This window comes from Ochotona curzoniae, unplaced genomic scaffold (assembly GCF_017591425.1).
Source record: "Ochotona curzoniae isolate NIBS_2020 unplaced genomic scaffold, NIBS_Ocur_1.0 scaffold_1852, whole genome shotgun sequence".
Taxonomy (NCBI): domain Eukaryota; kingdom Metazoa; phylum Chordata; class Mammalia; order Lagomorpha; family Ochotonidae; genus Ochotona; species Ochotona curzoniae.
The window spans coordinates 15,872,340-16,016,518 of NW_024467087.1; the positions used below are offsets into that span (position 1 = coordinate 15,872,340).

The 144,179-nt window shown below is 39.8% G+C and overlaps 1 protein-coding gene and 1 non-coding gene across 4 annotated transcripts; one reads left to right on the forward strand and one right to left on the reverse strand.

Moving 5' to 3' along the window:
* The first annotated feature begins 23,285 nt into the window (after positions 1 to 23,285).
* On the forward strand, positions 23,286 to 105,251 carry SMARCA1 (SWI/SNF related, matrix associated, actin dependent regulator of chromatin, subfamily a, member 1). Of its 3 annotated transcripts, XM_040999464.1 has the most exons (25): positions 23,286 to 23,483; positions 28,766 to 28,849; positions 31,411 to 31,577; positions 32,257 to 32,357; positions 32,471 to 32,571; positions 34,994 to 35,173; positions 38,062 to 38,217; positions 39,435 to 39,566; positions 40,547 to 40,615; positions 46,937 to 47,046; positions 48,941 to 49,167; positions 50,300 to 50,421; positions 53,209 to 53,244; positions 54,160 to 54,312; positions 56,228 to 56,360; positions 57,183 to 57,331; positions 62,046 to 62,165; positions 68,023 to 68,133; positions 68,384 to 68,497; positions 84,488 to 84,610; positions 87,404 to 87,536; positions 89,640 to 89,758; positions 89,868 to 90,080; positions 103,344 to 103,454; positions 104,522 to 105,251. In XM_040999464.1, exons 1-25 carry the CDS (start codon positions 23,286 to 23,288, stop codon positions 104,591 to 104,593), a joined length of 3,234 nt encoding a protein of 1,077 aa, XP_040855398.1. In that variant the 3' UTR covers positions 104,594 to 105,251. The 3 variants fall into 3 exon arrangements, with proteins under 3 accessions (XP_040855398.1, XP_040855399.1, XP_040855397.1); XM_040999465.1 differs by lacking the exon at positions 53,209 to 53,244 and having other exon boundaries at positions 28,766 to 28,863; positions 31,410 to 31,577; XM_040999463.1 differs by lacking the exon at positions 53,209 to 53,244.
* Positions 105,252 to 117,156: 11,905 nt separating this feature from the next.
* On the reverse strand, positions 117,157 to 117,263 carry LOC121169577. Its single transcript, XR_005885877.1, has one exon. It is a non-coding gene; the product is annotated as a U6 spliceosomal RNA (small nuclear RNA).
* Between the last annotated feature and the right edge of the window lie 26,916 nt (positions 117,264 to 144,179).

Consider the following 144,179-nt stretch of genomic DNA (forward strand, 5'->3'; position numbering starts at 1 on the left):
GAAAGAGAATTTCTTGAAGTTTACCTGCTCCCTACCGGTATGCAAATAAGCGGGAAGCTGGACAGGAAGCAGAGGAGCAGGGACTTGGACCAAACGCTCTGATATTGGATGTGAGCATTCAAGCATCATTCTACACGTGATCTTAGCGAGAAGCGATCCAAGCATCATTCTAACTGCTGCACCAGCACTGCCCATGCCCCACCATTCTGTACCTATCAATTTTGTGTGTGTGTGAATTTTCCCTTATTACAATTCAAATTCCATGAAGGCAAGTGGGATTGTGTTGTTGTTGTTGTTTTGGTTTTCTATTTTGTTCACAGGTATATTAGCAGCACCAAGAACCATTCCTGGAGCAAAGAAGCTATTAGAAAAGGCTTCATTAGGTGAATGGATTAGCATGGAGGATGATAAGAACTCCCATAAGTAAGAAAAAGAAACTTTGTAGAAAATTTGACAAAATGCATAAAAAAGTCATTCATAGTCAAGGAAACACAAATGGCAGATGAAACATGAAAAGATATCTGACTTTATTACTATTCAGGAAAACTGAAAAATAAAACCGTGAGATATCATTTCTATTGGTTTGGCAGAAATTTTAAAATTCACAATACCAATATATTCAAAGTAGGTTTGATAGAGCTGTGGTGAAGAACAATTTGACAATGTCTCATAAGATTTCTAGATCTAGATTACGGCAGAAACCTAACATTTGTGTACTGTGTCCTGGGTTTCTGAATTCCCATCAGGTTTGGGTCCCCAGGTTTCTGGGTTCCCATCAGCTTTGGGTTCCCATTAGGCTTGGGTTTCTGTCCGGTTCTGCATTGTGTCTGTTGGGTTTAGGTTCCTGTCAGGGTTCTGATTGGGTTTGACATGTGTCTGCCAGGGTCTGGATTGTGTCTGTCAGGTCTGGGTTGTTATCAGCGTTCTGGATTGTGTCTGTTGGGTTTGTCCTGTAAAGATTGTGAGGGTGTGGTGGCCATCTGTCTATCATGTCTGTCTTCTTTTTGTCTTAAAACTACCTGGTTCAACAGGTCCTGTGCTGAGATAATCATTGCTAATCAGAGTTCCAGTCTAATAGTCCCCTGGGTGAGTGCTGTTTTACAGTTGGGAAGAGCTGAGCTTTAAAAGAATAAAGGTTGTTATGGGGACATATATTTACTTTGAAATATTTGCATGGCCACTTTTTAAGTGTGAACGTGATCTGCAACTTGTAAACTGTAACTGCAATCTATAACTGGGCAAAATCACAAATCCTGGTCTGATCAGATACTTTTCAGGTCTGTTGGCACCTTTGATAGATTAGTTCCTCTGGCTTTGGGATTTCCAGATGGGCCCCTGGGGGTCTCAAAATGAGAGGAATGTAAAAAAAAAAAAAGCTGTATCTTTCTTCTGATAAAGATAATAACTAATTTGACCATTTGGATTATATGCAAACTACTGCCAAAAAGCTTTGCAAAATCCTTCAGGTGCTTTCAAAATACTATGTGGACTGAGTACAAATGCTTGCCAATTAATGAGTTTGAGGTATTTAAAGTTTTTTATTATCTGTAACTTGCATCCTCCAAAACATTTGCATTCAGATTTATGGGGACAAGCAAATATAAGTTTCATCTTTAAGGTTGATGAACTGTATAAGTTAAAATATTGTTGGCTGTATATACAAAAATAATACTTTCTGTATTCTAATGGTCAGGAAAACTTTTCCTACAATTTTTCCATACTTTGGGAAACTTCTCTGTGCGGATAAAGTGTTTGCCTTCCCCTCATCTGGTTCCCCTGAAATGCAAAACAGCTTTTCTGAGGATTTGTGGATTTCTATCTGGCAATGTGATTGTATGAGTTTAGCTAGAATTTGTCTTTATCAGAACAGAAATATTACTTTGTTTACTGACATTGTCTATGTGAAAATAGTGTGAGACAAGAACTAAGGTAACTTTTGTAAATGTCCTGCAACACTGCAATTAAAAAATTCTGTGTCTGTCTTAGATTGCCATTTTAGCTTTAAAAGTTGATTAACAAAACTCTGGTTTCTCTTCAGATCATATAAATCTTTTGCCTTTTAAAAGTCGATTAACAGTCAAGCAACAAACTACAGTGCCCTTGTAAATCTGTCCATTGCTTTTAGCTTTCCTAACCTTGAAAGTTTTCTGGGTCTGATGTTGTAATGGTTAGTCATTACCTATATGAAGAGTCAATTGTATATCTTAATAGACTGTAAGACTGTTCATTGTTTTGGGGGTACAAACTTGACTTACAGACTTTAATGCATATCTTTTGTTTGAACTCTGTATCTGTTGCCTATTAAAGGTATACAGAAGTCAGTTCCTATCAAGATAATGGTGGCTAGCATTTTCAGATGGTAACTCATACCTGAAAAATAGATTGCTGTAAGCATCAGCAATGGATCAGCAAAGCATCAGAGATTGGCATAGGAATAAAATCCTTCCAAAACCTCTTTGTTGCTAAATGTGGCTTTAAAGGGTATTTGACACTAACTCCTGTTGTCAGATATTTCCCTGCCAATGTGGAACTGGATCAACAACCAGATCTAATTCAACCTGGCAATGAGGGACAATTGATTTTGGAAATTAATCCTCACTGCAAAGAGGGCATGAAAATCAAAATGGAGTCACCAGTGTCAACCCTAAACCAAATTGATTTAAGCCAAGAGGTATGAAGGAAGGGTTCTTATGTGTAATTGTTGTTAGTAATTGTTACAGAAGACTCTGTAAAACTGTATCCCCTAAAATGGGTCCCTGTTTCAGAACTGAGGAAGTAAGGATTAAGGTTGAGACATTGTCACTAACAGAATAGCTGTTTGTGATGTACTCTGGAAATGGAATAGTTCATTTTTGTGCAGTTAAGCATTGTGCACTGCCATTTTTAGAGTAAAAGGTAAGTAACTGGTTACTAATTCAGCCACCTTGCCCCCAGATTATTCTGTATGTGACAGCTTAAGTCATCCCAGACTAAGGACAACTACCACGCTAATGGACTGTCCAAGAGGTGGCCCTAACAACAATGGGGTCTACCAAAGTACTGCTCACAGCTTTCCTTGACCCAGTCTAGCCCAACAGACTGGATTCCAGTGAAGAGGACAGAAGGTGGGTTGCAACTACAACAGGCTACTCAGGAGCTGACAGGTCTCTCCAAGTGGTACAGCAGACCTGTCAAAAGGCCCATCCCTAGCTCTGGCTCTTTCAGGCTGCAGTGGACACTCATGAAACCCCCACTCCTGTGTACCAGCCTAGAGACATCGTATGGATTAGGACATATCACCCGCAGGCCTAGAACCTTGCTGGAAAGGATCTTAGCAGATGATCCTGACCACACCTCCAAGGCTGTGAAAGTGGCAGGACTTAACTCCTGAATTCATCATTCCTGGCTAAAGAAGGCCACATTGGAAATGGAAGATAAAAGGACTGTTCAACACATTGGAGATCCAATAAAGATTGGGCTCTTGTTCTCTATCATAATGCTATTACCCTGTATGAGTGGGAGCTCTGAGATGCAGATATTAGAAAACCAGAGTAAATTCTGCAAACCAGATAGGGTTTCACTAGATGTGAGATTGAGTCAATAATTTGACTCAAGTGTTAGAACACCAGTGGGTAACATTCTGGGGTACAGCCATTGGTAGCTCACACCCGCTTGACAGCAGACAGAAAACAGAAACAATTTCTACACCCTGCCATTACTACCTCCTCTTGCACCATTCAAGTTAATTGAAGGCGCCCCTTCAAGTTAATTGAACCTCACCCCACCTTGCTGTCTTCTGCACCATTCAGGACAATTGTCAGCACGCAAATTACTCCCAAGGCTCCAGGCTCAGTGCACCTGGCCCCTCCTGCCTGCTAGTGTACTAGATTAGGATAGCTACAGGAAAACTTGAGTCTCTGGTAACTGCCTTCCTGCCTCCTGCACATGGAAACTTTGCTTGTAGTGCATGGCTCTCAATCTGATTGGAAGATGAAACCTTAAAAGCACCTGACTTTGGGCAACTTGGTGTAGTGGCTCCTGGAGTGTAGCAGGAGCTACTGTCACCAAGCTTGGGAAATAAAGACTCAACCTAACACCTTGGGTCCGGTGTGATCAATCTTGTACTCCGCAACAAATGAATGCCTACTGCAGCATTTTTTGTAATCTCAAAAAAAAAAAAATGGAAGCAAATTAAATATGTTGGCATTTGATGAGCGAATCATAGTGTTCATGAAATTGAATACTATTTTGAAATTAAAATGAATGGATTGGAGCTATATGTAGTGGCAGACCTAAATCTTAAAAATACAATGCTGAGCAAAAAAGCCAACTGTAAAACATATATGGTATAATATGTATATAAAGTCAGAAAATATCATCTGTTCCTCAGGGCCACACAGATATGGATTAATAGCATATAATACATGAAAGAGCATGAGCACCAAATTTAAGGGAGGAAGAGGAATGAGGTTGAGGAGGAGCAGACAGGGAACATCAACTATATCCAGAATATTTTTCCTTGAAACTTGTCTGAATGCTGATGTCACATGATTTGGTAGATTTTGCTAGTGAATACAGACATTGAGTTATCTCATTTCATGTACGTTCCTGCAGTGGAAATTATTTGCAATCAACGACTAGAGAAATATCCATGGGAAAGAGTTTACAATGTCAAATGCTGAAAATAAGACAATGAAAATGATAGCTGAAAGATTTTCTTTGAATGTCTCACACAGTTCACTAGAAAATTAGATCTACTTCACATAACAGAGGGAAAAAAATCAGTTCCAAGTAGATTGAAGATCTTAAATAAAGGGAGAAAATCTTTGCAACTTGCAGAATAGGATATCTTTATGATTTGTTATAAGAATGAGAGTATCTTCAACTAAATTCAGTTTCAAAATGTCTGCATTTCAAGATGGTGTATATAATTTGAAAAGACAAGTCACAGACTAGGAAAATATTTTTCAATGCAAATAATCAATAAATGATGATCTAAACATGTAGCTTCAGTAAGTAGACAGGCTGATATGGGAGACCTGGGCTAGTTCATGGCTCCTGGCTCCTGGCTTCTAACTGTCCAGGCCCAATCCTGGCTGTTGTGAGTAGTTGGGGAGTGAATCTGCAAATGGGAGATCTCTCTCTGTCTCTCTACTTTTCAAATAAATAAAAAATGCATAAAGTTAAAGAAAAATGCATAGACAGGATAGAAACAAGATCGCAGAGAATTGAGGAGTGGATGTATCATGAGCAAATGGAGACAACAAACCATGTATTGAAGAGGTTTGAAAAGAGAAATAAGCAAAATAGCCTTTTAAAAATTATATAGGGCCCGGCGCCATGGCCTAGCAGCTAAAGTCCTCACCTTGAACGCGCCGGGATCCCATATAGGTGCCGGATCTAATCCTGGCAGCTCCACTTCCCATCCAGCTCCCTGCTTGTGGCCTGGGAAAGCAGCCGAGGACGGCCCAAAGCTTTGGGACCCTGCACCCATGTGGGAGACCTGGAAGAGATTCCTGGTTCCCGGCTTCGGATCGGTGCAGCACCGGCCATTGCGCTCACTTGGGGAGTGAATCATCAGATGGGAGATCTTCCTCTCTGTCTCTCTTTCTCTCTGTATATCTGACTTTGTAATAAAAATAAATAAATCTTTTAAAAAAAATTATATATAAAAAGGGAACAAATTTCAAGTATTTCATTAACAGCATGATGATGTGGAATGCTATTTCAATGGAATTAATTTGAAGGGTCAAGCAGAAGGTCTTGACAAACTTTGAAGTCATATTAAAGCAAATGGAAGATATCTAGCAAAGACTGGTGAGGGAGGGTGTTGAGATACTGGCAGAGGGAGATAGAAGAGTTGCAAACAAAGTCCCTCAGTGATTGAAAGTAGCTGGAATCGAAGGTGGAGCTAGACAAGGCACCCTTAGAGAAAAGATGAAACACTTCTTCTTCAAAGTCTTCAGTCTTCTTGTCACCTAAGGTAGTGTCTGGCATACAATAGTTGTTCAGTAAATATATTGAAGTAAGAGGACACTAGACAATAAGGTGTCTCACAAAAGGACAGACTCAATATCAGAGACACCCAATGCAATGAATTACATGATCATTGCACACAACTGAAATCATTGAAATTTTAGTCTCAAGAAAACATGACTTTCACCACTTCCACCCACCTACCCCCAAATCCTGGATGCACCCACACCTTACTGTACACATAGGTACATTTGAATTGATCTTCAGTGCTTGCTTATAAGTCTGGGATACTTACAAGCTTTTCAAAAACAAGATTTAAAAAATTGAGATCTTGAAAAAGATTAGAAAATTCCAGAAGAAAATGACAAGTTCAAAAATATTTTTTTGGGCCCGGCGCGGTGGCGCAAGTGGTTAAGTCCTCGCCTTGCACGCCCAGGATCCCATATGGGCGCCGGTTCTAATCCCGGCAGCCCCGCTTCCCTTCCAGCTCCCTGTCTGTGGCCCGGGAAAGCAGTTGAGGACGGCCCAAAGCTTTGGGACCCTGCACCCGCGTGGGAGACCCGGAAGAGGCTCCTGGCTTCGGATCGGCATAGTATCGGCCCGTTGCGGCTCACTTGGGGAGTGAATCATCGGATGGAAGATCTTCCTCTCTGTCTCTCCTCTCTGTATATCCGCCTTTCCAATAAAAAATAATAAAAATAAATCTTAAAAAAAAATATTTTTTTAAACTGTTGAACTGTTAAATAGGTACAAACTAGAATGATTTACTGGGTTTATTAGTTGTTTAGCCTAGCATTTATTTAAGAATTCATTGCATTTGAAAATTTTCCAGTTGGACCCTCTCACTTCCCCGGAATTCCTGAGAATGTATAATTATAGCGAAATCACAGCCATTACGAATTAAATTAGGTGCGAACAGTCTCCAAAACAAAAATACAAAAGCCCTCTCAAAAATTTATAGCAATAATATAAATGTTTAATACAGGATGCGGGTGCATTTTAATACATTTAATATGATGCTGGCTGTAGCCTGTACAAGCGACGGAGCTTAGGGCCTAAGAAGGCAAAAACAGGCTTGCCTGACACAGATGAGGCTGGGAAGGATGGTGTGTAGGTGAGTCAACAGCCGGAGGCTGGGAGGCAGGCAGAGCAGAGGCATAAATGATTCATTGATTTTTAAATCACCACTAGTTGAGAAGGCTTGCTTCTCATCTGTACAAATTCAACAGATAGCAGTTTCTGCACAGAAAGGACAAAAAAGACTTTCTTTTTTATTTCTGCATTTCTATGATATATCTCTCTTTACATATTTTATTTACATATTTCTATTCTCAGTCTTTGCAGACTTTGGAAAGAGAAAGGTTTGTGACCTGGGGCCATGGCCTATTACCTACATTCCTGGTGTGATGGCGCCAGGCACAGCATGCACGAGACACTAGCCTTTGGCACACAATGCCCTCCAGCTCCTCCTTCTCTCCCTTTAAGTAGTACCTTCCCTTTGTTACAGCATTCCTACCCTAGCCTGGCTAGTTTCTTCTTTTCCTCCCTGCCTCCAGGCCTGCTTCCTTCTCCCTGGTTAGGTGTGTCTTTCCGCTTGGTGACTCTCAGCCCAAGCACCGCCCATATCCACCTGCTTCCTCTCAGAAACTGGGAAAGACTGCTGAAAGAACAGGGAGGTGGGCCTGGCATGTAAGGTGCCAAGCATCAGTCCTCAAGGTATTTTTTCAGAGTTATTTCCCAAGACTACTCTTTATGAATTTTTGCTGGGTCCATCATTCCCTTTGTCATTGAACATATGAAAAAGGCAAATCAGACGACTGTGCCCATGACTCAGTTACTTGGTTGATCATGCAGCTGAACACTGTTAGTTTGCCATCTTGGTCATGTCTTTTTCAGGGTTTTACATTATATGTCATATAATATATCTTATTATATACAATATATGATATGTATTATATCAATTGTAATATATAATATATTATTATATATAATCTAAGGGATTAATATATAATAAGATACTATATATTATATTATATATATTATATGATATATAACGTAAAACCAAGAGATGGTGATGTTGAAAAATAGCACATAAAGGTGATAAAAATTCTACAAATTCTCAAGATGACACTCAGCAAATGAGTAAGCTACATTTATCTGATTAAAATTCTTACATAGCACATAAAAATTTCTCAAGTAATTTGGAAACCTTAAAAGAGCAAATAATTATGGCTAAATTCAATTTGGTTTCTTGCTTGCTGGAAATAAAGATTAGCAACATATGAGAAGTAAAATGATGAGATTAGAAACAAAGCATACACATTTTATGTACACAAAATTAAAGTAAGCACTGTGATTTTTTAAAAAGGCACCTAACTGCTAAAAAATCAGGTCTTGACATTTTTCTTCTCCCCATTTATGAACACAGTAGGGTCTAGTGAAATTTCATGTACACTGCAAAGGACAGGATAGGATAATCTGAAATTTGACTGAGCTCCCCTCTGCCCATACTTAGTGATATTTTTCTTTTGGTGTTGCTTTTAAAGGTTTATTTATTTTCATTGGAAAGGCACATTTACAGAGGAGAGACAGAGAGAAAGATCTTCTGTCTGTTGTTTCATTCCCCAAGTGGCCACAGCTGCCGAAGCTGAGCCGATCCAAAGCCAGGATCTAGGAGCTTCTTCTAGGTCTTCCACACCACATGGGTGCAGGGTCCCAAGGCTTTCTGCTAGTCTCCACTGCTTTCCCAGGTCACAAGTAGGGAGCCGGGTGGGAGGCAGAGCTACTGGAACAGAGCCAGCAGCTAAATGGGATGCTTGTACTTGTAAGTGGAGGATTAGCCAGTTGTGCCATTGTACTGCCCCTACCCCCCTCAACAACCACCACCATCACCACATTCCTTTGTGACATTTTTTAGTGCAGGCAGTGAGATATGAGTCTGGTTTCAATGCCAATGAATGTCATGAAAGAGTAAAGAACATATTCTTAGTTTTTATTAAATCATTTTAAGATTTGTCCAGCAAGACAAAGATTCGGGAAGAGTCCCAGCTGATCAAGTGTTATGCTTTTCACCCTATCTGTCTACCCCAGTTAACAACAGACTCAGAATTGAAAAAGGTGAATAATTAGGAAAAGAGAATTAAAAGCTGGAGTATTTATTTTTTATTTCATTTTTGATGATGTTTACATAATTGAAAAGGATGCATGCCCATGTGGATCACTGGTTAGGGAAGGAAGGGTGGAGGATTAGGGGAAAGTGGATGATACAATTGTTTCCAATTTCCTTTTCCTTCTTCCTGTATCTTGGAGAAGGGAGGAGATAAGGGGAGAAGGCCACACCCAGCATTATAACCCCACCAGTACCTGTGGAAGGGGGACAGCCACTTGATCTCATCCCAGGGCTCCCAATATGGAGCATGCTTCCAGGGCACTGCTCAATTGGTTTTGATAATACTGAGATGCTGGTAATTTCATTGCTCCAAGGATGAAAAAATCATTCCAAGGTCAATTGGCTGACATAGTCCACCTTAGAGTCTCCACTCACCCAGATGTTTGCAGTCAAAGCTTGGCTGGGACAGCTGTCCAATTTGTTATGCGCTCCATCCTCTGCCATGGTCCTACATGGCCTCTGCAGACCTCAAGGAGCTGTCATGTTCTCCATGTTCATCTGGGCATGCTGTTCACTACACAGGCTTCAGCAACTGAGGAGGCCCAGTTGGAGTTCTGAGTCCAGGAGTTCAGAAATCTCATCTGAGGTGACCCCTGACCTGAATCCTCTGTGTGCAAGCCAGTGCGGGGTCCGGTCCAGATCATAACCCACATCAGTCTACACACATACTAGTGGTTGCAGTTGCTGGGTCAGTTCTGTCCCCAGCTCCATCTCATATGCAAATCAGTAGATGCTGTGACCCAAACCAACACTGCCCACCATACATTCAGCCCTTATGCACACCAGCAGCAACTACAGTCCAGTTGGAATGACCCCCAATAGTCACCACCAGGCCTGCCCCCAGCCGTGATTCCTGCACATGCCAGTATGTGCAACAGACTGGTCCAGTCTGTCCTGCATCCCATTCAGTTCTCATACAAACCAATGGGTGTTGCAGCCTAACTCAGCCCAACTAACCCCACTATCCAGCCCACACTTATGACACCAGGTGCTACTGCCTGTCCATACAGGCTCACCCCAGCCCTGGTTCTCATGCTCACTGGTGAAAGCTGCAGCCCATCAGAAAGGTGCCCACAGTTTCCCTACTAGGCCCAATACCAGCCCTGGAACTTGCGCTTTTCAGGTAGTTCTGCAGTCTAGCATAGTAGGATTTGCCCCCCATTCCTGGCACTTGCCGCTGATGCTGTGGCAAAGCCCAACTTGTATGTACCATTGGATATGGTTGCTTAGTTTAGCCTGGCTCTCTCCTGGAACCAGCTCACATGCAGGTCTATAGGCTTTGTGACCCTGCCAAGCCTGGTATGCCCTCAATCCCAGCTCTCACTGGGAGCACTGGCCCAGCAGGGGAGCCCCCGCAGCTCCCCTATTAGGCTTGTCCCCCTTGCCCCGTCCCAGGTCTTATGTCTGCTGGTAGGTGCTGCAGCCCAGGTTGGCATGGCCTGCCTCACGTAGGAATTCACCAGGTCAGGGGGTGCTGCATTCTATCTTGGCCCTTCCTGCCCCTGGTTCTAGTTCATACTGGCAAATGCTACAGCCTAATCCAGCCCAGCCAGCCCCCAATTCCAGCACTAATGTGAACTGGCTGGTGCTGTGGCCCAACCTGGCCTGTCCCTCACCCTGTCCTGGTTCTCCCATTTGCCAGTAGGTGCTATGAACTGGCCCAGCCCAGCTTACTGCCAGACCTGACTCACATGCAGGCCAGTGAGTACTGTAACCTGACCTGGTCTGGGCAGCTCTCAGCCTCAGTTCTTGCACTCACCTGCAGGGACTGCTTCCTGACAGAGGAGTTCCCCACACTCTTCTATCAGATCACCTCCCAGTGGCAGATCTCATGCATACCAGTGGGTCCTTGGCCCACCCTGGACTTGACTTACCTCTTGTCCTGGCAGGAACAATACCTTTGGCCACTGGCCCACACCTATTCCGGCTCTCACCATTGAGTGCTACAGCCCAGGCCCACCTGGTCCACCCATACATCCAGCTCTTATGAGGTTCAGCAGATGCCAAGACTTAGCCTAGCCCATCTCACACCCACCCTGGCTCTTGCGAGCATCAGTGGGTGCTGGAGTCTAGCCCAGTCTGGCACAGTCCAGACCCAGTCCACATGCATGCCAAGGGATGCTGTAACCATGTCCAGCCCAGTTCACAACCCCCATTCCAGCTTTTGTGTTCACCAGTGGAGACCACAACCCAGCCAGCACATCCCCTTAGCTCCCCAACCAGGCCTGTTTCCAGCCACAGATCTTTTGTGTGCCAGTGGTTGCTCTGATCCAGCTCAGCGTAGTCCACCCCTCATCTTCGCCTTTGCCATCAGATGCTGCAGCTTGGCCTTGCCCAGCCTGTACTCGTTCCCAACTCTCACTGGTGGGTGTTGCAGCCTAGCCTTGCCCAGTAGGCTCCTATCCTTGGCTCACACAAACTGATAGGTGTGATAGCCTAGCCCAGCATGGCCTGCACCCATCCTGGCTCCTACACTAGCCAATGTACTACGGTTTGGCTCAGTCCTGTTTGATCTCCTCCTCCCCCAGGCCAGTCCACATACCTGCAACAAGGATCAGCCCTGTCTGACCTGACCAACACCTACCTAGGCCTAAATCACAGAGCAACAGCCCACAAGGGGAGGTCTCCAAGTTCCCCCATCTGGCCCATTCCCAGACCCAGATCTCAGGCATGCTTAGGCTCTTGCCCGGCATAGTCTACCCCCTCCATCTTGGCCTTTGTGTGTGCTGGTGGATGTTGCAGTCTGGCCAGCCCCACTCCTAATTCTTGGGTGCAGAACCTGTGGTCTTGTGGCCATGGTACCACCACACTGGGGAGTAGTAGGGACTATCCTTTTAGAGGCCATAAATATCCTTTTAGAGGGTACCTCAGTGAATGGCAACAAGGTTAGATGACAGGATGACTTCATTTCTCAGGGCAAAGAAGGCCAATGAAAATCATATCAAGAACACAAAAATCAGAAGTCCTGCTCAGTATCACTGTTACTTCAGTCTTGCATATACTCTGGAGTTCAAAGTCAACATGAGGGTCAAGAAGAAGATAGTAAAGCCTAAATCTGATTGCCACAGAACTCAACACGACTCACAAAACCCCAAACATTGAAACAACGGAGTTTCATCTTTGCACAAGTCTACATTGCTTTCTGCTCTCAGGAAGAATGGAGCCTCTAGAAGAGAATTAATGCAGATATGACCCATGTAACCTCCAGAACCTTGTCTGCTTTTCTTGCGGCTGAATATTTTCTAGTGCCTGGCACCTAGCACAGTTGCACTTCCATATGTATCTGTGGAACCTACCCCCAAGTTGCAGACAATGCTGAAGGATTTGGAAGGCTCCTAAGGGTATTTGAAATCAAAACACATTGGCAAACGCTGCTCCTGTCAATTTGAATATTTCATTTCTTGATCACATGCTGTTTATATTGATCTCCACCTCAGTGCTAATGCCATCTTTCCCCTAATCTGTTATGTAACCATATCGGCTAGGAGCCTCTAATTTTCAATGCTTACCTCAAAGGGTCTTTCGTTTTTGAAGCTTTCCTCCTGTTGCCTCTCAGCTGGAAAGGAATACTCTTCTCTTCTGAAAACAGTGTCTCCATGTACTTCTTATAGAGCTTCTCAAGGTCTGTTTTGTATAATATTGTTACAGATGAACAAGCACATGATGAGCTTGAGTCACGCTTATCTCCACTTGCTTACCCATCATCTTTGCAGTGCTTTACAGTTACATTTTTTTTTTTTAAAAAAAAGCTTATTCTATTTGAAAGTCAGAGACCCACCTCTTCCATCTACTAGTTCACTCCTCAAATGGCCTTGCAACAGCTGGGGCTGGGCAAGGCTGCAGCCAAGAGCCAGAAGTTTCAATCCTCCAAGTCTCCCATGTGGGTGCAGGGGCTCAAGCACTTGGGCCACCTTCGTTGTTTTCCTGGATACAGCAGCAGGGAGTTGTATTGGAAGTGGAGAAACTGAGACTCAAATAGGAACACTATGGGATGTTGCCATCACAGCTACTTATCACAGCTATTTATAATTTCTGGTAAAATAATTATTATTTCCTTCTTTTCAGATACATAAAACATATACACACAGTTTCATGAACAATTTTAAAGTGAATGTTTATGCAACCTTTACTGAGGTCTAGAGAGTGAATATTATCAGCACTTTAAAAGACACTCCCGTACCAGACAGCTCTCTCTTGTCATTCCTTCTCCTCTCACACAGAGTAAAACTAAGGCTGGTATGCAGCCAGAATACTCTGGTGAAGTTGTCACAGAAAAGCGTCTGTCTCTATCGGGCAAGGTGCGTGCTGTACTTCATCCTTAGACATTGTCATGAGTTCCCTGCCGATCATTTTTGTTCCTTTAAATTTTTTTTTTCACTTGTATATATGGCTATAAATATATATATTTTTAGAAGATTTATTTATTTTCTTTGGAAAGGAGGCGATTTAAAGAGAGAAGGAGAGACAGAGTGAAACATCTTCCATGTGCTGGTTTAATCCCCAAATGGTTGCAACAGCCAGAGCTGGGCTGATCTGAAACTAGGAACCAGGAGCTTCTTCCTGGCCTCCCACATGGGTGTAAGGTCCCAAGACTTTGGGCCATCCTCTATTGCTTTCCCAGACTACAAGCAGGGAGCTGGATGGGAAGTGGAGCAACTGGGACATGAACTGGCACCCATATGGGATCCCTCTGGCACTTGCAAGGGAAGGATTAGCCAATTGAGCCATCATATCATAAATATCTTTGCTTGTATTCTGAATTCTATATGGATTATATTTGCTTTTTTTATTTAATATTGTCATGCATGTGTACATAAATGTCATTCATTTTCATTGGTGTGTAATACTCCATTGTAACAACTCATTTATTCTTCTGTTGATAGTCATTAGGCGGTTTCCAGTATTTTGTTATTATAAGCAAAAAGTTGCTATGGACATTCTCGCATGTAGTTTTTGGTGCACCATAACAACACGAATGATTCTTCTTATTCTTCTTCTTCTTTTTTTTTTTTTTTAGAAAGTCAGATATACAGAGAGGAAGATCTTTCATCCAATGATTCACTCCCTAAGTGGCTGCAATGTCCAGAGTTGAGCCAATCCAAAGCCAGGAGCCAGGAGCCTCTTCCAGGTCTCCCATGAGGGTACAGGGTACTAACGCTTTGGGCCGTCCTCCACAGCTTTCCTAGGCAACAATCAGGGAGCTAGTTGGAAACCGGCACCCATATGGGTTCCCAGCACATTCAAGGCAAGGATTTTAGCCACTAGGATACTGCACTGGGCCCTGAATGATTCTTATATAAGCTTGCATTATTCCATTGGAATTACTGAGACAAAGCTGTCACAGATTGGGCTCTCCAGAAAGAAAATTTGAAATAGTGTTGGGTTCAAGATTTTTATTAGCTACCAATACCTGTTAAAGAAAGGCAGGGGAGTAGTGTGGAGCAGAGGGTAAGATAACAGGAACAAAGTCTGACAAAGCTTGAGCTGACTTGGCAAAATAAAGCCAACTATGGCCAGTGTTAAACCACTGCTTCTAATGCCAGTATCCCACATCAGAGGGCCGGTTCATGTCCCAGCTACTCTGCTCTGATATAACCCTCTAACAATGCTCCTGGGAAACAACGGATGATGGCTCAAATACTTGATTGCCTAGCATCCAAGTATGTGAGAGGTTCAGAATTCCTGGCTCCTAGCTTCCTAGTTTGGCCCAGTGCTGGCTGTTAACAGTCATTTCAGAGATTGAAACACGGGATGGAATCTCTCTCCTTGTCTTGCTCCCTCTCCCTCTTTCTGTAATGCTCTACTTTTTAAATAAACAACTCTTATTAAAAAACCTTGCATTTCTCAGATAACTATTGAGATGTTCAGATGACCTTCTCAGATGTTCAGTACTCTTTGCTCCACTTGTATTTATTTTATCTCTGTTGGATAATGAGTGTCTTTTGTGCAGTGCTTGGCAAACATAGCATAAAAGGCCATTTTTGTACGCTCCTTGACCTAAGAATGGTTTTTATATTTTGAGTTCTTGACAAAAATTAAAAGAATAAATTTTCATTATATGGAATTCAAATTTCAGTGTCCCATCCATAAAATATTACTGGATCCCATCCATGCTCATGGGTTTAGCTATAGTTTATAGCTGCTTTCATACTACCACAGTGGTTAGCCATTGTGACAAACACTGTATTTTCCATAAAGTCTCAGGTTTACCCGGGTTTGCTAGCTCCTGTTCTAGGTCTTTGGGGGGTTCTCAAAATGTGGTCCCTGGCCCAGCAGTATCAGCACCCTGTGGGAATGTGTTGGAAAAGCATGCCATTCCCCAAATCACCATTTAAGCAAACCTGCTGTGGGAGGAGGTGAGGACATTTGGCCTGGTAATTAAGACACTCTTAGTTTTCCATACTGGAGTGACTGGGTTCAGGTTCTAGTACTAGTTTCTGACTCCCACTTGCCGCTAATGCAGACCCTAGGAGGCAGCAGTGCTGGCATGAGTCACTGGGTTTCTGCTAGCCACATCAGAGACACAGATAGGGTTCCCAGTCCCTGTTGTCCTGGCCCAACTGTATCCATTGTCAGTATCTGGGGAGTGAACCAAAGGATGGGGAGTTTTGCTCTTTTCCTCTGTCTCTGCTTCTTAAATAAATAAACAAATTGTTAAAGAAGAAATTCTGGGAATGTCCCCAGTCATGTGTTTTCACAAGCCCTCCAGGTATTGTTGATGTACTAAAGTTCATGAATCACTGGTTTAGGCCTAGGAGGAATATACAAGCTATTTTCTTTGTGCGTCATCATGTTCGTTGGTACCTTGTTCCATGCACAATAGGTAAACTGGAAAAGAACCTTGAAAAATATATGTGTAAATGTATCACTATGAACATGAAATCTGGCAAAAAATAGATAGCTAGGGCAATATTGAATCAGAAAAAAATAAAAGAGGGCAACATAGAAAGTGATGGGAATGTGTGGAGGGTGGAGTCCAGACCCCATGGAGCTGGCAAACCAGCCTGCAGTTTTTCTTCCCCTCTGCCACATTTTAACAAAGATGAGTCAAACATGGTCCCTTGTCTAAGCAGGAAAGTATCTTTGTTCTCTTCTTCACTTCATGCTTTTCTGCAAAACTTTTTGTGAAAGTTTAATGACATCATAATGCTGACCCTCATAAGTGACAATAACAGAAAAATGAACATGGTGAACAACAGTGATGCTTAGTCTGAGTTTAGTTTTGGACTGACTTTTTTTTTTTAAGATTTATTTTTATTATTTTTTTCATTGGAAAGGCGGATATACAGAGAGGAGAGACAGAGAGGAAGATCTTCCGTCCGATGATGATTCACTCCCCAAGTGAGTGCAACGGCTGATACTATGCCGATCCGAAGCCAGGAGCCTCTTCTGGGTCTCCCACGCGGGTGCAGGGTCCCAAAGCTTTGGGCTGTCCTCAACTGCTTTCCCAGGCCACAGGCAGGGAGCTGGAGGGGAAGCGGGGCTGCCGGGATTAGAACCGGCCCCCATATGGGATCCCTGGACTGACTTCTGCACTTACTTTCTCCTATCCTGGCTTTTTCTCCAGGCAAAAGCATCATCTGGCTTTTCCTTTTGCTGTCTATTATCCTTAGAGTGTGCATTACATGCCAAGAGCATGAAAGATGTTCTCCATATTCTTTTACATGAAATTCTCATATAAACACTTGGAGCAAGCATTAATACTCATTTTACAGATGCAAATATGAAGTTAGAGGGGTTATATAATTTTGTAGAATTCAAACTCCAAGCCTTTCCAAGTCTAGAGTCAAAGCTGGTAATAGCTGTGCTATTCTGTTTCTAATGATTTTCAGCGTGCATAATACTGAGCCTTTTAGCAAATCCAATTCAGACCATTTAGCATGTATTTCGTGTTTTAGGGCATGTATGGATGCATCTGATTTCAGGGCTGTGCACAATTAAATCTGGCATATTTTCTTCCTGAGCCAAATTTTGTATAATGGCTTTTAAAAGTACAAAAATCTAGGGTCAGTATTTGGGGTGCCTGTATTCCAAATCAGAGTGCCAGTTTGAATCCCAGCCACTTTGTTTCAATCCAGCTTCCTGCTAATGCCTGGGAAGATAGTGGATAATGGCTTACGTGCTTGGACCCCTGCCACCCGTGTGGGAGACCGGAATGGAGTTCTGGGCTCTGGGCTTCTGGCTGTTATAGGAACTTGGGGAGTGAACCAACAGGAAGAAGATTATTTATTTGTTTCTTCCTCTCTGTCACAGAGGTTTTTCAAATAAATAAATAAATAAATAAATAAAAGTAGAAAACTCCTTTCATATAGAAAAGTTCTTTAAACAAATTCATAGAACACAGAATTAAACATAAATATGCAGTTTTTGTGTGCCACGAAATTTTTACAAATGTAAAATATGAGCTTATTTTTTAAAGATAAGTTTATTTTGGTGCAAAATAATTTTGAAATTCATGCATATCAGTAGACAACTTAAAACAATGTCAAGCAAGTTTTTCAAACAGGTTAACGTAACTGAAAACAGTACAATAACAATATTACATCTATTATATTACACATTACTTCTGTGTTGTGCCATCATTCTTAAATCACTCATTTCCTTTCTTTTATTTACTTTTTCTAAGTGGCAGAGAAACAGACAAAATTCCCATTCACTGGTTCACTCCCCATAGTCCTATAATGGTTGGGGTTGGACAAAGTTATGGCCAAGAATCTAGGTTTTTTATATGGGTGGCAGAAAAGCAGTCACTGGAACCATCACCACTGTCCCCCATGGTCTACATTAGGAGGAAGTTACAGTTAGCAACCAGAACCAGGAATCAAACCCAGGAACTCCAATGTGAAATAAAGGTGTCTTAACCACTAGATTAGATACTTGTATAGCTCCCCTTTTTAATTCACACTCCTGTTAAGAATTATTTCAATTTGTTCCATTTTGAGCAATAATTTTCATCTCATTTTTTCAACTGTTATTTATTTATTATGTGAGGGAAAGTGGAAGTATTAGAAAAGTAAAAGCAGGAAAAAAATCCATTGAAACTACTGTGAACATTTGCAGTAAAGACTTTGGGTTTTTTCCTTTGTGCAAGTATATTTATGTAAGTAGTTTTTTTTTTAATGGAATCATCTTGTTTTTCTCTTTGGCCAGCCCTTATTGTTCATTTATCACTATATTAGGAGAATATTTCCATATCAACAGACACCTGTTTACATACACATTTTTAATGCTACATGGTATTCCATTGATAAATGTATTATACAGAGTTTGGCCCATCCCTTCTTCTTAGGCATCTAAGTTGCTTCCTTTAGGTTTTCTCCTCCTCTGCATTATCTTGGGTATCACTACTGTTCTGAGAATTTATTTTAGTGCAACAACATGGATGCAGATAGAAGAAACATATCTCAGGAATTTTCTTAAGAGGATTTCTACTGTCAAGAAGGATGTCACGAAAAGACAAAAGTTAATAAAGACCAAATGCAACTATGAAATTTGGAGTCACAGAGTCCAGGATTTGCATCTGTCTTCTGTCACTAGCTATGAAGCCTCAGATGAGTTATTTAGCCTAACTCTTCATTTTGTCATATGTAAGACAGGGAGACATTTCAAATTTTTATTTTAATTGCTAGTTAGTTTTAACAGATTGGATGTGATTTCTAGATACAGTTCTAAGGACATAATGATATCCACTTCCTCCTCTGACTTTTCTTCCTTTTCTGTTTCTTGCACCTTTTTAAAGTTTTTGAGCTAATGCACTTTAAATTTATTTTACAGTGAAAAGCCTTAGTAGTTCACTGAATAATATGATTAACAAGTCAAAAGCAAAAGATCTTGGCTTGGTGGGAATACAGACAACAACCATAAACAATAATTGAATAGAATGCCCATTTTACACTCATACAGTAACTTTTAAAGTATTATCAAGTTATTAAAGCTATATAGTATAGCATTCTTTTTTTTTTAAATATTTTTTCACTGGAAAGGCGGATATACAGAGAGGAGAGACAGAGAGGAAGATTTTCCGTCCGATGATTCACTCCCCAAGTGAGCACAACGGCCGATACTATGCCAATCCGAAGCCAGGAGCCTCTTCTGGGTCTCCCACGCGGGTGCAGGGTCCCAAAGCCTTGGGCTGTCTTCAACTGCTTTCCCGGGCCACAGGCAGGGAGCTGGAAGGGAAGAGGGGCTGCCGGGATAGAACCGGCGCCCATATGGGATCCTGGGCGTGCAAGACGAGGGCCTTAACCACTTGCGCCACCGCGCCGGGCCCTAGTATAACATTCTTAACCTTTGTTTTAGGAAAGTATAAAACATTTTATAAAAGTATATTTCCACACATACTGATGCACATAGATGTTTCTTTTTCATTGTTTATTTTTAAAATTTTAGCTCCCACACATAAGGGAGAACATGCAGGATTTGTCTTTCTCGGTCTAGCTTAGCTTATTTCACTTAATAGGATATGTTCCGGTCGAGTTAAGAGAGGCATTCTGTGCAGCCAATAGCATGCTGCTTTGGACACAGGCATCACAGGGCCTGGGGTTTGAGTCTCGCTTCCTCTCCTGATTCCAGCTTCCCAATAACACAGACCTTGGGAGGCAGTAGCAATGGCTCCATTATTTGGGTCTCGACCTCCTTAATGGGAGACCCGGATTGGGTTCTGGGCTCCTAGCTTTGGCATGCCCAGTCCCAGCTACTGTGGTCATATGCAGAGTGATTCACTGGCTAGATGATGTCTTTCTACCTCTGTCTGTCTTCCTTTTGTCTGTCTCAATGCCTTACAAATATATATATATATAAATCATTTCCTAGAATTATCAGGATGTTAAGCTGTATCATAGGTAAAGCATCTAGCACAGACTCTGATACAATAGTGGATGCCTTAGTCAGCCCTCCCTTAACATACAGAACACTGAGAAAAATGTCGTTTTTCAAAAATGCCACTTTTTAAAAAGTCTTTTAAAAAGTGGTGAGAAAGCTTAGATATGAGCAGAATGGTTACAGTTGTCAGCAACATTCTGTGACCAGAATGCTTTGTATTAGTTTCTGAGGAACACTGATCAATGGGATCCCTGTGTGGCTTTAAAGTCACATTGTGGTCTAAATAACATATTTCTGATAGTGGATAAGAAAAGGAACACCAAGGCCTTGGCCTTGCCTTTATGCACTTCATAAAGTATTTAATATCGCCGGCGGATACACATTCTTGTCACTACAAAACAAGTTTGGCTCTGGGAAAATGATTATTGTGCAACTTTGATGATAGCCGTAATCTCCCAGAATGGACACACTGTCCTGGTGACTGGGATTAATTTCTGACGGTCCCAAATGTAGCTCCAAGATTCTTTATGAAAAGTTTGCTTTGATCTCCAAACCCTGTGGAATAGAACAATTAAACAGCATTCACATGAAAAGACATAATGGGGGAAAGGGTAGCAGAGAGCAAGGTGTTGGGTAGCATCAGAAGCAGGGTGACTGGCTGCACAAAGTCTACAGATCATTAATTTTAGGCAGATTTTCAAATAAGGAATGGTACATGCTCTGCAAATAGCAGCTGCTCCCATAAGCCAATATTTACATGGATCCCGTGGCAAGGTCTATTGAGCATCAACCTTTCCAGCCCAATTCATACACTTTACAGCACTTTCAGCCATGCATCTTGAAAAGGAAGGAACACATTATACATACATGGACAACTGCCAGCATGCAAATATGTTCTGGTCCTCAAATCAATTCCTAACTTTTTTTTATTGGTGGAACTTGGAAGTCATGCTCCTACAGAACAGGTTTTTAACAGGTTTTTAACATGGGCTGTGGGTTTTCCAAATGTCTTCAAAAGGTTGTATTGAACTCACAAAGTAAGTGAAACAATGCATATTGCAAGGACAAATACAGGGCATTGAAGGACTTACACAAGCAAGAGCACATCAGCGCATAGCAAATAGCTCTTCAGCATCTCTCCCTTTTTTTTGAGAGTTATTTTATTACCGTTACTTGAAGTCAGAAAGAGAAGAAGAGAGGGGGAGAAAGAGAGAGACAGAGACAGTCTTCCATCTAAATGGCCACAATGGCCAAACTGGGCCAATTCAGAATGTGTGTCTCCCATGTGGATGCAGGGCCAAACTCCTCTACCTTCCCAGGCCTTCAGCAGGGAGCTGGGTCAGGAGTGAAGTAACTGGGACTCAAATTGGTGCCCAAATGGGATGCTGCTGTCTACAGGTGGAATATTAACCTACGCTGCTAAGGTGCTGGCCCCAGCCTCTTTCCTTCGAAATCCAGCTATCTTCTTAGCTATAGTTTTGTGAAAAGGAAATCCTCCACCATCATTGCCTGTGTGCAAGGGGCCTTGTCAAGCCAGGGGGGGTGCTACTTGTATCACTGCATCCTGGTGTTTAACCAAAGAACCCTTAATGATTGCAGCTATGGGAAAGGGGTAGAGTGTCTAAGTGGAAGTCTTAAGACACTTCAAATTTCATTCTTGAGTATATCTAAACACTTTAAACAAAAACCACATTTCAAATGACCCATAAAGTTAATTCTGCCCCCACATTTCGATTGACATTGACACTTAAAAAACACGAGGCACTTTTATAACTGAGATATGCTATGTCTTACGGTTAGAACACATATGTATGTCAGAATGAGTAACACGGGCACTGGCTGGGGAAATGTACAGCCCCAAATCAAAGCTGGAGCTGCCAGCTTCTCCTTTCCCCTTTCATTAGCACCAGCTTAATGTCTTTTCCCTCTTTTTCTTGGGACAGGATCTCACACTCATTCACACTAATTTGTAAATGACCAACACCAGCTTAAAAAGAAAAAAAAAAGTCATATGGTTTGTGTACATAGAGGATCTTAGGCTTGAAAACAAAAAGAAATTGGGCCACTACTCCCCAAGAAAAAGGAGCAATTGTGTGCTATTTGCAGAAATCACACCTCATTTCAGATTGGCAATTGAAGGAGAAATGCCGAGGAAAATTAGTCATGACTTCTTTTCACTTGGGAAAGTGCTGCCTTCATTTTTGGCAGCTGTGGTCTTTGTGCTTGTTGCTTGGTTTACTGTTTTCTCTTGGCCCTAATGACAGAAAATTAAAGGCCAGGATGCAAACCCAATCGAAATAAATGGTGCGGAGGGGGGAAGGGGGATAAAAGCAATAATACTATTTTACGGTTAACGTTTGTATACTGTGGCATCCTATAGAAGAATTTTTTACATCTGTGATTACGTATGCAACTGGAGCTGAAGTACCGACAGATAATAACGGAGATGCAAACAGAAAGCGAATCGAAAAAAAATCACATTCAGTTAATAATGTCAGGTACCTACCATGTGTTGCCCCAGGTTCTGTGGGGGACCTTGACCTTGTCTCTCAGGAGTTTTAAGATTCAGCGGTAAAATCAAAATAAGGGCTCATGCCCGGTGGCCGTCTGGCGGGTTGAAATACGGAAAACCCCCTAGGGAGGTTTCCCTTGTCAGTGAAGGTTGGCAGTCAGAATAGTCAAAGAGAGCATCCCCAGCACAGTTTGGAAAGGTGGGAACAGCACAACTAGTGCTACTCGTTTAGAGACCTGGGACTGGTCAATCCCCGGAAAGGGTCTGGGCTTTGCAAATGGGTGGGGGTGGGTGGAGAAAGCCTTTGGCTGAACAGTTACACGCCCAGAAAAAAGTTCTTTGTGCAAGAGGGGAGGGCGTCCCGAGGTACAAAGAGCAGATGTGTGTAAGAGAAAGTGGATTCCGCTTGCACACGTTTGTGAGGGGAGCTCCGTTTCAGTGTGGGGGCGTGTGGCAAGGGAGGTTTTCGGGGGACGCCAGCTGCAGGTTCCCGCTTCCACCCAGTCCGCGCCTCCCGCGAAAGGCAACAGTTGGTTGTGTGGGGCCGGCCCGGGCTCTGGGTGGGGAGGGGGAGTCTCGCGATCGTTGAGGGGGGGGTGGGGGAAAAGGGGGAGGGTTGGGGGGGAGGCCATGACGTAGGGTGGGTGGACGGAAGTGGGGCAGGGTTGAGGGTTATTTAAAGAAGGGGGGCCGCGCGAAGGGGTTGGAAGCAGAGTGATTCCCCACCCTTGCTCCATCTAGCTCTTTCCCGAGCCGCCGCCGCCGCCGCCGCCGCCCAGGAGCCCTCATCCCCTTCCTCGACCCCTCCGTCGTTCCCGCTCCAACGCCATGGAGCCGGACGCCGCAGCAGAGGCAGCCACCGTGGCAGCCGTGGATACGACCGCCACCGTCGTGATCGTGGAAGAGGACGAGCAGCCGGGGCCGTCCACCTTTGAGGAGGGAGCCGCCGCCGCCGCTGCCGCTGGCGCTTCCACCGAAGCCACCGAAGCCACCGCCGCCACCGAGAAGGGCGAGAAGAAGAAGGAGGTAAATAGAAAGGGGGTGTGTGTCTGCGTGCGCGCGCGCGCCCTCCTGTGCGGCCGTGTGCGGGGCCCCTCGGAGGGGCCCAAGCCCTGACCTTTGGGCGCCGACAGGTACCGGCGGAGGTGGCCGGCGTTGGGGGCAGCTGGCTGGCGCGGGGCGGCGGCGGCTCATCGCCTGCGCTCCCCTCCCCCTTCCCTGTTCGCCGCCGGCGGCCGGGGGCGGGGCTGGCGCGCGGGCGGGCGGGCTCGGGGCGCTGGGGTGCGCCTTTATCCCGGGGCTGCAGAGGGGGCTTGGAACCCCCTGGAATACCACCCCCCCGACTCCCGACTCGCTGCACCCTCCCGGAACCGGGGTAACGGGATGCGGGATGGCGCCGTGCGGTGGAAAAAAAGCCTCTGCCTCTCCTTCGTTCGTTTGCTCGCTCGCTTTCTCGCTCTTGCTCTTTCGCTCCCCGCCCCCCCCCCTTCCCGTCGGCCTCTGCCTGGGAAATCTGGGCCCTTCAATCCCACACTCTAGCTAAAGGGGTTTGGCTGGGGGCTTATTTTTGCAATTGCAATTTCAAGGTGTTAGCGCTGGAGGGATGAAGGATGAGAGGGAAAACATTTATTTTTGGGATTGATAATATCGGGCTTTTGGATGGCAGAAAGAAAAAAAAATCATCCCTTGTTCTTCTGCTCCACGCCTGCTGAGGTGGGGTGTCACTTCCAGAAAACGAGCTCTCCTCGTGGTACCCTCCTCCCATCCCAAAAGCCAAATTGAGGAACCATGAACTCTGGTTTAGGAAAATTTTCGACGTCTGCACCCGTACCTTTGCCTGCCCCGCCCCCCCGACGGTATAGTGTTTCACTTCAGGGCCACCCAGATGGTCCCCCAATCCGGCCCCAAGCTTTCCAAGCTTCCGCCTCCCTGTCCTAATAGGCGCAGCTCGCTCCTGGCTCGTGGACACGCGCAGGTTGTGTGTGTGTGTGTGTGTGTGTGTGCACGCGCGCGCGCGCACACGCATTCTTGTGTGTCTGTGTGCGCGCGTAATTATTTTTTAAAAAATCTAGCTTTGCGGAGATGAGTGGCTAGTAATACCAGTCGATTTCGTATCTATGAAAGTCAAATCCACAAAATACATATTAATCGCATAAAGCATATTTCACATTGAGGCATGCAAATAAAAGTATGAAATGCTTTCAAAAATTGAGATAAAAATAGCATTGGGTGTAAGGAGCTGCCATGTATATAACCAGCTAGGAGAATGGATGGTTCATGGCTAGAGCCTCCCCTTACCAGCAGCCATATAGCAATTAAAACCTGTGGATAATTAAAATTATGCTTTAGAGATCTCAAGTGGCTTTGTCTGTATCACTGTACGATCCTGTACAACCAAATGGAAAGCTTTGGGGGGAAATGAACACCTTTTCCCTTGTGTTAGAAGGTAATTTTAAATTCAGCCCTTGCTTAAGTGAGATATTGAAGGTTCCAGGGTTGATTAACTAGAAAAACAATTGTGATGCTAAGTGAAAGCCCCTCAAAATGCATTTTAAGCTCTACACAATCCTTTGGTCAGCAGGGTGGTATTGACGATGAAAGTTGGGTTGGTACAAATGTTCAAAAATTCAGACTTATGTCCAGGTGTCATTTATTCCATAGCCTGGACAATGTAACTGCTAAACTATTATTATTATTTTTTTTTTTAGTGTCACTCTATAGGTTGCTGAGTTTTCAGGTTGTACAGTTTTTGAACTACGAAACAACTGGAGGAGGGGTCAGTTATAAAACTTACGTAAGCTCTGAGCTTATAGGTTATAGCTTATAGGTTCAAGAACTTTGTAGTCTCAGCACAGATTACCCTAATGGTGCTTCATTAGTCTGCACAGGTTGGGGAAGTGAAGTATAACCTGGCAGGAACCTCCTGGGTGTAAAAGTGTAGTAGAGTTGCTGCTTTGTTTTGCTCAAAATCTTCACTGTGGTGCCCACTACCTTGGCTTAAGTTGTGTACTAACAGAGATGAACCTTTCCTTCATTGTACAGCAGTTGTATTCTGACTGTGGATACCAAGGCTGTTGCTTCCCTTTAGTTCAATAACCACTAACCACTTTCCAGATCTTTCCAGGATTGTGCTGATTTTTTTTTTTTTTTTGGTGTGCTTCTGTCTTACGCCTCAGTTGCCATGCTGTTAACAATTATATTTTTAACAAAGATTTATTTTATTTGAATGTCAGAGTTACAGATAGGGAAGCAGAGACAGAGAGATAATGAAGAAAGAGAGACATTTCTTCTGATGACTCAGTCCCCAAATGGCCATAACAGTTGGAGTTGGGCCAGGCTGAAGCCAGAAGTTAGGGGCCTCTTCTGGGTCTCCTACATGAGTGCAGGGTCCAAGCACTTGGGCCGTCTTGTGCTGCTTCTCCCATTCTCGTGCCATTAGCAGGAGCTGGTACAGAAGTGGAGCAGCCAGGGCTTGAACTGACACCCAAATGGGATTGCACATGGCAGTTTTATCCGATATCCCGAGATGCCAACTCCTTCCTATCACTTTTTATGCACTGCTTCTACTTCATCAGAAAGAATTTAATTTATATACATGTGAGAGAACCATAAAACCAATTATAAAATCAACTGTAAAATGCAAAGTAGTGATACAGCAGGAAGAAGGAAATAATTACACCTGAACACTAAGGGTTATTCTTGCTCCTGCAGTGAAACACATGTTTTGGTACTGGGCTCCTGCCGTGTCTTCTTGCTGTCTCCAGTGAACTTGCCTTTCCCATGTCATTTGTTGCTGTTTTTAGTCTCTGTAGTATGGGAAGCCACATTATCAAACTTGCTGGAATTGTGTCTCAAATAAAAGAAAGCAGGCTTTTGGATAAGAGCATTTTCTCTTTCATTTAAAGAAATTAATTTATTAATTTGAAAGACAAAGAAATAGAAGAGAGCAATCACGTGTCTGTTGATTCCCTCCCTAAAGGGCTGTAACAACAGGGTTGGATGAGGCAGAAGTCCGGAGAGACTGGAACTCCATCTGGTTCTTCCACATGGGTGCAGGGGCCCAAGGACTTGGGTCATGTTTTGCTGCTTTCCCAGATGCATTAGCAGGCAGCTGGATCAGAAGTACAGCTGCTGGGACTAGAACCAGCACTTACATGGGGTGCTGGTGCCACAGGTGGCAGTTTGACCCACTCCACCAAGATGAGTGAAGTAGATGGGATTAGGTGAATTGACTTGTGACATTTATGACTGCTATGCTCAGGCATTTGTGCTTATCTCCTGTTCTTGGGCTTGGTTTAAGTGACAGTTGGTTTTGCCAATGAAGACGTCAAACTAAAGGTCAGGGCTCTTAACACAAGAGTTTTTGATGGTCTTGTGCTGCATTTTTATGGTATCTGGACTACCAAATGATAACATCTATAAACAATCATTACGTTATCTTGGCTCCTTTTATCTTTTCTTGTATGAGAAATATTTTGGAAAATATAAATGTACACACAAATATCTGTGCATATGGATATATGTGTGTGTGTGCGTGTAGATCTGGATATGTACGTGTATGTAAACAGGTGTACATGTGTGTAAATGGGTGTATGTGGATATGTGTATATATACATGAATTTGTATGTATTTGTATATATACATATATAAATGAGAAGGTAAAGAAGATAGGCATTTTACAATTTGTTGTGGGAGATAGTGCCAATTAAATTACCCATAGCTTTTAATAGCACTATTCAAGAGTAGGGATTTTTATTAGTATGTAATTAAATTCTTATTATATCCTAACTGCAAAGTAAGCAAAAAAGTAATGCATAAAATGTTTTCTCTAAAACTAAAGGTTCTATTTTTTGTAAGTGAGGTTTACTTCCCACAGTTAGCTCTATAGCTGTGTAAATGAGGTGAAGGGATTTTCACTGCCATCAAGTTGAAAATTTAGACCTCATATCACTTTTTGAAAAATGATAAAGGTTTAGACTTTGATACCTAGTTTTCCTTGTTAGTATGAATGAAAGAGGATTTATAGTATACATGGCTATTTGAAAGTGTGGGTTTGGGGGGACCTTCAGCAGTTGTTCATTCCCAGCACCTCAGGATTATATCAAAATATTTCACATGATTGATCTATAATCCATATGAGATATTATAAATCAGGATGATGACTTGGCTTAGAGAAACTGAAAGATGCATGAGCAGCAGGCCAAAGACAGACTTTGACCAGGGTTAAGTTCTATAATCTTAGTTTGGATTACCTCAAAATAGAGATTTTAGTAAATATTGGAAGATTTATTTATTAACTGTTGGATGCCTATTTTTAATGTTTAAAGTCATGATGTATTGTTGATTTGTAACCTGTTTTCAGATTCATTGACAAAGCCATGATAAAATTGACAGCTTCTATAGTTTTCACAAAGATTTGTGTTGAAAAACTCTGGAATTTTCTCTTAATTGGGAGAGTATATGTTTTCATTTTGTTTCTTGATTTCTAAGAGAAAAAAATTTGTTTGCTGTTCATGTCTGCAAATGTAAGCAGTTCTTTACAGATGATAGAATCATGAGATAACCTATCACACAACTTCACTATTTTAAGTTGCTGATTGATTTTCTTTCTCATTAAATTACACATTTTAAAGTATTGGAAATTAATGATTAATAGTCCTGATAAGCTGCCTTTACAAAGCACTAAAATAGTTTAAAGTACTTTCCTTTCCAGTTATAGAAAATGAACATGTCAAATATTTGAAATCATATTATTAAATTATTTTAAATATATATGGTCACAGTGTATTACATAAAACATTTAAATATTCTAAGTGAACTATGAAAACAAATTTTGAAAAGTGTCTTTTTAGGGGCAGAAGCCACAGCTGTTTCTTCTGAAAGTCTGGCTTGTTTCTGTTACATAAAGAAGTGTTTCTGAGAATTAATATTTACTTTCTTTGAATTCTTTGGTTTGTGGTTGATAATATTAGCCTGTTTTAGATTTTTAAGTCCTTAGTTAATGGTTACATGTTTTCTTATGTTTTAAATTAAAAAAATAGATGAGAAGGTTCAGTGTTTTGGCTTTTGGTTTTATTTAATATCATTAGTCTGGCTTTCCTGATTTTTTTTTTTTTTTTAGATTTTTTTTAGTTGGATCTCAGGTGTACAGAACTGCATTAATTGTACACCTTAATTCATAAATGTTGTCATCATTGGTCTATGCATGTCCTACATTTACTTATTTGTACTTTCTGAAAATGAGAACATTGACTAATTTTAAGACCTTGCCTTGCAATTTGATGACATTTATTTCTTTGACATTCTAGAAAAACATTTCTCCTTTCCAACTCAAGCTTGGCATGAAAGCTAAGTCTGAGAAAGAAATGGACCCAGAGTATGAAGAGAAAATGGTAAATATACTCTTGGATAAAATGGGGAATATGTAGTTAAATTTATAGAGGTGATGGAAAAGAAAGAAGTATGCATGTTTGTGTATAATACATTAGCAAGTCCGAGTTTTGAAACTGAAAATAAATTTGCTGTATAATCCATCATGTGTTTTGTTGAATAAATTCATCTCACTCTTCAGACGAGTAAGTTAAGGATCTGAGAAACTGCATTGGAATATTGGTATTAGAAACTGTATGTTCTAATTTTTGTTCAGTGTTCTTTACCTCATAATAAAATGCATTATTATGGTTTGAGTATTTTCTTTCTGTAATTAAAATGATTTTATTTATTGGTGCCAGCATGGTGGCTTACGAGGTAAAATACCACGTGTGATATTGGCATCCCGTACGGGCATGCTTTGGAGTTCTGGCTGCTCTGCTTTCAATCCTGCTCCCTGTTAATGCACCCGGGAAAGCAGCAGAAGGTGGCTTAAATGCCTGGGCCTCTGCCTCACATGTGGGAGACCAGGCTTTGGCCCGGGCCAACCCTGGCCATTGCGGCCTTGTAGGAAGTGAAACAGCTGATGGAAGATCTCTCTCTCTCCCTCTCTCTTTCTGTAACTCTGCTTTTCAAATAAATTTTTTTTATTTGAAAGATTTATAGAGATAAAGAGGGAGATACATAGTGAGAGGCCCAAGAACTTGGGTCATCTTAGCTGCTTTACCAGGTTCATTAGCAGGGAGCTGAATTTGAAATGGGGCAGCTGTGACTCCAGCTGGTGCCTGTATGGGATGCTGATGTTATAGGCAACAGCTAAACTTGCTGTGCCACAATGCCAGCTCTATCCAGAATATTTTATACTTTAAATAATTGTGGCACTATCATTGTGGCTTTGTGACCTGAGAAATCCAGTCCAAAATCCAGACTGATTTTTTTTCTTTTTCCTTCTTGCTTTGGAAAAATGAGGGTATCTCAAAAAGTTCATGGAAAACACAATTGGAAGATTGTTTGAATGTAAAACATTCTTGAAATCTATGCATAGCTTTTTCTTCATAGTACTCAATTTTCAGGAACTGTTTGAAAACTGTAAGTGAATGCTACACACTATGGAAGCATGCAATATGATAAGTGAGGGAGTACATTTTATCTTCATTATCCTGTTAAATTACTTCACTATACATTTAATTATTTAATTTTTATCACTAAACTCAGTACTTTGCTTTAGTTTTAACTGAACTTTTATGCCTTTGGATCTTTGAAGAAGTTGAAACTCTTTTTCCTCCCTAAGGGAGTGTTTTTGCAGTAGTAGTGTAAGTGGAGCTGAGTACACTTTCCCGTTGTTCATAGCTGTTTTACGAGACTCTGTGTCATAAGGTTTAAGGGCGCATCTAACATAGACAGTTACTGTTTTAACAACTCTAAAAACAACATTCCAGTGAGGATAACATAAAATGGAAAGTTTCTGGCCTCCTTCCAGCTAACGGTCTGAATATATTTGTCTAACTCTTGGATTTATGTTAATGAACTCTTCTGGAAGTTTCTGGTGTTATTAATTATGCATCCATCCTGAGGAATCCAAGTAGTTTTTGCCCTGTGGTTAGAAAGTGACTGAAAGATCCTTGTTTTTCTTTTATGTAGAATGATGTGCATACCTTTAAAGCATTTTTAACTGAAAAAGATTTTGGCTGTATTTGTTTGGTGTAAGTTATGTGGTGCTTGACAGCTTATTGTAAAATGAGATTGTATGTTAACCTTTAGTAGTTAATATATAAAGTCAGATTTACAGAGAAGGAGAGACAGAGAGAAAAATCTTCCATCTACCGGGTCATTCCCCTAGTAGCCACAATGGCTGGAACTGAGCCAATCCGAAGCCAGGGGCTTCTTCTGGGTCTCCCAGGAGGGTGCAGAGTCCCAAGGACTTGGACTGTCCTCAACTGCTTTCCCAGGCCATAAGCAGGGAGCTGGATGGGAAGTGAAGCTGCCGGGATTAGAACTGGCACCCATATGGGATCCTGGCAACACAAGACAAGGACTTTAGCCACTAGGCTACTGTGCTGGGCTCAGTGTTTATTATGTTACTTACCATATTAAAGAGATTACACTAAATGCTTTCAGTTATTTCTAGATTGAACTTAAATAAAGTCATAGTAATTTCAAAATTGGGGAGTATATTATGTTTGATGTTTAATTTTGTTACTGTTTAGGAAAAGGAAAGCAAATCATGTTTTTGGAAAAATTGTTTGCCTATGGATCTTTAAGAAGAAAAGTACTTCTTGTCGGGACATTAAGTCTGTCAGATAATTTTGTTTCTATTTAAACTATTTGAAAATCTTTGAATTCTGCTACCTAATAGTGTTGGAGCTTTGGGCAAAATTTTTGTTGGCTTCTCAGCGCCGTTGCATTATCATCTGTGAAATGAGAGTTAAGCTAGTAACTACATCCTAGGTTTCTTAAGAGAATTCAACAGGTTAGTATATTCCAAAGTGCTTAGAGCATGGTACGAAGTAAGCATAGTATGTATGTTAAACAACATTGAACAAAAAAGGAAAACCGGTACTTTTTCTTTTGTTTTGCAAATTAGAAAGCAGACAGAGCAAAGAGATTTGAATTTTTACTGAAGCAGACAGAACTTTTTGCACACTTCATTCAACCATCAGCGCAGAAATCTCCAACATCTCCTCTGAACATGAAATTGGGACGCCCTCGAATAAAGAAAGATGAGAAGCAGAATTTAATTTCCGCTGGAGAGTATGTTGGCATCTCTCTCTGCTTCTTCCTCCTGCCCTCTCCCTTCCTTCATTCTCTCCTTTCCTTTTCACATATTATGCATTGTTTTGTATGAAAACAATTAGTTTAATTGCTATTGTACATATGTTGTGTATATATGTGTATATATATATATATTTTTTTTTTCCCCCATACCAGAGGTCAATCAGTAAAACTGCAGGCGGGCTCTGATCAATCCTTTCTTTTTTAAAGCATATTTTCTTTTGGAGGGGGAGGGTTGTTTTTAAAGATTTATTCATTTGAAAGGTAGAGTTATGGAGAGAGGGAGAGAGAGAGAGAGATACCTTTCATCCATTGGTTCATTTCCCAAAACACAGAGGCTGATCCAGCCTGAATCCAGGAGTCCAACCTTACAACCTGCTCTCTCACATGGAGTTTGGCATCTTCCACTGCTTTTGCAGGGGCTTCAGTAGGGAACTGGACCAGAAGCAGAGCAGCAGATAGGTGAACCAGTGCTCACATGGTATGCCAGCATAGCAGACAGTGGCTTAACATACTGTACCACAGCACTGGCCCTGGTTCTGCCCAGTTCTGCAATTCTTAACCAGACCCTCTGTGTTTTATAGTAACAGTGTCAACGGGTGCAACCTGTAGCACTGTGTTCATGGTGAAGAGGAACGTGTTTCCTTTATTATTCCAGTTATCGCCACAGGCGGACGGAACAAGAAGAGGATGAAGAGCTCCTGTCAGAGAGCCGGAAAACATCGCATGTGTGTGTGAGGTTCGAGGTGTCCCCTTCCTGTAAGTCCTCAGCCCCCTACTGATATCCTTTACGGTTTGATTTTGGGGGAAAAACAAAAGTGGACTTGAGTGTGTTCACGCAAACAAGAGACACGCTTGATCTCTTTCATCAGATGTGAAAGGAGGACCGCTGAGAGATTATCAGATTCGAGGACTCAACTGGCTGATCTCGCTGTATGAAAATGGAGTCAATGGCATTTTGGCAGATGAAATGGTAAGGAGTGGGTAGCTAAGAGCACTAGGTCAGTTCTCAGTGCTTTTTGGTGTACATTTAAAACACCTGAGCCTTCCTGACCCTTTCTTGGTGTCTATAGGCTTTCTTTGGTTCTTAGTGTAACAAGGTAATTGTATAAAGTCTACGGTTTCTTTAAGTACAAGATGAACTTTTCAAGGTTGGAAATTGCAGTTAGGATTTCCTTTGGTGGTACAAAAAACCTTGTAGTTTTATGTTCTTTCTGTTGACCTTCTGCCTTCCAGCAACCTCCGAGTCCAGTTGCATGTTAAACTGGAGCATCTGTGTAACCATTAATGGAATGCTCTTTGCTGTCTCTTCCTATTCTTTACCTCCTATTCTTTCCTTACTGCTTCTTTACTTCTGTTTTACCATTAAATTGTGTTCCATGTTTTCTTTGTAGGCCACCTGAAACATGTTTTCATTGTAGGCTACCTGCCATCCTTTTGGGAATGAGGTGGGGTATATAAGTCAGACAAGGAGTGAATGAACGAATATATGCATGAATAACAATATCTCAATTTGTGAATAATGAAAAAGTGAATAGATGGGATACGTGACAATAAAAAAGGCACTGTTGAGTCTTGATGCAGTGGCATATCAAGAAGGAGAAACAAGGGCATATGAGATAAGAATTTAGCACATGGGGTAATATAGCAGGTCCTAGGCTTGTATTTTAAGCTCAGTTAATAAAATACAAGTTGGGAGGGCAGAGATTTTAGTTCCGTGAAGCCCAGGGGTATTCATTTGTATGACTTGAAAACCATGACTCTTATTCTGAGGCACCAACTAGAATATGTGCCCTCTGGCATCTGGTGCGGTAGTTTCATGGATACTCATTTTGGGTTGAGCATCAGTTAGATATGTGGTAGAGGATCCTTTAAATTGGGGGCTGGGAACCTTTTTTTCTGCCAAGGATCATTTGGATATTTAATAACATCATGTACCATTTTCAACTTAAAAATTAGCCTGCTGTAGATTTATTGAATTTTGAGTCCTGCCTGCTGTTGCTTTGTCAGGCCCAGAGCAGATGATTTCCAGGGCCTTAGATGGCCTGCAGGCCTGATAGTCCCTGTTTTAAATCAAGGTTTTGTAACTTCTTTTATTCGCTAGGGATTCTCCAAAAGTTCATGGAAAATGCATATATTGTGGAAAATCTATACATTGATTTTGAAATTTTTGCTCCAAGACGAGCTTATTTTAAAAAATTCCACTTTTTTTTAGGCACCCTTGCATATGTTCTGGGTTGAGGACTGTGGACAGCTCAGCACTGGGGCGGGTGTGGAGGGGGGGGAAGGAGGAACTTGGCTAACTAGGCAATTGGAAGACAAGGATTATTTACCCACACATCTGTTGGCTGGTGCTTGTCTAAGCATGATGAATCCATGTTGAGTTTATGCTAGTACCAGATATATTTTAATTACTGAAATAAAGATAGACAGTTGAAGGAGTAAAGAAAATTTTGGGAGAAAAATTAAAGTACAATTCTGTTGCATAGACATATCCACAGTTAACATTTTGACATATTTATTTCTTTTTAGTATTTTTCTTTTGATTGTATTTATTTTGCTTTGTTAGAATTATATTCTACATCTACTCTGGTAGTATAATTTATTTATTTATGTATATTTTTCATGTATTTAAAGCACTTTGTAAAAATAATTGTTAATTACTACCTAATGATCCTAGGTAGGTGCTGTAATTTGATTCTGTTCCTTTCTTATTGCTGTTCTTTTGGCTTCCCTGGGGTATAGTACTAATAATGGTGTTATGAGAAGCTTGTAATTCAATTTTTCTATATCACTCAGATTTTTTTACCCATAGGATTCCTAAAAGTGGAATTACTGGGTTAGAGATTATAGACATTCTAAGTTTTTGAAACTCTATAAAAATATTTTAAGATTAGGTTTATAAAAGGAAATGTATATCTTGCTTAGAGATAAAGGCTGCAAGGTTAGACACCATAGCCCCTTGAGATGTATAGTCTGAATGTTCAGTATCTGGATTGTAATAATTTCAGGTACAATAAGAAAAGAAGACCAGTATCTAAACAGGTTGGCAGAGGGAGTATTCCTTTATGGAATGAAAGGACACGTGATGCCTAATTTTGCCAAAAGTAGAAAAAAATTATTTGGATAATTTTGCTGTGTTTGGAATTTTAAAAAGTCTTAAATAGAAAGCTGCTTTATTGAATAACATCTTAAAATTCTTGTTTTCTTTTTGTGCTCAGAGTAAGTACTGAATTTGGAATGCTTTTCTTAAAAAGCCTTTGTGCACTTTTCATTGATAGAAATATAGTCTACTGTTTGAGTATATAACTGACAAATATCTATTACATTGTTGTTAACGAAACTACCTTGTGAAAGAACATTTATGCATTTTTCCCTTTATGATGATAATGCAGGGTCTTGGTAAGACTTTACAAACCATTGCTTTGCTTGGTTACCTGAAACACTACCGAAACCTGCCTGGACCTCACATGGTTTTAGTTCCAAAGTCTACTTTACATAACTGGATGAATGAATTTAAACGATGGGTTCCATCGCTGCGTGTTATTTGTTTCGTTGGCGACAAGGATGCAAGAGTAAGTGCCAATCATGTTTAAAAAGGCAGAAAAGAATAATGTCATTTTTGGAGTTAAGTTACACATGATTGCTGTTAAAGATGTTGAAGTTGATTACTGTCAGTGAATCATAGTTAATTTGTGCCAATTCTGACCCATTTGGCTGTTTTAGATGCTTTGCATGTGCTAATTTAACCCTTAGAACACTCTTATGTGGAATATTCTTATCTTACTAATTTAGCAACAATACATTATTATGTCTCATCTGTGTTTACTTTTAACTTGCTAGCCTTAACATTTTTGAATTGTACTTTCAAATAACTTTATTAAAAAACTTTATTTTATTGACAGTATGCCTTAGCATTCCCTCTATTTCGAAGCTAAAAATGTATACCGATTCATTGCTTAAATTTTTTATTTAACATTTTGGTTTTTGACTTGGTTTATACCTGCTCATTCACATCAAATGGAACCTGCTGTGTATGTGCAAAGAGCCTTGTGTTTTGTGTTTATACATAAACATGTCTTTCAGTTTGCCCTTTGAACAGAAAAATACATGTCTCTGTATCTTCTTAAATTGTATTATAAATCTTGGTTATTTTGGGGGAGTTAATTTTGGACTGTGAAATTTTGCAAATATTCTAAAATGAATAATCAGTTTAGAAAGCTTGTTTTGCCTCCAAAGAACAGTTTTAAGATTTATTCTATTTTTATATATTTAGATAGGTGATCAAAAGATTTTCTCAAAGAAAGGTAGCACAATTAACTACATTACTTCATCCTCATTTTTTTGCTGATATTTGACCTAGAAATAATTTAAATATTGAAATGTTCAGCTCAAATTTAGATTTATGGGGTTGATTTTTTTTCTTATCCCTAATATTTTGCAGTAGCAATTTAGTTACTAAGAATTCTTTCTGTTCACTGTTATTATTTAATGTAATATCACTCCTTATAAAATTTTGCATTTCTAACATGTTTTGATGAGGCTATTTTTTAAGAGTGTAAGCAAGAAAGGAATACCTAGGCTTGTGTTTTCTTTTTCTTTTTTTTTTTTTAAAGAAAGAGGTTGTGGAATGGAGAGATCTGTCATCTGCTGGTTCACTTCCCAAACGTCCATAGCAGCTAGGGTTGGGCCTAGGCTGGAACCAGGCACTCCACCTTGGTCTCCCATATGGGTGGCAGAGGCGCAAGCACTTAGGCCATCTGCAGATGCATTTCCAGTCGTCACATCAGCAGGGAGTATGATTGGAAGTGGAGCAGCCAGGATTCCAACTGATACTGCAGTATGAGATGCTAGTAATAATACAATGCTAGTATTACAGGTGGCAGCTTAAGCTGTTGTATCACAATGCTGAGCTTGCATTTTTATCATGCCTCAGCAAAAATGTAAGCCATAAGTCAGTAGCTTTCATTTATATTATATGGAATCTGAGGGTTTTATGAAGTAAATGAATTATATTCACTCTTAAAACGCCAAGAAATACTTCATAAAACCCTCAGATTCCGTATCTCTGCCCAATTGGGGGGTTGGGATTCTGATGGATTTCTTAGGCTTGAAAATTATTTTTCAAAGCCGGTGCTTTTGAAATTGTCAGTTTCTGTCCATGAATGAGTTAGGAAGCTGGCTTAGTGGGTGATGACAACAACTTTTTTTTTTTAACATTTAAGAGAAGAGAAAATAGCACAGCATTTTCATATTGCAGTAATGTTAAGTAATATTTTGAGAAAGATTTACCTTTTCCTAGGTACAAATACTGAAGCATATGTGTGTGTGCTGGATTGCAACTTGAAATATAATTTTACTATCGGCCATGGCCAATTACATAGCTAATTCATATGTTCAGTGCGGAGAGATTGTTGTTGACATGTATATGCAAGTCCAGATCATTGCTTTTAGACATATTTGAACCTTAGTACCACAGTATATTGACTATTTTCCTGGTCTTCCAGATGTTTTTTCCCTATCAATCACAATTTTGTAGTCTTTTTCTTCTCTTTTCTTTATTACAAACACCAGACATCTATATTTTTACAAGGTCTGTTTTCTATACTTGTTTTAATTTTTATCTGTTCAAAAGCAGAAAGAGAGCAGTTGAGCAAATGAATGTCCTCCTCTAGTGCACAACAGCCAAATGGTCACAATAGCTAGTGCTGGATTAGGCTGAAGTCAGGAGTCTAGCACTTATTCTGAGTCTCTTGTATCAGGGGACCACTTGAGCACCTGAGCCATCACCTGCTGCCTGCCAGGGTGTGCAGCAACAGAAAGCCAGTATAAGAAGAGCCAGGACTTGAACCTTGGCACTCCCATATGGCTGTGGCATGCCAGACAGTGTCGTAATAGCTACACTAAATGCCTGCCTCTAAATAGCCTCCTAGAGCACACAGAACAATCTACTTTGTGAACATCTGTAGCCCCAGAGTAGAAACTTCACAAAACAATGGATTTTCATGACCTTTGTAGTACATAACTCATCCTTGCTGGAAAATGAAGTAAAATAGAAGAGTTCTTAAAAAGTTGGACTCTATCCTGTGTATTGAGTTCTTGTATTTGTTGGAACCATTAGTAATGGTTGGATCTTGGTAAGAAAATAGTGTTCTGAAAGTGTTATTTTGTCCCTGTCCTTTGGGTTATTTAGTGGACTCTGGTAATATGTACTTTTCTAGGGTATTGAATGTACTTTATTTCTGTAAGGAAAACCCTGTTCCATGTCTATTGATGTATATATTAGAGTATTAAAGTGTCTTCTAGATAATTGACTACAAAGGTGTCTTTGTATCTTAGTTTTTTCATCTCAAAAATAGATGAGACAAAAACCCAAAATATATCAGATTCCACCTCTGACACTTTAATTCTGTGATTGTCTTGTAAACTTATTTTAAAAAGAAGAACTGTTCTTTTGCATTAGGCTGCTTTTATTCGCGACGAAATGATGCCAGGAGAGTGGGACGTTTGTGTCACTTCTTATGAGATGGTTATTAAAGAGAAATCTGTGTTCAAAAAGTTTCATTGGCGCTACCTAGTCATTGATGAAGCTCACCGAATAAAAAATGAAAAATCCAAGGTAAGTTCTCAATATCTTTGTTAACGTTTTCATCTAATTCTCAGATCTGTCCTCTCACTTTTGTGTATTAAAAAAATACAAAAGTGATGGAAGATTTTTATTTTATTCATTGAATATAGAATGTGAATGAAAATCAGTTTTTCAAATGATTTTAAAGTCTTGAATTGTTGAATACAGAGTAAATAAGATTTGATCAATTTTTAATGTACAGAAAATTAGGTGTTCATTGGCTATGCCATTTGTGGTAGTCTGTTATACTGTGGTGTTTTATTGTTGAGAGTACATAGTGTGTGGATGTGATTTGCATTGGCTTATTTTTTTTTTAATTGAGGTGTTATATATACTCTTATACATTAGAAAAAGAATTTCCTGGAGTTGTCTGACTTGTGTGAATTACAGTGTGTTATTAGCATTGAAAATACTCAGTGTGTTTTGGCATTCAACTATATCAGCAGTAGGAAAAGCTTCACGTATTATGATGAACATCTCTGGGCTAGTTTGTGAGAAACAGGGACAGAACTTCTGCAAAAGCACCAGGTGGATCACACTAATTCCTAATTGGAATAATTACCTGATAAGACGATGCATATTTAAGAATAATTATTTAAGTGCGTTATAAAAATGTTCACTGTTGTTAGGACTGCTCCTATGTTGTATGTTTTACTGTGAAGTTAATAGAAAGTACCACTCAATTCTGGTGCTTAAAGATTTGGGTTAGGCTAAGTTAGCTCTTTGCTAGGTTTGTAGATGAACATGGTCGGCAGGGAGAAGGAGATTTTGCTGTAGAGAGTAGCTAGCCAGGTTTCCATGGAGAAGATCTGACAGTTTTCTGTGAATCCAAAATGAAGAAAATACTTTTTCTGAAGAGGAGGAGGAGTCTGATGTATAAATATGGTCTGCACTGTTTCAGATGTAGAAATGCCTGGAGTATTTTGTTTAGTTGTGCTTCACTGTAGCAGTGTAACTTGAACTAGGATATTTTTCTATAGAGCATCATTGTCAAGTTTTATTGTACCAAATGGACTTCAAAAAAATGTTTGTGGAAAATGAAATTAAGTAAGTTTGTTTTGGTGCAAAAAATACTGAAATCTATGCATAGTTTTTTCATTATGTGCATTTTGTGAGCTTTTTGGTGGACCCTCATATTTAAAAAAAAATGTGTTGGAATGCTGAGCTTTCTACTAAACCAATGCTTACAAAAGTATTATTGTTTCTAGCTTTCAGAGATAGTTCGTGAATTCAAGTCAACCAACCGTTTGCTCCTAACTGGAACACCTTTGCAGAATAACCTGCATGAACTCTGGGCATTACTCAACTTCCTATTGCCAGATGTCTTTAATTCTGCAGATGTAAGTTTAAGGTTTATGACACGGATCGTTTTCCTATGTTCATAGACATTTGTTTTTCAAAGCATAGATTGGAGATCAAAAGTTCTACTTACATTTCATGTATGAATTTTGATCTCCGTGTTTCAGTTTTCTCAGGATATAGTTCTTAAGTGCAAAATTTTAAAATGGCCATATTTAGAAATTAGTGTGTTTTTCTTTTTTGAAATCAACCTGCCTTTTAAACTCTTCCTTTGTCCTATTGCAATCGTAGCTTATGATGTTAGATAATCTGAATTCAGAATAGTGTCTTCAACATTCTCTTTTCATTAAATTTCAGTAGCTTGACATATGTTCCTATATATTAGTGTGGTAGGTGGAGAATTTAAAATAATCTTAATTCTAGGTTTTAGCATTTGGTAAGTGTTAAAGAGCCTATAAGTATTTGAACTGAGAAACACCATGTTTTGTGAGTGTGTAATTTCTTTTTTTTAAATCATGAGCACAAATTTATACTAGGTTAGAAAACTACTGAATGATTTAAGGACTTTTGGGACTTGTTTTTCCCCATATTAATCAATAATAAAAAAGTACGTAGTTTAGCAATTCATTGACTTGTAAACCTTTATCTTGCTTTTGCTTGTTTTATTTGATATCACCAACATTTTCACTAACATGAGATGTCCTTGATTTTATATTCTTCCTTTGACAGTTGTTAATAAGATACAATCTTAATGGTGATATGAGAAAGCCTAATAAATGTCTTCTAGGGTAAAAAATTGCTGATGGGTTTCCTGTAATATGAGTTCTAATTTCATTGACTTTTCAAGTGTTTTCTCTCTTTTTAGAACTAAATAATATATTGCCTGTGACAATGGATGAAGTTTTGAAAGTACTATTAAAATGGGTTATGTCTATATGGGTCACACATGCATTTATGGAATATAGAGTGTATTTTTTTTAAATGGCTGTGCTTTTATGACAGAATTTCTACTTCTCCACAGGACTTTGATTCTTGGTTTGATACCAAAAATTGTCTTGGTGATCAAAAACTTGTGGAAAGACTTCATTCAGTAAGTAGCTGCAGACAAGCACATTGGGTCATTAAATGTGTAAATGAGTTTGAAAACAAACTGCCATAGAATCTGTTGGAACTTGTGGGTTTGCCTCTTAACTTCGTCTCACTGCTTCCAAGTCTCAGCTTTCTGACAGCCTCTTTGGTTAACAAAGTCCGCTGTGTCCTCAGCCTCTCTGAGCAATGGCTTTCTTGAGTTGGCTCTCCCCGAAGAGGCTGTGGGTCTCTCCAGCTGCTGGAACTTCGTTCAGTGGTACTCAAAATGACGTCAGGGTTCCCTTAGTTCCCCAGTGTCATTTCTTGAGTTACTGCTTCCGGACTAGCATATGTAAAACTCTTTCGTTGAGGTGTATGCTCTCTTGGTGTTCCACCCTCCGTCCATTTATCATCTGTTCATCACCAGATGACTTCCTCACGTTCATTGAACACCAGTTTGCCATGATTTGATAGCAAGCTTCTTCCATGTTGCTAGCTTTTTCACTCGTGTTATTGTTTCTGTACAGTACGGAGATCTCCAGTCACTTGGACCTCTGCTTTTGTCCCCATTTATCAGCCCACTTCTATTGTGGCGTTTCTATATTTGGCAGCGAGTCTCTTTTCTGGCACTGAAAGCACTCTTTTGCCAGTTTTCCCAGGTTCTCTTGCTCTCTTGTCCATTTGCCATACCTTCTCTGAAAGCCCTAAACTGGAGTGATGTAACATTTCTGTCCTTTGTGTGTAAATTCTGCTTCTACTGCTGTTTACTGGACTGACCCTCTTGGTGCTGTGGCTGCTCAATCCTGATGATTTTACAGCTGTATGAGTTGGAACCACTGTGATCTCATATTCTCTAACATAGCTTTGGTTTTGATGATTCTGGTAATCTCAAGAAATGTGAACTTCTACAGTCTACTTTTGCATTTTCTGTAACAGCTATTCTAGACTTTTCTCAATTTGCCCAAGATTTCTTTGTTTTTATTTTATTTTTTATTTTATGACCAAGTTTAATAGGCAGTGGGGTTTCACCTCCCCCTTTCCCTTCCCCTCTAGATTTCTATTCCATTTATTCCTTGCCCTCCTCATCTCTGCAGGTGGCATCATGCTATTTTCCAAGACAGTAGAGATCATTAGGTAGGAGTTACTTGAAGAATATTTATCTTCCAAGGACACCTGCATCTGTGCTACCTTCTGTCTGGACCTCATTTCCTACACACCTGCCCCCATTATCTATGCTTTTTAAAAAACGTTTTATTTATTTTTATTGGAAAGTCAGATATACAGAGAGAAGGAGAGACAGAGAAGAAGATCTTCCGTCTGCTGATTCACTCCCCAAGTGGCTGCAATGGCCAGAGCTCAGCCAATTCCATGCCAGTCTCCAGCATCCTCTTCCTGGTCTCCCACATGGGTGGGTGCAGGGTCTCAAGGCTTTGACCTGTCCTTAACTGCTTTGCCAGGCTACAGGCAGGGAGCTGGATGGGAAGTGGGGCCGCCAGGATTAGAACCTGTGCCCATATGGGATCCCGGCGCATGCAAGGTGAGGATTTAGCCACTAGGCTACCGTGCCAGGCCTATTCTATGCTTTTAATTAACTTAATTTTCACTCTCCTTATCCTCAATATATATAAACATAGTCAGGTATTTCCCTAATTATCTCCAAATCCAAGCCTGTATCCACCTATCCTCATGCATATGTGAGGGAACTTAAAAATTTTATGTGAAAATGGAGTTTAGGGCTCAGTGTGGTAGCCTACTGGGGTCCTTGCTTTGCATGCACCAGGATCCCATGTGGATACCAGTTCTAATGCTGGCAGCCTCACTTCCCATCCAGCTCTCTACTTATGGCCCAGGAAAACAGTGGAGGACAGCGCCTTGGAACCTGCACCCGCATAGGAGACCCAGAAGAGGCTCCGGGCTCCTGCTTCAGATCTGCTCAGTTCCAGCCATTGCGGCCACTTGGGCCGCAATCAGACGGACTCATCAGACGGAAGATATTCTTCTCTGTATATTTGCTTTTCCAATAAAAATAAATCTTTAAAAATGGAGTTTAGAAACTTACTCTGGTATATATATATATATATTTTTGGAAATCCACACATACTGTCTTCATAAGATGTTTTTGTCCCATTCTAAAAAATTCTATCTTCCATGAACTTTTTGAAGTACCCTGTACAAAACATGGCTTACTCAGCATGTGTCCCTGTCTGTGAGTCTGGCATCTATCTTCTTTATTGTTGTTGTTTTGTTTTTACAGATTTATCTGTTTACCTGAAAACTATAATCACAGACAGAGATTTTCCATCTGCTGATTCAATTCCTGGACCCTTGCTGTGGCTAGAGTTGGGCTGGTCTGAAACTGAAAGCTAGAATTTCTTTCAGGTGTCCCACATAGATGCAAGGTGTCTGAGGACTTGAGCCATTCTCTGCTGCTTTCCCAGTATATTGGCAGGGAGCTGGATCAAAAGTGGTGTAACCGGGACTTGAACTGGCACCCACAGGGGATACTGGTGCCACATGTGGAGGATTAGCCTGTATGCTATCACTCTGGTCCTGAGTCTGTTTTCTTCTTTTGAGAACTAAATTTCTTGAAGTAATAGTTTCTCTATCTCTACTTCGTAGTCTCTCATTCATTCCTTTTTAAAACATACAGCTGCTATGTTTGCTATATTCATTTAATAATTGTTTTATCTATATCTCTTATAGCTTTTTAATTTTCAAACCCAAGAGTCAATTGGCTGTTACTATTATAGAACTCCTCAGGGTCTCCCACACAGGTGCAGGATCCCAAGGCTTTGGGCCACCCTTGACTGCTTTCCCAGGCCACCAGCAGAGACCTGGATGGGAAGCTGGAACACTGGAATTAGAAGTGATACCCATATGGGATCTTGGCATGTGCAAGGCGAGGACTTTAGCCTCTAGGCTACCACGCCGGGCCATTTGTATTATTTTTATAGTAAAAGTTTGCTTTGCCTATGTAATTAAAATGAGATTTTTTATGTTAGTCCTTCTTATTGTGATAAAAACATATAACAGTGTATTTGCCTTAATCATTTAAGAGTATAGTTAAGTGTTTAGCATATTCACATTATTCTAAAGCAGATCACTTGAACTTTTCATCTTGGAAGACTGAAATGATACTAGTTAAGTACAAATTGCTGTGCCTACCACACACACCCCTTAGCTACTATTTTTCTACTCTTTTTTTTTTATGATTTTAACTGTTTGATGTTCCATATGAGTAAAATTATTTCATATATTTTTCTTGGTGACTGGTTTATTTTGATTGGCATATTTCCTTGAGATTCATGAATATTATAGCAGGTGACAAGATTTTATTCTTTTTAAAGACTGTACAAGAGTTCATTGTGTCTGCCAAAGTATTGTCATTGAAGTATTGGTGAATACGGATTCCAGTTGTTGTCTGTGCTACTTAAAGCTGCAGTGAACATGAAAGTGGAAGTGTTGAGATGCTGCTTTGTATTTTTTTGGATATATATCCAGGTGGGATTGCTAACTCACAGCGATTCTATTTTAATTTTGGGGGAAGCCACATACTAGTTTTCACAGTGGCTGTATCATTTTGCATTCCCAACCACAGTGAACACAGGTTCCAATTTCTTTGTGTCCTTGCCAAACTTATATTTGGTTCTTTTAATAGGGACTGTATTAATTGGTATCAAGTCATATCTCATTATGGCTTCAATTTCTTTTCTGTTAGGGATGTTGAGCATTTTTTATATGCTTGTTGGACATTTGTAAATCTTTTGAGAACTGTCCATTAATTTTCCCATTTTATTTTTTTAAAGACATATATTTTTTTAATTTGAAAGGTAGAACTATGGAGAGCAAGAATAGGAGAAAACAACTACTGGCTCACTCCCCAAATGGTCACAAGATCTGAAGCAGGCCAGGCGGAAGCCAGGAGCTCAGAGCTCCATCTGAATCTCCCATGTGGGAGTAGGGGTCGAAGCAGTTGGGCCACTTCCTTTCTTGCCTTCTCAGCCACAGTATGGGAAGGCTGGATCAGAAGCAGAGCAGCTAGGACTTAAATGACATTCTGATTTGGAATGTTAAGTGCTTCAGGACGAAGCGCAATCCTCTGACACAATGCCATCCCATATTTTGCTCGTTTTAAAATCAGGTTCTTGGGCCCGGCACGGTGGCGCAGTGGTTAAGGTCCTCGCCTTGCACGCCCAGGATCCCATATGGGCTCCGGTTCTAATCCCGGCAGCCCCGCTTCCCTTCCAGCTCCCTGCCAGTGGCCCGGGAAAGCAGTGGAGGTCGGCCCAAATCTTTGGGACCCTGCACCCGCGTGGGAGACCCGGAAGAGGCTCCTGGCTTCGGATCAGCATAGCATTGGCCGTTGTGCTCACTTGGGGAGTGAATCATCAGACGGAAGATCTTCCTCTCTGTCTGTCCTCCTCTCTGTATATCCACCTTTCCAATAAGAAATAAAAAAAGTAAATAAATCTTTAAAAAATTAGGTTCTTTTTTGGTCTGTTTTTTGCTTTTTTTGTTTTGTTTTTTTTTTTGCTACAATTTGAAGAAATTTCTTATATATTGTTTTTAGGAATTTATTCTTTCTAGGTTATCCAATTTGTTGGGCTGTAATTCTTCTCTTGTTCACTTTTTTAAAAAAGATTTATTTATTTTTATTGCAATGGTAGATTTTACAGGGACAAGGAGAGAAAGAAAGATCTTCCATCTGCTGATTCACTTCCTAAATGGCCTCAGTAGCCAGTGCTGAGCAGATCCAATCCGAAGCCAGGAGTTTGGAGCCTCCTCCAGGTCTCCCATGTGGGTGCTGAGTCCCAAGGCTTTGGGTCATCCTCTACTGCTTTCCCAGCCACAGGCAGGGAGCTGGATGGAAAGTGGAGCAGCCTGGACATGAACTGGCACCTGTATGGGATCCAGTACTTGAAGGTAGAGGATTAGTCAATTGAGCCATCACACCAGGTCCTCCTATTCACTTTTGAGCCCATTGACCACTGGCTTCTCTTCATTGTGTACACCTGAAAGTTACATCATATGATGTTTAGTGACTTTCTAGTTGCTGAATTCAAGATATATTCCCCTCAGTTTCTTGGCCTCTCCCTACTATTTCACTCTCTGTTTCTTGGCCTTACTTCTGGAAGCTCTTTTTGATGTTTGGTTTGCAATATACTGATTTTCTCTTTCCTCTTTGGCTGCTCTTCTTAGACCTCTATATGGGCTTTGCTTTGTTCCTTAAATTTAACATTTTGGGGATGGGTATTTGGCACAGTGTTTCCAAGGCAGTTGCACTTTTAAGATTCTCTCTCCTAAACAAGTTTGTGAGGCACAAATCAAGTCTTTTTGTACTGTTCTGTTTTCCTTGATTTCATAGATTGCTAATAATAATAGGTATAGTTTACTAAATGTGGTAAGCTCTGTGCCTGCACTGCCATAAATCTTTGTGACAGCCCTAGAAATAGTATCATTATCCCCATTTAAAAACACTCGGCGTATATACATACCGTAAATATTTTTTCAATGAGTAAATGAAGAAATGGGCTTGGAAAAAAAAATAAGCAACATGCATAAGTTCAAGAGGTAATCAGAATCTGCCAGATCTGCATTTGAGTTCGGCTTCCACTGCTTACCAGCGAAGTGACTTCGGTGAGTTTACTGCTCAGATTGAAATAGTCACATCTCAAAGATGTACTGTAGTTACTTGCTGTAATTCAGTACTTATTTTAGTGAAGTTCGTAATTCAGTGTTTGGAAAATTGTAGAGAGGCACTCTGTAAGCGATAGCACTGTTGTTAGGATAGACTCTGTCTTTCAGGTATATGTTGATTATTTTGTATTTTATGTTTTATCCTGATTCATCTGTATCTTCATTAATGGTGAGCCATTTTCTTTTTGTTCATATGTTTAACTATTTTGAGATGACCTGTAATTTTATTTCATTTTTAGTCTTTTATTAGTGCTCTGAATTCAGATTACCTCTCCTGTTTTAAAGTCAAAAGATTATTTATGAAGAGAGAGAGAGAGAGAAAGAGAAACCTTCTAACCACCAGCTCACCCCCCAAATGTCTTTCTAGAACCCAGTCTGGGTCTCTTATGTGAATAATAAAGTCCCAAGTACTTGTGCTGTATTCTCCTTTAGTAGGTATGCTGGACTAGAAATGGAATAGCTGGGGCTTGAACTAGCGCTCTAATGTGGGATTCCAGTGTCAGAATCAGCAGCTTAACCTGTTGAACCACAGTGCTGGTCCCTACAGCTATGAAGTAAATTTCACATTCGAGTGGTGTTAAGTGAAATACATGCTTTGCAGTGTTAAATGCTTTATAATTCTTAAATAAAAACTATCACTTTTTAGGTTTTAAAACCATTTTTGTTGCGTCGTATAAAAACTGATGTAGAGAAGAGTTTGCCTCCAAAAAAGGAAATAAAAATTTACTTGGGATTGAGTAAGATGCAGCGAGAATGGTGAGCTATTTTATTTCCATTAAAACTTTTTTTTGTGTTAAGAATTTACTAAATGATAGTTTTGTAGTTCCTTACATATGGTTTCAGTTCAAACATTACATTTTATATTTAAATGTGACAAATAGTTGAAATGTTTTAAAACAATTAAAAGATATTTTGCCTAACTTTTGGGAAAGAACAGGTTTTAGAGTCCGTCGATTAGTGTTTGAATCCTATGTGTTACCCCTTTTTATTTTAAAGATTTTATTTGAAAGACAGAGTTGCGGAGAGTTCTCTACCATCCGCTGGTCCACTTCCCCAAATGGCTGTAAGAGCCAGGGCTGGGTCAGGAGCCTAGAACGCTATTCAGGTCTCTCATGTTTGTGGCAAAAGCCCAGGTAATTGGACCATCTTTTACAGGAGCATTTGCAGGAAAAAGAGCTGAATTGAAAATGGTACAGCTGGATAGAACCATTGTTCATATGGGAGTGGGATGCCAGTAACGCACTGCAGTACGCACATATATATATTTTTTACATGATTTACTTTTTACTCAGAAAGTCAGAGTTATAGGGAGGAAGGGAGGGACGGGGAGAGGCAGAGAGAGAGAATGAATCTTCCATCCATTGGTTCACTCTCCCACCTGTCCACAAAGCCAGATCTGAGCTGGTCTGAAGCTGGGAGCCAGGGGCTTTTTCTAGATCTCCCAACTGGGTGCAGGGGCCCAAGGATCTAAGCCATCCTTCAGTGCTTTCCAGCATCATCAGGGAGCTGGATCAGAAGTAGAGCATCTAGGACTCAAACTGGTGCTCAGATGGGATGCTGATGCAGATGGAGGATTAGCCTGTTATGCCTTGGTACCACCCCACCCCCACTCTTACTGTGTATATTGCCTCTCAATAGCTATTTAGTGTGGGCAAATTATATCACCTTTTTTTTTTTCTAAAAATATGTGTGATAATACTTAGTTTAAGAGGCAGATTTTAGGATTTAAAGAGCAAAATGTCACTGGCAAACTTGTTATTCTTGGTTTTTGTCATCAGTGAAAATAATAATAATTATCATGATGGTGATAAAAACAGTGTGATTATGGATGTTAACAAAATACAGATGCTGGAGTGGTCTGATAAACAGAAGCAGAACTGGAAATTGATAAGGGAATCACTAAGTGATAGTGATAAAACGGTTATTGATATAATAATGGTACTAGAAGATGGAAAATGTTGCTTATATAAGTAAAATTAAATCATATATAAAACATGTAATGATTTATCTAGCCTACAAGCTGGCATAATGTAGTAGAGCATCAGAAGTAAGACCAACTCCTTGCCTTGCCTTATTGCTGTGGCTGTATGTTATTCACCTTCTTTTAGCTTTGTGAATTTCTGTTCATGATATGGGTATGATACTGATACATACTCGAGTTGCGATGATTTAGTGGAATGATTCAGGTAAGTCCTGTACAAATTGACTATTAAATTCTGTTTTTCGTCAGATGAATGCACAGGTCTCTTTTTGTCTGGGTAAAGGTCTAGAAAAAGGTGAAAACAGTTACAAGATCATGAAAAAAGATTATCTGTAACGATAGGTTTATATAAACTTGAGACTGCTTTTAGCTCAAAAGTGGATGTCAATGTTTAGCAAATATTGTAGTTCTAAAATAATGATCAGATGCATGCAATTCTCTGAATAGTTATCAGCTGATGAGCGTTTCTCATCAGTGGAGCAGGAGAAAACATTTTTGTAAGCAACATAGAAGTTAAATGTGAAAACTTTATTTGTTTCTTGGTTTTGCTGCTCAGTTTTGGTCTTCAGTCAAGTTTTCAAATGGGAATCTAATCTGACCATCAGGGATAATTTCTTCATGGCATTCGTCTTTCTAATAATTGGTGGCTAATTTTATTTCAAATTTTAGGTATACGAAAATCCTGATGAAAGATATTGATGTTTTAAACTCTGCTGGCAAGATGGACAAGATGCGACTCTTAAACATTCTCATGCAGCTTCGCAAGTGTTGTAATCATCCGTACCTGTTTGATGGAGCTGAGCCTGGTCCGCCTTATACCACTGATGAGCATATTGTCAGCAACAGTGGGAAAATGCTAGTTCTAGATAAGCTTTTGGCCAAACTCAAAGAACAGGGTGAGTAAGAAGTGTTTACTTTAGCAAGGAACAAATTCGTATGAATGTATTATGAGTATACCTTTTCCACATTCATTCATTCACTCATTCAGCAGACATTGTTGCATATTTGTTACGTGCCAGGAATTGTCCTATGAGTTGGGTACACAAAAGTAAGATATTAGTCTTAGCCTTGGACAAGCTGACAGCGCAGGGAGGAGGAATGGTTGTGATAAATGCTGTGATGGGTTGAGAAACAGGGAGTTGGGAAAGTCTTCACAGAGATAACAGTTGGAGTGAATGCTGAAAAGTGGAGTGAACCATGGTAATAGCAGAGGGAGGGTTCTCCAGGTCAGTGAAATGAATATATGAAAGAAGGCAATGGGTGGAGGTGGGGTATATGGTGTATGGGGGTAAAGGAGGGTAAAGTGGCAGTTGATGAATCTGAGGAGCTGCATGGATCCAATTACAAAAGGTCATTGAAACCAGGTTTTAAGGCACATGAAAGTTTGCTGAAGGCAGAAGAAGGACCTGAGAAGATTTGCTGTGGATAGTGCTGTTACGGGAGTTAACGTGGTAGGAGGAGAGTCTTGGAGGCAATATGAGGGATCAGCTGAGGCCAAGAGACCAGAAATGAACAGAAGACTAGTTGGGAGACTAGTGGCTCAGACTCAGCGATCCAATGGGAGGCCATGTGGAGCCATCATTCCCCCTTAGGACAAAGTAAAGGCACAGTTTTTTCTTATATCATGTCAATATGTATAGAGGATGTTGAAGAACAATGTGTAGCTTGCAAATGCAAAATTATATAGCGCATCCCTTGAAAGGGTGTGTGTGCGTTTGGTGGACGGCTCTTGTATTATAGGAGAGTATTTCAAAAGCTACATGTGCAATGGAATTAAAAGGCAAGTTTATTTTGGTGTAAAATGTTGAAATCCAGCCTTTTGAAAAGTTCACAAAATGTATATTGTGAAAATGCTACATGGAGCACACTAAATTTTATATCAAAATAAGCTTTAAACTCCATTTTCCATGAACTTTTTGAAGTAGCTTCACATGTGTATATTGTGTATGATGTTAAGTATTATTTTCCTAACTTCAAGTTAGTTTTGCACAAGTTGTATAATTTGCCTTTCCTTGTGAAATGTTTTAGGTTCAAGGGTTCTCATTTTCAGCCAGATGACTCGCTTGCTGGACATTTTGGAGGATTATTGTATGTGGCGTGGATATGAGTATTGTCGGCTGGATGGACAAACCCCACATGAAGAAAGAGAGGTGAGGAAGAGAGAATAAAACACCACTTCCAAAATCAGAGTTCAGTGAAGCAATGTTTTTCATCATTAGGTCATTTCGAACTTTTGCTTTTTCTTGAGCTAGGTGCATAGACTTTCTCACTGCCATCTCTTTCTGGAATCTTCAGTTTAGTTTCCATTCTGCTGATTCTTTACAAATCATCTTTCCAAGGTCTCCTTATCTAGGAGGAGAGTCTTGGAGGCAATACGAGGGATCAGCTGGACACTACTCCATCCTTCTCTCCTCTAGCCACTGCTATCTCTGAGCTCTTTGATTATCATTGCTCAGCTTATTCTCTGACTTACGATTTGATGCAATTTTCTTTTCTTGATTTGCCTCCTGCAGTAGACCCTTGCCATTTGTGGAGTTTAATGGAGGAGATTTGGCCTATTAATGAGCAACACAAAGACTCATACATGTAGTCATCTCTAAAGGAAGTAATCTTGATCTCATGGAGCTTTTGTACAAGTTAGATGGCAGCAGTAAAATACAGATGCTTATCATGAATTTTGGATCTTGGGACACGCAAAGGTTGTTGTGCATGAATGAGTCCGTGAGCTTACCTAGCACCCATTAGGTTTCTTGAATTTGAAAACTCTTTGAGATCTTTAGACTATCCCTCACCAATGTCATGGGTCTAATGCTTTTCAAGCGCTTTTTGGAGAAGGCTTTGATAATTTATCTTCTATATTCTGTTATCTTTCGGGGCTCTTTCTTGGGCTTCTGTTTCAAGCCTATGCTCAAGTTCTGGGCAAAGATCATGATTTTATGGTATATTGAAAAATGCACTGAATTTGGTTAAAGAAGCCCTGTGAATTTTAGCACCTGCTTTGCTGCTTTGTAGTGTATGCAAGCCATTTAATTCTCTGAGCCCCAGTATTTTCACTTGTATTATAAGTACACCATTAACACATGAGTTTCTTTTTTTTTTCTGATAGTGTTAGGTGGATCAGTGAATATGAATGCAGCCTTAAATTAGTAATGCAGTATATGAGTGCATGTCCAAAAGTTTGTGGAAATGGAATTAAAAAAATATTTTGGTGCAATTTTTGAAACTGAGTACATGCAAGAACTTCAAAAACTTCATGGCAAGTGCATATTATGAAAAGCTACAGGCCTAAATAAACTTAGCTTTTAATTTCATTTTCTATAAACTTTTGGAAGTGCCTGCGTATGCCACGTGTCATGACATTGCACACAGGTCTTTTACAGGCATGTGGTTTATAGTCCTTTCTCCAGGTACTCAGCCTGAATCCCTTCCTGTTGGTAAATGCAATGGGCCCTGTCCCGCAGGTGCTTCCTCTGGAGGCCTGCTGTAGCACAGAGTGGTGTTTACAGCAAGCACACAGGCCCTTTTCCTATTAAGGCGTTTAGGCCGGCTGCTAGAGGGAGGCAGATGTGGTAACATTCACACACATGAGGACGGTTCAGTGCTTGCACTGTTCCATGCAATATAGATTTTTACTCTTTGGGAGTAATTTTTACTCATCTGGGAGATGGTGGCTTGAAGCTTTACTGAGCTTTTGCTGACCTGTTGATAAGAACTGATTTTACTATGTTAAGCATACGTCCTATAGTGCCATTGTAGATGACTGTTCTTCATAGAATGAAGAGGAGACCAAGGCAGTACAGTAGGTGCTTTGTGATGTCAAGTAGCCAAGTGTCGTTTCTGACTGTTTGCTCTGTTCATGATGTATCTATGTTCAAATTCTTCAGGTTTTTAAAAATTTCAAATAATGAAAAAAATTCAAATAGTGTTTTGTTCTCAGAAACTTTCAATTATGTATGGTAATTTAAAATTTGGCAAAGTCAGAGCTGTTCATATATTTTTTTTTCTTGGAGATGCCCTGCATTCCTTCTGTGTTGTCCATGCCATCATTTCATCCATTATTTCCAGTAAGAAGTGGCAGACCATATTTGGTTTCTTACTCTGTGTGCCAGCTGTGAATAAATAATTCTTTCTTAATAGCTCTGATTTGTCCTTTCCCCATAACTGCAGCTGAATTCAGCTAGCTGAGCCTCTGGTCATCCTCTGATTTAATTGGCCTCCTCACTTTTATAGGGAAAGGAACTAACATTTCACAAACAACTACTATGAGCTAGGCAACTTAAAGTTCCAATTGAATTCTCCCAGCAGCCTGGTAAAGTATTGGTATAATTTTCTCCATTTGAAACTGTGTCTCAGAGAGGTTAAATGCTTGCCGAGAATCACAGATGTAATAAATGGTAGAGTCGTGATTCACGCTCAAGTTTTTGCTATTTCCTCTACAGCAAGGTGCCTCTCACTACACCCAGCTGCTTTCTCTACTGCCCCTTCACGTGCTCTGCTGACTGCGGCAATGGGAGTCACTTTCTCCGCCTGCAACTTTGACCATGCCATGTCATTCATTGAAAAAAAGAAATACTTTCCTGCCTTTTGTAATTATACAAGTAATAAATAATTGCTGAAGGAAATTTAGAAAATGAAACTGTTTCTGGCCAATCTTTTTCAATGTATGTAAGATATGTTTAAGTAATTGATAGCATACTGTTTAAAGGTCAATATGCTAAGTCTCACTCAGCATTATATTGTACTTTTGTATTTTAGTAAAGAAAATCATTATAAAATAATGTTTGAATAACTATTTTATCCAGTGGCTATAGTTTGAGTAACTTATCCCCCCCTATTTTTTTTATCATTTAAGCTGTCTCCAATATTTTCATTGTTATAAATAATGCTAGAGTGAAGTCCTTATACATAAATCTTTCTGAACATCTCTATTTCCTTAGGATAAATTCCTAGAAGTGGAATTACGGGGTCAAAGGGTATGAACATTTTTAAGGCTCTTGACGCATATTGCCAAATTGCTTTCCAGAAAGCTTGTGCCAATTGACATTCTCAGCAGCAATGTATGAGAGTGCCCGTCTCACCGCCCCCTCGTCAACATTGAGTATTATCATTTTCTTTTAATCTTCAAAAATGGTATTGTTGTTTTACTTTGCATTTATTTGATGACTAGTGAGGTTAAACATTGTTCTTGTTTCTTGTGTTGTTTGGTCATTCGTGTTTGTTTTAAGAGTTGTATTTTTTCTTTTTGCTCTTTTTTTTCTGTTGGAGTCTCAGTGTTCTAATTTCTCTGAGACCTTTATGTAGTAAGGATGTCAACATCCTTTTAATTTGTGAGATCGATTACTGAATATCCCTTTTGTGGCTTCTTGGTTTTGCCTATTGCTTACTTGTTTGTCCTTTGTCGCCATACTGGCATGTATCTTCTTACTTTGCCTTTTGTCTGTTTTTGCTCATTCCCATTCCAAAGCCTTTTTATCTCTTGGTTGATCTTCTGAATTGTATCTTTATTAATTCTTCATAAGTTAATGGAAATGAAGTTGAGATAGGACATTCTACCTGCAGATATATTTCAGGTCTTAATTATCTGAATGAATAATTCATTTTTTAGTTGAAGTTGCCCTTGTGATTTTGCTAAGTTTATTGATCTAAGCTTTTAAACATTAATAGTTTCATTGATATACTTTCTACAGTAGTTCACAGTACAGTATGTAGATATATGCTTAAGTGTTTTTAAAGATAGAATATTATAAATATATGTAAAGTATATTAAAAAGTATACAGAGATCTTTTTGTGTGCATGTTAAGTCTTTTATTTGTTTATTAAGGACTCTGGTAATTCGATTTTTCTTTCTCTTTTTTTCTTCCTGTTCCTTTATCAATTTTTTAAAAAGGAAGCAATAGAGGCTTTTAATGCTCCTAATAGTAGCAAATTCATCTTTATGCTGAGTACCAGGGCTGGAGGTCTTGGAATTAACTTGGCAAGTGCTGATGTGGTTATACTGTATGATTCAGACTGGAATCCACAGGTTGATCTTCAAGCTATGGTTAGTAATCTTTATTAATAATCTCAGAAATGGGATCTTAGAAAACCATTGTTATTTATACAACATGGCGATTTATGCCAAAAGGGAGAAAACTTTGGAGATTTATAAAAGTTAAAGATTTTCCTTGGGGGAAAAAAAGTTGCTGTGCTAAATATGAAAGCAAAAGAATTGAAGACAAGCACACACATACATTGATTCCAACTGCAACATTTATGTGTTGATGTGGATTTTTTTCACTTACTATTTACTTTAGTTTTCTTTTATCTGAAGAGAATACATGTAAGGATATTTCTCACCCTCCCTCCCTCATCCTTTCTTTTTCTTTTTTTTCCTTTTAATTTTTATAAGAAAATGCTGTCAATTCACTTTATCATCATAGGCTTAATCCCCCACTAAATAAAAAAAATTCAACAAGTACAGATTATAAAGGCCACTGTCCCTCAAGACTACACATAAAAGCTATGAACAATAATCACATCTCAAGATGGCAGTTTTACTCATATATAGTACATTTTTTGTACTGTATATTAGCTGTCACAAATTGGAGGAAACATACTTGTTTTTTAGGGTCTGGCTTATTTCATTAAGCATAATTGTCTCTAGCAGTGGCTTGACGTCCTGCACTGCAATGCCACCCCAATATAAAAGAACTTAGTGGGATTGGTGCCTAGGCATAGTAGGTTAAGCTTCTGCTTGCAATGCTGGCATTCCATATGGGTGTTTTTTTGAATTTTAGCTGCTCTATGTCTGATCCAGATCCCTGCTAATGGCCTTGGAAAGCAGCAGAGGATGGTCCAAGTGCTTGGGTCACTGTGTTCATGTGGGAGGTCCAGAAAAGGCTACTGGTTCCTGACGTTGGCCCAACTTCAACTGTGGGAACCATTTAGAGAGTGAATCAATCAGTGGATGGACGATCTCTTCCTCTGTCACTGCCTCTCTCACTGTGACTGTCTTTCAAATAAAAATAGATAAATCTTTAAGAAATTGGTTAACAGCCACCACTTATGACACCAGCATCCTGTATCATAGTGCTAGTTTGAGTCCCATCCGTTTTACTTCTGCTTCGGCACCCTGCTAATGCACCTGGGAAACCAGTAGAAGGTGGCCCATGTACTTGGACTGGAGTGTCCCACATGAGACATGCAGAGAGAGGAGCCCCACAGATGCATCCTGGTGCGGCTCAGATGGTTGCAGCTGTTTGGAAAGTGAACCAACAAAAACATCAAAATCCATGAGATATATTTTCCTCTATGTCTCTCATGTGGCTGGCTGAGACCCAACTACTTGGCCATCGGCTGCTGCCTCTCAGCATGCACACTTCTAGGATTAGCAGCTTCTGAGTTTCAAAAACCCTCTTCCTATAAGTTTTTATATTAACAAATTCTGTCACCTTTACTAACTGTAAATCTGTAGGGCCAATTGTGGACCATTGTATAGCCAGGATAATAATAACCTTTTTTTTTTTTTTTACTAAATATTCTTAAATTATTTCAGTAAACTTAAACTGCTTCAATTTGCGATAAAGCAGACTTCTGTGATTGTAACAACCCTTGCTAACTACTTTGTCACTTATTTATAAAACTTCTTTGTAGTTTAGAAGATTGAATTTAGTGGCTTAAAGTGACTTAGTTACTCAGTACATAAGCTTTCTTCTCTCTCTTGTTCTCATCCCAAAGGGACTTTACATTTTGTCCTTCTAGAAATTGTCCCTTAAGAGTACAGTATAATAGCTTTTTTTTTTTGTCCCTGTGAATCTTTAGATATTCTTAACATTCATTTGCCTTTCAAAGCGGTATATCTAGGGAGATAAACAGAAAGCCAATTTTATTTTCAGAATGTTGTAGTGTGTGATTGCTGATACTCTCAAGTTTTATTTATGATATCTGATATCTCATGCAAGGACTCTTTCTACCAGGATCGAGCTCATCGCATTGGTCAGAAGAAGCCAGTACGCGTGTTCCGCCTCATCACTGACAACACTGTGGAAGAAAGGATTGTGGAAAGAGCTGAGATAAAACTGAGACTTGATTCAATTGTCATACAACAAGGTATTTGTACTAATCAACTTTGTTAAGTAGGTTTTGCAAAAACTCATGATTTTCTTTAAATAAGCTTACTTTTAATAAACACTGACAGAAATTTGCAAGCTTAGAGGAAAAATCAGATGTGGATTAAAATGGTCCTTATTGAAACACTTGTATTCACTCTACAGAGTAGTTGAATACCAGTAGCCTATAGTTTCATGCCAGAAGCTTGCCCTGTGAAGTACCTGGTAAGATTTAGCAGGTAAAATGTCTAGCTTTAAAAACAATTTTAATACAGAGAAATTTGTTCTAAAAAAATGGTCTGAGCATGAGAAAAACACATACGTGTCCTGCAGGATTTAAAATTGGTTTCTGAAAAAGATGATTGGAGAAGAAGAATGTGGGGTCCTAGCTGCTGGTTCACTCCATGCCCGGGGCTGGGCCGAGGCCAGAGTTGGTAGCTGAGAACACAATCTGCCACTCCCAGTCATGTGAACCGTGTAGCTGCTTTCCAGTGTCTGCATTAGCAGGGAGCGGGAGTCAGGAAGCAGAGATGGGAATTGAAACCAGGGACTCTGATGTGGGCGGTAGGTGTCTTCTCTGCTACGTTACATTCTATTCCTGTCCTTCTGGGTTTTGACTGAATTTTACGGAAAGAAATTTGTATTAAAATGGAAAGCATGATAGAAGAAAAACAGAGTTGTTCATTAAATTGCTTTAAAGGTTCACTAGTTTTCTTATGAAGCCTTATATATGATTAAATGCAGTATGGTTTAGGTACAACTAATGCAGAGTGCTTTCTTGGGAATGTAATTGCATATATACAATTTTCATTTTTATTATTAGGAAGACTCATTGACCAACAGTCCAATAAACTGGCAAAAGATGAAATGTTACAGATGATACGCCATGGAGCCACACATGTGTTTGCTTCCAAAGAGAGTGAGCTGACAGATGAAGATATTACAACCATTCTCGAAAGGGGAGAAAAGAAGGTTAGTTACTGTAGTGTTCTAGTTTCATGTTGGATTTCTTTAAAATCCACATTCTTCAGCATCTACTTGTATTCAACTGAATTTCATACAACTTATATTTTGTCTAAGAACTTGCAGATGTATTTCTGGGGTAGATTACATTTTTAAGAACATTTTTGGTGAGAAAGACTAAGAGCTAGAATTTAAAATTTAGTGCACTTATACCTTATGCTTACTGAATAGTGCATACTGAAAATACTGTACTTAAAAGCCAAGGAGAGTATTCTGGCAGGGAGTGGAGCAGCTGTGGGCATAGCTAGCAGGTCAGATGTGGAACAGGGCTGCATCTCGGTCCCCCCCCCCCACCCAAAACGCTCACGCACACGCACACCTCCATCAGTGACGCCAGCCCCACCCCTCTGTGAACAGCCCCGGCCCCACCAAACTATCCTCTGCTGCGTGAGCCCGAGGTGGCTCCAGGTGCCCCCAGAAGATCCCCTATATCGTGGTAGCCAGGACTCTGAGCTGCCTGGGACCACATGACTGCTGAGGAGGCAGTAGGTGCTTCCCACCCCCTCCCCCCAAGGCCAATAGACAGGAGAATGACCACGTGAAAAGCAATGGAGATTTAACCCCCAAGGGTGAAGAAGAGTCACCCTCCTCCTCCCCCCACCACGAACTGAACAGATGAGACAGTGGGCACCCCATAACCAGGATGCCTAGGCTAAGGGGGGAATGCCCCACCTCCCACTCTCCAAGGAGACCCTCATGAAGAATAAATTCTCTTTCAAGAAGCCTTTCAAATTGAACGATCTGTCCTTAAAGAAAATTTGAAGAGGATAGGGGCAATTCTCTCAAGTTGGGTTAGTGATGTGAAATGCTCCTGGTCCCAGTCCCTTCCTTGACTCCCTGTCCCCCACCTCCCTGCAGAAGGCAATTGCTTGTTTTCTTCCTCAGTTCTTTTCCAAGTAGGCTTTGTTCACCTTCTCCCCAAATCCATGAGCCAGAAGTGAGGTGCTAACACTCCCAAACCCCGAGTGTCAGCTTTCCCCCTGTTGAGTTTTTTGTCTCTTGTGCTGTCCTAGTGTCACCTGGGCTTGGGAGGACATTGCCCGTGTCTGGGTTTTTATAAATGTCTTACTCAGGTTCTACCTTCTGGCTCGTGAATCACTTGTGTCCTTTTTTTTTTTTTTTTTGACTTGGTAAGTAAGTGTTAGGTTTTGGGGTGAGGTCAGTAAAGTGAAACAACTTTTTATTGTCTTTTTTTTTCTCCCATTGATGTAAATAACTTTTAATGGCCAAACCCCAGAATTGTACTTTTTTCCTAATTGCTAAAACCGTTCTCTTCCACCTAGTTTTACTGTAACTTTTGAAGAAGGAATAAATGTCATCCCTTTAAGAAAAAAAAAAAAAGCCAAGGAAATACTCCTTTTTGCCATATAAGTATTTTCCCCCGGATTAGGAAAAAAATGAAATTGCATATACGAGGGAGTCTTCAAAATGTTTATTGAAAATGTACATTGTGTAAAAGCTATGCATACATTTAAGTTCATTTTGCACAAAAATAAACTTACTTTTTAATTCTGTATTTCAAAACTGTTGAAGTCTCATACTCATATTTCCCAAACATAAGGACTCTTAACAATATATCGTGATACCAATGTCCCACCTGAAAACCCCCCCAATTTTTTTTATTAACATCAAATATCCATTAGTATTCAAATGTTTAATTGTTTCGCAATTTAGTGTTGTATTTGTTCTACCAGGATGATATACAATTAAAAAAAATTCCTTAAGGATTTATATAGAATACTTGTGGTAGCAACTATGATTACAAGGGCTTAATATGCCACTAAAAAAGCAATTAAAAATCAACTCTAATATTTGTTTTGAGTTTATTTTGTGAATTTTTTGAAAGTAGCCTTACGTTTTCAGAGAGAGGGTAAATACAACTTTTTTTTCTCCAAGGCAAAACTTAGATCTTCTGAATACCACTGCAATGTTTGTTTTTAAGAATTCATTAGATGTCCTACTTATAAAATATAAGCTAAGATCAACTACCAGAGTCTGTTAACAGAATTTTTAATGCAACACTTTTACGTCTTTAAAGGGGTCTATGATTGACCAGTTAAGCACCTAAGCAAAAGTACTGAACAGCTTACGTCTGAGTCTTTGAATATTCTGAGGACTTGGGCTACTTTCATAGCTGTTGGAGCCGACGTCAGGTGATAATGATGTTGCTTTTCTGAATGTTTTTATTTCATGATTTTAAATGTATGAAACAGACAGCATTATGTGTGAAAAATCCAGGCCAGTCTTTATCAAACTTACATAATTGTGCAGGTTCAGAACTAAGGCCTTCAGGTCCTGGCTCACAACTCACCATGCCTCACTTCGCTCCCAGCCATGCTTACATTGCAGTAAAGCACTATTTACAGTATAGTTAAGCCTTGTAGCAATTTGGCCACAAATAAAAAAAGGTCAGATATTCACAGCTTTCCTGTTAAACTTCATAAGCCACAAATTAGAAATTATTCATTTCAAAAACCTCAACAAAACAACATGTTAACTGAGCCTTTGCAGGTTACTCATCTAAATACATTTACCATGTTAATATCATATCATCACCTGAAGGTGACCAAAGACTATCTACAATGAGTAAGGCAAAGAATAAGTGAAACACAAACATATTTTGATAGGAAGAGGCAAGCTAGTTTTTCAGATTAAAAAATAAATGTAACAAACTGTTGACAGACAAGAATCACTTGTTGTAACGTGTGAAGCTGGATCATAGAAAGGTGAAGTCCATGTTTCTTCTGAATTTAACTCTGGTACATGTTAAGGCAGAAAGCAGCAGGAGTGCCACTGACGCCAAACAGCTTAGAAGTTTATTGTAAACATCCCATAAAGAATGGAAACAAATGAATGCAGTTTTTGTCTTTTAAGATAATTTCTTGTAACAACAGACAACTCTCAAATAAAACAGATTTTATAAACCAAATCAGTTTAGCTCACCATCTTATTTTTACTGAATTTGTTTAATGCATGTTTTGTCAATATGCAACATTACATCAACTACTAACTGATTGACTCTCTACCTTAAAACTTACGAAAAAATTATGAATACTAAGAAAAAAAAAACCCTAAGGTAGTTTTGTTAATACTGTGTAAGGGATTACAAATGGCAAGGACGATAAGAACCAGGACAAAGATACAAATTTCTGATTGCCATCAGCACAGTATTGTTTAAAGAATTTATAGTGCTCTCTAACGTGTATCTGACAACATATGTAGACTCACACTTCCCAATAAGATTTCTAAATATCTTTGTCTTAATTGCAACACTTATCAAGTCTTTTTTGTTTCTTTAGAAAGTACTTATCATGCGCTCAGATGTCAAAGTCTCATTCTAGTTTGAATTTAACATAGGCATAAGGATAACAAGTGGCATGCATATTAAAAAGTAAATACATCTTCCCAAACTGCTAGGACTTTTCTACAATTCTTAACCCTTCAGTGAATCACAACTCTCTAGTCTTGTTGACATGTGTAAGTTAGAGGTTAGGTTTCATCTTCATTGCAGAAAAAAAAAAAAAAAGAGGAGAAGAAACTCAGGACAAGAAAAGGGAAGCCATCCAGATTAAGGTTGTATACCAAATAACTACCGAGTGCTATTTATTAAAACACATCACCATGAAAAAGCTAGCTTTATATTGGTATTTAATCAAACCTTGGTTAAGGAAGATTACTAGGAGAAGTAAAACAAAAACCATGGAAATATTTTAATGCTGAATTTTTAAAAACGAACCTTAAAAGCGACCTGATAAAATTATTTTCAATAAAACTGTTTAAAAGTCTCATTTACTTCAAAAGTGTTGGGAATAGGATTACGATTTAAAACCGTGGACTTCATAAATGCATCCCCTTGCATGTGTCTAATCCAGTCCTGTAAGAACAGTCTACTCCTGTGAGACTTAACTTGCTCCCCAGAGTAAATAATTTCTCCCTCTTAAAGACCTAATTACCATCTCTTAAAGGGCTCATGACCTCAGCCACATTACACTGGAGACCAGGCTCCTAACGCATGGCTCTCTGAAGGATCAGTCCTGTCCAAACTGTGCTAATAACAGTCTTCTATTCTGTAAATTGGTTCATCTTGCTTTGCAGATGATTTTATTGTTGAAGTCTCCCCTGCATTTTCAACACTCTTGTGTTTAGTATGTTTCATGGCAGTATGCCATTGTCCATAACTACAGTGTCAAGGAACAAAATAACAGAATGATGGACTATGACTATTTTTGAAGGAATATACTATTGCAGTATTATAGGGGAAATCAGTGGGGGGAGGAGTTTTAGGGAGGGGGAAGGGGAAATCCCAGAGCCTTTGGAAATGCATCATATATAACAAAACAAAAACAAAAAAATATTGTTTTTCTTTCAGCATTAGCTTTTGGACCATTAAAATGAACATATTAGAAATTATGGCATGTCACCTTCAGTAATAAATAATTTAAAGAAAGCCTAAATGAGAATACTTGGGAAACATCGTTTAAGTTTTTAAGATACTTGGGATAAGTTAAATTTACATTCAGGTTTGAGGCTAACATTGCATTTTTACATCATAAATTAAGAGTGGGTATTTTATGTCAAAACCTAACTGATAAAAAAGCAGAGAGTCCAGAGATTTTCTAAGAAAATTCTTGATATATTCTCATTTTAATGTATTAAACATTAGACTGCAGAGATGAATGAACGCTTGAAGAAAATGGGAGAGACTTCCCTGAGAAACTTTCGAATGGATGTTGAACAAAGTTTGTACAAGTTTGAAGGAGAAGATTATAGAGAAAAACAAAAGGTAATATTTTATCCAGAACAATTAGACCCTCCAATTAACCTTTTTCCCCATAATAATCATAAAGTAACATTCCAAATTACTTGCAGGTGATTTTGTGGAACAACTTTTTTTAACTTAAGTAACATATATTCAGGTTTCCCACATGTTCTTTCATAGCTTGATATCTCTTTTTTAGTGCTGAGTAATATTCTATCATCTGAGTTTATCCATTTACCTACTGAAGGACATCCTGGTTACTTCAGTTACAAGTAAAGCTGCTATAACTACTTCTGGGGTGTTTGTGGACTGAATTTATTTTTGAATGTCTTGAGTAAATTTCAAGGAACAGGATTGCTGGATCCTAGGGTAAGAGGCTGTTTAGTTTGTAAGAAACTGCCAAAATACCTTCCAAAGTGGCTGTACCATTTTAGATTGCTAGCAGCGATGAATCAGAGTTCCTGTCGCCTTACATCCTGCCTAGCATTTGTTGTTGACAGCAGTACTTTGGATTTTCACCTTCGTTAGAAAGGTGAAATCGTTAGATGTGCAATGATTTCTCTGTTTTTCTTTAATTTTTTCTTTAGATTTGTTTATTTGAAAGGCAGAATTACAGAGAGAAAGGGAGGGAGGAAGGGATGGAGGGAGAGAGAGAGAGAGAGATCGACATCAATCTTCCATCCATTGATTCATTGATTCGTTCTTCAAATGGCTGTAGCACCAGGGCTTGCCCACATAAAAGCAAGAAGCCAGGAGTGAGGGACTGCTTTTGGGTCTCCCACGTGAGTACAGGGGCCCAGGCACTTGAGCTATCCTCTGCTACTTTCCCAGGCATGTTATCAAGGAAAGCATTGGAACAGCTGAGGTAGGAATTGGTGTCTGTATAGGATGCCAGCACCACAGGTGGTAGCTTAATCCCCAATGCCATGATGTTGGCTCCAGATTTTCAATTCTTTTAATGACGTATGTTGACTATCTTTTCATGTATTTAATTACTATCTTTCCGATGATACTTAACATAGTTTGTGGAATATGGGTTTCATTAAAAAAAAATAAAACTCTTAATAACTTTGTTGAGGTGGTATCTGCTGGGCTTCTCTTCTGTTAGCTAACCTTTCGGTAAGCTATCTTGAGGGAGATAGTCCTACAAGTTGGATTTCAGCATCTGTTGGTGGGGCTTCCCTGGGAGAGTTCTTTGTGTGCTGTTCGCCTCATTTCTCTCATGCCATCCAGAGTTAGTAATCAGGAGTTTTCTGTAAAAACACTCACTCTTTCATTTATTCATGTATTCAGTTATGTATCAGTGTGGACTTGTGATGTCTTGTTTCTTGAGTTATCATCCAATTCTACCATGTTATCACTGAGGTTATGCTATAAAGTTGCTATATTTTTGAATTGATGAAAACGAATGTTATGAATGTTAAAAACAGCTCATCTTTAGGTCTTGATTTTACCAAAATCTGAGGAGGGAGTCGTTTTAGTGGCTTTAGTATACTAATAATGCTTTGTGGCTGTCATTGCTGCTGATAGTTTTTAGGTTTGTGACTTATCTGCCTGATCTGTCTGTAGTCTTAAATATTGACCTTGTTGTGATGGAGGGAATGGTCTTGCTACACAGGGTGGAAATTGGCTTGCTAAGGAGCTTCTCAGATCTGATTATGTGATATGCACTTTATGCCTTTTATAACTATTCCTTTGAGTGTATCAGTATTAGAAGTGTTTGTAAAACAGAAAGATATTAAGCATTGGAGTGTTTTATTCACATTTTGGAGGAAAATGAGACTTACTAAAATATTTATTTGTATTGTTAACAGGTTTTCCTGTACTTTGGATTCCACTTAAATAAATAATGACATATAGAGAAATTTTAATAAAATTGGGATTATTTGTTTGTAAAAAAAATTGGAGCGTTTGATCATTATCGTAATGTTGAAAATCAAATTTTTTTGAATATTAAATTTTCTATCTTTTCCTTCATATTTTCTAGGTAGGTTTCACTAATAGGTTCAAATCATTCTTTCTAGAGATTTGAAAATCTGGAAGAATCGCTTGTAAATCATGAGGGGGCTAGTGTGGCAGAGCAGGTAAAGCTGCTGCCTACGATGCTGATATCCCATCATGGACACTAGTCTGAATCCAGGTTGCTCCACTGTCTGATAGTGACCTGGGACAGCAGTGGAAGTCGGCCCAAGTGCTCTGGCTGCTGCGCCCATGGAGCCCAGGAGAAGCTTCTGGCTACTGTTTTTGGCCTGATTTAGCTCTGGCTGTTGCAGTCTTCCAGGGATTGAACTAGCTAAGGATAGAAGAACTCTTTCTGTCTCTCCCTCTCTATATATAATTCTTTCAAATTAATAAATCGTTTTAAAAATCATGAGCATTTTAACTTGAGGTAGATTTTCATACATAATTTTTCAGAGATTTATTTATTTTATTGCAAAGTCAGATATACAGAGAGGGGGAAAGATAGAGAGGAAGATCTTCCATCTGCTGATTCACTCCCCAAGTGAGCGCAACGGCCAGAGCTGAGCTGATCTGAAGCCAGGAGCCTCTTCCTGGTCTCCCACATGGGTGCAGGGTCCCAAGGCTTTGGGCTGTTTTCAACTGCTTTCCCAGATCACAAGCAGGGAGCTGGATGGGAAGCAGGGCCACAGGGATTAGAACCGGTGCCCATATGGGATCCAGGCATGTTGAAGGTAGGGCTTTAGCCGCTAGGCTAAGGTGCCGGGCCCTCATACCTAATTTGTTAAACCAATTGTATTATTTGACCAGTGAACCTGGTAAATTAAATATGTGACAATTGACAGTGAACCTGAATAAACTAACATGAATAAATTAGTATTAATGTACTGTTGTCTAAAACAAACTAAATCAGTATGATTTTTTTTCTATTTTTGAAAGTTCTGGATTTGACCTTTAATGCCTATTTCAATTGGAATATGTAGGCCTTCAGGTAAGTGACCAAACAATTAGAAAATTAAGCTATTGTTGATTTCTTTTTACTCCAACTAAGGAAGACAAAATATTTCTTATTCATAAAATTTATTTTTCCATTCCTGTCACCTTACATTCATCTGTTTGGAGAAAAAGGCAGAATTTCTGTCATTGTTCTGAATGGTTCTCAAGCATCACATTATAATAGCCATATTACATAGCACACTACAGTTAAAAAGTACTTTAAAAGTCACTCAGGGCCCAGCGCGATAACATAGCTGCTCAAGTCCTCACCTTGTATGTGCTGGAATCCCATATGGGCACCGGTTCTAATCCCAGCGGCTCCACTTCCCATCCAGCTCCCTGCTTGTAGCCTGGGAAAGCAGTCGAGGACGGCCCAAAGCCTTGGGACTCTGCAAGTGCGTGGGAGACCCGGAAGAGGCTCCTGGCTTCGGATTGGCTCAGTTCCAGCTGTTGCAACCACTTTAGGAGTGATCATACAGAAGATCTTCCTCTCTGTCTCTCCTCCTCTCTGTATATCTGCCTTTCCAATAAAAAAGAAATAAATCTTTAATAAAAAAGTCAGTTACTCTAGCCTTTTTTTCTAACTAACAAATTCCATTTTATAGCATGTGGAACAGCTACCCAGACTTTGAGGACTGTAGTGTTGGAATCTTATCCCCCTCAAGACAGTTTAATCACTATGTTATGTTCTCTGGCTCTACAAAGAAGTCTTGATTGCCTTACAAGCTCCTTGGACAGAGATTACTATTTATTGATTTATTTATTGAAGAAAGAGCTTTGGTGGTAGAAAGGGAAAGAGATAGAGAGACGGGGTGGGGGAGAGATACATCTGTAGTTTGCTGGTTCACTCCCCAGAAGGCCCCAATGGATGAGGCTTGGCCAGCTTGAACAGGATCCAGGAGCTTCTTTTGGGTCTCCCATGTGAGTGGCAGGGGTCCAAGCACTTTGGTCATCTTGCATAGTTTTTCCTAGACAATTAGCAGGGAGCTGGATCTAAAGTCCAGCAGCCAGGGCTCAAACCAGCACCCATATGGGACACTGGCTTTGCAGGTAGCTACTTTACCAGCTATGCCACAGTACCAGCCCTAATTGAAGTTTAGTTTTTTCATCTTTCATCCTACTGTGTTCCTGACACTGACATGCATATAATATGGTAGGCACTTCGTTGCACAATTGTTATATTGAACAGCAATGTGCTTTCTTATAACTCATCAAATTAATTTTGACCTTTAACATTATGGATCCACGAAGAATTTAGGTCTTTTCAGTCAAATATGTGAATGACACCATTGTGTGTGTCTTTAGTCTCAGGCAATGTGAGTGTTCACAAATCTTTAACCATTCTGGTTGTCTTAGTTTATCATCCACTCTTAAAATACGATACCAGGCTTGGAACCCAGTCCTTGATAAGATATAATGGATTTGGGGCCTGACACAATAGTGTAGCGGCTAAAGTCCTCACCTTGTACGCGCCTGGATCCCATAGGGGCACTAGTTTGAATCCTGGTGGCCCCGCTTCCCATCCAGCTCCCTGCTTGTGGCCTGGGAAAGCAGTCGAGGACGGCCCAAAGCCTTGGGACCCTGCACCCATGTGGGAGACCAGGAAGAGGCTCCAGGCTCCTGGCTTTGGATTGGCTCAGCTCCAACCATTGGGGAGTGAATTAACAGACAGAAGATCTTCCTCCCTATCTCTCCTCCTTTATGTATATCTGCCTTTCCAATAAAAATCTTAAAAAAGATAAAATGGATTGGGATCACAGTAGATTAATGGCCTCTTTTAGACCCTTAATGACCTCTTTTATATAAAGGCATTGCTTAGTCACTGTGAAATCAAGTTATTTTTCAAATGTTTATTTTCATCCATGTGAAAGACAGCGCACATCCATCTTAGGATTTTCTCCACAAATTCCCTCAACAGGCAGGGCTGGGCCAGGCCAACATGAGGAGCTAGCAACTCCATGCAGGTCTCCCACGTGTAGCCAGGCCCCAAGGACTTGAATCCTCATCTGTTGCCTGTCAGGCCACATCAACAGGAAACTGAACTGGAAATGCAGGAGTGGGACTCAGCTCAGTGCTCTGATACAGGAAGTGGATGTTCCAAGTGGTAGCTTAACACACTGCCCCACAGTGCCTACCCCTTTCCTATTATTAGTTTTGTCTCTGGACAGTTTCGTTGTATTTTCTACGTGATAATGGAATAAAATCTTATGTTACCAAATCATTACTTGTACTCCTTTGGGTGTTCACTAATATCTTACGTTTAACTTGTGGCAGTTTGCCAATGTCTTCATGGATGTAATATTGCCATTTTACAAATGGGGAAAATATAAGTAATTCTCCCCAAAGTTACATAACTAGTGAAGTAGCAGAACCCAGATTCAAATCTAAGCCTTTCTGGTCCCAGCAGCTGTTCTCATAAAATGCAACTGCTTTTCCTGAATGTCTTATTTGAATGTTTCTCTTGGCTTCAAGGGAAATGTGCTTGTCATGTTGGTATTCTTCATTTTTTTTGTCATCTGCTTTTGAATATTGGAATCAATATTACTGTTCCTTTTATAGTAACATTGATTTAATTGTTTAATTGGACTTAAATGACTATGTGGATTGTACAAATTCTTTTTCATTACAAATAGTTTCAAAACATAGCTTTGAAAAGGAAAAGAATAGAAAATTGTTTTATGACCTAAACTAGTGTACAGTGCAAGTTTTTTGAACTTTGGTTACGTAACTGATTTACAAAGTGTATTTTGATTCTTTTATATATGAATATTCTTGTCAGATAGATATGTAATGCAGATACAGCATTTATTGTGAATGAAGCACTATGGCCTAGGTTTTCTCATGCTGCTGCAGCCTTGATGTACTTGATTTTGGTAAAGCGATTCAGAATAACTAACTCCCTTGTTCTTGTTTGTCATGTATGTAGCTTGGCATGGTGGAATGGATTGAACCTCCTAAACGAGAACGCAAAGCAAACTACGCAGTGGATGCTTACTTTAGAGAGGCTCTGCGTGTCAGTGAGCCGAAGATCCCAAAGGTAAACTGCTACAAGGCTGGGCTTTATGGCCTTCGGATTTTCTTCTAACATGGTCTGTGATCCTGTTAACTATATTATTGCTAAACCATGGTGTCTTATTATAGCGATATGAAGAAGCACTTCATCTGGGCCAGCCATATCAGTGGATTTCTGTTGTATTTGTTTTTCCATATTTTCACTCTATGTGTGTGTGTGTGTATATGTATATGTATATGTATATGTATATGTAAAACACCTTCTTCTTTCACAGGCTCCACGTCCTCCAAAGCAGCCAAATGTTCAGGACTTTCAATTTTTCCCACCACGTTTATTTGAACTTTTGGAAAAAGAAATTCTTTATTATCGAAAGACAATAGGCTATAAGGTAATATTTTGGTCTTTTAGACTAGTATAATGCTGCCTTTAAAAATAATAGTTTGTTAAGCTAGAGTATTTGTTGTTTCATATTAATGTGAGAGAATTTAAGAATTTAAGAGTAAATCAGAATGGTGTTTTTCAAACCAAAGAGGGGCAGACTTTAGATGCTGGTTAAGATACCAGTTAAGGTGCCTGTGACCAGTGTAGGGGTGTCTGGATTCAGCGCTTGTCTTTGGCTCCTGACTCAAGCTTCCTGCTAATGAAGACCTTGGTAGGGAGTGGTTCTGTCCCAAGGGATTTGGTTCCCGCTCCCCACATGGGTGACCTGGATTCTTTTTCTGACTGTGGGCTGATCCAGTCCCAGCCATTGTGGGCATTTAGGGAGAGAAGCAGCTGATGGGAATCTATACTCTTTCTCTGTCATCTGTCTTTGCATGTCTCTTGAATACGTTAAAGAGGGAAACAAAGAGGAGGTTTAACTGAAAATAAACCATCAGTCACTGAATTACCAATAGGATCATGATTAAGTGGTGTCACTGCAGAGTTATCCAATATTTGAAATAGAAATAATAATATGTTAATAATGTGAGTATTTGAATATTTGAAGACTATGGACAAAGATCGGTACGCAGGTAGTTCATTAGAACTGAATGTTGATATGTGATAGGAAAATTCTGACCATTTTCTGGATAGGGCTAAAAAATAATTTATCTCTGTTTATTGCCCACACGTTGATGAAAGTTAGTATCTTAGTAGTTAGTATGTGGTTATTTCGGTATTAGATAATGATAATTACATAATATAAAAATGGTTATTTGGAATTCAAAATTCTTATTTATGTAGGTAGATAGAAATGAATTTTTGGTGAGTGTAAATTATATTTATCACAGTAACTGTTGTACTGATGGGGTAAGCAATACTAGGTTATATTTTGATGTTAGAATTGACTTCCTAGTGCAAGACCAGGGATGACCGAAAGTAAAATAATCACTAGTGTATGTAAAATTATAAAAACATTAACACTGTTATAATTTTATAAATCAGGAACTATGTTTTTATTTTTTGAAATTTTATCACAGTTGGGACTTTGACCAGATTTTGATTAGTAGCTGGAATATGCCTGGAAAATTTCATGAAGATATTTTGTTTTTTCATTTATGTTCTGGATTTGGGGTGGATCTTTGGAGGTGTGTTATTTGTCCAGACTAGGTAGGTTGCTCTTTGCATCAGCAACAAACAAAAGAATAAGTAAAGAAAAAATGTTGCTTTGTATGATATATTAAAGTTTAAAAATTTATAAAAAAGAACTAAAAAGTTTAAGGGTCATGTCAATGGGTAATGTTATAATCTAGGGAAATATGTTTAAGTTCAAATGTGCAGTTTGTCCCTGCATATCTATGGTCAATGCATCTGAAGATTCAACCATGGATCAGAAATATGGCAAAAATATTGCTTCTGTACCAAACATATACAAAATTTTTTTCTTGTCATTATTCTCCAAACAATACAGTGTAACAATTTACATAGAATTGGAGTTGTATTCTGGAGATGATTTAAGGTATATGGGAGGGTGTGCAGCGTTCTGTGCAAATGCTAAATTATTATATATAACTATAAGAGACTTGAGAATCTGTCCATGGAACCTCTATTCCTTGGGGTTAACAAGAGATGACTGTATTGAGACCAACAGGACTAGACCAAATCCTTGTAAGGAAATTGTGGAAGAGCAGAATAACTATAATTGAACTTTTAGATCAGGCATAAAGCCACTTTTAAAGAAAGTGAAAGCAGAGATGTGGCAGAAGAAACTATTAAGCTACAGGTTAAAAATGAAAGTAATAAAATTAATAATAGAGTAGTTTAAAAATAACACAAGGTGAGCAAATGTCTATCATTTCACCAAGGTTTGCGATATTTTAGTTTTATGTATTACTTTTTGTTACTTTTATTGACTGTTATAAGAGTTGAAAAGAAAATTGGTTGGAATGTTAGACTTCTATTAGTAATAAACCATGTTTGTATAGGGCATTTTATAATGTGCAAAACGCTATAACACATTTCATTTGATTCCTACAAGTCACATGAAGTAGCTGTTATTATCACCTTCATGTACTAGGCAAGGAAACGAAAGTTCAGGGAGAAGATTAACCTTGTTCAAGGTCACATAGCTAATAAGGTTGCCATGGGAGCTGGTTTCAGACCCTAGTTCAGAGTATTCGAGTGCTGTGCTCTTTCCACTCTGACATTCTGGGCTATTTCTGCATGTGATATAACCCTGTGTCTTGCTACAGTCCTAAATAAGGACTGTGTTTATAGTGGTGTGGCATGTTGTTTGGGAAATGTGCCAAGTGGTAGTCAAATAGCAGCAATAAAAAATCAGAACTGATGATAGAACTGTTTATGCTCCTTCTTTGGAGATTCTGAGATTTTGTTCCTTATGATAATTGCATGTCCACTGCGTTCTGGCCACAGCTCTGATTTGAATGTAAACATTGCCTTTCATTACAGGCAGTTTGTGGTTATAGGGGTGAGGGCTTACAGTGACTGTTTGCATGGGAGCCAGCTGGCAGAAGGTGGAGGAGAGAGGAAACCTCAGAAGACGTAGGAATGCAGGGACAGCTGCAAAGGGTAATGGAAAGAAAGGAGAAGGTGTAAGAAGAGGATCGGGATGAGAGAGGGAAGATGCAAACCAGTGCAATGTTTTTAACTTAGGGAAGTGGGTGAGCGAACGATGAAACATCAACAGACATATTTTGATCTATGGCCAGACCGACCTGAACACACCTGATCTTGGAAGCTAAGTAGGGACGGACCTGGTTTGTACTGGGATAAGAGATATGTATTTCATCCTGGCTTGCATTACTTTTTGTTTCAAGTTCTTTATAGATATTAGCTTCTTATCCTCATGACAGCCATAGAACCGAATGGTTGTTTACAGGTGAGGAACCTGGAGCATAGAGAAGTTGAACGGTTTCTCTTGTAAGTGTTATAGTGTGGTTGGACTTAATCTTGAAAAGCTCAATTGGTGATGTACAGAATGGCACGGACACCAGTCAGGAGGCTTTTGGAGTATGAAAATGAGAGAAGATGGTGGTGACTTGGATTGTGATGGTGGAGAGAACAGATTTGATGGTCTACAATTCTACTCCTAGTCTTGGGCTCTCTTCAGGCCCATTCTGGATTACCATTGTGTTGTCATAAGACTTGCTTTGGACATTCTTTCTATGCTCAGAATTCTTTCCAACTGAGAATTTACAAGACAAATAGGAACACATCCTGGATGTTGGTCCTTTGTGAGCCTTGTCTCTTTATTCTTTGTGAAGAACTTAAGGACTTAAACTAAGGTGAAATTTTCAATTGACTGAGTTTTGTATTTGAGTTCAAAGTATGGAGAAATTAGCATGGTATGTTAATCATTGCAAAATCCTTCTTTCAAGCAGTATATGATATATAGTGATTAAACATGTCATTGAACATAGACTTTTCTCCCATATAGAAAACTCGTCAGGGCCACAGTGAATGGGGGGAGGGCACTGATTTATTCTTAGATCAATAAAACTGCTATAATGGAGTTACCTAGTGTACACAATCAGGATCCCCCAAAGGGACTTATCCATACTTTATACTTAGAATATTGTTACTCAGGGGGAGCTACGTGTTGTTCATGGCCAGGATTCATTGGGGATCCTGGTTCAAAAGTGTTTTCCTTGAGGATCTGCTTAAGTGCATTTCTCTTTCCTCTTTTTCCTCCACCCCCATCTTCACCAGCAAGAGGTCACATCAATATTATTGATAAGGATAGCTAGGGTTACAGGGTATTTGAAGCTGAGAAAAGTGTTTTGCCCTAGCCACTTGATGGCTAGCAGTGCATTATGTGTCGATTATTCCCACTAGCTAAGGCTTGAGATCTTGTTACACGTCAGGCATATTCACAAGCTTCATTGCTTCTGCAGCTTAAAAGGAGTTATTTAATGCATTCAATTACTTGTTCAGTAAAATCTTTACATTGGAAGAGGATGACTTAATTGAAATTTCAATTACAGCATGAAAATATGGAATGTCTTAGTTCATTCAGTCTAAGACCTAGAGTGCCAGAATTTTGCCGTGTTTGGAGCTGAAGAAAGCTGTAGAATATTTCCCACTTATTTAATTAATTAGGGACTAAGTGAAACATTTGACAAGTGGAGGAAGCTCTAAGTGTTCTGAGTTTTGGTGATAGGTCATTGTGGGCCACCTACTCTGCAATACTAGAATCAAAACATGATGAGCTGCTGTCAGGTCCCTGTTTTCAGTTTATGGGCTGTTATAGTTAATTCAGTATGTACTTGCTAAACTCCTTCCAAGAAACAATCAATATCCTCACCCCCAGTTTCTTTTTTCCCCCGCTAGATCATGGACCCCAGCTCTTCATCCCAAATTCCTTAGGATCTGTTTGGAAACCGAAATAACAGTTGAGATACTTCCTTTTGAAGGATAACTTTTTTTTTGTATTGTTAGGAACTATAGTAGGATGTGAAGTCTGAGTACTTCAGCCACCTCTTAGGTATCTGTTCATTGGTAGTGGTTTATACTTAGTCTAGTTCTTACATGGCAGTTCTTTTGCATAGAAATTCAAATTTATTGATATTTTTATACTAAGCTATGCAAAGTTATAACAGTTTGGTGTACATTTGATCATTCTAAGCTATTATGTTTAATTAATGTAAATACTATGACTTTCTTTTTTTTCTTTTTTAAAATATTTTTATTTTGAATTTTGAATTATGTGGTACATTTTTGTATAGGCTGGGATTCCGTCCCCAAACTACCACCCCTTGTCAGATTTTTCCCATTTTGTTACAATAGTGTAGTCCTTCATAAGGAATCCTAATTCCATCAGTCTCTTATTTAAGTGTACCCTGACATTGTTGGTACAGACAATGTCAATCAGTCCAGCATCCCATTGTCTACACATGTCCAGCAGTTTCATTGGGAATTCACCTTTCGTCTGGATGCAGCGATGCATGTTCCATTTTACCCCCACATCTGTATACGATAGACCCCAGTACTCTATCACTATACATTACCAAAAGTGAGAAGCCATGAAACAAGATCAACAACTGGTATGAATTAGAACAGCCACAACAACAACAACAACATCAACAACAAATTACAGCACCTTGAAAAAATAATGTGTCACTGAGTAACCAACACGTGAGTGACAAAAAGGAAACGCAGAAGTCTCTTGGGAAAAATGATGCCATTGTATATAATTCATGAGCCTGTGATGAATTCGACTAGAGAAAAGAGATTATTTGGAACGAACCAAACTGAAATAAAAACATCAGAACACATGGGATACAGCCAAAAAAGCAAACAATCAAAACCAGTATAAATTCGACTATTAGAGTTACACTTTCCATGTTGGCTTCCTTATATAAGAGAGAATATATGGTATTTGTTCTTTTGTGATTGACTCATTTCACTGAGCATAATGGTCTCTAGTTGGGACCACCTGGTTGTAAATAGAATAATTTCATTCTTCTTAACAGCTGAATAATATTCCATGGAGTAGTTGTACCACAGTTTCTTTAGCCACTCTTCCTTGGACGGACATCTGGATTGTTTCCATGTCTTTGCTATTGTAGATTGTGCTGCTGCAATTATAGGATTACAGATCCCCTTCTCACGTGCAGATTTCACTTCTTTAGGGTGTATTCCTAGGAGCGGGATAGCTGGGTCATATGGCAGGTTTATTTGCAATTCTCCAAGCACTCTCCATACTGATTTCCACAGTGGTTGTACTAGCCTACACTCCCACCAGCAGTGAAGGAGGGTGCCTTACTTCCCACATTCACGCCAGCAGGTGTTGTTATTCGAGTCCTGAATGTAGGCCAGTCTCACTGGAGTTAGGTGGTACCTCAATGTGGTTTTCATTTGTATTTCTCTTATGGCTAGAGAGCCTGAGCATCTTTTCATATGTCTGTTAGCCAATTGAATCTGTTCTTTTGAGAAATGTCCATTTCCTTTGCCTATTTTGTTACAGGGTTTTTTTTATTTATTTATTTTTATTTATTTATTTATTTATTTTTGCTGTCCCTGGGTTTCTGAAGCTCTTTGTAGATCCTGGATATTAGTCCCCTATCACTTGTGTAGTATGTGAAAATTTTCTCCCATTCTGTTGGTTGCTTCTTTACTTTGTTGTGGTTACTTCTTCAGTTTGTTAATTTTTCCTTTGCTGTATAGAAGCTTTTTAGTTTGATGTAATCCCATTTGTTCATTTTGGCTTTGATTGCTCTTGCTTTTGGCGTCTTTTCTAAGAAGTCTTTCCCTGTTCCTATATCTTGGAGTGTGTTTCCTGTGTTTTCCTTTAATAGTTTGATGGTTTCTGAGTGTAGATTTAGGTCCATGAGCCAGTTAGAGCTTATTTTTGTATAATGACAGGTGTGGATCTTCTTAATTCTGCAAGCAGCTATTCAGTTGTCCCAACAGCATTTGTTGAATAGACCAGGAGTTTTGCCTGGATTGTTCTCAGTTTTCTTGTCAAAGATTAGTTGACTATACATGTGTGGGCTCCCTTCTGGTGTTTCTATTCTGTTCCACTGATCGTCTCTGATTTTGTACCAGTACCAGACTGTTTTGATAACCACTGCTCTGTAGTATGTCCTGAGGTCTGGAATTGTGATTCCTCCAGTTTGATTTCTATTTTTCAGAATAGCTTTAGCTATTCGTGGTCTTTTGTGATTCCACATGAACTTTTGTATCATCTTTTCTATTTCTGAGAAGAATGTTGTTGGGATTTTGATTGGGATTGCGTTGAATCTGTATATTGCTTTTGGTAATATGGTCATTTGTTGATCCTGCCAATCCAGGAACATGGTAAGGGTTTTCCATTTTTCAAGATCTTCTTCTATTTCCTTTTTTAATGTTTTTATAGTTTTCATCATAGAGGTCTTTCACATATTTAGCTGGCTTAATTCCTAGCTGTTTAAAATTCCTCTCCTCTATTTAAAGGGTACTGTATTTACAATTTCTTTCTCATCCATGGAATTATTTGTGTACACTAGTGCCATTGATTTGTGTTCATTAATTTTGTATCCTGCTACTCTGCCAAAGTCTCCCCATTTTCTCAATGTCTTTCTCACTTAACTCAGAGAGTGGTTGAAGCTTTTGCTCTTTGTTGGAGAGTCTTCAGTAACATTCATGTTTTTTTTGTCTTTTACCTTTTGTAGTTGCCAATCTTTTTGACGAAATCATCTCTAAGGTATATTACCTACAGGTCTACAAGTTGATTTTTTTATGGTCAATCAGTGGCCTTGATTAGGAAAACACAGCTGTCCTGAATAATTGCTTTGTTGGTGGCACTGATTTTATAGGCAGCACTGATTTTGTCGCCCCCTGCTGGCGGATAGTTTGAGCACCTCCTGGAGTTATTTTGGGTGGAGCTGGTGGCATGCCCTGCTGGGGCTGTTTTTTCTGTAGAGGCTGTGCAGTGCTCTAAGATGGTGGTGATTTTGTTCCCAGCTTTGTTCTTCTGCAGCTCAGCTGTTCTCCCTTCATTGTAACAATGCCTGGTCCCTTGACACTGATATCTGAGAGCTGCTGAATTAGCACATGCGCAGTTTACCACTCCTCCCCTTGCGGTTTGTCAGTGTTTGGAGCACTTGCCTCAGTGTCCAGGATGGCGCCCACAGAGTCACCAACAAAGATCAGGGGGCTGTCGGCCATCAGCTCCAGAGGCCACACAGACCCTACAGCCTGCAAGGCTGGTGCTGTGGGCTCAGCTCAGTGCAATTAGCTAGTAACATGCCCACTCTGGACCTTCACTTGGGGTCCACACTTGCTGTCCTGCTACCCAAGATGGTGCCAGGCAGGACACTACTGGAGAATTGTGGCTGCTGGCTTTCAGCTCCAGGGATCACACTGACCCTGCAGGGAGTGAAGCTGGTGCTACCCTCCCCACTTGGATCAGTTCTGTGTTATCAGCCAGAATGGAGACTCCTCTGTGCTGCTCTGTCAACTCCGCCTTCTACCTCTCAACATAAGATGGCACCCTGAGTCTCCTACTCTTTCTCTGCCTGTGGCTGGTCCTGGTCACCCAGCACAATTGGCAGGTCCCAGACTGCACTCGCCTCCCGAGCTCCCCATGGGGACCCAGGTTACCACCTGGCAGTCACAAGAGCTGTGTGGAGGCCACTACTGGATCTCTGGCTGGCGCTGGAAATGGATCGCTGGAGCCTGGATCACGGGAGCCTGGATTACTGGGGTCTGAGTTGCCACTCACTGACTGCTGGTGGGTTTTTGGCCCACTGCAACACTGCTGTCCTGTCGCCGCAGCTTCCCTGTGTCCAGCGGGTCTCCAGGTACCCTCTGCTTACTGCCTGAACCCTATTTTTTCCCTGTAATCTACTTATTGTACTTTACCCTGTCTAAAGATTCTCCGTCTTATCAAACGAGTCTGTACCCTATTCCACCATCTTGCCTCTCCCAATGCTATGACTTTCCATTGACCAGAAGCACAGTCTTTATACTTAATGCATACTTAAAAGCATACTTTGTATGCTTTAATAAACATTAAAGCATGTTTATTAAAGCATGTTTATTAAAGCATACAAAGCATCAATGCATTGTTAAGTATAACAGCAAATTAGTAAAAATCAGACTTTGTGACCAAAAACACCATGATTAAGTCACTTCCTATTTCACATCAGTTGTGCACGTCCACCACTTATGCTTGCTATAAAAATGTTACACACACATAACAATCAGTTACAGGCAAAAATACTAAAGCTGTATGCTTGATATTAAAGATTCACAGTGAGTGTCGTCAGCTCTAGGGGCCTGAAAATGATTTATAAAACCATTAAATCATTAAAGAATTGCTTAAAAATATATGTTTCTTGATATAGACCTCCACTGTATGTATACACAACTATAAATATTGTTTCCTGTGCTGACAAAAATGGAGACATTCTAAAGTTTAAAAATTCTGGACATTTCTTTCATAGCAGATATTTAAGACATTATATTTTTTTAACATTTATGTATTTATTTGAAAGTCAAAGTTAACAGAGTGAGCGAGGGGGAGAGACAGAGATCTTCCATCCACTGGTTCATTCTACAGATAATTACTGCCTTGGCCAGGGCTCAATCAGAACTGGACTAGGCCAAAGCCAGGAGCCAAGAACTCTGCATCTCCCATGTGGGTGCAGGGTTGAAACACATTGGACCATCTTTTATGGTAAAGGCAATGTTTTTAATCTAAAGGAAATGACTTATGTTTTAAAGGTATGATCACTTTCTCAAAGACTTTTTGAAAACTCAAACTATAGTTTTTTCTTTTTGATTTCAAAAAATTATTTGAGTGCCCAATACACTCAATACTTTAGCCTAGTGGCTAAAGTCCTCGTCTTACATGTGCTGGGATCCTATATGGGCACTGTTTCATGTCCAGGCTACTTCATTTTCCATCCAGCTCCCTGCTTGTGGCCTGGGAAAGCAGTGGAGAATGGCCCAGGGCCTTGGGACCATGCATCTGCGTGGAAGACCTGGAGGACATTCCTGGCTCCTGGCGTCAGATCAGCACAGCTCCAGTTGTTGTGATCACTTCAGGAGTGATTCAGCAGACGGAATATCATCCTGTCTTCCCTCTCTATACACCTGACTTTAAATAAAAATAAATACATGTTTAAAAAAGTTGGAAAGGAAAGGTTACAGAGAGAGGACACACACACACACACACACACTCACACACTCTAAGAGAGTGCGTCTCTCCACTGGTTCACTCCCTAGTTGGCCACACCACAATCCTTTGAATTAGGGCAGACTGAATCTAGGATGCTAGATATTGTTCTGGGTCTCCCAAGTGGGAGCAGGGGCTCAAGCACATGGTGCACCTTCCACTGCTTTCCCAGGCACTTTAGGTAGAAGCGAATCAGAAGTGGAGCAGCCAGGACTCATAGCAGAACCATGTAGGGTTCCAGTATCACAGGTGGAAGTGTAATCTGCTACAGGTAATGCAGGATCCACCACAGATTATTTTTTTAAGGAAACTTATATAGTTGTGTTTATAATCAAAATGCTTATTTTATATTATACAATGTTAATGGTTTTGAACATCTCAGCTACAAGTATTACAGAGTGATTTCTGTAATATGTTTGAAATAATGATGCTTTTAAGATTTACATTATCATACTCTCTAATACAAAGCATGGGCAAGTTAAAATAGAACTATACCATTTTCGTAGTGTGCAACCTTGGTGGATGAAGGATGTCTCTTAGCAGTAATTCTGGAAGTAGCCTCTGGTATTACCAGATGTATAATCTAGGGATGTTATATAAGTAAAAATTTACCTTGTAATACCGGAAAGTGATTTGTGATGTGTGAACTGATACAATAGCTTTTCATCTCAGGGAACCATTATGGGAAAGTCCATTTAAGATGTCGGTAGGTTTAGCTGCACTGGAATGCTGGTGTTGAACTGGGCAGTGGTTCTTCAGACCAGGCTCACAGCCACAGCACATTTAGTGTATTAAAGCAGCCAACACAATGAGATTCTGCAGGCCTTTTTAGGCACTGGAGATTTTCTGTTAGTTTGCTGCACTAGGTTATAAAAGGTCTCACTATCATTGTTTTTTATTTTACAGATGATTCCAATATGCGGTTGTTCCATTGTGTTGGTAGTTGTTCATTATCCTTGTTCCATTCTTACAACTCTCATGTTCCAAGTCAGACTTGTTATCCATCGGAAGTTTTGGAACACCACTGGTGTATCTTTAACTCAGAAGAATTCTGTTGTCTAGGATCTCGTAAATCATTAAATGTGACCTGTGCTGTGATGGAAGAAGCCGGTGTAGAGCCTTGTCCATTTTTTATGTACTGTTATACTTTGGTCCATTCTTGTGGTATCTAAGATGTTAAGGTTCCTTTAAAAAAAAAGATTTATTTATTTATTTATTTATTTATTTATTTATTTATTTATTTTTATTACAAAGTCAGGTGTACAGAGAGGAGGAGAGACAAAGATCTTCCATTCGATGATTCACTTCACAAGTGAACGCAATGGACAATGCTGTGCCGATCCGAAGCCAGGATCCAGAAACTTTTTCCAGGTCTCCCACATGGGTGCAGGGTCCCAAAGCTTTGGACCATCCTTGACTGCTTTCCCAGGCCACAGCAGGGAGCTGGATGGGAGGTGGAGCTGCCAGGATTAGAACCGGTGCTCATATGGGATCCTGGCATGTTCAAGGCGAGGACTTTAGCCACTAGGCCATGCCGCCGGGCCCAATTTATTTTTTATTGGAAAGGAAGATATACAGAGAAAAGGAGAAACAGAAACATCTCCCATCAGCGTGTTCACTGCCCAAGTGGCTGCAGCAGCGGGAGCTGAGTTGATCCAAAGCCAGGAGCCAGGAGCTTCCTCTGGGCCTCCTATGGGGGGGCAGGATCCCAAGGGTCTGGGTTGTTCTCTACTGCTTTCCTAGACCACAAGCAGGGAGCTGGATGGGAAGTTTAGTAGTCAGGACATGAACCAGTGCCTCTATGGAATCCTGGCACATGCAAAGTGAAGATTTAGTCACTAAGCCATCATGTTGGGCCCTGCAGCTTCTTTTCTATGAGTCTTACATTGTAGGATCGTAATTTTCAACAGAAATTCTGCAGCTAAATGGTATAATCAGAGCAGACTTAGTATTTCCTCCTGAGCACAGAATGACTCATTGATATTCGCACAGCATGTAAACTTGTCCAAACTTAGTACGTCTCACGCCACACTGTCACCAGGTCCCAGCAGACAGCATCACCTGGTGCTTGCTGCTTTCTCCTCGTACTTCTGTCTTACATGCCTGCCTCTCTTAAACAGCACTTTGAAATCGTTGCAGGAAGCTTACTACTGATAAGGCCTCATGAGAGTCTTCTTAAAATTATGAAAATGAAGGAATTTTTGATATTCAAATAATTTCTAGAATTTAAATTGTAAATGCGGCATTGCTGAAGTTAGTCCTAAGTTTTGTTTTGTTATTCTGTGCAGTGGCTATGGAAGAAGCTGCCTCCAGTGGATCCTAAATTCCAGTTGTGATGTATAATACTCCAATTTTCTTGTTATCAGAAGTTTCAAGGGCAAATTTTCAGTATTGGGGAAATCTTCATAATAATAAACACTTTATCTTGCAGGGACATATTATCTATTTCTGTTATAAATTAAATATTTATAAAATATTTTGTTAGAATATGGCTGGACATGGGCCGTTTGTAGATATTTGATAGATCTTAAGATCAAAGTGATTTTTCAAAATTAAAATTTGAACTCAAAGTAATTTGAAATAGCATCAAACTAATCATCTTATTAAAGATTTAAAGCTATGTAGTCTATTGAAACATACAAACTTTTTTCTTCTTTTTTTAATGAGACGCAGATATGTCCACTCTGATACATCTATCTATCTGATCTCTTTGGGTTTTTTTTTGCTTTTCTCCCTAATTTTTAAAAAAATGTACCTATTTTTGTTGGAAAGGCAGATTCACAGAGAGGAGAGAGAGAGAGAGAAAGATCTTCCATCTGCTGGTTCACTCCCAAAATGACTGCTATGGCTGGAGCTGAGCCAATCCAAAGCCCAGGATCAGCAGCTTCTTCCAGGTCTCCCACACGGGTCCCAAGGCTTTGGGCTGTCCTTGACTGCTTTCCCAGGTCACAAGCAGGGAGCTGGATGGGAAGCGGGTCAGTCAGGATTAGAACCGGCAGCCATAAGGGATCCCTGTGCTTCAAGGGGAGGATTAACCAATTGATCCATTGTGCTATGCCCAAGAAATTTTGAACACTGAAAAATATTGACATAACTGTGTTGGTGAATATATGCATACACTCATGTTTACTTCTTACTATGTTTGCTTTTTCGCTTATTTTTCCATTTCTTCAGCCCTCAGATCCATTTTATTTGTTACGTATTTCAAAATTGCAGTCATAAGTGCATTTTACCTGGAAGCATTTAAATATGTGCGTTCTTAGGGAAAGTACAATACCTAATACAGACTTTTGAAGGATTTATGTATTTATGTGTGAAGCAGAGTGACAGAGGGAGGGGAAGCATGTTGATATTCATCCACTGGTTCGCTCCCCAAATACTTGGAATAACTGGGGCTGGGTTGCGTTGAAGCTGTCCTGGTTTCCCATATGGGTGGCAAGAACCCAAGTGCCTGGGCCATCTTCTGCTACTTTCATTAGCAGAAAGCTTACCTGAAAGAGAAGGAATTGTGACTCAAACTGGTGCTCTGATATGAGATACCAATGTTACAGGCAGTGGCTTAACCCATTGCACCACAAGCTGATCCCTCAAAGTCCAATATTTACTTAAGATTGTTCAGGTAAAACATATATACAGTGAAATATATTCATGTTAACTTCCAACCCAGTTCCCTACTTATGTCGTGGGAAAGCAGTGGAGGATGCCCCCCCCCACCCGCCCCCGCACCTATGTGGGAGACACATCAAAAAAAACTACTGGCTTCAGGCTTTGGATTGGCTCAGCTATGGCTCTTACAGCCATTTGGGCAGTGAACCAGTGGATGGAATCTCTCTCTGTAATTCTGCCTTTCAAATAAAATTGTTTAAAATCTTAAAAAAAAAAAAGGCACTGCTCAAAACTCAGCAACAGGCTTGTGATCAAGGAACATGCTGACTACTTGTTTCCTATTACACTCAGTACTTTCAATGTATTATGGACATAATGGACATTTAGTTCCTATGTAATAATTTGGCTATCTGGTGCTGATGATTATAAATCAGTCTACTTTCTTTAGTATTTTTTAAAAAGATTTATTTATTTATTGGAAAGTCAGATATACAGAGAGGAAGATCTTCCGTCCGATGATTCACTCCCCAAGTGAGCGCAATGGCCGATGCTATGCCAATCCGAAGCCAGGATCCAGGAACTTCTTCCAGGTCTCCCACATGGGTGCAGGGTCCCAAAGCTTTGGGCTGTCCTCGACTGCTTTCCCAGGCCACAAGCAGGGAGCTGGATGGGAGGTGGAGCTGCCGGGATTAGAACCGGTGCCCATATGGCATCCCAGCACGTTCAAGGCGAGGACTTTAGCCACTAGGCCACCACGCTGGGCCCTCTTTAGTATTTTTTTTTTAAGATTTATTTTATTTTTATTAGAAAGATATACAGAGAGGAGGAGAGACAGAGAGGAAGATCTTCTGTCTGATGATTCACTCTTCAAGTGGCTGCAATGGCAAGAGCTGCACGTGGTATCTCCCACATGGGTGCAGGGTCCCAAGACCTTGGGTCATCCTCGACTGCTTTGCCAGGCCACAGTAGGGAGCTGGATGGGAAGCGGGGCCACCGGGATTAGAACTGGTACACTCAAGGGATCCTGGCGTGTGCAAGGTAAGTCCTGTAGCCACTAGGCTACCATGCTGGGTCCAGTATTTGTTTTTAATTCCCAGCAAGCAGATTGTGTTTTTGGAGAGCTGTTGGGCACAACATTTTACAAAATGCTTATCTTTAGAGTCTAGTGTTATGTTTACCAACTGTGAAATATGTGTAATGATGAGAAAAATGTATTAGAATAGTAATGGAGCAAAACCATGACTATCTGATACCCCTGGAGAATGAGTAATTTCTGACATGTATATGTTCCAAACTGCAGGAGGCTTATTGCCAGCCCTTTTCGTTTCATGTTGAAGAGAATGCTGTAGAATGTACATGCTCTCTACCTGCCTTCTTAAGTCAGCATGCTGCATTGTGGCTGCAGATGCGCATAGTAGTTGGCTGGACTTGGTGCTGAGAGACACAAAGTTTGCCCCCTTCCCTCCACCACAAAGTGAACACTGCCCAGGCTGCTGAGCTGTACTGTATAAGCATACTTCAAAATGTTTGTGGAAAACGAAGTCAAAAGATAAATGTACCGTGGCAAAGAGCAATGCCATGTGAAGGGTACATTTTCCATGGACCTTGGGAAGACCCATCATATGTGCTCCACTGTGGAGCCTGAAGCTCTTTGGAGTTCAGTTTTGCCATACACTTAATGGCTTGCTTGTTGGGGAGCTTGAGTTTCTGTCCTCCATCTTTTGAACTTGAGCTGTCCTCTTGGTTGTCAGCACATTTGTAACTCTGCCCAGAAAACCTTGCGTCATTTCTGTTCATCACTATTTCTTGCCCTTTTCCCCTTCACAGTGGGTTCCGCGACAGTTGTCTGTAGGTTGTACTACTCCCCTCCTTTTATAATGTCCTTTTCATTTTTCCTTCATTATCCTGCCACTGAATGCAGATTTTCTATTTCTCAAAATATTTTATTTGGGGGCAAAGAAAGCAAATGAACAAGAAAGCAGTCTCCTCCAATGTCTGTGGCTGTGAGATTGCGTCAGTCCAAAGCCTGGACGTAGGATTCTCAGTCCTACGACAGGGACCTACCCTGCTTGAGCCAGCACCACTGACTCCTAGGTCTGCATTAATAGGAGGCTGGCATCAGGAGCTGGACCTGCGAGATGAACCTAGGCACTCTGATAAGGGATGCAACGTGCAAGCATACGAACTGTTGTCTTAAATGGTAGCCAAGAGCTTGTTGTCTAATTTTCTATTTTACGTAAAATATTCTCCCCTTTCATGGCCCAGAAGGCATATTAACATTCTTTACACATTGAACTAATCAAAGTTTTGAGTATAATCTTTAGGTGCATTGTCGTCTCTGTACCCTGGTCTCTTTAACTAGGGGAATACAAACAGTTTTTAATTGTGGAACTTTTTATTTACTCCAAGTACTATTATAATGTTGTAAGAATGTATTTTGTACCACAGTATAATCAAGTCTAGACTATAACCTGAGGTTCATTTCCTAATGGATATTAAATCTATAATGTTGGATGGGACCAGAATGGTTTTTCTTTTGATAATGTGGAGACCACATGCCATTCTGGTTATAACTTCATATTCTTTAGTGTTAAGGTGACTCTAAATATTGGGATGTGTATATACATTGTGATAATGTGTCTTGTCAATTTTATCACTTGTGCTATGTAGGTTCCCAGGAATCCCGATATCCCAAATCCAGCTCTGGCTCAAAGAGAAGAGCAAAGAAAGATCGATGGAGCTGAAACTCTTACACAAGAGGAGACTGAAGAAAAGGAAAAGCTTCTCACACAAGTAATGTATTCTAAGTGCCTGAAATGCTTCCAACCAACTGTTAGAATAAAAGAAAATAGGAAAATATACATCACGTTTTTTATTGTATGAGCCACCCTTCTTAAACATATGTCTAGAACAGATACGTCTTTTTAAAGCATGTGTTTTCATCTACTTGGGAGGCAGAGCTGTTGGGAGGAGGAGGGAGAAAGAGAATTTAAAAAAAAGAAAGGGAGAGACCTGTAGATACAGGCTGGTGAGAGAAATATCTTCCGTCCATTGTTTTACTCAAATGCCTGTAACAGCCAAGGCTAGGCCCAGTTGAATCTAGGAACCTGGAACTCCACTTGGGTCTCCCACATGGGTGTCAAAGGGACTCAAACACTAGAGTCATTATTTACTGGCTCCCAGGATGCATTAATAGGAAGCTGGATCTGAACTAAAGCAGCCAGAAATCAGATGGGCACTTAGGGCCCGGTGTGATAGCGTAGTGGTTAAAGTCCTTGCCTTGAGCTCACCAGGATCCCATATGGGCACTGGTTCTGATCCTGGCAGCTCCACTTCCCACACAGCTCTCTGCTTGAGGCCTGGGAAAGCAGTCTCTCCTCCTCTCTGTATATCTGCTTTTCCAATAAAAAATAAATCTTTTTAAAAAAATGGGCACTCAGATATGTGTCTGATGTGTGTTGTAAGCACAGCTTAATTCACTGTGCTATAACATCAGCCCGTTATCCCTATTTCTGAAATACCTGTTATAGAATATGTTCTTTGGGAAAAAACACATATACATACAATGTAACTGTCAACCATGTGATATGTGAAAGGTCAGTGAATCTATTTTTGAGTTCTGGTAAATTGTAATCACTAACATATTCTTGAAAATTTTAGTTTGTTTTATTGGTTGATGTTGATTTTACCCTGAAATTATATCCTACTATTTTTAATTTATAGAATAATCTCATATTTAAACAGTTTTCTGGGAAAGAATTTTAAAACATGAGAAATTTCTGAAACTTTTAAAATAAAGATTTATTTATTTGAAAAGCAGAGTTAGAGGAAAGACAGAAATCTTCCTAGCTGGTTCTGCAACTGCCAGGGCTGTCCCAGGCTGAAGCTTGTGCAACTCCAGCCAGGTCTCCTGCCTAGGTCCCGGGCCCTAGTTGTTAGACTGTCTTCTGTTGCTTTTCCCAGCTACATTAGCAAGGCATGGAATCAGAAGTGCAGCAGCCAGGTCTTGAACCAGAGATCATATGGGATGCAAGCATCGCCTGTTAATATCCCAATATACTACAATGGCAGCCCTAAACTGTGTGAAAATTTTATGGTGACTGTTATATAATTAAAAGTTAGCTATTATTAAAAAGGAACATTTCCATTTGAACAAAATATTAGTATGTTCAAACTTTTTAATAATGAATTTCATTAATATCATGAATCTCAAATAAACTGTACCAAGTAAAAAGTACCAGCATAAAAGACTCTTGCAAAATAATAAGAATGTGTTTACTGTTCGATACCATCTTATTATAGAAAGTTGCCAGTATGATTTATTTATTCAATAGTTTTTTTAAGAATGTATAGAGTTGTAGCAAATTCTCTGCATTAATTATTGAAAGATAGTTTTTATATTTATGTATTATTTATTATATGAGTCTTTTCCTTGTTATAATGTGATTTTTATTGAAGGGTTTTTTTTTACAAGCAATATTCATAGAGTTTTGAGTCAGATGTCTGAAAGTCATAAAGTTTGGTTTGAAGGTATAATTGCAGTGGCTGAGCACTGGGACTTAACACAGAATAAAACTTTTAAATATTCATGTTCTATTTTCAAAAATTTATTTCCTGAACACAAAGTGACATTAGGGCCTAGAAATGCTCCCTGGCTTGCAATCTATTGTGAGTGAACAAGAAGAGTCTTCACCGAGCTGGTGCTGTCACTGGGACAGCAGCAGGTTCTCCCTATCTCATAGTTGAATTCATTTTCAATCATCTTTCTCTGTTGCTGAATAATAATTACACATATTTTTAAAATCATGTCAGTCTAAAGGAGCAAAATATGAGGTCACTTGAAATCTTGACAACTAAAAGCCAGGGAAACCAATTGTAATGTCAAGTGCATCACACTTTGGGTAGAAAGCGAATTCTTGGTCCTATGATTTCACAGAAATGTTAATAATGCCAGGAGATTTAAAACACAGGCTAAGCTGATCTCTGTTGTAATAGAGAAATTAAGTAGGCTCAATAATATACTATTTATGGAAATTATATTTATGCATATAATTTTGAGCAAGAATCATTAATTATAGTTTGGAATAATAAAAAGAACTACAAAAGGTTTTTCTCATTGTTTTGATCATCCCTCAGTGTTATATTGATTTAATGCATCTATAATCCTCTCAATCTACATGAAAACATGAAAACAGATCTGTCTTAAAAAATATTAAAGTAGTAGAATATAAGGGCTTTAGTGATTGTATTAGCATTTTAATTGTAATGCATTCGTATTTTAATGTAGTAGAGATCTGTAAAATATACTGAAGTAAATAGTATCTTAGACCTTAAAATCAACTTTAAGCACTTGGAAGGGGGTACCTTCTCATCATAGTAAAGCAACTATTTCTAGAAATAGCTAGAAAGCATAGAAAGCAGTTATTTCATTTGTTGCTCAACTTTTGAGTCCAGCATATAAAAAAGCACAATTTTAATAAGAAGGAGCATTTAAGAATGTTTTTACACTGTCACGGTATAGAAAGAAGTACATAGGATAATAAATGGATATATTAATTTAATGTCTACTTAACTCTTTGACCTCAGGGTTTTACGAACTGGACTAAGCGAGATTTTAACCAGTTTATTAAAGCGAATGAAAAGTACGGAAGAGATGACATTGATAATATAGCTCGGGAGGTGGAGGGAAAGTCCCCTGAGGAAGTCATGGAATATTCAGGTCAGTAAATAATTTGAAACTTGATGTTTTGCTTCAGCCCTACTCATTTGTTCAGCATCGGTTTAGTTGTCCCTTTGTTCAGAGATCTTTTAAACTTTGATGCTTACATGCAGGTGAAAGTATAAATATAACTGTTTTCTGTGAAAAGATGTTAAGGATTTATTCTACCATACTAAGTACTTTGTTCTCTAGTAGTTAGCTCATACAACCAAGTAAAACTGATGACTAAGGGTGGTTATTAGATAAGTATGGACAAAGTGTTTCTTACTCTTCCACCTCTGGATTTGGTCCTCTTCTAGTCCAGTCATGTGATTTCAGGTTCAGATTTGGGTCTTTTCTTCTAGATTATCCTTGAAACTGGAGAGTTCCTGATAGGCCTGTCTAGACGCACAAACGTACCTGGCGTTCCAAGTTTATTCTAGACTAGTTATGTGGGTCCTATTGATGTGAGGCAAGCTGGGATGGGTCTGAAAATGTTGCTTGAATAAATCTGTCTACTGATCCTGGAATCATTTCTCTCTTCTACTTAGCCGTGTCTTTTTTCTTAACCAGAATCAGTTTAGTTGCAGAAGCAGGTGTAGTTAGTAGTAATTTGCATACCACAGAATGTCCAACCTCAGGTTTCAGAAAAATAAAACAAACAAAACAAAACAAAACAGGTAATTTTCTCTATGTGGAACATAGGATGTTTCTAACTTCCAAATACTTTGAACTCTGAAATTTGGTGTGAATAACAGCAGTTTAGAATATAGGACACTTTTCACTACAGAAGCAATGGCACAGAAGTAGTTTTAAGTTTGAAACTTCTCTTTGTGCTTCCATCCTATTTAACCGAACCACTGAAATACGGTATTTTTACAATAGTAGCAACGAAATAGTGTATGGAACAGCTTTTCGCTTTATCTGGAGTGCTAATGCTTGATTAAATCCAAGTTTAATTGGAGAACAGATACTTTTTTTTTTAACGTTTGGGAGGCTGAAAGGGCCTTCTGGTGATTACAGGGGCTTTGGAGGCTTCCCTTGATAGCAGCGTGACATTCCGATTACTGTTAAAATGTGACTCGTCAGTTCAGTGCATTTGGGGGCTTAGGAGAAAAACAGAGATTTTAGCAGCCAAAGTAAAATGCAAAGAGTGTGAAAGTGTGTGTGTAGATTTTTACAAGTTTTTTTTCCAGGAGATTTGAAGTGAAATCGCAGCAGTGTATGTGAAGTTGCAAGACAAAAAGTGACTCTAAAAGATACCATGTCAGTTGTGTAGAAAGAGAGGAAATGTACAGTTGGCTGTTTGTGAGTGTACAGTATCTTAAATAGGCATTTAAATGTGTGTTGCGTGAATAAGCTTGTGAATGGATAACCCAACACAAGTGCTTATAAAATCTGAGTGCTAAAACACCTTTGTTGATAGGCTATAAAAATGAAGACTTTGAGAATGTAGACTAAGTCATTAAAAGGCTTTCCTTCCACTGAAGTCGTAAGATGGGGAATATTAATACAACCAGATTATTGGACTCATATATAAAATTTGGTTGGGTGGCTGGATAATTTGAGTGTTTTGTCTGTATGTGATTAAAATCCCAAAGAACGTGTTTCTTAGAGAAAAGCCTGTTTGAGTTGAGTTTAGAAACAAAACAGAATTAGAAATATTGCAATCTTAATAAATGGTTTGAAAAGCAGAAAACAGTTTCAGTAGAGATGTTTGTTTCATGGGAAAAATTGGACATGTTGGTAAGGTTTTGCTTTTGCTTGCTAGGAAAGTGAATTCTCTGTTTGTATACTGCCCTCTTCTGTTAAGTTTTAGGTATTTGGTCTCTTCTATGTCATGTTTGAGAAAAAAGCCTAGCTTAAATCAGTGTCTGTATCATCCTTTGAGATCGCAGCTATTTGGGATGAGTATTTCATGAAATGGGAATTTCTAACTTAAAACCTTGCTGACATATTGTTTTTAAATAAAAGATAGTTTTCAATAATTGAACTTACATAGACAGATGATTCTGGGTGTACAGTTTTTAAGATGTAAGTTCACTACAATTTTTCCCACTTTTTATACTCTGATTCCTTAGTTTTTGGCCTAAATGATACTATTTTAAAATAACTGTTTTTCAGCTGTGTTTTGGGAACGTTGCAATGAGTTGCAGGATATTGAGAAAATTATGGCTCAAATTGAACGTGGAGAAGCAAGAATTCAGCGAAGGATCAGTATCAAAAAAGCCCTGGATGCTAAAGTACTACATTTTATGTCAAATTATTCTTATGTTATTTTAATGTATGTGATGATTAGCTTAGACTTACTGCGCTTTTTGCTAAAAGCACTATTTTTGTTGAAATACACAGATTGCAAGATACAAGGCTCCATTTCATCAGTTACGCATTCAGTACGGAACCAGTAAAGGGAAGAACTATACTGAGGAAGAAGATAGATTCTTGATTTGTATGTTACACAAAATGGGTTTTGATAGAGAAAATGTGTATGAAGAACTAAGACAGTGCGTCCGGAATGCTCCCCAGTTCAGATTTGACTGGTTTATCAAGTCTAGAACTGCAATGGTATGTGTTGCTTTCTTACTTATTTCTGCCAACTCTTTGTTTTGAAAAATTGCAGATATTGTGTGTCCTTCATTTACATTCTCCAGTTGCTAGCATTTTGTCACAGTAGCATACTTGTTCATACTCTCCATATATATATATGTGAGATATATATGGAGATATATATATATCTCACAGCATCTATATATCTAAATATGTGCCATATATAGTATAATCTGTATTTTCAGAAATAGGTAACCATTTATATTCTATACTCAGAAATACGTCTGTTTCATATCTGTAAATGCCCATATCTGTACTTCTGAACTACTTGAAAAGCAGTCTCAGACAACATGAGTGCTCACTTTCAAATATTTTAGCATGCATCCGCTAGGAATAAATATATTTTCCTATGTTAGCACAGCCTCGCTGGAAAATGTTAACAGTGATTCGGCATCGTCATTGGAAAAATAGTCCATTTAGAAGCTTCTGCAGATGTTGTCTTTTTTTTTTTTTAAAGATTTATTTTTATTGGAAAGGCAGATATACAGAGAGGAGAGACAGAGAGGAAGATCTTCCCTCCAATGATTCACACCCCAGGCAGCCACAATGGCAGGAGCTGAGCCAATCCGAAGCCAGGAGCCAGGAACCTCTTCCCGGTCTCCCACACAGGTGCAGGGTCCCAAAGCTTTGGGCCATCCTCGACTGCTTTCCCAGGCCACAGGCAGGGAGCTGGATGGGAAGCGGGGCTGCCGGGATTAGAACCGGCACCTATATGGGATCCCGGGTGTGCAAGGCGAGGACCTTAACCACTGTGCCATTGCGCCGGGCCCAGATGTTGTCTTTCTTCAGTCCATTTCATGTTGTAATATTAGAATACCTAAGAGCAGACAGTTTTTTTTTTAAAGTTTTATTTTTATTGAAAGTTGGATTTAAACAGAGGAGAGACAGAGAGAAAGATCTTCTACCCACTGATTTACTCCCCAAATGGCCACAACAGCTGGAGCTGAGCTGATCTGAAGCCAGGAGCCAGGAGCTTCTCCTGGGTCTCCCATGAGGGTGCCATCCTCTTCTGCTTTCCCAGGCCAGAAGCAGGGAGCTGGAAGGGAAGTGGAGCAACTGGGATATGAAATGGCGCTCATATGGGATCCCGGCACATGTAAGGCAAGGACTTTAGCCACTAGGCTACTGTGCTGGGAGCAAGACTAGATAATTTATAAAGAGTAGATATTTGTTTGGGTTTATGGTTCTGGAGGTTGGCAAATTCAATATCGAGCAATCATATCTGAACAGCTTTTGGCAAGGGCATCGTGCTGCATTGTAACTTGGTGGAGAACCAACATGGGGAAGCAGGCACATGTGGAGGGAGATGAAAGCTGAAGAGGCTCAATAGTTATTTACTCTTCTTTTAAAGATTTGCTTATCTATTTGAAGGGCAGAGAGAGGCTCGCTTCCTAAATGACCACAATGGCCAGGACCAGCCAAAGGCAGGAGTCAGGAACTCCGTCTGGGTCTCACTCATGGGAGGCAGGGAGTTAAGCACTTGACAATCACCTGCTGATTTTTTAGGCCTTAGCAGGGATCTGCATGGAAATTGGAGTAGCTGAAACTTGAACTGGACGTGGATATGGGAAAGAGGTGTCCCAGGGTGTGGCATAACTTGCCATGCCACAGTGCTAGTCCCAGGAACCCACTCTTGAGGTAACTAGTCCACTCTCTTGAAACCTAACATTACTCAAGTGATGAGGGCATGAACTCGAATACTTCCTGATCCAAACATCTCCCATTAGTCGCATCCCAAAAGACCTAAAAAAAACCTGCTATTTGAATCCACTTCCTAAACGACTCCACTGAGTGATTAAATTCCAATACATGGGGCTGGCACTCTGGTGCCAGCCTGTGCTACAGCCATCCCATGTGGGTACCAGTTCGAGTCCTGACTATTCCACTTCTGATACAGCTCCTGGCTAATTACCTGCATCAACTAAGAGGGAGAGTGATGGAGTTTAGGCCTCTGGTTTTGGCTTGGCCCAGCCCTGGCTATTGCAACCCTCTGAAGAAGTGAACCAGTGGTTGGAAGATTTCTCTCTTCCTCTCTCTTTCTCTTTATAGTTCTGCCTTTGAAATAAACAATAAAAAAAATGAAATTCAAACACATTAACTAGTTGGAGACAAAAATTATATCATCAGAGTATTTTTATATCTGTTTTGTATATTTCTTATGTAACTTACTAAACTTTTAAAATTACATTTGCATTTGAAAGGCAGAGAGAGAAATAGAGTTAGGGAGTGATCTTTGATTTGCTGGCTCATTCCCCAAATGGCCAGCAATAGCCAGAGCTGGGCCAGGCCAAAGTAGACCCCTAGATTCTATCTGGGTCTCCCAAGAGGGATACCAAGTGCTTAAGCCATCATCAGCTGCCTCTCAGGGTGCTTATTAGCAGGACACCAGATTGAAATCAGAGCAGCAAGAACTTGAACTAGGCACTCCAATATTGGATATGAGACAAGTGGCGACTTAACCCACTGTGCCAGACACTGGGCCCTGTTTTTTCTTAAACCGATCCAGCAAGATTCACACATTGTATTTGGTTATTGGATCTTCTGTCTCTTTTAATCCACAACTTCCTATTTTTAATGACAAAGATTTTTTAAGGTATCCAGGCTAGTTGTCTCATAGAATGGCTTGTATTGTTTGCTTATTGTTACATTTGGGTTCAACGTTTTTGTCAAGAATGTACCGGAAGTGATGTGTCCTTCTTATTGTATTGTGGCAGGAGGCATGGCAGGTTGTCTCACTTTTGATGATGCTAAGTTTGTTCACTTGATTAATATGGTTATTCCCAGGGCTTTGCAACTTAAAGGTAAATTTTCTTCTTTGTAATTAAGCAGTAGGTACTTGAGATGATGCTAATAACCTAAGGATTTATTTTTAATGAAAAGGAATTGTTAGCTAAGTTGTGTATAAGAGTTGTATGAATTATTATAAACATAATAATGAAGTAGAAGAAATACTTTGTTTTAGCTTAAGCTATTTCCTCCATTTGTGTCTAATGTAAATTGTGTTCCTGTTAGATTCTAGTGCTACTTAGCAGTGCCATTCATGATGATATTGAAATTCATGCAACACATTTTTAATGTTGGCATCCTCAGTTTTTTGTCAGCCAAAGTAATTAAGAGAAAAACAGATTTATGCAGTCTAAAAATTAAAAGCAACCAGAAACTAACAACCCAAAATGTGATTTTGTGACTAGTCATAAAATGTAATGCATTTCTTTGTTACAGTTCTATCATAAATATTTTCTTATCTCAAAGTTCATTAGGGGTGTGAAACATGCCCAATATATGCATTTATAGTACACATGAATTATATTGTTAGAATGTCCATCAAACTTGTGGATGACAGTTTTGGTAGAGCTAGCAAATACTTTAGATCAAGCCAGGATACAAGAAAGAAATGAGAACAATTGGAATAATGGATCAGTTGACTCTCAAAACCTAATACTTACTGTGGATAAATGTAGTTATACACATTTACAAAAAACTAGTAAGAGCTGTAAATGTTCACAAGATACAGTCAGAAGAATGGAGAAAACAATAAGAAAAAAGGTAAGACTTAATCTGTAGCATGAAGAACTGAGGTTAGAGTTGTTTGACATGGTTCTTTGGATCATTGAGATAGATTATGGAAGAACAATGTAGAATAGCTTTTCTATTAGCCTTTGAAAATGAGATTCATTTTGAACCCTCTTGACAACTTTGACAGTGAATTAGTTGCCCTTTCAAGGTGCCTTCTAGCTTAATCTGTGCCCATGATTAGCATAGATCTTCCATTTGAAATGTATAATCATTTGGGATTTTGTGCAGCTTAGAATAATTCCAACAGCTTGTAAAAGACAAATGTCTACCTCCATTTGTTGGTGAATCATGGTTTAGGACGTACATGTCCTTTTCTGTGATGGAATATCTGTTGAATTTTGAGTTTTGTTAAGGTGATATTTTAGTAGTTTTTATTAAGATTGTGAGCTTAATGCTGTTTGCAGTTTCTGTAATCACGAAACTAAATAAGTAAGGAATGTAAAGGAATAACTTAACCTATGTGCAATATAAACTTGACTGTAGTATAACTGCATAAATTTCTGATTTCATTTCCAAGAGAAAAAAAATCTGGTATATTATTAACAGCCACTAGATGTCTCTGGACTCCCTTGTAAAGAATATTTTTCCTCCATTTTCGTTTTACACAAGATTTACCTACATAGTTTTTTGGTTTTTTTTTTTTTTTTTTGCCAAGAGATTTAAATCTCTAACCTATGTCTTCCAAAAACCAGATATTAACTACATAAGAGATCACAAAGTGAAATCTTTTTTTTTTTTGGTTAAAAATAAAATTACCTTCTAGAACATAGACTTTCTTATTCTAAGGCATATTAAAAGCGTGCAATAGTTTTTTATATTTAAACATTTCAACTGGAAGCTTTGTTTTTCCTCATATCTCTCTTCTAGTTAATGAATTTTTTATTATATTTCAGGATTTAGAGTTTAAGTAATACGTTATTAATATTTTAAATTACTTCTTCTCCCCTCAGTTTGAATGACTGTTCCTTTCTGTTGAATCATATTTACAATCTAGGAAGAGAAGCTGCCACCATTGAAACAGGCTATTATGATCCTGAAACACAATAAAAGCAATTTGTTTCGTTGAAAAATCTGATCTTACAGAGGGGATCATGGATCCCTTAGGGTGTCACTGTGTTTGAATCAAAACCTTACCCATGATTAAAATTGGCCTACTAAAACAGCTATCTTGAAAAACTTTATCATGTTTAAAGATATCTTTTCTTCCTTAGAGATACCAGTAAGTAGTGTGAAATACTTATTAGAAAAATGCAGAAACCTTAGCACTGTATTTTATTCTGAGATCTCAAAGTACTGAATTCATGGCTTCTGACATAACTAACAGTCATAAAGTGCCTCAAGGCATGAACCTCTACTTTTAAACATGCTTCTCTGTGAAAGCTTTCAACGAACGACTGAAAATTTCTTTGAGGCTTTTTTTTTTCATTTAAAAGTGCTGGCTATACAAAAGAGAAAATGAACTTCAGTTCCATTTCTCTGTACTAAAAAAAGATTGTGATTTCTTTCTCTGAGAACTTGTGTGATCTTTAAGTACGTAATCAGCCTCTATTGAACTACATAAACAAGGAGGAAGGATGTGATCAATTCAGATTTCTTAAGCTTTAGAGCGAATGAATCTGCCATTTTATTTCTTAGAAGAAGATCTTAAAATGGAGTGTGTCTAATCAAAAACTATCAGAATTAAAGGGATCTTTAACAGCAACCACAAGAGGAAATGATATTACTTTGGATAGTTGCAATTCCTTTATCAATGTTGCTTCACTAATTTTCAGGCTATGCCTTTTAGGTAATGGATGTCCAAGCACTCTCCCTGTTCATTTATTAGTATTCTGATGTGACTTGAGATTTGAGAAGAAAGTGGAAAATCTAGCATGTTTACTACTAGAAAGGGTGTGTGGAAGAACTACCCAAAGTTTAGTGACAATCCTTGAGCTTCCTTACGGCTAAATACTACTTAACTAGGAAAAGCAGAATTTAATTTTCTGAGATTAAGACTATCTCTTGATGTAATCCTGCAGTGTATCTTTTGTAGGATTGTTTCGGTATAGCTTTAGTCTGTGTAATGGAGACTGTCATATCCAGATGTGAGGATACAATGCAGTGTGCATCTCTACTTCCAGACAATGATGGACTCCCAATGAAACTATTTACTGTATCTTGACAATAGGATGCTGGACTCTCTGCCATTGTCCTTGCCCATTGTCTGCCATGTCATGATGGACATATGACTGCATGAAGAACTATACTATAGTAATGATATAGAGGAACTCAATGAGGGGGAAGGAAATTGGGGAGGGGATAAGGGAAATCCCAGGGCCTATGGAACTGTATCATAAAATAATAATAATAGTGAAAAGAAGTAAAATTTTTTAAAAAAGATAATCCGACTTTTTAACTTTCTGGGGAGTTTTTCTTTTGTAGCCAGTTGTAGAAATTTGGTGTTTTCTGCCTGTGGCTTTGTAGGTTGGTATTGATTCTGAGTTAGTAGTTAGTCTCTACAGTTACCGTTTTATAGCAGGTTAAATGAGTTCTTTTGATAGCGTCTCAGAAAGAGAAGCACACACTACTGTATGCAATCTGATAAAAATTTCATGTTAGTATGGTTTGTTTCGAGATCACAACTTCATTATTAATGCGATGTTCCTTATTTAAAAGCAGGAAAATGAAGTTGCATATTAGCATTGGAAAAAAATGCTTTTAAAAAATATTGTGGTAGCTTTTGATGAACTTCCATTTTTTATCAGTTTATCAGTGAATAGTAAATGTTAATTAGGTTTTGGTTGAGCATAGTGTATTTTATAAATTATCTGTTCAGTCAGAAAAGAATTTTCTTTAGAGATACTCTAGAAAAGTGAAAGCCAAACTAAAAGTTTTGTTTTATACTCCCAGTGTTAGTAAAGCCTAGTCTAGGGACCCTCATAGGGAAAGGTTTCTCGTGAGTTTTGATTTTATGTGTTTGATGGTATTTAATAGTGTGTAACCAGTAATATTGACATTTTAGTGTATCACATGTTTTTCATGATTATTTTTATTTCATTTGAATGGGGGGGGGCGGAGAGAAAGGGATAGACCGGGAGAGAGAGAGAAAGGAAAGAAGAAAGAAAAGGAAAGATCTTTTCCATCTGCTGGTTCACTCCTCAAATGGGCACAATAGTCAGGGTTGGGCCAGGCCAAAGCAGGATCCCATCTGGTGGCAGGAACTCGAGTACTTGAGCCATCATTTTGTTGCCTCCCTAGCTTCCACATTAGTAGGAAGCTACAACAGAACCAGGCACTCTCACATCAGATGCAGGCTCTCCAAGTGGCATTTTGATTGTGTCTAATGGCCACCTTGATTATTACATTCTTAATAAAATATGAGAAATATGAATAATACATTATTAGTAAAATTGGTAAACTGAAATATATTGGTGATTCTTTAGAATTAAAATATTTAAAAATCTGCTATACTTTTCTTATGGGGATTGTTACTTCCTCATGTACTCAAAGGACTAGAATCGCTTTCCTGTCTTCGTTTTGAACAAACCCTAGAACAGGTATACACAGAGGAGTCAGTGCTTATATTTGCCTTGAAGGTTGGGTCAGAGGCGTAGCCTTCATAGAGAAGAGTGTTTTGTCAATAAGTCTTGAAAGACAACAAGGGGTCGTGAGAGACATGCGTAGCTGTAGAAACATATGTAGATAGGAACAGGGAGACCATAGAGTGATTTTGTTCTCATTGTTGTCTCAACCCGCAAGTGAATTACTTGGTTATACTTAAAGAGACCAGCACAGGAATTTTCCCAGAGTAGTTATTCAGTGAATGAACGAGTATGGAACTTCTATATTTCACTTTATTTCTAGCTTACAGATCTCTGCAATTGGAACCATATCTGGAAAGACTTTGAGGAAATGGACAAACGTGCTAGACTTCCTTTCTTTTAATTTACCTTTTTTCTAATGATAGACTTTGTTGATCTGCCATTTCTGCAGCTTTCATTTATTGTTCACTTTAAACAGCCAGTTTTAAATTTCATAAGCTTTATTATGCAGCTGTAGCCGTTGATTTAGGACCCTGAACTGTTACAACAGTTTGGTATACAATTAATGCATTTATGGGAGTTCATTTTAGGTGTTTATATGCATGTGTTGTTTTGTGAGGAGGTGTGACATAATGTTTGATAAATAACAGTGCTCACATGATAGCAGCCATGTGAAAATATCATGACCCTCGACACTAGTTTGAGAATCATAGCATGTTTTTTTCATTTGAATTGTAACTCACATTTAACTGCCCTAATGCTTGGATCCTGAGATTCTGATGCAGGCTTCCATTGCTGTTTGTTAGTGAGCCAGGGATTCAGATGTCTCTAGGAACCTGTGTACTCTGCTGCTTGTATGTGGGAGTGAGAGTGTCAGTGAAAAAGCAGTACTTTGGAGGCAAAATAGAGAGAATATCTAAAAGCAAAGTTGGAAAAAAATGCCTGTTTTGTGTAGGAACTGTAGAAGAAAATTTTGATCTTAACAGAATTTTACCAGAGGCACAAATGTGGAGTATAAGTCTTTTATTTTTCCTTTTGCCCCTGCCTCTTTCAGCTACTTTTTCAGCTGCTTTTTTCAACTACTCCCCACCACAACAGGCACAGATCTTCCGTCATTCAGTCTTAGGTAGGCTTAGTGTCTAGGATTTTAGTACATAGAAAATGTAATGTGGAGCCTCTTTAATCTGTTTCAATAAGTCACTTCAAGTCTACTGATGCTTTCTGTGCCTTTTGAATTGATGCTTTGAAGCCAAGTGCGTATCAGTGCAAAGGATATTTGAACTTGGTAGGCAGCAGGATTGATATTCACCACATGCTAAGGGGCAGCACCACTCATTGAAAACATTACATCATTTATTGGGGGCAGGGGTACATGTCCTAGTATCCAAAAGTTGAATTGTGAGTACTTGCTTTGAATAAAATCCTGGGCAGTTAAAATGGTGTGGAAAAACCAAGGCTGACCAATTTTGTTGAAATTCAGTCTCAAGTCTGTAGCTGAAAACAGGGGTTGGCAAATTGTGGCCTACCACCTATTTTTGCATGGCTAGCAGGTCAAGAATGAGTTTTATATTTTCAGTAGTTGGGAAAAAACAAATCAAAGCAGGGACACTATTTTGTGATGTGAAAATTTTCCAGTTGTTGTTTGAGTGGCCATGAGGACCTTAGCCACACTGGCAATTACAGATCATCTATACCTGTTTTCATGCAGCAGTGGTAGAGTTGAATGGCCGTGACAGAGCCTGTGTGAATTGCAGAGGCAAAACCTTTCTGCCATCTTTACTGGAAAACATGTACTGACTCCTGGTTTAAAATAATGCACAGTGAAAGTGGAAAGAAAGATATTGTGAAGCCAAGGGTGTGATAGGAGGGGTGTCCAAAAAGCTCATGGAAAGTGTTTTTCTGAAAAGCAATTATACCTAGATATCAAAGTTTTTCTTTTTGTAGCAAACTTATCATTTAATTCTATTTTCCATACACTGCTGGAAGTACCTTTGTGTATGACATAGTCCTTTATGAGATGTATGAATGAAGCGTGAGAAATGGGAGAGAATATTTAGGCTAGAAGAGTAGTAATTGTGGCAAAGATGTGGCCGCTGCCTTGCAGATTCCTTAGGAGGATGATTACATGGAAAAGGAAATCAGATTGTTCTCCATATGCTGGGAAACTTTGACCTAGGTCCAGTTGTTGAAAACTAGAAAGCTACAAGGTTTAGCTTTGCATAAAAGAGCTTTTTTAGCCTTCCCTGGGTAGAATAGCGAGCCAGCTCTGGGAGATAGTGACTACTCAATGACTGGAAGAATTCAGACAAAGCTGGGCAACTAAGTATCAAGGGATTGAACTATCAACTTAAACGATTTTTAGAAGTCCTTTCTAGGGAATGGTATGGTGGCCTAACAGGATGATCCTCCACCCACAAGTGCCAGCATCCCATATGGGTGCTAGTTCAAATAGCAACTGCTCCACTCCCCATTCAGCTTCCTGCTAATGGACTGGGAAAGTAGTGGAGGATGACTCAAGTCTCTGGGCCTCTGTACCCATGTGCGAGACCCAGAGGAGGGCAATGGGCTTCTGGCTTTGGATCAGCTCAGCTCTGGCTATTGTAGCCATTTGGGGAGTGAACTAGCAGGTGGAGGACCTCTCTGTGTCTCTTTTTCTCTGTAAACCTTCCATTCAAGCAAAAATAAATAAATCTTACAAATCCTTTCTAATCCTTAGAGCCTATGACTTCATGAATTCCCTCTAGTGAGAATCTATTGTTAAGGGAAACTTTTGGAGTACAAAATACACCTTTGATTATATTGCTTGTCCTGCTTTTTAAAAAAAGTGTCAATGGGATGCTGTGCTTGGCAGAATTAAGAACAATGCCTTAGTTCCTTGTTACTTTGTAAGTTCTGAGTACTTTGATCCTAACTTAGGTTTACCCATCACTCTTTTTTTTTTTAATATTTATTTTTATTATATTTTTTTTTATTGGAAAGGCAGATATACAGAGAGGAGAGACAGAGAGGAAGATCTTTCGTCTGATGATTCACTCCCCAAGTGAACGCAATGGCCAATGCTATGCTGATCCGAAGCCAGGCCTTGGGCCGTCCTCGACTGCTTTCCCAGGCCACAAGCAGGGAGCTGGATGGGAAGTGGGGCCGTTGGGATTAGAACCGGTGCCCATATGGGATCCCGGGCGTGCAAGGCGAGGACCTTAACCACTTGCGCCACCGCGCCGGGCCCTACCCATCACTCTTAATGCTGTACCACATTCCTTAAAAGTTGTTTCTCCAACCACTGGCCAGGATATGCAAACAGAAGACATACAGAAGAATTCTGTATTCAAATAGATTTGGGATGTGCTGATGCTCAATTTTTGTTTTGACACCTTGGGTGCTGAATGCTCTGAGAAGTCCTGCAATAAAGAGAGTTGCTTCACTTCTTAGCATTCTAATGTTTCCCCCACATCTGAACCAAATAAGATATTTTGGTCTGTTGCCACAGCTCTTGACATTTAAGACTACTTTTACGTTCATCACTGTCCTATTATTTTCCTTCTCATTTTTGCATCCCCCCTTTTCCTCTGGTGTGTCATTTTTTCTCCCTCCCACCTCATTCCCCTCATTCCTAAATCCAGTGTGGGGAAATGGGGCAAAAAAGAGCTAATTAAGCTACAGAATTGTGGAAGCTGATGTCCTATGAACCCTTCCTTCTAACCCCAGAAAAATAGGAAGGTAGAGAGGTACAAGAATCTGAGAGACTGTGCAAAGAGAAAAATTGTAGAAAGCGAAAAGTTCTTTTGACATGAACTTTCTCATAGTCACCGAGTTCTTTGTATGAGGGATGTGTGAAATGGCTATTTTCTCATCAATTATTGTCTTTTGCTATCATCTGTATTCCCACTAATCTAAGGTCTATTTGCTTTTTGCTTGTTAAACCTCTTGGCGAAGCATTAAACCTTTTTTACTGTAATGTAAATTTACAATGTTATCTTAAAAAATAAGAAAAAGAAAGTGGGGATGGGAGGTAGCCAGAGGAGGAGGAAGGGAAGGAGGGAATATCGTTATATTCTTATAACTGTATCTGTGTTAAAAGCTAATTAAAACTTCAAAAGCACTTATGAAAAGAAGTCATGGTCTTGTTAATTTGTCCTTTTCCCTTTTGATTTCCGATTTTAGATAGTGTTCTTTTTATGATACCATCTGTTTAGCTAGGGTAAAAAATGGAGTTGGTCTTCCCAAAAATGTGACAGAGACCTGTGCTGAAAAGGTAACATCCTTACTCATCCATTACTTGATGCCTTTCTCTAGAGGGTAGGTTATTTTTCTGTGTCTGGAGTACTTAGTGACAGGTTAAAGGGAATAAAGAACTCCCGATATCGTCTATTTATAATCATTTGGAGACATGTAACTTCCCTCTACACAGACTGTCTCAAAGAATTAGTTTTTTCTCCTGAATCATGCATATAAACCAGGAATATGTATCTAAAGATAAGTGCAGTCATAGGCAACTATTACTTATTGAGAATAATAACAGCCAGAGGGTATAGTTTAATGATTCAAGAATAAGCTTCACATGAAGACTCTATCTAGTCTCTCTAGAAACTAATGGTCAAATCTCATCAGGGTCAACTTAGCCCTTTCTATAATAGATAAATTAAATAACATGCTGCTTAACTTGTATGTGTATTATTGAGGGAAGCTATGAAGAGCATTTAGTCTGCATATGAAAATGTTGTGATTGTTTTGTTAAGTAAGGAAAATTCTAGTGTTAGTCTTCCTAAATTATTTAATCTTGGATAATTGTATGTAAGATCACTTTAATAGATAAGCAATAATTGATTAGTGAGCTTTTCCTGGCTAGAATCTTTGGTTGTCTGCCTTTTTTAGAGCTCCAATTAACGCAGAGAATGCTTGGATAGTTGATTATATTTCTGTAGTTAATGTTTCCTCTATTGCATGCCATTTTTCTGGATTTTATTTGGAAAAATAAAACTCTATTATGAGTATTTAGGAAAACAATAGCTGTTTTATCAAGACTGTTAGATTGCTCAAGACCTAAATGTTTATTACAGACAATTTGGAAAACACAGGCTGGTACTTGTATAAAGAAGAAAATAGAAGTTATCAGTGGTCCCACTCTGATAGTTAGCTGCTGTTAGTTAGCTACTGTCAGTATTCTATTGCTGTGTATACCTACCTAATATAAATCTGCGTATTCTCTTCACATTACCAAAATTTAGGTAGTCTCCAGTATCTCCCTAACACTACAGTAAACATTCTTTTGTAAATCTTTGTGTACATTTATTTCCATCAGTACATTTCTATGAATGTTGGCTTGGCTCAGCCCCAGCCATTGTGGCTGTCTTGGAGGTGAGCCAGCAGATAGATCTCTCTGTGTCTTTTGCCATGTCTTCATAACTTTTTAAAATAATAAATATTTTATTTTAAAAAGTGCCAAATGAGTGAGTGAATCATATGATTCAGATTGCCTTTTCTTTAAAGATTTGTTTATTTTTATTGCAAAGTCAGATATAACAGAGAGAAAGAGAGACAGAGAGGAAGATCTTCCATCTGATGATTCACTCCCCAAGTGACCACAATGGCAGGAGCTGAGCCAATCTGAAGCCAGGAGCCTGGAGCTTCTTCTAGGTCTCCCATACGGGTGCAAGAGCCCAAAGCTTTGGGCCGTCCTCGACTGCTTTCCCAGGCCACACCTGGGAAGCTAGAAGGGAAGCAGGTTTAGAACAGGTGCCCATATGGGATCCCGCCACCCATATGGGATCCTGGGCGTGCAAGGCGAGGACCTTAACCACTAGCTATTGCGCCGGGCCCTCAGATTGCCTTTTTGCACTCAGCATATTACCTTAAGGCCCATTCCTTGTATGTGTCAGTAGTTCTTTCCTTTCTAATGCTGAGTAGTATGCTGTGATGTGGATATACTATGGTTTGCTTAATACTGTTGAATGGCATTTGCCCTGCCTCTTATTTTTGGTGGAATCTTTAATATGCTATATGAATGTTGTTTTCAAACATCCCAGTTCTGGAAATTCCACATCACAGAAATGACACAAAGAATTGTCACCTGTTTAAAGAATATGACTGGACTATGGGAGTGAGAAAGTTTTATTGTTGCTTTCAGGAATTCCAGAGACGCTGCAACACTCTGATTTCATTGATTGAGAAAGAAAACATGGAGATTGAGGAAAGAGAGAGGGCAGAAAAGAAGAAACGGGCAACTAAAACTCCAATGGTAAAATTTTCAGCATTTTCCTAACTTTTAGGTAGATCCCATTTTTTTTTACATAATTAAAATACCTATGCTATGTTTAATGTCATAGTGATACCTATTACAAAAACTGGTTCTTTGAAATACGAATTTGTTTTGGACAGAAAAAGAATCACAAGACAACCATATGTTCCCTATTTGTTTATAGAATATGATTAAAAATTCCCTAGCAATGGGGCTTAGTAGTTAAAATATTTCCTCATGGATCTAGGCAGAAGTACAATGCAAATTGAATCCTTTGAATGGAGACTGATGAAGGCAGGAGAAGGGTAGGATGGGATGGGATGGGGTGAAGTAGAAATTGGAAGTTCTGATTTGCTCAGACGTGTTTTCTGCTCTTTGTGGAACCAAGTGTGCAAATGCGAACTTAGAGCAGAAACTGTTGAACAATTAGATAATTTGATTTTAATCCCGTAATATTGCTTTGTATGGGAATGATTTAAAATACTCTTTATTAGATCCTACTCTTTGGGTATCATTAAGTAAACTGCCATATTTCATCAAATCTAAGATGCCTTCCCTTGGTAAGACAGCATTCTTTTATATACCACCAAGAAAAAAATGCTGCCAAAAAAGAATTTGTCATCACTTGTGAGCTACATCCTGATTTCAGAGATGTGAACATGTGACAGAAATGTGCATCATAGAAGATATGAAATATGGTATGTTAAAACCTGCTGGAAATTTTTATAAGATGATACACTTAAGTGAAATTTTGCCTGGAAAACTTTGAGTATTAATCAGTTCTTTACGATAAGAGTACATTTATAATACCATGTGTAAGTAGATACTTGATGACTATTTTTGATGGCTATTTTATGTCTTTTTGTAAAAAGAAACATCTTTGAAGGTTATTTTACATTGGGTTATATAGTTTGTGGGACTATATAGAACATTAACTGTGAGTATAACACTGAAGTGAATATTCATGTTAAAATTTTTTTGATGCATTTACATCCTAGATTTAACATTGTTGGGCCATTTAAATATGTGCATATTGGAGCAGAACATTAAATCTGTTTCCATTTTAGTCACAGAAAAGAAAAGCAGAGTCAGCTACTGAGAGCTCTGGAAAGAAGGATGTCAAGAAGGTGAAATCCTAAAGCCTAGAAATAAAGTTTTAAGTGGGAAACTGCTATTTTCTTGTTCCCCTCTTCAAATGCTAATTGCCAGTTCCAGTGTATTTATGGTACTCTGAGAAAAAAAATCTCTTTGGTTTTGATTTCTTGCATATTTTATATATTTTACAATGCTTTCTACCTGAAATGTGTAGCTTTATATTTTATGCATTGTAGTATTTTTGTGTACTGTATTTTGTGCATTTCATGTTTTCATCCAAATCTGCTCAGTCCTTGTTTTTTTGAAGCTTGTGCTGAGGTTTTAGCTTTTCTATGTTTTATATGCCGCTGCTTTGAAAGAGAACCTAGATTCTATAGCTGTATTATTGTTGTTTCATACTTTAAATTTATATGGCTGTGGAAAAATGAATTAAAGTGATTTGAGGAGAAAGACTTTTTCACTTCTTTGTTGCTTTCTTTTCTATTGAGTCTGGGCTTGTATGTGTTGCTGCATACTGTGATTAGCATAATAATTGTTTCTTTGAGGTTATCTAAATATTTTTTTTTCCTAACGGAATAAAGGGTGAGAAAAGAATTATTAAAAAAAAAAAAGCTCATATTTGATACTGTGCTTGCTGTCAGTATGCATTACATTTAAATTATTCTCTAAATATTCAAGTGGGAAAATATAATAAAGAAATATCTATAAGAAATTTAATTATTTCCTGTTTTTTGTGTGGTAGAAAGCAGCCGTGTTTCCTGAATCGCGTGGCTCGTTGTTGTGTATTTGCTTGAAAGTTCAAACTTTGCTTGTCGACTGATGTGTGATCTTCTGTCCCATTACGGCAGCTCAGAGGAACCTGGGTGTAACTTGCAAGTTTCTTTCTGTTTTTAAACAACTAAGACTGTGCCATGAGGCCTGTGCACACAGGAGGGGTTTCTATTCCCTAGGGACTCAGTTATGCTCAAGTCACAGTCCCAATGTGTCAGAGGTTTGAGGCAGCAAGAGTTGAGTGTTGCTTGCACTACATAGCCCTTGCAGATGAGCAGGATACGAGAATGGAAGGGGATCTGCTCTGCCCAGTTAGCTCAAGCTTCTGGGCTGACTGACCTTTCAGCTGCCGCTGTAGCAGCAAATGAGAGGCTGGACAATGTCCTACAGACTCTTCATTGCCTCAGACCAAAAGTGACACATTTCACAACTACTTGCATTATCTTGCCCCAAACCAGTCCTGTGGTCCTGGGTCCCTGGTAAATGTCAGGGAACAAATAGAATGTCTTCTATTATCACCTCTGCCACAGGGGCTGTCTGCTCAGCAAAGAGCCTGTGATCAAGCTCAAAGTATAATAGAACTAGGAAAATGGACCTGAATCTGGTATGAAACACAGCAAATACACAAACCTGGGGATGCAAGATGGTGATGTTAGTTATTAAAAAAGTTTGGGTAACTAATTAGTTGCCTCTTTTCCCTACCAATATCCTTTGTGTTTTTTTAAATCGGACTCTATTTACTATAATACTGTGAAGCCCTGTATAGTCCCTGAATGCTAAGCTAGCATCTTTCATGTCCTCAGTCTTCCCATATAGGTTCTGCAACATAGATCTTGGAGAATGACAGCTCAGTGTCTACTGGATTCTTCTAATTTTTCATTTATTACCCAGATTTCCAAACATGATGCCAGCAGCTCCCGCTGTACTCCAGGAGCCACTGCATAGGGTGTGCCAAAGTCAGGGGCTATTAGGTTCACAACTTCCACTCAGATTGAAAGCCATACAGGGCAAACAAGGTATCCATGCATTCAATTAACTAAGTGGCAGGAAGCAGGAAGGGAGCTGCTGGAACCCAAAGTTTCCCTGTAGCTAATTAACCTAAAGTAGCACAGTAGGAGGAAGGAGGCGCCAGGTTCTAGGGATCTCCCTGAGCCATTTTCAGGTTGTCAAGGGGTGGGGCATGTACTTGGGGCCTCCAGAGCTGGTCTGTGGATTCAATTAACCTGAATGGTGTGTGTGTGTGGTGGGAAGCAGGAGGGAAGGGCAGGGTGTAGAACCTCTGTTTCCATGCTGTCTGTGCTGTCAACCCAGCCAGCAGTGAGCGGGTGATAGCTATAAGCTGTTGCACACCATCACAAAACCCCAAGGCCGGTACATTATCAAACAGCACAGTGAGAGGCCTGGCCTCTGATACATACATCGAGTTAACCCTCCTCTTCTTCTGGAGGGATGAAGATGGAGGTGGGAGTAGGTGTAGTCAAGCTCTTTGAACCCTTCCATGCAAATCTACATGCTGCTCTTTCTTGGTTAAATCCAAAATGGTTAATAACTGAGCTGTGTGTGGCTATCTACGTTAAAGGAGAAAGTCTGCAGGTAAGTTTTTCCAGGCCTTTCATGAGACCATTGCCCTGATCCGTATGGCTCACAGAAGCCTTTCTTGGACCAAAGAGATAGGAACTTCAGTCACCAAGTCCTTCAGTAAATGCTTCTCATGTCATCCCTAGAAACACATGAAATGGTTTTGCTTCATCCCAAGACTCAAAGATTGCACTATCTAGAGAAAAACATAACTTTTTTTTTTCAATTTTCCAGCAAGAGTGTATAATTACATCATTGACTCTGACCTACCAAGGAAACCCTTACAGTGAACACCAGATCATTGCTTGGTTCAACGAATGCAACACTACAGATGCAGAATGTTCCCACAAAATCCCTTTGATCGTCACACTTGCACAGAGAATTCAGACTACCCTAGAAAATCTAAAAGTCCCATTTCAAAGAAATTCTAATTCATACAAGAGGCTTAGACTGACAGTTGAATATTTAGACTTGGCTGCTATGTTGGGGAGAGGAAATAGTATATCCAAGTTTACCATGGCAGATGCTTGGAGGCCAAAGGAAGCAGGAGACTGTACAATATACACGGATGCAATTTTATTGAGTTGTGAAACAGGGAGTGCTGCCATTTGGGGTCACTCCCCCAAAGCTCCCAGTGGTTGATGTTGGACCTGAGGATTGCAAGGAGCTCAATCTACGGCTCCCATGTTGGTGGCAGGGACCCAGTTACTTGATCTGTCACTGTCTTCCTTCCAAGGTGTGCATTAGCAATAAACTGCAATTAGAATCCGGAGCCTAGGTATCAAACTCAAGTACACTGATGTGGGACTCGGTCATCTTAACCACTATACTAAAAGCACAGTGAGCCTGCCCATCAGCAAGAATGGCCTGACTAGTGGTACTGGAATATGACCCAACCTGATTCCCTGTAGTGATTTGAGGAAGAAAATGAGTAGAGGAGCAGAGACCCCGAGTAAAGGAAACCACTCCATGTCTCTAGAAGATCAGGAATGATCTTCCCCTAGGGCTTCCACGGAGGCCCTCATCAAGCATATACATGGCTAGATTACTTGGGCCCTAATTTCCTCAGAATTGGAAGTTGGTAAACTCAGTAGTCCCATTTTACTATAGCCATTTGAATCTATTAAGCAATTCCTTTTATCCCCCTGGCTTCCTGGCTTATTAGTGTTTGCACTATATGGAAAACTGGGATACTTTTCGGATCATACAATTCTCCCATGAGACTTCTCTGTCAAGTTTGGGCCTTTTTTAGACCTCCTAGTTAAGAGAAGTGATTAAACTAGTGGCCTCACATCTGTCTTAGCTGCTGGGTGTTGTTTATAAAGCCTCCACACCAACTGGGAAAATCCACTGTCAACAAAGTAAAATGCTATTTCCCAGGTGCTGGTGAATGTCCCTATCGTGGTGTATTGTCCTTGTCTGGTGCACATCACTAGGATTCCCAAGGCAGCTTCGAGGCCCGTGATGAATGCTGGTGTCCATTGTACTTTCTCTGTAGGTGGCATTAACAATCATGGAATCCTTAAGTTGCCCTCAAATTTCAGACATCCACAAGTATTCCATGCAGTGTCTCCTGCAGTTGATTGATCTATGCTCCCCTTCTCAATAGGCAGGAGATAAGAACTTCTGTAGTTCAAGTACCTGTAACCAATGTCTGCCATGTCCCGTATCCATAACTACCAGTTGATGAGCCTTTCAGCTGAATTTTAACTACCAGTATCTTTCGGAATGTTTTCAGAGGCCGGAAGGCTTCTTGACCCTCTATATGAGAGGATGAAAGAGCTAGGGATTAACACCTGTGGGAGTGGCTTGCAACCAAACCCTGAGGGGAGTTGGTATTTGAGTATACCGCAGCTCTCGCCTCTCCTGAACAAGACAACTAAGGTGTGTGATTTATATCGCTCCTTCGAGTTTATCCACGGGATTAAGCTCCAGTCTCTCACAGCAGTAGCTGTCTGGATAATACACTGTTGACTGTTTCCCTTTCCCTGTATCAGTTTCCTATTCCTCTGTGGGTATTTCCTGAGATCAGCCCCTAAATAAATTACTTTGCATTAGCATGTTCATTTCAAGGTCTGCTTCTGAGGCAACTCAGGACAACATTTGCATGGGCCTTTTTTGCCCCTACTAGTTTCACAGAATGTATTTTTTGCCCTTGGATACTTCATAAAAAAGAGGTTGGGTTTTCAACATTCCTCTATATGAATACGAGACTGGAGAGCAGATGCAAGAGCTTAGAACCCTTTGCCCTGGGTACTAAGGCTGCTCAGGTGCTTAGCATCTGTAGCAGCCAGTTCCTACAGCCTGGGGCTGATTACATAAGCCCATCTGTTGCTGAAACATTAAAACAAAAGGAAGGTATGAGTGAGGGCAGCGAGGAGGGTGGGGTGGAAATATCATTATGCTTTCATATCTGCATATATACGATAGATGGGATTTGTTCCCTTATATAAATAATACATATATTCAAAACTATCACAAGAAATATCAGTATAGGAAGCAAAGCTGATCATTTCGCATGAGAATCATGTCACCTGCATGGAGATTCTTATGACCATCCATATGTTATGATTATTGGTGAGGCTGTTTATCAATGAGCGGAGTCCTTGAGGACAATGGTGTACTATACAGACATGGCACAATATTTATTCTGAGCTTTCTCATCTGAGAAGTGGCCACTGCTACTGATCATGAAGCAAGACTAAAACATGACACTTCCCATGTGCACATTGGCTGTTCCTGGTTTTTTTTTTCTTTTTAAAGAAATGAAAGAAATGCATAGTAGCAAAAATTTGAATGGAGGTGGGCTGTTTTTCTTAGTCAAAGATTGGAGCTTACTCATTTTTTTTCGAAGTAATGTAAACTATGTGAATGATTCGTGTGTCATGGCATGATTTTGCCCATGGTCCTCCCCAGTGTGAGGCCGAGGCTGTGACACAGTGAGCTGGAATGGTGAGTGCGTCCCACATGACGCAGGGATGTGGACTTCCCGTGCTGAAGAACATTCAGAGTTGCATTCATTATTGGTAGCCTGAGGCTCCGGAGACAGTTCTACTTGGTTTGACTTTATTTTAGTTAGGGCCTGTAGTAGCTTTTGCTGCATAACAAACCCACTTAAAACTTTGTGGCTTAAACCAACCATTTATTCAACTCACAATTCCATCCAGAAGAGGATAGACTCAGCTACATTTGAAACATCAAATCTGTATTTATGTATTCAAATAAGTCTTTTAAAGTTGAAATGCGGTATTAAGTTGAACTGCTAGTAAAGTTGAATTCTTACAACCTGAATAGTCTATCCTCTTGAGTAGAGAAAAGAGCAAACACTGAATAACAATGCATTTGTTGTGGTCAACGCTAGGCAATGAGACAAAGATGTCCCATGTCATGTAGCGGTACCCTAAGGTCCAAAATATTTACTGAGATCTGCAATGGTCCTAATACCCCTATCTTGCCACCGGATCAGAACTGTCAAGCCCCTTTGAGGCAGAAAACTTCTACTTACGGTGCCTAATCTGTTTAGAACAGGCTTTCATGCTGCTTTTCCTGTCACCAACATTGGCAAGGTCTGTGATCCCTTGATTGCCACTGTCACCATTGCCAATGCAGGACTGTGCAGTGTCACCTGGATAATGACATTGGCACTTAAGTGAGCTCCCAGTCAGTCATGCTATGCTGAGCTCAGATGCTCCAGAGAGAACTGATCTACAAATTCAAACCCTTGAGCTTGTTGGGGACATTAAGTTTTGCTCAGGACACTTGGAGAACTAGGTTGCTGGGTTTGCCATTTTCCACATTTGAACTTTCTGTTTTCTGTGACTAATTGACCTGGGGCAAGAGCTAGCCTTCTGGAACTTTCTCTTTCTACTCTCACTGCTTGATATGAGAAGCTTTTTTGATTCTTTTGGCTTTGCGCCTTGGCCAGTCACCATTCTTCTTCCTGACAAATGTCATTAATAGAATGTGTTCATTTTAAATATGTGGGGGGATCTTTAAAAAGTAGATAGAAAAATGTATTATCTTCTAATTTCACTTTCCATGAGCTATTTGAAGTTCCCTCACAATTATTTTTATTCATTATTCATATTTGTATATTCTTTCTATCAATTCATTTTTAATTGGACTTCAGGTTGAACCACTGGCAGAAGGGGTTGTGCCATGCTGCCTATTCTGACACAGTGCCTTTTAAGCTTGGCATCCAGAGGGAGTGTCTGTCTCTGTTTCTCTCACTGTCTCTGCCACCTTGCTCCTTGCTTTCACCTCTCTAAGGGGAATAGCTCTCTCCTTGGGCACTCTAGTAACTCATTTTGGTTGCTAAATAAGGAACAGTGAGCTTTTGTAAGGATGCCAGCCAATAGGGATTCATTTATACCTTCCAGGCCTACACAACTCTCTCTTATGCATGCATATGTGTGTTTGTCCTCATTATTCTCTTTCAGCATCTCTGCTTTTTTTTTTTTTAAATGTGTCTATGACCTTAATGCATGGCCTACTGATTTTACTTCTTGGAACTCTATGTTGTACTGTGCATTTTGCTTTTATTGATATTTTATGCTGATATATGCCTTCATAAATCCTTCTTTTCCTTGGGGGTACTGATGCAAACTCCAGTTCTCATTTCTTTGTTTTTTTTAAAAAATATTTATTAATGGGCCAAGAGCAATAGCCTAGTTGTAAATCCTCTCCTTGCATCCGCCGGCATCCCACATGGGTGGTGATTCATGTACTAGGTGCTCAACTTCACATCCAGCTCTTTGTCTATGGCTTGGGAATGCAGTTGACAATGGCCCAAAGACTTGGGACTCTGCACCTGCGTGGGAGACCCAGAAGAAGCTCCTGGCTCCTGGCTTCAGATTGGCTCAGCTCTGGCTTTTGTGGCCACTTGGAGAGTGAACCAGTAGACAGAATATCTTTCTGTCTTTCCTTCCTTCTGTGTATCTGCCTGTCTAATGAAAAAAGATATTTGAAAATATTTATTTACTTATTAGAAAGGCAGAGTTATAGAGAGGGGGAGTCAGATCTTTCATCTGCTTGGTTCACTCCCCAAGTGGTCACAGTGATCCTGGCACTAATATAATCTACTGGCATTGCTCACCATCACTTCACCCGCTGTACCATAATTCCAGTCTTTTTATCTCTTATTTCTACCTCCTACAATCTTTCACATTTTTGAATGATAAAAGCATATGGCTATGGGTCCTATTCCACATAAAGTCACATTATAACTAAAGGGGTCAATAGAATGGGCTATACCTGGGTCAGGAGTACTTTCTGGCTGGAGGCCAAAGGCCATGTGATATAAAACTTGGCAATACTAGTAGCAGATCACAGGCAACTGATGAAAAGCCAGTGATAACCTGCTCAGAGTCTGTTTCTTGCCCACTAGTTAGTACACTAACCTTTCTCCTATGTGTAATTTCGAAAGCTGTCTCTGCTTAAAGCATCCCACCTGTTACACTCCAAACACAAATGTACTCTCCCTATGTCCATGAAATAGCCAAATCGTTTTCTTGGAGAAGCAATGTGAAAGTATCATATTAGAAGCTGCCTGGCTGATTCAGAGTGACTAACCTTTAACGGGGCAACTTCAGATCCTCAGGCCCCAGGCCTGCCTGGTCTGCTGATTCAGAGGCTGTGTTGCACCTTGCCACTGTGTGGGGAGAGTGGAGTCCATGCTGGAAGCAGCAGGTGTTCCTGGATCGCAGAGGAGTAAGCTTCCTCAGCTCAGCAGCAAATCTTACCAACTGGAGAGTGCTGCCAAGAGGCTGTAACAACAGCAGCCACTCACTTCCAGGTAAGGCTGGTACTTGGGGCAAAGGTAGCTTGGGGGATTGGCTCTCAGAGTTGAATTTGGAGGGTAATCAGCTATAAGGCTGGATTTGGCAGCCTGCTTGAGTTTTTGCTTCAGTATGAATTGCCGTTCCTAACATTAGCTTCCCAGGTGAGGTTGATGCTGCTCATTCAGCCATCCTGCTTGCCTACTGCTCTTCTGGAGATCTTCAAGCACGGAGCAGGAGTGGAGGTTTGTTGTTGTGGTGGTGGTAGTTCTTTTCAGGAGGAACTTTCCAGGCCATCTGGTACTTTTATTCCCAGGAACCCCTTTGATTGTAAACCCCAGACTGAGGTCTCCATGTATTTTGTACATCCTGGCACCTGGCTTGCTATCTTTCCTCCGGTGCTGATCGCGGTATCAGGCCCACAGCTGTGATCAAGTGCTACCACTGACCTACTTCGCCCACCCTCTGCGTTTTTAGTGACTCCTCTGTTAGCAACTCTCCTGTTCTTATCTCCTGCCCAGGAAAGGTTAACTGCCACTTACATCCAAGTGTTCATGCCTCCTAATCCATTTTCCTTACAGTGGGAATCAGCTTGCCTGGTAGGCGATCCTTTGGTGCCAGCAATGTCCAAGGTTGCTGGTTAGCTTAGGAGTTTCAGCCTGTGAGTTTTAAGTTTATCCCGAGTCCTTTCAATTGTGGCCAGTGAATGACTAAAGGCTGGTTAAGCAGTAGGTGCTAGGTATAGAGTAATTAGACAAAGGGCCTGTGGCTTGACAGGTAGTGAGGGACATTTTGATTACTATGTGTCGTCTGGCAGGGTTAACTTTTCAGGTGGAATCCACCTTGCTGGTTAGTTTGAACAATAATGATAACATTGAACATAATATTAGAATGTGATGTCAATTAATACATGAAAGAAATTCAACAAGTTTGTGGGAAATTTGCATTAGTATTTAATTCTATTTCCCACAAGTCTTTTGAAGTCCCCTCATCAGCTAAACTGAATTTTAAAAATTGAATTTATTTGATAGGCAGAGAGAGAAACAGAATATCCATCTGCTGGTATGCTCTCCAAATGCTTGCTATGGTTGGGGCTAGAGGCTAAGGGCTAGGGGCTGGGCCAAAACAAGGGTTTGGAAACTTATTCCGAATCTCCCACATGAGTGGCAGGTACTCAACTAGTTGAGCTGTCATCTGCTGACTCCCAGGGTGCACTTGAGCAGGAATGAGGCGGGGGTGAGGACTTGGGACATTCTGATAACTGATGTGGGCCTCCCTTAACCACTAGGACAAATGCCTGCCCCTGAATGGGTTAATAAAAATCCTGAATGCCTCCTCATGATTAGTTGAAAACACCCTTCCCTCAGTATCATAAGCACTTTCCTTCACTCCAGCTGATCTAATCCCTTCCTGGGACTCTCCCAAGACCTTCCTACTACCAAGCTACTAAGGGGTTAATTGGTGAATTCACAGAGACTTTCTGGCTTCTGTTCTAGGGCTAAAGTTGGCCACCATTTCAATGGAACTAATGTCTGTGCCAGACTGACTGTTAAATGTTTTGAATATCACTGCCATGGCTTGGATGGAAAAGGGCTTCAAAGCTCACATTAGAAAAGACACACATATGATATTTTCTATGTGTACTTGTGTCACTGTAGCTTGAAGTAATGTGTTCATAGCCTGGTTGATTTGTTTTAAATCATTTTCACGTGTCTATGCTTAAATTCGACATTTTTAAAGGTTCACAATGTGGGTTAAAAAAGAAGAAATTGCATCTTTGGGAAGCATTTTTAAATGTGATCATCTTTCATAGGTTCTCTGTCTTCTTGCCAGGAAAATAAATTTTGATCACAAATCAAAATCATTAGCTTGCCTTTAGGTTAGTATTATATTCCAGCAAAACTGACCTAGGGAAAAATTTCCCTTTTCTTTACAGAGAAGAACTGATTTAATAGTAGAAAAAAATTTATTACAATCCCCTACAGTACTGTAATGAATACAACCTCAGAGCAAGCCAAACATTGCTGAACACTTTTGTTTCTAGAAGGGATTTGGTGTGATGTATAGTGTCTGGTCATAGTGGCATGCAGTGGCTAATCCAAAAAAGAAGTAAATAATAGGGTCCCAAAATGAACATACGTTCATGAAACATTTGATGTCTTGAAACAAACTAGAATTTATCCACCAACAGTCAGATATATGGATGCAAAGTATTATCCTGAATTTTCACAAAACAGTTATATTGGGCGTATTTGTCAGAAGTTGAAGTGTATTTGCTGAAAGGAATTGCATTATGTAGTTCAAATTTAAATACAGAATCCAAAAAAAAAATGCAAAAGCAGCCAAGAGCATTATTTAAGAATTGTCTTCTGTTGCTCAGAACTTCAATGTATAACGTAATAAAAATGCAGCACTCAGATTTAAGATCTTAAGCCTGACTATAAAGCAACTGACTACTTGTTGTGTGTGACTTGTGGAATGAGGGTCATTACTTTCGAGTTATAATCTATGATTATTGCTGTGAACAGACATTTTACTAGATGTCAGGAAACTCAGACCGTCTCAGGCGGGGGAAACAGTGTAGTTTTTGGAAAGCAGAATCAGCTGGGGTCGAGCCCTAGCTTCTCTGCTTGTCCAGCTGTGTGAGTGTGACTCATTGTCTGACTTCTCTGAGCATTCATTTACCCTTCTGTCATGTGCGGATTGTTTAACCAGGCCTGGCGTTTGCCTGATACCCACCAGTATGGGTAGAACAGTTGTTTACCACTGGGATCTGTTTGATCCGCTGTCCACTTTGATTGGTTGTTAAATATTTTTGGCTGTCCCTCCTAATACCACTCAGTAGGTAGGATTATTTGGAGTATAAAATGAGATAATATATGTGATGATCCTGGCTTACAGGTGCCATTCATTAAATATTAGTTTTATTTCCTCCTTTCCTGCATACCTTTAAAAACATTTTTCAACCTAAATAAAGGGAGAGAACGATTTCTTACATTCATGAAATACTGAGTAGTTAAGGACACAGAATATCTTGTATTTGTTCAGTATCCCTTAATAAAGTGATGACCACTGTGTAATCCCTACCTCAGATGAAGTCACAGTCTAGGAAGAACAATAGACACTGACTTCCAGACCAAACAACTACAACAGGCAATAGAGCTTACAGAGTACCTTTGTTAAAATCCAGTAGAGACCTCTAAGCAGGTACCATATGGCTGGCAGCTGAGTTAGGTTGAACTGCACCTCTCACTTGCTCTTTCATCTTGGTGCCCTTGCCAGTGTACAGTTACACACGGCACCATGAGAACTGTTATAACAGGGGTGGACCCAGGTGCTGCAGGCACTTTTGCTAAATCCGGATAAAGGAAAAGGCAGTAGCGTGTGCAGACAGAATGATATGAAAGACCTGAGTGATAATGGGAATAGTGGATGTTCCTAGCAGATAGTGTATTTGGACTGTTTTAAAGACAGGGATAATAGTGTAAGTTATATTTATAGCCTCTATAAGCAGACAGTTTACCATCACTGCAATAAAATATTAAACTACTTGATGTGTAATTTGATGTTTTTTCATTTTCTTGGATTACTTAGCATACTTTCCCTTTTAAAATTTTCATTTGTATTAAGAAATTGCTTTTTGTTGGTGACTAGACACTTCCTCTAAGGTTAATTAGTTGAGGTCATCTAGTGCTTTTCCAATAAACCTTGAGTCTAGACAAAGATCAATGATCAAAAGAGGCTTGACGACTCATATCTTTTTTTTTTTTTAAATGTAGAGACTTTCATCAGCGAATTGTGGATGTGTTCGTTTCATGGAACATTAAATCTGAGAGTTTGAGAGTTTGGAGATCTTTTGAGACCTTTGACTCCATTGCCTTCATTTCATAATGACTTTGTGCTCATTACAAAAAAATGTTAGCAACTCAGAGAGCTCAACCCCTCCAAATCCCACCACCAAGCTATGTTTTCCATTAGCATGAAATTAACAGCTTTGCAGATACCTTATTGGACACGTAGACAGGTGACAGATGAAAGGATCTGATTTTTGATAAAAATTGAATTGGATTATACATATTTTTAGTCAAAATTACTTAATTTACTTTTTAAAAAATTAGAAAATAACAATAAAATGAAAATTAGGGGAAAAAGGAAGGAACTATAACCTTTGGGAAAAAAATAATTTTTCTCCAATAAGGGGCAGTAGTTTCTCACAAATCTCTCTAAAGTCAAGGATAAATATGATGAAAACAAAAGCAAGAGGTTCATGTTCCGATTTTTTTCCCTTCTTTTTCAATTTTAAGTAATGTTGATTGACTCCCTGCTGTGAACGACGAGGAAATTACATATATATATTTTTTTCTCTCAAACTTCCCGGTGTTTGTTTTATATTATAATATATCACATTGTCAAGGCCTATAACATTTAATTCTTATCCAGGAATCAGTGAGAAATTGTGTCTGCTAGTTTCTTTCTTTTTTCAAGATACGAAATACTTCATCACTTGGCGTTTCATCCTTGCACAGGGGTCACGATAATCTATTCTGTATCGTTCCAATTTTAGTGTATGTGCCGTCAAAGGGAGCGCTGACAGTGAATACAGATCTGATTAGAGGGACTTAAACACAGAAGGATTTCATCTCTCACCTAAAGGATGACTGGAGATAGGTGTCAGTCATGGTTAGGGCTCTTAGGGATCCAACTTTCTCCAGCTCTGATTTGACATGCTTAGTAAATGACTTCATTTTCAAGGTCATAAGGTAGCTGCAAACAGGAGGAGGAGGGAGATGAAGACTGCCAGAGATTCCAACTGCTATTTGTAATTCATTGTCCTTAACTCCTCAATCCATCTGCATGGGGGACTGGGGAATATAGTTTTTACACAGAACATAATGCTTAAAGTGTGCAGACACTATAATCTCAAATTCTACAGTTGTTTAGTTTTAGTTTTATGTTTATATGGATTTAATGTCTAGAACACCATTTTGCTTTATCAAAGGGCCTCATTTAAAACACTTGTTTTGCTTGAGACTTGCCTTTATATCTTTCAATGTTAAAACAGTTTCTTCCAGAAAATTGCATGGGCAGTGTGTTACCTAAATTATTGTTTGCTTGGTGACTTTCCCAAATCCCAAGTGCTTTCTTCCTTATCACTTCCTTGCATTGTTCCAGCTTTTTAGCTGTAGTGTAAAATCTCTTGATTCATGTTTTCTATGGATGCTTCACTGCTGGAATCTTCCATCACCTTGCTTTCAAACTGACAATTACTCTGTAGTCCTAATGGACAAAAGTCATCCTAGCCCTTCTCTTGTAATGCTGATGGAACCACTTGTTCTTAGCTCTGTCTTCTTTTCTGTTTACTATGTTTGCTTTTTAAAGTAGATTTGTTTTTATTTTATTTTATTTTATTTTATTTTGCTTGAAAGAGTTAGAGAGAGGGAGAGACAGAGAGAGACATCTTCTGTCTGCTGGCTCACTCTCCAAATGGTTGTAATGGCTAGAACCGATTTGACCTGAAGCCAGGAGCCAGGAGCATTTTCCCTGATCTCCCACATAGAGTGGCCCAAGAACTTGGGTCAACCCCAGCTGCTTTTTCAGAGCATCAGCAGGGTGCTGGATCAGAAGTGGGACAGCCAGGACTAGAATCCAGTGTTGCTGAAGAAATATGATGCCAATCTGGTTCTTCTACCTTTATGAATCAGCATTTTTGCTCTTTTATGAGAATTTTAGTACACTGTGTTTGGTATTCTGGAATTCACAATGAGATGGCTTGTTGTAGGATATTCTTGATTCAGTGTACTAGACTGTCAAGTGGGTTCCTTTGATGCAGAAACAATTTTCCAGGATGATCTGTAGAATTTTCTTATGGTATCTTTTGATAATTTCTTCCCCTCTGTTTTCTAAAGATTATTTTCATCAGATTTGGAATTTTTGGACTGATTCTCTGTCTCATTTTCATGCTTAGATTGCCTCTCTGTCTCTTCGTTTTAATTTCTGGGAAAATTTTTCAAATTCATATTTAATTTTGTTTTAGAAATCACGTTTTCAATGAACACAGGTCGTTTCCTGTTCTTGATCCTTTGTCATTAGCATTTTGTCCATACTTTGGCGATGTAATATCTCAATTCTCTCTGAGGACACTATTCAATTTTTTTTCTCTCATATTGTCCTCTTGCTTCCCTGAGCTATTGATGTTTCTCTGGGGGCTAATTTCTCTGTATAAGTGACCTCTTTTTACATGCAAAATGTATTCAAATTCCCAATGAGACTGGTGTGTCTTGTACGTGAGAATGATGCAATGTAACATGAAAAATTGCTTGGTAGTTCTGTGCTTGGATAAAGCTTGTCAATTCGTGTGTTTTACTTGCAGGCAAGCTGGTAGGAAGCTCCCAAAGATCAAAAGACAGAGAAGTTTTTGCTGCAGGACTGTTGAATTTCTCTGGAGAAGAAGCCTTTTCCTTGGCTAGAATAGAAGTCTGGTGACGGATAGTTCTTGCTTTTCAAATTTAAACAGAAATATTTTCTGTATTCCATAGATGCATGCAAACTTCCCCTACTCCCCCATTTCCCTGTTACTCCTACATTTCTCCTCCCTTCTACTCTTACTCCTCTTTCTTCATCTTTTTTGCAAAGACATAATTTTGATCTGCTCTATATTCACAATCTTAATTCACCATGAATCATATTCAGCAAGTAAAAATGTAGGAAGACCACACTCGCAGTGGTGTATAAAGAAGAGCTAAAAACTGGGCCCGGCGCAGTGGCGCAAGTGGTTAAAGGTCCTCGCCTTGCACGCCCGGGATCCCATATGGGCGCCGGTTCTATGGTTCTATCCCGGCAGCCCCGCTTCCCTTCCAGCTCCCTGCCTGTGGCCCGGGAAAGCAGTCGAGGATGGCCCAAAGCTTTGGGACCCTGCGCCCGCGTGGGAGACCCAGAAGAGGCTCCTGGCTTCGGATCGGCATAGTATCGGCCGTTGCGCTCACTTGGGGAGTGAATCATTGGATGGAAGATCTTCCTCTCTGTCTCTCCTCTCTGTATATCTGCCTTTCCAATAGAAAAATAATAAAAATAAATCTTTCAAAAAAAAAAAAGAAGAGCTAAAAACAACAATATTTCCAAAAGTCCATTTTTTGTGTCCTATGTTTACTGCCACATATCAGAGAAAACATGATATTTATGTTTGAGACTGACTTATTTCACTATGCAAAATGATTTTTCAGTTGCATCCATTTCATTGCAAAAGACAGGATTTCTTTTTCTTCTTCTTCTTCCTCTTCCTCTTCTTCTTCTTCTTCCTCTTCCTCTTCCTCTTCTTCCTCTTCCTCTTCTTCTTCCTCTTCCTCTTCTTCTTCTTCTTCCTCTTCCTCTTCTTCCTCTTCCTCTTCTTCTTCCTCTTCCTCTTCTTCTTCCTCTTCCTCTTCCTCTTCTTCTTCCTCTTCTTCCTCTTCTTCTTCCTCTTCTTCCTCTTCCTCTTCTTCTTCCTCTTCCTCTTCCTCTTCCTCTTCTTCTTCCTCTTCCTCTTCCTCTTCTTCCTCTTCCTCTTCTTCTTCCTCTTCCTCTTCCTCTTCTTCTTCCTCTTCCTCTTCTTCTTCCTCTTCCTCTTCTTCCTCTTCCTCTTCCTCTTCCTCTTCTTCCTCTTCCTCTTCTTCTTCTTCTTCCTCTTCCTCTTCCTCTTCTTCCTCTTCCTCTTCTTCTTCCTCTTCCTCTTCTTCCTCTTCCTCTTCTTCTTCCTCTTCCTCTTCTTCTTCTTCCTCTTCCTCTTCCTCTTCTTCCTCTTCCTCTTCCTCTTCTTCTTCCTCTTCCTCTTCTTCCTCTTCCTCTTCCTCTTCTTCTTCTTCCTCTTCCTCTTCCTCTTCCTCTTCTTCTTCCTCTTCCTCTTCTTCCTCTTCCTCTTCTTCTTCCTCTTCCTCTTCTTCTTCCTCTTCCTCTTCTTCTTCCTCTTCCTCTTCTTCCTCTTCCTCTTCCTCCTCTTCCTCTTCTTCTTCCTCTTCCTCTTCCTCTTCTTCTTCCTCTTCCTCTTCCTCTTCTTCTTCCTCTTCCTCTTCCTCTTCCTCTTCTTCTTCCTCTTCCTCTTCCTCCTCTTCCTCTTCCTCTTCTTCTTCTTCTTCTTCTTTTTTGGCTGCATAGTATCCCACAATGTATATATACCACATTTCCTTTAATACTCATCAGCTGATGTGTGGGTTGGGTCTGTGTCTTTGCTATTGTGAATTGAACTGAAGGAGGAAAGAACAATCTTACCATGTATAGGGAACTGGGGAGATTAGGGAAAATCAAGAGAGCTGTGTACAGACTCAGTTAGTCGATGCTTAATTCCACATCTCAGCACCCACTTTTTGTTGTTGTTGAGCTTCTCAAACAACAGAAAATTGTCATTTCCAGTCCTGTTGCTGGGGCTTATGACTAGATCTAGTCAATAAAATTTTGTGAGTAGAGTGGTGTGAGTCACCTCCTGGTTGAAGCAGTGAGATATTTAAGATACTTTTCCTTCTTCTTGAAGAACTGGTGCCTTGGAGAGTTGGCCGATTTATGGGTGGCTTTTCATGAATGAGAAACTTTCATTAGTTAAGTGATTGAGATTTGGGGATGATCTGTTACTGTAACTCCAGGTTTTTCTGATCCATATAACATCCTTGCACATTCTTGTTTGTATTTCCTATATTAGCTACATGAATGGCCTCTTCTGGGAACTGTTATTCATTACGTGTCTTTTTGTTTCATTTGGGCCATTGAAAGTTTGTTAGTTTTTACTGGAAAGCCAAATTTACAGAAAGGAAGAATAATGGAGAGATCTTCTATCTGCCAGCCCACTCCCCAGATGACTGTGATGGCCAAAGCTGAGCCGATCTGGAGCCAAGAGCCAGAGCCTCCTCTGGGTCTTCCATGAGGTTCAGGATCCCAACACTTTGGACCAGCCTGCATTGTTTTCCCAGGCCACAAGCTAGTGGCTGGATGGAAGTGGAGCAGTTGGGACACAAACTGATGCCTATATGGGATCCTGGCACTTGCAACTGGAGGATTAGCTAATTGAACCATCGTGCCAGGTCCTAGATTTTTTCTCATTGATTTGTAGGTGTTAAAAAACCGCCACTTGTTAATTCATTGTTGAGTCTATGCATTGAAAAGATCTTTTTCCTGTCTCTGAGTTGCTTTTTATTTTTTAATTTTTAATGATGTTTTATCATATAGTTCTTATTTAACATAACCAAATTTACTAATAATTTCCATGACTACTTTTGTTCATTGTGCCCTGCATAATAATTCTTTTTGGACTTTTATGACATGAAGCAATTTCTCTACCTCTAAGCTTTTGATAACCTTTTTGCTTTTCAGGGTTGGGACTATAGCTATGCCTCTGCCTGAGGTGCCAGCATGCCATATGGGCACCAGTTCATGTCCCAGCTCTTCTACTTCCCATCCAGCTCCCTGATTATATTCTGGGAAAATGGTGGAGGATGGCTTAAGTTCTTGAGCCCCTTCACCCATATAGGAGATCTGGAGGAAGCTCCTACCTCCTGTCTTTGGATCAGCTCAGCAACAGCTACTACAATCATTTGAAAGGAAGCGAACCAGCAGATGGAAGTTATCTGTCTCTTCTCTCTGTATTTCAGATTCAAATAAAATGAATCTTTGAAAAATTTGCTTTTCTCATTTATGTCCTATTCCTTGTAGAATTTTTATTTTTATGTGTGATACAAGGTAGGAATTAAACTTTATTTTCCCATACTATTGTCTGTACTGAATTATTTCAACATCATTTATTGCATAGTCCTTTGTCACCTACTCATTTTAATATAAATTCTGTTATATAATGAGTTATCATGTGAATGTACATACACTCCTTGGTGCTTCAATCTGAAGCATTGGTCTAGTTCAGGTATTGGTGAACTCTTGCTTTCAGTGAACTTCATGCTAAAACTGACCCATAAACACTGCTCAAGCAGGTTAGTGTCTCAGTGTCTGCCTCCTCTGTCAACAATTGTGCCTTGATGCTGCCCCGAGCTCACACGTTTTTTGGAGGATCTGCTGTTAACAGCTGCAAGTATTGGGCCATGAAAACATAATCCAGTGGAATCTTATTGGGGGGATTTAGTGACTATAACTCCGGCCACTTGGCCAAATTAAGACAGCAAAGCCTTGTGGGAGGGGAGCAGAAAGTGCTGGAGTTTGAATGTGACTGAGGTTGAAAATGAAACTGTGATGGTTGCTGCCCGATTTGCCTGCCTCCAATACCTCCTTCATCCTTAGGGAAAGTGAACAACCATGCCAATTTTCTGGAAATGGAAGGGAGACTTAGGCCTTGGGACTTTTGGGACTTAAAAAAGAAGGGCAGTCCCAGGCAAACCAAGATGGATGGACAGTTCCCTTGTACTCTGGATGGTAGCTCTCCAGCTAGAGAATGTTTGTAACAGCACAAAGCCTGTGCAATGCCTGGGACTGATCTCTTGCTCAAGGAAAAAGGGGCAAGATATTCTATTTTTTGTAGAAGCTTAACATAATACCCTCAATTTTGCTCCTTGGAGTGCAAAGCCTAAAATGCTTACTATTTAGCCCCTTGCAGAAAAAATTACAGCCTTGTGACTTATTTGATTATTTCCATTCTGATATCCTATTGTTTTGAATGTTATATATAGTTTTATAAAACACTGATACCTGGTAGTGCAAATTCTGGCTCATTCTTTAAAAGTTGCTTGACTGCTCTTGATATGTTACCCTTCCACATCAAAAGCTTTTGGATTTTTGCATGTCAAGAACAATGACAAACATTGCTTTGGTTTGGGTTGGAATACAGTTGAATAGTAATTTTTTCCATTATGATTGTTCACATACTTGGTTAGTTTTACTTATGTATATCTTACAGGTTTTGTTGCTACTGTGAATGATACTGTACAAAATATATCACCATTTTCTAATTGATTGAATTTTGTGTATTGATTTGATCCAGCAATACTGCTGGAATCTTTCATTGCAGTGGGAATAATAGCTTGCTTCCTTTCTTTGCAAGGTTCTCACCTTTTTTTGTTGTATTGTTTTTCTGATGAGTACCTTCAGTCTATATAGCATGTAAATAGTGATGAAGAGCTTTCATTTGTTCTGATCCTAAAGCGTGTATTTCTAATATTTTACTTTTAAGTGTGGTTTTTCTTGCTGGGATTGAATAAGCTAGTTTTTATCAAACCACAGAAATTATTTTTCATTATGAGCTTTCTAGGAGTTGTTTGGTTTTTTGTTTGTTTGTTTTTTGATTACATGAGTGAGTATTAAATTTATCAAGTGATTTTTATGTACCTAGTGAGATTTGGTATATTTTCTTTCCTGAATGTTGAACTGTATGTTTTACATGGATTTTCTAGTGTTGAACTAAACTTGTATCTATGAAACAAAACCAACATGGTTATAATATTTTTGAAAAGATTTATTTTTATTTGAAATGCAGATTTACAGAGAGAAGGAGAGACAGAGAGGAGGTCTTCCGTCCATTGCTCCACTCCCCAAGTAGCTGCAATGGCTAGAGCTGAGCCTATCTGAGGCCAGGATCCAGGAGCTTCTTCCAGCTCTTCCATGTGGGTGCAGGGTTGCAAGGCTTTGGGCCCTCCTCTACTACTTTCCCAGGCAACAGAGTTGGACAGGAAGTGGATCAGCTAGGATGTGAACCAGCACCCCAATGGGCTCCTGGCACCACAAGGATTTCCCTATTGAGCCATAGCACTGGCCTTGGTCATATTTTAAAAATTATGATATATAGGTTTTGTTTGGTAATATTTGATTTATGATTTTACATTAATGATCTTAAATCAAATTGCTCTATTTCATCTTTTTGAATTCTTCTTTTCTAGTTTTGACATCAAGGCATACAATTGACAAAAGCTGGGCAAATTCAAAACTGGAAGCCAGTAACCCAATCCCAATCTCACATGTGGGTGTCAGGACTCCAATTCCTGGGGCCATTACCACTACTACCCATGATCTGCATTAGAAGGAAGCTGGAGGAGCTGGTGCTGTGGCAAAGCTTGATAAAGCCCTTACTGAGATGCTGGTACTCCAAATGGCACTGGTTCCTGTCTTGGCTGTTCTACTTCCAACTCAGCCTCCTCCTGATGACCTGGGAAAAACAATGGAAGGTGGGGTACAAGTGTTTGTGCCTCTATCATCCACATGGGAGTCCTGGAAGAAGCTTCTTGCTCCTGCATTCTGCCTGCCCCAGTGCTGGCTGTTGTGGCCACCTGAGAAGTGAATCAGATGGAAGATCTTTGTCTCCCTCCCCACCTGCTCTAAAACTCTTACAAATACATTTAAAAATATATATTTAGGACACTTTCATCATCTCATAAAGAACCTCTATTCAGTAGCTTTCAGTTCTTTCCTTCTCCCATCCCTTGGCAATTCCCAGTTTTCTATCTCTGTGCACTTACCTCTTCTGGATATTTCATATGAATGGAATCATATAGTATGTGATCTTTTATATCTTCTTTAATGTTTAAAGCATTTATTTTATTGGAAATTGTAGATTGAGGAAGAGAGAGACAGAAAGACAGAGACAGACAGAATGAATCAATTTGTCTGATAGTTCACTTCCCAAGTGACTACAATGACTGGAGATGAGCTGATCCAAAGCCAGGAGCTAGGAGCTTCTCATGGGTCTCCCACTCTGGCACAGGGTGCCAAGGCTTTGGGCCATCCTCTAGTGCTTTCCCAGGCCACAAGCAGGGATCTGGAAGGGAAGTGGAGGTGCTGTGACATGAACTGGTGCCCATATGGGATCCCAATGCAAGCTGGGAGAGAATTTAGCCACTAGGCCATCGTGGCAGCCTGGTTCTTTCATTTCTATGGCTTGTGTCAGTACTCCATTCCTCTTTGAGGCTGAATGACATTTCATTGTATGTACATAGAAGTTTTTCAACTGTTGATAGACATTTGAATTGCTTCTGCTTTTGACTTTCATGAATAATACTGCAGTGGATCTTCATATGCAAATGTTTGTAGGGGTATGTTTTCAGTTTTTTTTCTTTTTAATTTCAGGATCATGTGGAAACTATGTTTTACTTTTGGAGAAATTGGTGATGATGAAACTTTTTGATCCAGTTTCCTTCATTTGTATTTCCGCCTTCTACTTATTTAGAAATAATGAATTTTATTTCCTCTCTTACTAGTAGCTTATTTAAAAAAATAGATCAATATGTGATCCTTTGAATATTTATAGATGAATGTGATTGAACAATATCTAATATAAATCACTGTATGAGTTTTTCTGGGAAATAAAAGGATGGTAGAACCCAAATCCTCATCATCACCTCTTTTTATCATCTAGCGTATTAATTTTTTTAGGTAACTTTCATCTAGTTTTTATTTTTATATGCAGTGCTTTTCAGATTTGCAAGTATGTTTTTCAATATCTCTGTCCATCATTCTTATTTGTGTCCTACATTTTCCTTTTGATTTTGTTTCCTTACCGAAGTACACATTTTCGTTGTCTTTTACCAAGGGTCTGTGAGTGAAAGCCATTCTCAGTCTTGTGAATGTGAAGATGCTTCTGTTTACTGTCCCTTACTGATGCTTACTTAGCTAGGCATAGGCTTCAGGGAGCAGGTATTTTTCCTCCTCACTTTGAAGCTATCATTTCTTTTTATTTGAGCCTCCCTTGTCAATCTAATAGCCATTCCTTTGTAGGATTGTTTTGTTTTATCTTTGGTGTTCTGCATAATCAGTTGCCAAGAAGTCAATGATTGGCACTTAGGACAGGAGAGTTCATTACTTTGAAGCTAAATGTAAAAGTCCTTTCTGAATATTCAGCCTGTGAAAAAGCAGTCTCTGGGTTTGTGGTAATCTGGGAAATTAATTTAAACCTCACACGGGGCTGTGTATTAAAGAAAAGACATCTTTATGACATGTGCACAATTTAGCAAATGATGTATACTCCATTTCTAGAGCTACAATACAGTGTCAGAAAGACTACAGGAGAGATAAAAGGAAGGTTAAAAATGAAAGGAAACAAAGCAAAGAGTACGGTATTATGTTTCCAATCTTAAAAACATGGAAGGATAAGTCATTTTGAACACTTGCTGTGTTGTGAAACATCATGCTGTACATTTTTAATAATAAAGGAGAGATCGGCATGACATCTCTTTGGTTTCTATTTAAAAAAAAAAAAAAAACCCAAACCAGTGATTTACAAACTGCAGAAACCATTTTTGATCCCAAGGCGGAAAAACTGGGACAATGCTACCTTCTTTTCTTGAATCAAATGAAGCATAATTGTTGGTAACACATAGGATTTCATAAAAACATGGTGCTGGAAACTGAGTTCTTCATTTACAAATTGTAACAGAAGGTACAAATGGAGTTCAGTCCCCAGTTGAATTACATCTCTGCATCTGTACTCTGTCCGAACTCCTAGTCCCCACAAGGTCCCAGGGTGGAGGGGTGACTTCATGTTCTTCTAGGAGATAAGAAGCAATGGGATGATTGTAATTCCCAAACACTCATATTTCTAGAGGAACAAAAGCGTTTGAAGATGGAAGGAGTTAATTTGGTTAGAAAGTGTGTCATTTTTTTGTTGGTGTCATTGGAATTTGTGGTCTCATGCTACCATTTTCAGAACTGTGTAATGAACAAGTTTAGTTAATGGTGGGGAATTTCATTCTTGAAGAAACCTTTGTGATCATGCGAACCAATCCCTTCGTTTTAAAAAAAGAAAACTTCAGTTTACAAGAGGGACTTGCCCAAACCATACAGTGAGTCAGGAGTGAGTTGGGACAAAAGTTGAGATTTCCTAACTCCTAGTCTAGTGTTATTCCTGATATATAAGTTGAAACTCATTGGATTGTTTTATAGAAGCCAGGAGTTAGGAGCCTCCCCCAGGCCTTTCACAAAGGTGCTTTGGGCCATTCTGTGCTGCCCTCCCAGGCCACAAACAGGGAGCTGGATGGGAAGTGGAAAACCTGGGACATGAACCAGTGCCCATGTGGGATACTTGAACTTGAGGTAGCGGATAACCAGTGACCCATCACACTGGCCCCAGAGTATGCCTTTAAAAACATTAAGTTTTTGAATCAATGAACACAGATGATTTTTTAATGTATTTAGATTTTAAAAGGATTTATTTTTATGAGGCTGGCACCACGGCTCAACAGACTAATCTTCCACCTTCAAGCACCAGCATCCCATATGTGCTTTGGTTCGTGATTCAGCTGCTACATGTTGCATCTAGCTCCCTGCCCCTACCCTGGGAAAGCAGTAGAGGATGGCCAAGTCCTTGGGGCTCTGCACCCACACGGGAGACCCAGGAGAAGCTCCTGACTCCTGGTTTTGGATCAACTCAGCTCTGGACATTGCTGCCATTTAGGGAGTGAACCAGTGAATGAAAGATGTATCTCTCTGTGTCTCCTTCTCTCTGTAAATCTGCCTTTCTAATAATAACATTTACAGAGAGAGAAGGACAAAAAGACCTTCCAGCCTCTGTTTCACTCTCTCCAATGGCTACATTGGGCCAAGCTGGGCTGGTTTGAAACCAGGATACTAGAGCTTCTTCTGGGTCTCCCATGTGGGTGCAGAGGTCCAAGGACTTGGGCCATCTTTTGCTGTTTCCCAGGCACATTAGCATGGAGCTGGATCGGAAGTGAGAACAGCCAGGACTTGAACCAGAGCCTATATGGGATGCTGGCACTACAGTTGGAGGCTTAACCTAACACACCACAGTGCCAATCCTGATGTATTTGAATTTTAAAAATTTATTCCAATGATGCTTTGTAATTTAAAGTTTTGCAGTATGTTAAAAATTGACTCCAAAGTATTTTATACTTTTTGCTGCTATTACGAATGGAATTCATAATAAATTTTTAAATTATTTTCATTCTATTTGAACAAAGGCAGAGAAACAGTGAGATGAGTTGGGATCTTCCTTCTTTGGTTCACTCCCCAAATGCTTGTAATACGCAAGGCTGGGTCAGACCAAAGCCAGGAATTGGGAACTCAGTCTGGGTCTTCTCTGTGAATGGCTGGGACACAAGCACCCTAGCCATTATTGGTTATCTCCCAAGGTACATGCTAGCAGGAAGTTGGAAATGAAACAGGAACCTGGACTCAACTTAGATGTTCCAATTTGGGATGTTAACATCCCAAACATCACCTTAACTGCCATGCCAAAAGCCTGCCCCCAAATTGCATTTTTAGATTATTCATTGGAAGTGTATTAAAAAGCAGTTAACTTCTGTATGCTGTATTCTGCAATCTTGATGGATTTATTTATTTTTATTTAAAACTCTTTTCTAGTGAATTGCTTAGCATTTCATAAAGATCGTGTACTTTGCAAATTGAAGTAGTTTTACCTTCCTCTTCAGTCTGGCTGCTTTTTGTCTCATTTACTTGCCTGAGTGTGTTAGAACTTCCAGTAAAATGCTGTACAGAAATGGTGAGTGTGGGTGTGCTTGCCATTCTTTCACCAGTTCACCAGTGAGTGTGATGTTAGCTGTGAGGTTTAAAGCTCTCCTTCAACCTGTTTCAATTGATCTAACCAACTTTTTCTTTCCCTTTCCTTGCAACTGCTGACATTCTTGTCCAGCTTCTTAACCTCAGGCTTAATCACAAAGATTCATTAGTCTAAACAGTCTGATTTTTTTCTCCATCTTTTCTCGTGCCTTGCATATTTTTGCCTCTGTACTCATTGCTCATAAAGTTCAAGAGAATGCTCCATTTTCTCCAACAACCTAGCTCATCTATTGCTTCAGGATAAAACTCGATTTCCCAGAGTGTTGCACGACTCCCTTCCCAAGATACAAATGGACACACAGACACCTGAGCACACAGACAGCTGCATCTGATTCCCTGAATACTCATTTCCCGGGTCCTTGAAGCTAGTTTACATTTTATTTCAGCTCATAGCACTTTGAAAAATGTTCTTTCATTATTTCTTACGTATTTGTCTTGGCTCTACTCATGAACCCTGTATATATATGTGTGTGTATATATATTAATTTAAAAGATTTACAGACAGAGAGTGCCTCCATTTTCTGGTTCATTCCCCAAATGTCTGCAATGGTCAGAGCTGAGCCAATCTGAAGCCATGAACCAGGAACTACCTGTGGGTCTCCCATATGGATGCAGAGTCCCAAAACTTTGAGCCATCACCCAATGCCTTCCCAGGTCTTAGCAGGGAGCTGGATTGAAGTGAAATAGCTGGGATTCGAACAAGTGGCCATGTGGAATGCTGGCGCTGCAAGTAGAAGATTAGCATGCTGTACCACCATAGCAGTCCCAAGGGACCCTGGATTTTAATGTCATCCCTCACAGAACTTGACACAAAGGCTCACAGAAGCAGAACATTCTTGTAAAAGTTGATTGACTTCAGTCACATTTGTTCTCTCAGAAGGATTTCTTGTTCTTTGTGTAATATTGGGGAAATAGAGAGTGCTTAGATGGTGCTCAAGTCTCCCTCAGTGCCCCCACCTCTGCTTTCATACTTTTTCTACTCTTCTCATATTGGCTAACTTTCCAGAGGGAAATAATTGTATCTACCCATTTTTATAGTTTAATGAAGCTCTCAACCGTGTTTTCATGTTTTCCTTCTAGGGTCAACACACCACAAGTGAAGGCGAAGTCATTCCTCCAGTTCTTGTTTCGAGAATGTTTTTATATTGTCCCCATTAAGAGAACATATTTCACTAGCTTGGACCTCACACATGACCTTCTTTAGAAATGAGCGCCTCTCAGTGTGAAATGGTGATTTCCAAGGCCAGGTCCATGTTGTTCTTGAAAGATTGTACCACTGGCCTCATATGCCTAAGCTTAAAAATGCTTTGTGTTTCTTTCTTATGTCATGTGCTTGTCTCTATGTTTTACTGCAACGAGAATACTGGGATCTCCCTGTGCCACCTCAGAGCAAACAAGATAAACTGAAAATTCTTTGCAATAAACACACCACCAGTAAGTGGTAGGCCTTGGTCTTGCTGCTTTAACAGCTAACAAGGCAGGCTGTATGCCAAATGGTTTGTATTAAGCATTTGCTGAACACATAGCTTATGTCTAGCAGAGGGGAATTGGGAAGAAAATACATGGTAGCTTTCTAGGGAAGTTTCCAGGCTTACTGGGGAGGATAAGACTAATGTACCTTACATGGAATTCTGAAGCAGGAGGTAGTGCGTGACATTTGCTGAAACGAGGGTGGAGGAGCATCTGGTCAGTGAGAACTGGAGTCAGTGAAGACTTTTGAGAGGACGTGAGGACTTGAGGTTGACTTAGAAGAATTTTGGCAAGCTGAAAATTGAAAGGAACACAGAGAAAGCAACATAGGGTTTGCAAAGTATGGAGGCTGAACTGAGAGAATGGAAGATCCATGCCAGTAACCATTTGGAGATAACTCTGCAAGTGGGAGATGTCTTGGTTAGAGTACCTCTTGAATGAGTACAATTATAGAATATTGGAGCTGGAAGGACACTTTTAATATTCCAGCCTGTGTCTATGTCATATAATTTTCATTGCATTTTTTTGTTTTATTAAATTATTTTTATTTAAAAGGCTGATTTTACAGAGAAGTAGAGATAAAGATTTTTTTCCATTGCTGGGTTCCCCAAATGGCCATAATGACTGGAGCTGGGCTGATCCAAAGTCAGGAGCCAGAGGTTCTTCCATGTCTCCCATAGGGGTGCAGGGTCCAAAGGCTTTGCCCCATCCTCTGCTGCTGCATCACTGGATCAGAAGTGGAGCATTTGTGACCTGAACTGGCATCCATAAAGGGTGGTGGTGGTGCTGGCATAAGATTAACTTGGTACACTGGCACACTAACCCCAACTGGAAATATTTATTCCATGAAATGTTATTCAAATGAAATAAAGAAGCTCAATATGCAAAGCAGAGCAAAATAAAAGTATCTTAGGTGAGGGCAATTCCTGCACTTGAAATCTGAGAAACCCAAGACCCAGGACCAGGAAATCATTTCCATGCCACTGAATCCGGTGTCCACAGGGTCCTGTTGCACCTAGGTTCTCAGTAGCCTCCTGCACTGCTGGCTAGTCCCTTATGCTGAGCATGCGCCCTGCCTGCGCCCTCTAGAGGATGCAGCTTTGCAGGTTTCCTTTGTCCCTCCCAGTCTCATTGGGTGTTAGTTCTTTCACCTCTGAATGTGATGTGCTGGATTTCCAGAGACGTGAACCTCAGCTCTTCTTACTTGTCCTCTATTTCTTCGCATAATCTCATCTGATGCCCTTAAGTCAGCTATCTAGTTTATGATATCACTCAATTTATATCCTCGACCAAAGATCACTACTGTATCACTGACTTGGCATCTCCATCTGAATATGCCACATGTACCACTTACTTAATATTCCTCAAACCAAACGGATCCCCTTCCTCTCTCTTCAGGTTCCCATGATTTCACATTCTCTGTTGTGCTTTATCTCAGTGGATGGAATCACCAGGCACTCAGTTTCCTGTCCCTAAATCAAGGACTCAATCTACACAGGATCTTTTTTTTTTTTTTCTCCTCTCCTACATGCAATTACCAGATCCTGACTTCCCAGATAGCACTTGAATTTCTGCACTCTTCTATATTTCCGTTGCTGCGCTGGGAACTGTCCTTTCCCTTCCAGGCCATGAGCGTGTCTCTGCTGGGTTACTGCAATCATCTCCTAATTGGTCTCTCTACTTCCACTCCTGGCCTTGCTTCCAAGCTACTGTCTATACAGCAGCCAGAGTAGACTTTTAAAGCTGATCATGGCCCTTCTCTGCTGAAAAGACCCTGTAGCTTTCCACCGTGCAGGGTTACCTGTCGACATTTCTTAACATGTCTTAGAGGAAATCTTTCATGGCTTGGCATCAGTTCACTTATCCATCCCATTACATTCTTTGTTTCAAAAATCAAATTGTCTTTTACATACAATTCCAACTATGATGAAGCGAGTTCAGTTCTGAATACTTGGTGTATTTGCAGGCTGCGTACCTGCCAGGCTAGCTCCCCCTTGTGGCCTGAGCTGAAATGTTGCCCCTGTTGGAGAGTGTTCCCAACTACATTCCCACTCCCAAGTCTGTGATAAACATGTCTCCATCATACTGTTACAGTCTCCCGAGAGATCACCCTTTTCCAGAATGTGCCGTATTTTATTGCAATTGTACTTAAATTGTGTGTCCCTATATCTGGGTATGGTCAATGCCTAATGGTTCCTTTATTTGGCTTCTGCTGTTGGGTAAGCCCACATGGCAGGGCTGCAAAGTTATGTGGAGTCAATGTTAGAAAAAGATAGGTCAAGATTAAAAATTTGTTGAGACAAATGTCTCCTTCTCTGAACAGGGCTGTGGGGGAGTCCCCCATGGGACACCCAGCTACCATCAAGATCTGCATATTCATTGCTCTGAACCTCACCTCCTTTTTCTTGTTGTTGTTGTTTCTGCTTGGAACCCAGTAGGCTAACCCTCCTGCTACCCTTGGTGTTATCCGTGAGGTGACGTAGGAATAGGCTTCCCAAAGCTGTTTTAGAGTGCTAAGGAAGCTGGACGTCTGTTTTTAACTCTTTTTCCCTTGGTAGAAGCCATGCATCTAGTGGAATCTTCTCTATATGTTTCTTTAACAATGTCTTATGATTCTGTAGTGAGAAAAAATTAATAGGATATGTATGTAGATACACAAGGGGGGGATTTATTAGTGAAATTGGCTTGCGCTATTATGATAGCTGAGAAGTCGCCCTACAGGTTGTCTGCAGCTGGCAAGTCCCTGGGATTCTGGTGGCATGGCTTGGTTCAAGTCTAAAGGCTCAGAGCCACAGACACTGAGGGTGTAACTTTCACCCAGCCATCTCAAAGCTGACAGCCCTCTCAATACTGCAAAGGGGGAGGGGCTGCTGGTAAAAGTCAGCAAGTGTGAAGTTCTGTGATTCAAAGGAGGGGTCAAGTGAGTTGAGAGTAACTCCCTCTGAGTGAGTGTTCAGTCCACGTTCTTTTTTGTTGTTGTTGTTCTCCAGATCCTCAGCCAGTTGATGGCACCCACCTGCAGTAAAGCAGGGTTTTCCCTTATAGTTTACTCAGACTCACCTGCTAATTTTGCTTGGAAACATCCTATAGACATACACAAAATAGTGCTTTTCTGGGTTCCTAGGTATTTGTTCATCCAAATCAGGCCTAATATTAGCTGTTATTGCTGTCTTGGAAAGGGAGGGCTGAAGCAAAGAGGGATCATTTCTCTGACTCTCACAATTTGGACTGTATTTAATTTTATATTTTATTTAACTATATCCATCATACCCCCCAAATTGTTACTTTTTTCCCCATAAAGGTGTTCTTGTCTCTAGATAATTACTGGGAGGTCTTCATATTGGGAGGATACAAGACTGGGACCTGGACCCTGTATTTCATCATTGTGCTAAAGTCACCCAGTAGCTCTTTTTCTTTTATTTCATCTTATAGCACCATTTCATAGGTTCTGGGATTCCCCCAACCTCTCCAAAAAGCTCTCCCCCCATGTTGGATTCCTCCACATTGTTGCAGCAGTACAGTTCATCCAGTCATGATTCCTTCATTGCGGGCATGGACCATGCAGAGAGTCCAGCATCTCATTGTCCAGATAAATTCAACTGTTTCATTGGAAGACCATCACTAGTCTGAAAGTAGAGCTGGCAGAATATCATCCCCTCCAATGAAAAGTGACTACACAACTTCAACAGGAAGAAACATGGAAATTTACAACATCATGAATTAACATGTTATTGAGTGACCAATATGTTAGAAAATGCAAGTTCTTAACCACATCCTGTGACTACTTCATTAACATTTCAATTTTAGTTTATACACAACCGGCTGCTATACACCTTAAAATGGTTATAGGGTATAATGGTTATTCAGCTGTCTCGTGTCTATTTTCATTTTTATATTTAGCAGCTTATAGTATTGAAGCATGATTTTTATTGAACTTGGCAAATTTTAGGATAGTCCAAACAGGCTTATAACTAACGAGGCATATGTTGACAATTGAGGAGCAGAACAGTTTTAGGAGGGGTGTGCAGAGAAATCTTCAATACCTTAGTGAGGAGTAACTAATCTTTGTGTCCTACCTACTAAGGTATATGTTAGTCCAAGCTGACTGTTTCCTGTCTGTTCTAAACTTTCCTTATTGGTCTCTGTCTATCTGATCCAATTTTTTATGGGGGGGGGGGCTCCGGAGCGACTCTGATGGTCATTGCAAGAGAGGGTGGGGATCCTAAGTTGGAACTAAGTAAGGACCAGAGAAAGCTTCTCTCCTGTGTCCTGAAGTAGGTTCTTAAAAATATATCTGCTAATGAACAAATGAGAGAATGAGTCATGCCGTGGACTAAGTTTGATACTGCCTTCCAAAAGACTTAGCAAAATATGACAATGCCACATTTGCCATAATGCTCCCATTTTACTATTTTTGTTTGATAAACTTTTAAAAAAGGATACACTTTCTGATTTTGCAAAGTATTTGCAAATGTCAAGGGCATGCTTGCATATGAAGATTAGATATTTGGTCAAGATGATTATGGCTGACAATCTTAGCAGTGATTCTGTAGGGGAAAGACTTCCTTTGGCTTGTAATGCTAATTACCTAACTTCTGCAAAAACTCACTGGGGAAATTAAAAAAAAAACCCACAAAAGATAATTAAAAAATAAGGCCTGACAGATTTTAAACTTACATATCCAACTAAGGCACAGGATCTCTCCCTTCTCAGCTATTTATCATTTAAGTCCTTCCAAGTATTTTGATGAGAATGCGCTATTTTCTTTGTTGCATGGGCACACTGGCAGGAGGCTAGAATGCAGGAAAGCACACGTGAGAAGTAGAAGACTATTGAAGGCCAACTCAGCAAAGGATCATTACAATCTTGTGAACTTCTAAATTCCATCATTTTTAAATTTTTAATTGAAAAGGGGGAAGCCCATCTCCAGCCCAGCAGAAAGAATCCTGACTTCCCAAGTGGCAGGCAGGCAGGTCAGCAGGCTTCAGGGCAGCTCTGGTCAGGTTTCTGTGGCCTTAACCGCACCCTGAGATAAGAGCTGGGGGCTGATGGTAGACCTTGGATTCCTGAGCCTGAGTTCTATGGCAAGGCAATCACACCCAGGCTGACAGCTCCCAGCTCTTCTGGGAAAGGGGGTGTTGAATATCCTAACTCATTACAGATACTGTATCATCAAAGCTCCTAGCTGATACCCAGAGAAATCTGGCATTCTTTAAAGGACAAGAATCAGTTGCAAGTTCAACAACACGTGTGCTGGGCCCTAAGCAGCCCTTTCCAGGGCGAGCCTCGGAGCAGCTTTGAAAGTGGAGAGCTGCCACCATCTAATGGTTTCCCTAGAGTACCTTTCAATTCCCCAGAGGTCTCTTTGGGTGGACAAAACACCAGAAAAGGGGGAGATTGTGCATCATGCAGCAACCAAAAAACCATCAGATAGACACAGAAAGAGTATCCTTGGGTGCACTAGGAAAGTGATAATAGGCAGGGCTGGCTTGGATGAACATTCCAAGTTCCCCAGGGCTTAAGTTCCTTATAATGCCTGCTGCTGTCCAAAGCCCTGACTTGTGGTGCTAAGTGGATCATCCCAGAAATAGCCTAAACTATGTACAATGGGAAAGTTGTTATTTGATGGGTACATAGTTTCACTTGGTGATGATATCAAATTCTAGAGATGGATAGCAATTATGGTTGCCCAATAGTTTGAATGAAAGCAAGGCTATTAACTGTGTACTTAAAATGGTATAAGTGGTAAAATATATGATTATATACTTTACGTGTAATTGTATATTATATGGTATATGGTATATATATAGTATATAAAATAGATATATGAAATATTTTTTCTTTATGCAATAGAAATACCAGAGAAATAAAACAAATAAATATAAAAAGGGGGAATTTATTTGGCTTCCTTAAGGTCAATCAAACTGTGGGTGAGGAGGGAGCATGTGGCCTGCAACAGGAAGAACAGCAAAGGGTGGGCCCAGCATGGTAGCCTGGTGGCAAAAGTCCTTACCTTGCACACGCTAGGATCCCATATGGGTGCTGGTTCTGATCCCGGTGGCCCCACTTCCTATTCAGCTCCCTGTTTGTGGCCTGGGGAAGCAGTAGAGGACAGCCCAAAGCCTTGGGACCCTGCACCTGCATGGCAGATCCAGAAGAGGCTCCTGGCTTCTGACTCAGATCGGCTCAGCTCTGGCCATTGTGGGTACTTGGGGAGTGAGTGAATCAACAGTCGGAAAATCTTCCTCTCTGTCTCTTCTCCTCTCTGTATATCTGACTTTCAATAAAAATAAATAAATCTTTAAAAGAAAGAACAGTAAAGGGTGGAAACCCAAGCAAACACAGTTGCCTTTGACTCAGGATGGAGTTAGGAATGGCAAGCAAGAGATGGAACAGATGGTGACATGAAACTCCTGCAATAAGGTTCTGGGGCCTTTGCTGTTTTTCCACACTGTTACCTTATATTTTTCTAAAGTTTATTCATTTTGTTGGAAAGGTAGATCCAGAGAGAGAAGGAGAGACAAAGAGAAAAAGAACTTCCTTCTGTTGATTTATTCCCCACAATGTAGCCACAATGGTTACAGCTGAGTTGAACTGAAGCCAAGAGCCTCTTCCTGGCCTTCCATGCAGGGCAAGGTTCCAAGGCTTTGGGCCATCTTCTACTGCTTTCCCAGGCCATAAGCAGGGAGCTGGATGGGAAGTGGAGCAACTGGGACATGAACTGGTGCCCATATGGGATGTTTGTGCTTGCAGGCTGAAGAGTAGCCTGTTGAGCCATCGAGGCAAGCCCAACGTTGTTACTGTATTAAATAATGATGGTAATAATAAATAGTTGTTGAGCAATTACCACCTGCCAAACACAGTGCTAAGTGCTCCTGTGTTTGACTCATGCACTTAAAACAGTCCTGTAAGGAAAGTGTATTATCCACAGTTACAGATGAATTTGAGACTTATAGATGTTGAATAATTTGCTGAAAGATACACAGCTAGTAAGTGGTAGAGAGTCAGTAATATCTTTATATAGGGAATTATTCACTTTTTATGGATTTTCAGTTTAGATACAAACCAAGACTCCCCCCTCCTTTTAAACAAGATTTTATTTATTAACAATTTTTTTGTATTAACAAATCCTTTACAAAGAGCAGTAGTGTGACGTTTCTTGTGTAGAATGCATTCTGGTAAAAACAAGGTAGCCAGTGTTTCCGCTTCTTTGATGTTGCTTAGTGATCGGAGGCTTGGAGCGGCTTTCTTTTATGTGTTCATACGGAATCTCTTAGGTTATCTTGAACTGTAGCCTCTACGTGGTGTTCTGTAATACTAGGAACTTGTTCCTTCTGTCTAACTTTCATTCCACATCCTTTATCCAATCGCATCAGATCCCCTCTGCTTGTTCCATCCTCCAGTATTCTCCATGGGCTTCATTCCATGACTTGCCTATTGTGAAGAGTTCAGTAAAAGCAGGGATCTTTTTAATGCAATGATTTCATACCTTTTGAATGCACACTCTGTAGTGGGATTGCCAGATCATGACAGTTGTATTTCTAGTTTCAAATGAATGTCCATGGTTGCTGTATTGATTTTTTTTTTTATCTCCACATTAGGTATAGATTCTTTTCTCCTCCAAGTGACAGATTCACCCTCTATACCACATTGCCTACTGACAAAAAGTCATTTTGAGTTGTGTGCTTATTTTTTTTAAGATTTATTTATTTTTATTGGACAGGTGGATTACAGAGGAGAGACAGAGAGGAAGATCTTCCATCCAATGGTTCACTCCCCAAGTGACCGCAACGGCTGGAGATGAGCCAATCTGAAGCCAGGAACTCTTATGGTTCTCCCACACGGGTGCAGGGTCCCAAGGCTTTGGGCCGTCCTCGACTGCTTTCCCAGACCACAAGCAGGGAGCTGGATGGGAAGCAGGGCTGCTGGGATTAGAACCGGTGACCATATGGGATCCCGGTGGCATTCAAGGCGAGGACTTTAACCACTATGCTATTGTGCCAGGCCCTTGAGTTGAGTTCTTAAAAAATTTTCAGGCGTAAGAATTTGAGGAACTATCATTTTGTAGTTGATTTCAAATTTTAGGAAACATGAGGGACTGGCATTGTAGTGTAGTATGTTAAGATCCATTTGCAATATCACCATCCCATATGGATTCATGACCCAGCTACTCTATGTCTCATGCGGTTCCCTGCTATCAGAGTCCTTGGGACCCTTACACATGTGGAAGACCTGGATGAAATTATGAGCTCCTGGCTTCAGCCTGGCCATACTCTGGCTATCGCAACCATTTAGGGAGTGAATCAGTGGATGGAAGACCTTTGTATTCCCTCTACCCCCTTTACGTCTCTCTGTCTAAAAGACCTGCGAACATGGTCTATAAGGCATTATGTTTGGGGAATTTAGCAATATTTCCTTATGTTCTAATGCATGGATATCATTTATGAGTACTTGTATATGTTTAAAAGGAATTTATATTCTATTAATACAAAGCTTTGGTCCCAGCGTGGTAACCTAGCAGCTAAAAGTCCTCACCTTGTATGTGCTGGGAACCCGTATAGGTGCTGATTTGAGTCCTGGCAACCCTGCTTCCCATCCAGCTCCCTGCTTGTGGCCTGGGAAAGCAGTTGAGGACGGCCCAAAGCCTTGGGATTCTGCACCTGTGTAGGAGACCTGGAGGAAGTTCCTGGCTCCTGGCTTTGGATCAGCTCATCTCCAGCTGTTGCGGACACCTGGGGAGTGAAACAGTGGATGGAAGATTTTCCTCTTTGTCTCTCCTTCTCACTATATGACTTTCCAATAAAATAAATAAATCTTTAAAAAATAAACACAAAGCTTTTTAAGAATTGTTTTTTGATCTAGTTTAGTTGGCAGTGAGGCCCCCCCTTCCTCCTTCCTTGAGTTCCCTCCCCTTCCCTCTGTTCTCCCTTCCAGTCTAAATACAGAGCTTTATGAGGGCCAGCGTGGTAACATAGCAAGCTAATCCTCCATTGCAAGTGCTGGCATTCCATATGGCCTCAAGTTCATGTATTACCTGCTCCATATCTGATTCAGCTCCCTGCTTATGACCTGGGAAAACAGTAGGGGATGGCTCAAGTTCTTGGAACCCTGCACCTATGTGGGACACCTGGAAGTAACTCTTATCACCTGGCCTGGATTGGCTCAGCTTGGACCATTGTGGGCATTTGGGGAGTGAACCAGTGGATGGAAGATCTTTCTCTCTGTTTCTCCTTTCTTCTCTGTAAAATCTGCCTTTCAAGTAAAAATAGATAAATCTTTGAAAGTTTCTATAAGGGTAATTTAGAAGTATATGGAAAATGGTATGAACTATATGTTGCTGCATTTTAAAAATATTTTTTATTGGAAAGAATATATAGAGAGTAAAGAAGAGATAGATCATATATATACAAAGAGAAGGATAGACAGATCTTGTGTCCTCTGGTTCACTCCCCAAGTAGTCACAATGATCGGAGCTGAGCTGATCCGGAGCCAGGAGCCTCCTCTGGTTCTTCCATGTGGGTAAAGGGTCCCAAGGCCTTGGGTCATCTGCTGCTGCCTTTTCAGGCCACAAGCAGAGAGCTGGATGGGACATGGAGTAGCTGGGACACAAAGCAGTGTCCATATTTGATCCTGGTGTGTGTTAGGTGAGGATTTAGCCATGGAACCATCACATTGAGCTCTGCTCCTAAGGATTGTGATATGTGAAGTGTATAAATAATTTTTGAAGACACTTTTATGATGTCTGGATTTCAAATTTTTTTGTACCAAAATTAATGTATCTTGCATTGCATTTTACATGAATTTAAAAAAAATACTCTCGTATATTTTGAGTTCTTCAAATTTTATGTATTTTGCTTTCAGTTTTAGTGTGATGGATCTCTCAGTTTCTTTGATAAGTGGGAAGATCGTATTTCTGCTTTACTGTTTTACTTTATATTTATCATTTAAATCTATTTATTTATTTATGTGAAGTGGAAAATATTCCACATATGTCACAATACAGATTTGGGAGACTACTGGTACTCCCCCAAATAAGCCCATCCATTCCAAATCCTGCCTCATTCCCCACCCTCCCTTCTTCCTTCTTTTTCTTTCTAGTTTTTATAATAGTATGTTTTCATTTCCTTTTACAATCACAAGTTTAACAATACATTAGGCAAAGATATCAACACTTTGCAAGTAAAAAATAATAACAAAGAGAAAAAAATCCACAGAAATAAAAGAGAACAAAGCAAAAAAAAAAAAAACCAAAAAACAAAAAACGCTGTCGCTGTTCAAATTTATTAACAAAGGTTGTACACAATAATCAAATCCCAGAATATCATTATAATAGTGATAGATTACTGTTTATTACTCATCACAGAGAGAAAATATACATTTGTCTTTTGAGAACTAACTTTATTTTGTTAAGCATAATAGTGTCTAATTACATACACTTAGTTGCAAAAAGCAAGGTTTCATTTTTTTGTGGTTGAGTGGTATTCCATAGTCTTTAGTCTGTCATCCATTGGTGGGCATCTGGGTTGTTTGTACATCTTATTTTCTCTCCCATATGCTGATGTCATTTCATTTGGATTAATTCCAAGGGGTGAGATTGCTGGGTAATATGGTAGATATATTTTCAGCTACCTGAGGAAGCACCATACTATCTTCCACAATTGTAGCTTCATTGGATATAATTTTTAGTTGGAAAAGTGGTTTTTCTTTTTTCTAGTTGTAAGACTTTGAATGCATCATCTCCCTCTTCTCTTTCCTTTAAGGTTAACGCTGTGACGTCTTCTGTTAGCCTGATGGTTTTTCTCTTGTATGTAACTTGACACCCTTTTCTAATATGCGTTACGAGAGATCTTTGTCCTTAAATTAAAAAAAGATTTATGTATGTATGTATGTATTATTGGATAGGAAGATTTACAGAGAAAAGGAGAGAAAGATCTTCCATGTGCTGCTTTACTCCCAAGGTGGCCGCAATGGCCAGAGCTGAGCTGATTTGATGTCAGGAGCCAGGAACTTCTTCTGGGTCCCCCATGTGGGTGCAGGGTCTCAGTACTTTGGGGCATCCTCTACTGCTTTCCCAGGCCACAAGCACAGAGTTGGATGCTAAAACAAGCAGCGGGGATGTGAACCAGTGACCGTATGGAACCCTGGTGTTTGCAAGGCAAGGATTTAGCCACTAGGCTACCATGCCAGGCCCTGTCCTTAAATTTTGACTATATGACTCCAATATGCTTTGGTTGAGTTGGCTTGGGGTCCTTTGAGCCTCCAGATATCCACGTCTCTTTCAAGACTTAGGAAACTTTTAGCTATTATTTCATTCAATAGGCTCTCTATGTCTTTCTCCTTCTCTTTCAGGAATCCCTATAGAATGAATATTTAGTCACTTAATAATACCCCATCTTTCACATAGACTTTCTACATCCTTATTTTTGATTATCCTTTTCCTACTGATCCCAAATTCTTTTCTGCACTTGGTCTGTTCTGCTGTTGAAGCTGTCAATAAGATTTTAAATTTCATCGATTGAAGTTTATCTACAACGTTTCTGTTTGGTTCTTCTTAGTGAACTTTACTTTTGCAGTGAATTTTTTATTCATCTCAGCTATTGATTTCCTCGTTTCTTTAAGCTAGTTATATTCTTTATCTTTGTATTTTATCTGTGTTACATTGCAGAATCGTTGCTTTGAATTCTGTGTCTGGAATTTCATATATTACACAGATTTCTTTTGGACCACTATCTGTTTTCGGAGGACCATTGTGTTATTTTGTAGGTGTCACACTACCTAGATCCTTGATGCTTTGCTGTGTTCCTACACTGATACCTGCACATCTGGTGTAATAGTCCAGGGGTTTTTTTTTTTTTTGAAATTTTTAAAATTGGAAAGTCAGATATAGAGAGCGGAGGAGAGACAGAGAAGATCTTCTGTCTGATGATTCACTCCCCAAGTGGCCACCACAGCCTGAACTAAGCTGATCTGAAGCCAGGAGCCAGGATTTTCTTCCGGGTCTCCCACATAAGTGCAGAGTCCCAAGGCTTTGTGTCATCCTCGACTGCTTTCCCAGGCCACAATCAGGGAGCTGGATGGGAAGTGGGGCAACCAGGAGTAGAACTGGTCCCCATATGGGATCCTGGCATGTGCAAGGTGAGGACTTTAGCCACTATGCTACCGTGCTGGGTCCAATAGTCCGAGTTTTATTGGAAGAGTTAATGGCTTAGGGGAAATGTAGAATATCACTTAGGTTGTTGCTTTTGCATTGGTTCCAGTTGAGTTCAGAAGTGTAGGCTTTGAGTGATTTCTTTTGCTTTAATCACTGTCAGTTGTGTATGTAAATGACACAGTATTCTGCATCATTTTATAGGAGTGGAAGTGTGACTGGGGTGAATGTGGGCTTTCTAGGGTATGTACCATCAGTTGCCAGAAGAGTTTGGTGTCAGTTACCCTAAGGATTGTGATATTCAGAATCTCATTCTGGGTGCTGAAAGACACAAAGGGAAGCATCCCCTTGTCGCACTGATAAGCCTAGGTAATGGTAGGGCTTGCGAAGCCAATAATGATGGCTCTGGGACTATGTGATGTAGAAGGACCCTTTCCTAGTTCCTGCTTGGAGAGGGCAACTGGTACTGGAACTTATAACACCAAAAGCCCTAGTCCCAGGGTTGGGGATGTGAGCTGAACACTGCTCCAGTTCTACAGGGTAACTACAAGGTATATGGGAGATTTTGTGCTGGTTGGCAGGCACGGGTCCAGAGAAGTGAAATTCAGGCAGATCATTCAATTGGTCCCATTAAGTTCGATTGCACTGAGTTTGAGGAAATTAGCAAAGGTTGTTACAGTTCTGCTGTTGCAAGATGCAATCAGATTGTTGCCCTGACCTCCTGGGTTGGGAGCCAGGTGTTGGGCATGGTGGTAACTACCTGTCTGAAGCAGTGTTGCAGACAGCTCTCCAGAAACTGCATCAGTTACTCCAAATATGACATTACCAGCGTCAACAACCCCAGTTCCAAAAGGCACAGATGAAAGTACCCCCAGTGCTCATGCACTCATACAACACTAGCTTTTTAACCTTTTGGCTTCTGAACTCACACTATACTACAGTGTGTGTGTGTATGTGTGTGTGTGTGTGTGTGTGTGTGTGTGTGTGTGTGTGTGTGTGATTCATTCTGCATAGAATTTGATAGGCCTTTTCCATCAGAGACTTGTATTAGTTTTCCATGCTAGAAAAATCTTGGCTACTTTCTTCAAATGTTGCCTCCTCTCTCTTTTGTCCTCATCTTAAATTTTTTTTTTATTTTTGACAAATCTTTACATAGTTAATTAGGGCACAAAGGTTCAAAGGCTACAGGAAAGTGGGTAAGACTATCATTTCCACATTTTGTTTTCCTGTATTTGGGGTAAAGGGGGAGATAAAAGGGAGAGGCCCTGCCCTCATTTTGAGAATTCCTATTAGATGCAGTTATAGCTTTGGATCTGTCTTCTGTGTTTTGACCCTCTCGTACTTTCTATATTGTTAACTGTTTGGATTCTACTGGATGATTTCTCCCTCCAGTCTTGCAGC

Bases quoted from the DNA above. Each gene is read 5' to 3' on its own strand.
- SMARCA1 (XM_040999464.1), top strand. From the start codon at position 23,286: ATGGAGCCGGACGCCGCAGCAGAGGCAGCCACCGTGGCAGCCGTGGAT. The intron at 50,422-53,208 runs GTGAGGAAGAGA...CTATTTCCTTAG, and splicing joins CCCCACATGAAGAAAGAGAG to GATAAATTCCTAGAAGTGGA. The intron at 84,611-87,403 runs GTAATGTATTCT...CTTTGACCTCAG, and splicing joins AGGAAAAGCTTCTCACACAA to GGTTTTACGAACTGGACTAA.